General features: G+C 43.8%; 1 protein-coding gene across 2 annotated transcripts; it reads left to right on the top strand.

The window, feature by feature from the left end:
* The first annotated feature begins 57,270 nt into the window (after window positions 1-57,270).
* LOC136580357 (inverted formin-2-like) lies at window positions 57,271-136,495 on the top strand. Of its 2 annotated transcripts, XM_066580855.1 has the most exons (12): window positions 57,271-57,587; window positions 62,725-63,181; window positions 70,501-70,562; window positions 77,603-77,705; window positions 77,795-77,880; window positions 93,400-93,500; window positions 108,365-108,435; window positions 112,479-112,586; window positions 116,154-116,224; window positions 122,742-122,865; window positions 123,810-123,974; window positions 131,732-136,495. In XM_066580855.1, exons 2-12 carry the CDS (start codon window positions 62,783-62,785, stop codon window positions 134,156-134,158), a joined length of 3,717 nt encoding a protein of 1,238 aa, XP_066436952.1. In that variant the 5' UTR covers window positions 57,271-57,587; window positions 62,725-62,782; the 3' UTR covers window positions 134,159-136,495. The 2 variants fall into 2 exon arrangements, with proteins under 2 accessions (XP_066436952.1, XP_066436953.1); XM_066580856.1 differs by lacking the exon at window positions 57,271-57,587 and having other exon boundaries at window positions 62,559-63,181.
* Window positions 136,496-144,179: the final 7,684 nt, after the last annotated feature.

The raw sequence follows: 144,179 nt of genomic DNA, 5'->3' as shown, positions 1-144,179 counted from the left end.
TTTTGTAACTCTTTTGTCAATATCGTATCCTGAATCTACATTGCAATATCACACACCCGCACAGTACGTCCAGTGAATCATTTTGTATGAGAAGTTCCAGAAGGTTCTGACTCACACCAAAGGGTGGAGTTGATGTGTTTTACTGAGCACTAAAGTAACTTTGTTCTGGGTGGGGGTCTGTTAACTATTGCAAGTATTATACAGTATATTCAGCCTCCTATAGAGATATGGTATGAGGAGCGAAAATTTAACTCTGAGATAAGCAGGATTGCACAATGGAAATTTCACTCCAACCTGGAAAGACTCCGTGACACTTATGGCCAGAGGATGCATCGTTTGCACATAGAGATGAGACATTTTGTAACAATTTCAGCTCTGAAATGGAGCTGAGAGATTAAATAATAACTTTGAGGTTTTTTTTTTACCATAAACAGACAATTTTATATCAAGTGTGGCTATAAAAGACCAATTCCATATCAATATTTAGGTTGCCTCTGGGTAACATTACAGGGAAGTCAAAAGAGAGCAACTGCTATGGGTTCATTGTTTAAGAAGCATCCATGCCCCATCCATGGGCGTTACTATAAGGGTTGCAGATGATGCGGTCGCACCCCAGCCCAGTAGCTTTGGGGGGCCCATAAGGCTTCTCTTCTCCATATAGGGAGCCCAGTACTATGGATAAAGCATTATAGTTGGGGGTCCTGTTACAGGTTTTGCATTGGGGCCCAGGAGCTTCAAGTTAGGCCTCTGGCCCCACCATAAGAGTACACACCCAATTGTTTTAAAGTGTTAAGTGGGAGGAAAGAAATGTAGAATTCTGGTGCAATTTATATTTACGAAAAAGCCAAACATACCCAACAAAATTTGTTAGACCTCCTGTCCATGGGCGATATTTTACTGCGTTATCTGTGGCGATAACCCGCACGCGGGTAACGCAGTGAACGCTTTCCATAGGATAACTATGGAAAGTGCAACCTGATGTCCACGAGCGGAAAATCACCGTGATAGAAATCGCGGCATGCTGTGATTTTCTGCAATCATAATGATAGGTTCATTGCGGGAAATCGCACGGCAAATCGCGATGATTTACTGCTCTCTGGTGGCGGCATATGGACAGGCAGCCTTAATGTTTAAGACAAGCTGTTCATATCGTTCACTTGCAGCATGAATGTATACAGGTGACATAAAGCAGTGTTTCTAGAGGAATTTGGTGGAGTTTCCATTAAAAATCTTCTTAAAGAACACTTATACTGGCTAATCACTAACTTGAAATGACTGATAACAGGAACCATGAATTTCACTCAAATGCCCAGCAAAACGCTCAATCTGAAATTAATTAAAGAGTCTAGTCTGGGATCTTAACTTATTTGTGTTGCTCTAGAGGATGAGGGTGGCTGCAGACTGGAGGGACCAAAGATGTCTTGGCAGGAAACTGCAGTTTTCAGAAGTTGTCATAAGAGTCTGGGTGGGATGGAGAGGAAAAGGAAAGAAAATGACTCCAATCAGAGAAGATATGATTTGCAAGTCACTGGATTTCTATAGAAGGTGTCACCTCTCTTGACATGTCTGTTATAGTAAATCCTTATATTAGATTATACCGATTCTGGACCATCTTTACTTAGAACTCTGTATTGAGAGGTTCTTCTGTTATTCTACCTGGAAATGTATGAATAAGGCCTGGCCTGATCTCTCTGACTTTTCTGTGGCAAAACTGAATTCGGCTTCGATGCTACAGTATGAAGCAATACACTGAGTTGCATGGATTCTTGTGGACTGCAGCTAAAATGAATCAGTAGCATTACTAAAGGTCTATGTCTAATTGAAAGCTAAGTGTAATCATTCCCTTTGCCAATAGGATGTGTCTCCACCCAATCTGATTCTGTCAGCAATGATGGGACACTGTCGGACTGTGTAAGAAAACAGCCCTTTATAAGGTGAATAATAATGCCTAGTTGTCAATGCATTTATACATTTCCAGGAGGAATAACAGAGAAATGGCATAATGCAAAGTTCTAAGAAAAGGTGCTCCAGAACTATTATATGGGTAAGATAAGTAATTAATAAAACAGATATATCAGGACAGCTGATTGTTATGTATTCAGCATGTGACTGTGTGCAGTATTCTCTTGCATAGTCTGCAGCGCGATAATACTCCGCAGAGCACTTGTGTAGACCTGCTATCTAACCACTTTGCTGTACGGTAGCTGTATGGTGATACTATTGATTATATTGATGCCCGTATCATGGTAGTGTACACCTGTCCAGAACCGAAAAAACAATTGTATATCTGCTTTTGACCATGTGATCAGGTGTTTCTATGTTTCATGATGGTGTGGTTTACACATTTAAGGGAGATCAAGTATCATGACCAAGTAAAGCAAGATCCGCTGCAGTATGCACTGCACTCCTCTAATTCTCCGCAATATTGGGAAATGGGATATCGTATGTGTCTGGTGCAGTTTGTGTGCCACAGCTGATATTTAGTTCCCTCTCCTCTTAGGCTCTCAAACACTGCCCCCTAATGCAGGAATGGTTCAACATAGGGAATGCTAAAATTTTGTGTGAACTCGATGAAATCAAAATCTTCAGGACTGGACTGTATGGACATCTGCAGGCCAGTCAGAGCAGAAGGGAAATCCAGCAGGACTCTAGAAATCAGTGAAGATTTCATCATCCAGACCTCGAACAATATAAATTTCTGACGTCACTAACAGTTAACTGTACATGTTAGGCTACTCTCAAATCTGCGGCGGGGATTCTGTTATCCTGTGCTGTTCAGGGAGTAGGAAAAGGGGAACCCCTGGGTGAATAGATCCGTCTTATGATGGAACTGAAAAGCGTTAAACGGACTCCATTGTCTATAATGAGATCCATTCGGTTTCCGCTCAGCTGCTCTGTATTTTACCGGAAGAAAAGGCGCAAATGAGAAGGCAGCCTTAATGAACTGCCCACAGACCTGCAAAGTTTCCGTCTGTATGAAATGAAACTTTTATTCACTTTAGAGTCTCAGGAACAAAAATGAGTGACTAAGCTGTAAATACCACATGTGCCTGTTAATTCAGGCAACTTTGTGCTTAGAGCTATAGTTGTACTTAGTCAATCATATGTTGACCCTTCAGTGCCCCACTGCACCTATCCCTAGTCAGTGATTTCACCATATATTTTTACTATTTTTTCTGCTATTTAATCCTACTCAATTTAAAGGGGTACTTCCATGCTGCCTCCGTAACTCCTGAGATATAGAGTTAAAGGGTTTGTCCAATACTACAAAAAAGATTCTGCTCTTATATCATTTAACCCCTTAAGACCCCTTGAGGGCATGATCTGTTGTGTCCTTCAGGGCACAGCGATTTTCCTCGGTTTTTCATTTTAAAGGAGAAGGTAAGGTCAAACTGGAGATGTTGGGTGATGCAACAAGACAATGACACACAACTAAATTAACTAAAGGATGGTTGAAAAAGATCTATCTTTTGAAATGGTCAAGTCAAAGCTTTGATGTTAAAGGGGTTTTGTCATTTAAACAAAATCTATACTCGCCTATTCCTTCACAGGCAGAGTCCTTACCGCATCTTCTCCTCCTGAGCTTCTGCAGTCACCCGGGTCACGTCTCTCCCAGCCGGCAGGCTTGTTATGAAACCGTCATTCCTCACATTTTTCAGTGCTGGTCACATCACAGGGGCGTAGCCTTCACTGGCTAGGAAGGAACACTGATCTATTGCCAAGACAGCACGAATAAGCAGTCTCTGCAATAGCTCGGCACTTCCCCTGCTGGACTGTGAACTGTGATGTAAAGTACGTTGCCGGGCAGGAAGAAGACTGCCTGTGAATGTATGTAACCTCACAGGAAGGAGAGGAATCAGCCAGCTGGTGGTGAGGTGACCCCCCAGGACTGCAGGAGACAGGAGCAGATAGGTGAGGTGAAGATCTGGTATGTAGACTGAAGGGAAAGGAATAGGTAAGTATAGAATATTTTCTTTTTAATGACAGAACCCCTTTAACGCTATCAAGATGCTGTGGCATGACCTGAGTGCACTTTGCAGGCAAGGCATCACAGAAATATTGCTGAATTGAAACAGGAAGGAGTGGTCCAAAAATTCCTTCTCAATGTCGCACAAATCTTATTTGCAGCTACAGGAAACGTTTAGTGGAGGTGATTGTTGCTAAAGGACAGTAGCAGATGGATTGTGGTTGCAGAGGGTACAACTGTGACTGTGCCCGGATCAGAAGGGGGCACGTCTGCTAGGTAACTGCCACTTTGAACTATATTGGTGTCCTTAGGACACTGATCCAGTTGAAGACCACAGAGGAACAGGGAGCCATTTGCTTCATGCATGCAAGGTACACTGGTAGGCCACTTCCTCTACAAATACACAGAGGTCGGAATGGAAGCCTTCGCGCCGACCTCCCTTGCAGGCACAGCTCTCATTGAAATTTTTATCATATTTTTGGGATAACCGTTGGCAGTGGCGGATCCGGTAGTGTCAGATTGGGAGCTGCAGGGGATCAGGTGAGGTGATATGTTTTTTTTTAATAGTTTTATACAGTGCTGAGCAGATTTCAAATTATTTTTTCTCCCCAGACCACTCCTTTAAGGCTGCCTGTCCACGGGCGGATCACGCTCTGTAAAGCTTTCCATAGGATTACTATGGAAAGTACAGCGCCGGCGTCCATGAGCGGAGAATCATAGCGATCTCCGCTCGCGGGATTTAAATCCCGGCATGCTGCGATTGCCGCGATTCTCCGCAGTGAGACTATCTGTTAGAAAAGCTCACCGCGGAGACCTGTCAATGCTCTCCCCTGCTCCGTCATGGCCGTGGACAGGGGTCTTAAGTTTAGACAAAAACTTAGGTTAAGCAAATAATGAAAAAATTGCAAGATTGATAAATATGCTGCGTTACAGTATATGCTTCCACTAGGTGGTGCAGGAGTCACCCATGCTTGAGACAAGAACAAGCCATCCATATAGTATGCCTATGCACAGATGAAGACTCTGCGACCATTCTAAACCCAGATGGAACATATTTATTTATGTCAGCATTAATTTTCAACATTTTTGCATTCTCACAATTCTACACATGACGGCGCGCATTATTCAATGCATTTACACCTTTTTTCCTGCATATGTCTAATGTGCAGTTGGACACATTTATTTACGATTAGTGCCAGAAATTAATAGTTTACACTGCACATTAGTCTTTGAAAGTCAAGTGAAAAATGGGCGTGGCTTGATAGGATTTACAGACCTTTATAAAATGTGTCTTTTTAAAAAGTTGTGAAACTTTTCTGTATTCTCACATCATATGGATGGCATAGATATTGCAGCATCGTCTCTAAATACATTTAAAGATGCAAAAAATGTACCAAAATTGTGAGATATTTTAATATATTTGTGGCAAATACCTCCAGGAAAACTGACTTCAAAGATACGACACATGATAAATATCCCCTCAGGGCTCCTTCAGACACAAGTATTTGTGTGCGCAATACACAGAGAATAGAACAAATTGAATCAATGGATTTGCTTCCATCTTTCTTTTTTGTGTGATTTGCGCACCAAGGCCCCCATAGAAGTCTATGGGAAACGTGCAAATGCGCACTCAATACGATCGCAGATGTGCAATACCCTGCACAATTCTGTGAAAACAGAACACATCTGGACCTAAATAGTTTTTTTAAATTACGTCAGGGGGTGTTGTGCGCACATGTTAACATGCCCTGTGTTCGCAAAAATTACAGTACTATGTGCTGATACGCTTGAAAATCTGCCTTGTTCACAGCACAAATACGTTGCATGAAGCATGTCAGATTTCGCATATGTCCGTCTGAAGGAGCCCTAAAACTTATTTCCAAATGCGATTTTTTTTTTCTTTGTGCGCTTGATTTTTGCACACCACATTTATTTGAGGTGGAAGATGGGTATCCCAAAGGATGGTTTCACACTTGAGGCCCATTTACACATAACGATTAGTGCTCAAAATTCATTCAAACGAGCGAAATTGAGTGATAATCGTTCAGTGTGAAGTGGAAAAAATCGCTCACTTGTCGATTGCGCTTGTTAAGCCGTTTAGGACCAGGCACAGTAAAAATACGGTGCCTAGTCCTGGGCTTCAGGGCTTATTCAGACGACCGTATATCGGCCAGATATTCACGCCGGCCGCTATATGGCGTCCCTCTCTGCAGGGGAAGGAGGCTGGAAGAGCGGGGAGTAGTGCACTGAGCTCCTGCCCTCTCTCTACCTCCTTTCTGCCCCTCAGCACTATTTGCAATGGGAGGGGGCTGGGCGGGATGGAGCTAGGTCCCGTAACTTAGCTCCGCCCATGCTCTGCCTTCTCTCATTGCAAATAGTGCAGAGAGGGACGCCGTATATCGGCCGGCGTGAATACTCGGCCGATATACGGTCGTCTGAATAAGCCCTAAAGCCCAGCCATATGTAAAATTATGGCGGGGATTAAAGCCTCCTGATTCTGCAATCAATCAGGGGTAGGACAGGTTGTCAGCTGTTAGTAACAGCTGATAACCCGGAGGAGAAGGTAGCGGGGGGTTTAACCCTTTCTGCCTTTTCCTTCCTTGAGTACACAGTGCTCAATGAGTGATGTGTACTGAAAAGTGAAAGTGGAAGTGTAACTTTCCCTATGGGAGCCAGGGGGGCATGTGACCGCCAGGATTTCCTGCTATAGCAGAGCTGCAGGGTCACACTAGACCCTGACCAGCTCTGCCAGTGACTAATGTCACAACAGGGAATGTTTTCCCCTGTAACTGGGGCTCCTATGGATGCCCCAGCTACAGTGGGAAAGTGACAAATAAAAAATAACCCCAAAACATGTGAATATCTCCCAGAGGTCTTACATGACGTCATGGGAGACATAGATAGTAAAAAAACATAATTACCTAAATAATTAAAACAAAATTACAGAATAAAATAACCCAAAACCGTTGCTATAGGCGTCCTGTAATCCAAAACCATACATATTATATATCAAAACATCCAAAACAAAATGAGGAACCCGTTCCCATACTTTATTTTGCGTAAATATACTAATTAAAAAAAATAAATAGAAATGTAAAACCAAAAACTTTTTTTTAGCTTTTTGCCCCCAATAAAACTAAAAAATCGGGGAAAAAGTCAGTGAAAAAGATATCAAAAAATAGCCCTATATGTCGTGGGGAAAAAAATGCAGCAAAAATTATTTTGAGAGCTAAAGGAAAAAAATAGAGCAGTTAAACCACCCTATGGGTAAAATCCCTAAAAAGTGTCTGGTCCTTAAGGTACAAAACAGCCTGGTCCTTAAGGGGTTAAAGCTGACTTTTCAGACAGTTTAAAAAACCTAATTAGCAGCCGCTAGATCACTGGCTTCTCATCCTGTGTAAACCCCCCACCCTTCCCACTCAGCGCTTCCCATAGGAGGTGAAGCGCTGAATGAGAAGCCGTGAGCCGCCAGCAGGAGTTTTAGTTTGAATTCTCTGTACGAGCTCTGACGACCTTAGCAGTGACGTCAGTGCTCGTACAGTCTCTGAAAAGACTGTCTGTCCGTGTAAAAGGGCCTTTAGGGAATTGCTGTGGTATGTGAGGCTAAATTCCACGTCAGTGTACAGTACAATGTAAGTGAATTAGGTTTTAATCTGTGTGTGACTGTACACATACAGGAGCAGCTGTCAATCACTGATAGCTCCACCCACTGGACTCCAGCTCATAATGTGCAGAGATATAAATGAATAAAGTACAAGTTCTACTGAATCTTTCCCCATTAAACTATATATCAATCTGCTCAGCTCCTCCGGCTCTATGCCAACATTTGGACACCGTGTTCCAGCTGACAGATTCCCTTTAAGATGTTCTATAATATACATTATGTCAAAACTTAATTGAGGCCTTAAAGAGAAGTAGTTTCACACATCTGATATACTCATACCTGTTGTATAAGTCTGAATGTCCTGCCTAAACAATAGAACAAACTGTCTTAATAGAATTGCTTTTCTTCAAGACTGGAATCTCACAATGACTTCTTGTGAATGAAAAGAATAACTAACACTGTATACTTCTGACTCAATGTCTTAATCATAGCTTAGCAATGAGGATTGTTTACACAAGATTATATCTCCAGGGTCTCTGTCTTTTACATGAATTAATGTGATGTGGGACTGATTCACATTATAAGAACCAGAATTTCCTGAAAGGGAATCTTTACCAACTCTGCATAGGGAGATGGTTTCTTAGTCTTAAGGCTTTTATTAGATCCAGCCGTCAAGTTGTTTTAAAATACTTTAATTACACCTTAAAGTTCTTCACTTTTAGTTACAAAGTCAACTTTATTATAGTGTATATGTTATCCTTAAGTGTAGCTGAAAGAAGAGAGGTCAGCTTGTTTTATGTTAATGCCCCTGGTTTAACAACCCTCTTTAGCATGTTTGTATTGGAATCAGCTAATGGACCATTGGTTGAGAATAACCATGTAGAGTTGATATGGTTCCAGCCCCCTGACAACATACACTGAATCGTTTCAGTATATCTGTTTTATGTGTGTTGGAATTAGTTAAATAATATGCTGTATATACATCTTAGGCTGCTTACACATCTGCACTGGAACCTCCACATGGCATATCAGTTTGGAACAGGTAGAGTAAGGCTGTACTTTATGCTGATGACCTACTACTGTATGTTTCGCAAGCCAGTATCTCTTTGCCTTCTATAGTGTAGATGTTTGAAAGGTTTTGCCATTCAAGTAATTTCATGGTAAGTTATTCGAAATTGGAGGCCTAAATGCGACTAAGGTTACATATCTGCCTTGAAATATCTAAGGGTATTTGCCCTTTGGACAACCCAAAGCCTTATTCTTACAACCATCATCCCCTCTTCTAGAGGACTTTGAAGGACTTGGTATCCTACAACAAGTGGAGGTTGCTGTAGTTCAAATGGATAGATGTCCACAAAATAGAAGTCCTCCCCTGCTTCCTTTATATATTCCTAAGAGTCCACAATAGTATCTACAGCACATTTTTTTGGATCCTTAAATCAGCCATATTGAATCTAGTATAAGGTGAATCCAGGCCACAAACTGGGTTTCACACTCTTTCTAAGCACAAACCACTAAAAGGAGTCTCGCTTCCAAACTTTAAATTATACCACACAGCTATTGGCTTGTCTCCTGGACTAGCACCATCATAAGTCTTCTAAACAGTGGGTGGCTTTGGGAACAAGAATTGATTTCTTTGCGTTATCTTGTATGGATTAGGCCAGATAAAACTGCCATCCAAGCCCTGAAGCATCCTATTTTGAAGGCAGTTCTGAAAATATGGGATGTGATGATACACGGAGATGGTGTTTTAAGATGATATGAGCTATTAATTCCCCTATTCTCCTACCCAGCATTTCAACGAGGCCTTTCTAAGGACTATTTCCTCTATTAGCACCACAGACACAGCCTTGATTCCAGCACATTCTCGCAGGATCCCCTTTTAAAGCATTCACTACCCTCTAAACTTCAGCCCTTACCCACCAACTGTCTTGGACAGAATACATACAATTATGAGTTTACCTCTATTCCCCCATCCTAAACTGTTCACTCACTGTCAATTACGCTAAAAGTCCATTCTGGTAGATAAGAACAATTAACAGCTCACTCATAGATCAGATTACATGCTACCCATAGAAGTCTATGGAAAGTGGAAGGAGGCAGAAGGCAACCTGCATTTCTTGTTTATCTTCAAGAGCTAATAGTTTATCTTCTAAGAGCTTTTGAGGAGCCAGGCTGGATATCCTCTGCAGCTTCTACTATGATTCATCTGCATCAAAAGACACCTACTATCGGACAATATGCCATTCAGTTTTATACCTTGGTGGCTGAACTGAATTAGAATAATAAGGTACCTGTGGACACATTCTGAGAGGTATTAGCAGGGGCGTAACTATAGAGGGTGCAGGGGATGCCGTTGCACCCGGGCCCAGGAGCCTTGGGGGGCCCATAAGGCCTCTCTTCTCAATATAGGAAGCCCAGTACTATGAATAAAGCATTATAGTTGGTGGCCCCGTTCCAGGTTTTGCATTGGGGCCCAGGAGCTTCAAGTTACGCCTCTGGGTATTAGCCATGTAAGATATGATTGGTTGGTCATGATCTGCTTACTTTTCTGGGTCACCAGATCTTTCTGGCCAATCGAATTGACATCAGGTTTTGAGAAAGACACTGATGACGTTCATCAAGTGGTCAGGCTAGTGTCCACTATTCAAAGACCATCACTTTCTGTCTCCTGTATCCGTCTCTCGGGAAGAACTTATGCTAGTGGAGATGCTCAACGTTTTTCTTGAGGAACAGTAAATATTGTAAAAACATATGAAGAGATCTAGAAGGTTGTAGTGGTAGTAATGGCAGCCTCTGTTCCTTCTATGGTGGATGAAATGTCAGTATTTACTATGTGATTCTGAGTGATCACCTTTAACTGGTTGTGAAACTCTTCCATCCGGACAATATTGGGATGCTCCAGGATAGCAAGGACATTTTAGTTTATTTCTTCCTTAACATCCCATTGTATCAAGCATTGATGATCATCATTAGAGGACATCTGATACATGTTTTCCATGAAGGCAACGTCAGAATTGATGGGGTGGTCCATGTTATTTTGCAGCAGATTAATGTTATTTATATCTGGCTAGGTTTTAGAGCAATTCTCTTGTCATATCAGTCTATCTATAAATGTGGTTGTTGGACGTCTCTTCTGAGTATTCTTAAGAGTCTTGGGCTTTTTCATTCGGCCAAAAAAAAGATAAATGCATTTTTGGCTGATGGCTGTTCCTGAAATGTTAAAACTGGTCAGTGAATGATTCTCTCTACAGTATGTCCTTAGTTTATCTGATCTGGAATCACTTGCTCCTGTAAGAGTCTGCAGAGAAGGCGTTTTAGGGAGTGTAGCAGCTTGTTCTAAAGCTGCTTTTCATATGAGTAAGAATGCATAAGCAAACCTATTCACCATCCTTGCATTTATGCATTATGTCACACTGATAATTAATTCATTGTTGCATTTGTAGCTTTATGATATTTTCTGTTGTGCATGAAGTTTAGAATTTTAATAAATGAGCCTCGTGTGGCGCAGCGTGTTAAGCTCTCGCTGACGACCTGAAGGTTGTGAGTTCAATCAGCCTTCCATCCTTCTAAGGCTGCATTCCCACGAACTTATATCGGCTCAGTTTTTATGCCGAGCCGATATACGTTGTCCTCCTGTGCAGGGGGGGGGGGGAGATGGAAGAGCCAGGAGCAGGAACTGAGCTCCTGCCCCCTCTCTGCCTCCTCTCCGCCCCACTGTACTATTTGCAATGGGGAGAGGCGGGGCGGGTGCGGGTCTAATTCTCGGAATTTAGCCCCGCCCACCTCCTTTCTTTGCAAATAGTGCAGAGGGGCGGAGAAGAGGCAGAGAGGGGGCAGGAGCTCAGTTCCTGCTCCTGGCTCTTCCATCCTCCCCCCCTGCACACGAGGACAACGTATATCGGCTCGGCATGAAAACCGAGCCGATATACGTTCGTGGGAATGCAGCCTAAGGTCGGGAGAAAGAGTACCCAGCTTGCTGGGGGTAATGAATAAATTACCTGAAAGCGCCGCAGAATAACATGGCGTTATACAGATAACAAGTCCCCCTAATGTAACTTTTATCTGGCACTTTGAAGACAGAAATATGCAAAAGATTCTCAAAAGACAAAAGATGAGACATAATATCTGAAAAAGTACAAGAGGGGCGCCACTAGACCTACAGTAGTAAGGCCCATTTAGACACAACAATCATCACTCAAAAGCCATCTTTTGAGTGATATTGTTGTGTGTAAATGTGCGCCCATCGTGCACTTTTCATGCACTATTAGTTCATCGCTGACTTTAAGCAAGCTTAAAGTCAGCGATGAACCTCATCTGTGCCGCATGCTGAGTTCTCAGTGGGATAACACTGATAGTATTCTTTCAGCTGGTATCCAGCTCTGAGCACAAAGCAGCTGTTTGCAGATTACAGTGCTCCTGATGTCATCTGCATACAGCAGAAGCCTTCATTTACACTCTAATAAACTCTTAAGTAGCTAATTAGCTAGTTAAGAGTTTATGCAAAGTGATCACTCAAAAACTGCCGTTTGAGTGAATTTTGAGCGATCATCTTTCAGTGTAAATGGGCCTTAAGCCCTATTTCAATGATAAGGTTGATAAGATGCACATCTATTTACCACCAATGTCTAGGTGTGCATATATATATAGTTAACGGCTACTTGAACTAAATGTCCTAACCTCAAGTCTATCTCCTGCTCCCACTAGTTCACACTAGAATGCCCTAGCAAAATAGAAAATTTGCACTCATAAAGATGATTTTCTCTACGGACCCATCACTACTATGGCCTGGGTAATTCCTTGCGAGTCCAGCACTACTATGGCCTGGGTAATTGCTTGCGAGTCCCTCGCTATTATGGTCTGGGTAATTCCTTGCACGTAACTGTCTTTAACATAAAGCTGACCATAGACATAAAACAATTCAAATGATTTTATAATCATTATAGGGGTTATTCGGCTTTTGAAAATTAATGGCCTATCCTCAGCATAACCCAATGATATGTAATGGGTGGTGAGTCCATCGCCTAGGACCCCTGATGATCAGGTGATTGAAGGGGCACTTGTGCAAATGCCATAGTTTTTGTAGCAACTGTTCTGAGTATGGCAGCCTTGTCCCATTCAAGTGGATGAGGCAAAATGTAACTTTTCAATTAGAATACGAAATGCTAATTTGTCTAGATATTACTGTTACAACTTCTTTTAATTGCCTCTCAAAATGTCCACCTAGTATGTCCAGTGTCGGTGGTCACACATGCTCAGTAGTCCAATTAGGCCCTCTTATACTGTGATTCCCAACCAGGGGCTCGGGAGCCACATGTGGCTTGCGACTCCTTGATCTGTAGCCTGCCACAGATATGCACTGATAGCTGAGTTATTTACAGTGCACATTTAATCCCTTATGGACCATTTATTATATTTACGCTCTAATAAAGTACAGGAATGGGCTCCCCATTTTGTTTTGGACATTCTAATATATAATTTGTATAGTCTCAGATTACAGGGTAGATATGGCGACTGTTTAGGTTGGCATTGGCAGTGTTTTTTTTTCTTTTAAATAGATATTGTTTTATTCTGTAATTTTTTTTTAAAGTTATATTTTTGTAACAATTTTTTAAACATCTATGTCCCCCATGACATCATATAAGACCCCTGGGGGACATTCACACTATATTTGTATTTCACACTTTTCCACTATGACTGGGGCATCCATAGGAGCAGCATCCATAGAAGTCCCAGTTACAGAGGAAACATCCCCCTAGTAAGACAGTAGACACTGTGCGACCTGATCTGGGCCTTCTAAGACCCAGCAGTTCTCCCATGCCAGGGGGTTTAAGAACCGCTTCTGTCTTCTCCTCTGGGACCTCGGCTGTCAGTGACAGATTGCAGTAGCTTTAATCCTGTCCATATTTTTACTGTGGCGTGGGATTAAAGCCCAGGACCATTACAATTTGGGCAATGGACTAATTCCTCCTATTCTGCAGGCCAATTAGTAAGAATCAGCGCACTAGAAGCAGCACCAGGGGGTACTATAACAAATATGAAATAGCAATATATAAACACAAGATTATTTTTGCAGTGATGCCATTGGAAAACATGACGAGTTTATATGGCAACTTGTGTAATATTGATTCAGGCCTTTTGGTTGAGAATAACTCCTTAATTCTAGGCACAGGATTTCTTAGACATGGTGAGGTTAGATGAAAAGAAATCTAAAATTGCCTAAAAATTATCCAACTAATGTCTGGGATAGAATGGGACAGAAGCAGGAAACCACTCAGTGATAACACAGAACACTGGTCAGCAGCCAGATATGCAGTATTCTCCTCTCACCCAACTTAGAGGTCAACCTGTTTTCCTATCAGCCATGACATGAACCTGCTATAACACCACATATGATAATATGCAGAGCAGGCTATGCAATTGGATAGCTTTCAGGGTGTCTTATACTACGGTGGACTGTATATTGTTTGCAGAGGACATTGTAACAGTTTGAACTTGAAGCCTGAACATCTCCAGAACTTGAGGATCCAGCTGTGACAAACCTGTCTGAAATACTTCCTGCTCGTCTGCTATTGTGTAAAGTCTAGGTGACATATGTCCCAGTAAGACCTGTCGGATGTCACCGAGGTCACCTCAGTGTGTGACTTCCGTCATTTCACTAAGTATTTTTTACATAAATCAGCCTTGTTGGTGTGAGAAGGTGGACATGGATTGTAATTTTGATGACTGCTTTGAGCTCCGTTAATGGTTGTCTTTGACCAAACCATCTGTCCGACTGCTTTGCTGCATTTGTAAGGCTATAATTTGGTTGCGATGTGCTTTTCCCATACCAGACTTCAAAGCCACTATGGTATGGAACTTGTTTGGCTTCAGAGCACATTGGAATGACCTTTGTAGAATAACTGTAGTCACCTAGTCAGATGGGCAACTAAATGTCCCCATCCGTCTAACACACATATAATAAAGCAATTATACTTTGTCTGAGGACACAAAAGTGACAAGGATCATTCATTTACAGGTAACAGTAAGCTTGCTCCTTTATCAGTGAGCATTATATGGAAAGCTCTCACAGGTATAAAGGAGCCATTGCTGTTCTTTATTAGTTCGCTAAAACTAGTTTGTCAAGCAGCCATCTCTGTTTTAATCCCTTGGAATGAGGTCCTACAAAGGCAGATTGGTTATAGCTTGGTTCACACTATTTGAGCTCTATATTTGCTGCGCTTGAATGTGCCCATTGACTATTATAATTGTATAATAGAAGGTATACTTTTATGGGAGTCAATGTTATGTCTTGGTGACCCTTGGATTCCCCCAAGGCTCTGTCCTAGGACCCTTAGGCCTCATGTCCACAGGTGGGTCGGATTCCGCTCACTGGAGCCCGCAGCTGGATCTGACCCTGCCCGCGGCCGAGGACACTTTTTTACCTGTGCAGGTCTTCTGCGGACCTGTCCGGGTCTTCTTGTCCATGGCTGGCTCTTCTTCCTTCTAAACCGGCTGGGGCGCCGCGCGCACGCGCAGTGCTTTCTTCTTTTGAACTCCTGCATTCCCGCGGTATCCACAGCCCGTCTGCAATTCAATTGCATACGGTCCACGGATCAGATGGCTTCCATTTACTTAAATGGAAGCCGTCCGTGTGGGATCCACAGCAAAATGGAGCATGCTGCAATTTGTTTTCCAGACCTGAATGTCTGCAAAACAAATTCACATGCTTTAATTAAGCTGCGGATGCCCATGCATCCCTATGGGTGGCTTGAATTGCGGATCGTCCACGCAGTTGTCCTGCGCTGATTCCACCATTCAAATCCACCTGTGGACATGAGGCCTGAAGCCCCATTTACACAGGACGAATGTCGGGCAAACAGCGAGTATTATTGGCTCACAGCGGGGCAGCTGGAGGAGATTTTACTCCACGCTCTCCCGCACCCTTCTCCATTCACTTAACACATTGGCCGTTCAGTAATGTAATTTATGCTGCATAAACGATGGACGATGAGCTGAATGATCGTTCGGTGTAAACAGCAGCCGTTCAGTACTGAACGGACGCTGTGCTAAATGAATGAAGAGGGGTGGGGGAGAGTGAGGAGTGAAATCTCCTCTAGCCGCCCCTGCCCCCTGCTGGCCACTCTGTTAGAGAGCCAGCGGTACTCGCTCCTGTGTAACAGCATGGGAGCGAGTATATGCAGGGACGAGTGTTACACCTTCTGTATAGGACTGCTCATGAAATCTCATGGCTTTCAGTACCACCCTTACCTGATGACACTGTACTCTATCTCTCAGACCCAGATGTTTCATCTCATTGATTCTCGTCTTTCCTGGCAAATGAGAATAGGGCAGATCCTTCTGTGCTGCTTGTTTCTGTGGAAGGGGGGCAATACCTAGCAGTGGAAACTAGACTGTACCTTCTTTTTTCAGTATAAATGCAATTCAGTTTCTTATTGTTTTTGATCAATTACATCTTCCATGGGCCCATTTACATGGAACGATTATCAGTCACTGGATGGTACGAAACTAAACAATTACCGTTCAGTGTAAATGCTGCCAGTAAATAAACGGTGAGTGATAATTAATTTATTTATTATTAGAGATGAGCGAGCATGCTCGGTAAGGTGAGTTACTCGAGCGAGCCTCGCTCATCTCGAGTAACTGCCTTCTCCTCCGAGTATGCTCGGGGGGGGGGGGCAGCGGGGGTGAGCGACGGGCGGCGGAAGGTAGCAGGGGGGAGAGAGATCTCTCTCTCCCCCCCCTGTTCTGCCCCGCCGCCCCCCGCTGCTCCCTGAGCACGCTCGGAGGAGAAGGCAATTACTCGAGATGAGCGAGGCTTGCTCGAGTAACTCACCTTACCGAGCATGCTCGCTCATCTCTACTTTTTATTCATCATTCTGTTAAGGCAAGCATAAAAATCAAATGACAATCGGTCTGTAAAAAACAGGCAATCGTTCATCTATGAAGCACTGCCTGTTTACTGTGAATGGAGGCGGGTGCCCGGTAGCGATCTCCACTTCCATTCACTGGACAATTATTGCTCTCGTGTGAAATACAGGAGCGATAATCGTTGGGACAACTGTCAGGCACTTAAGATAACAAGATGAGTCTTCTGGCAAGAAACCGTCTAAATAAGTATTGACCCAGGACAAAGAAAAACAGCTTCTTTAAGATTATTCTAAATTAAGTGAACATGTAGGTGTGGGTAACACAGCATGAAGGCATGAGGCCGGGCCATGTTTACCATGGGGCTGTTCTTTATTCCTAAAATGGACTTCAAAATGTTGAAATGAGGGTGGTCCTCCTTGGGTCTCCATCATTTCTTAACCCCATCTGGCTCATCATTATGTAGGTGTAAATCACATCATACTTACTGTGTACAGCTTAGCACAAAGCTTCTCTTGATTTAATGCCAGCCTGTACAATTAAACACAATGACATCATTTCTTGGCAGTATTATGCCGCATCCCGATTGGGCGCTTATTGAATGAGGTCATCCAAAAGTGAATGGAGCAGCTTGGCCAATAGTGGTGTAGGTCATCCTGTTTTGGATTGACCAAATAAACCCCAATTTGGGAAATCTGCAGGTTTCCTGTGGTAGGGGAGAAGAGTCTAGCCCCCCACTCAGTAGCGGCACAAAGAGGCCATTTATTTGCTGTCTATTTAAAGAAAGGGGGGGGGGGGGGACTGTGTGGGGGGACTAATAAAGGGTCAAGCTATGCGTAGGTACAGCAGACATCTGCTGCCTGTCATCTCCTACAAAAAAAACAAAGACAACAAATGTGTATATAACCAGTAGGGACACCTGCCAAAGATGAGTACAGCGCACATCCTGCCAAGCGCACAAAAAGGAGCCTCCTCTCTCATTTCCACTCTTGCTGTGATAACTAGGTCACTGTGTAAATGTACCGGGGTGTTCATTGTAGCTAATGAGCCCCTGGTTTGTGTTACTTGGCAGTCGAATGCATTTCATGTTTTTTCAAATTTGCTGAATCTTATCCCAAAATTGTGTCATTCTTCTACCATTCCGAGCAAAGATCTTTAGGAAATACTTCCTTGCCGTCTAGCGAATCTTAGCTGTAAGTGTACTATCTGCTTTGTGACATTTGTATGATTTATTCCTCACCTTATTCTAAAAATGCTAAAAAAAAAGTATAGTTTATAACTTTTCAGAAGCATTTCTAAAAATATTAATGTGTACTGACAGCTGCAGTCACACATAATGATCCAACTGGTAATGCCAGTGCCAAAACTTGGCAAGGTCCTCCCTGGAGAATTCACTCAGGAACAGTTTATTGCATCTTAAAGGAAAACTCCACATTGCATTTGTCTGTGCGGAGACAATCCCATCTTGTTCGTCTCGTAAAAAAATACTTTCTGATAGGGTAATCCTTTAATTTCTGAGCCCAGCAGCCACATCATTCTCTAGGAGGAAGTTTCTCCTTTCATTGCTTTGAGCCGTGCGAATGAGGGAGACTGTAGTACGATACCCCACATGGGAGAGACAGGGAGACAGTCAGTATTAGTACTATCGGTGCTTACATATTTTTGTACTGCTTGCCCTCACAAGGTAGTACTGCACCAGCGGACGTAAGTGCAGATTCTTCTAAGGGATATACTGCAAAGAACTGACAGTAAAGTAAGGAACTTGTGAAAGTGATGGATTGCAATGCAGAGAAAAAAAATGCCTAAGGGCTCCTTCACATGGGCGTATGCGCAAATATGCACACTCAAGCGCAATATATTTGGGCTATGAATGAGGTTTTTGTGCGCACGCGCCGGCATATCTTCTGCGCCCCCTGCAGGGCATGTTCATTTGTGCGCGGTAGACGAACACACCCCAATCTAAATGGCTACTGAGTCTACTGAGTTCCAGACTAGTTCTTTATTAAGTGGAATTACGCAGTGTTTTACGCATCTCCTTGCATATTGCACAATCCCCATTGACTTCAATGGTGTGCAAATACGCAGAAAAAATAGCTTGTCCTGTTTTCTTTTGTGCGACCGAAATGCGGAGGAAGAATATGCTTATATGAGTGAACCCATTAAAATAAATGAGGTCTATTCTCCACATATTATGCGTGTAAGTTCTGCGCAGGCAAAAATGTGCGCAAATACGGAATGAATGGCAGCTTTAGATGACTGTATTTGCATGAATATTTGCGCGGGCAAATTTTGTGTGTGCAATATGCAGAGAATAGTACCCGTTGATATCAATGGGTTTGGTCTTATTAGTCTTTTTTGCATTTTTGTAGCACGAAATACCAGAAGAAAAAGCACTTCCTAGTAAAATGGAGGACAGCTGTGCGAAAACCAAACAGACCTGATTATATGTATTATTTGTTTGAGTCTGGCATATCCATTTATCACTTTGCTTTGTGTGTGGAGGGTGAATTGTGGGTCCATTCCTTGTTTCGTAATGGTAGAATTGTAGAATGCCCTTTGGGATTATTTGGGTGCTGTTATATTCTTGTGCTGGTTGTATGTGTTCTAATCAGTTCTGTGTGTTTTATTCCTTTGTTATTCTATCATTGTGTGCCATGTACTGTCACATTATCTTTTGTTGCTTGACCCATGTATCAACTGCAGCCCATAATTCGGCGCAGTGGTCATGTCTCTATATGACACGTCATCGCTGGAGGCAGAATGCAGAGACCGGTGAGGGGACAGGCAGGGCTCTTCAGTGGAAAAAAGAAACAATGCAGAAGGGTAGTATAATAGGGGGGGGGGGGGTTGTTTTTTTTTAAAGTCCCTACCTATGGCTATTGGTATGGATCTAAATTTTTTTGCGGATTTTGATTTCCCCATTTCCCCCAGAAATGCATACTTTCAAATTATTTAAATTGTGTGGTGGAAGGAAACCATGATGGGAGTTTTGTACATGGAGGCCCTGTGCAAGTGCCCAGTGTGCCCCCCAAATGTTAGCCCTGGTTGCATACACTGGAATAAAAGTCCCCTATCTTATTGACTGTCCAGAGATTTACAGATGGTTGGCAATTCCACTTGAAGACCCAGCTTGCAGGCAATTACCTAATATATCTGTATTACAAGAATCGCTCTCTTCACAAGCAGCAGCAATTTGTGTGAGCAAGCAGCCACGGGGTATTCTTATGGATGCATTTGCTTGTAAGTGTTTCTAAACCACCAGGTGCATTATCAGCCTGTATTTCCAGCATGTCATTTATTGCTACCCACCCATGACTTATTGCTCAGGGCGCTTTAATTAATCCCATTTGCTATTTTACCTTTTTAGTCATGTGATTACATTCCCTACACCACCTTATCCTGCAAATCCTGTTTATCTCAATCTATGAGATAGGGTGCTGGCAAGCATATTAATTGTACAAGCCCTTAAAGGTGACCTATCACTAAGTTCATACTGCTCGAACCAAAGGCAGCATGACCTCGGAACAGGTACATACATCCCAGACATCTATGCTTTGATAATCCATTCAGGGACTTAGAGGTTTAGACTGGCCCACTGGGAAATCTGTGAATTCCCCGATAGGCCCTGAGTCAGGGTGGGCCCCCAGTGTAGGGTGGACCACCCCTACACAGGATCTGCACATACTGGGTAAATGGAAGTCTACCAGTTCCTGCCGGCTCCATTCTCCATATACTTCAGTGGACACAGCTAACTTTATATTGGAACATATAGAGAATGCAGCAGCGAGATATTTGTGAATAGGGATGGGGTAATATTTGCGTGTAGCTGTGACTTTTAAGAGTGGCCCTCAGCATTACAGAACGACATTGATTAAATAAAAATAGGGATTTTACTTATAATGGATTGTTTTAGGTAAATCCCCTGGTGCAATCAGCCAGTCATGACTGACATCACATTGTGATGTTTTCTTGGCAGACAGTTTTTGCAGGGTGGTTTGTCATTGCCTTCCCTGATCAGCTTATCATCAAGCTGGGTACTCAATTTACTGACCTTGGAAGGATGAGTCAACCTTGAGCCAGCTACCTGAACAATACAGGGATTGAACCAGCAACCTTCAGGTTGTGAGCAAGAGCTTAGGACTGCATTTCTGCTACATTAACACTCTGCACCACATGAGGTCCTTATGGATTGTCTTATGGTAACAGCAACACATTCCTATGTTAACCTAGGCAAATAAAGGCACAAAGGCTCACAGGTGAGCAAACCTACAATGTGGTTTACCGTCAAGCCTCGCATTCTCAAGGATCACAGGAAAAAAGCCATATGAAAATAAAAATAAAAAAGGTTTGGTACGGTATTAGCCAATAGAGCAAGTGTGATTGTTCCCAGCAAGAGAAACCAAGTAATCTTGTAGCTGTAATAACTTTTAATGACTTACAAAAATACATGATGTTTGGAGATGAGCGAGCATACTCAGCCACGCCCCTTTTTCGCCCGAGCGCTGCGATTTTCGAGTACTTCCGTACTCGGGCGAAAAGATTCGGGGGGCGCCGTGGGTGAGTGGGGGGTTGCAGCGGGGAGTGGGGGGGAGAGGGAAAGAGAGAGGGCTCCCACCTGTTCCCCGCTGCTACCCCCCGCTCCACCACGCCCCGCCCCCCGGTGACCCCCGAATCTTTTCACCCGAGTACGGAAGTACTCGAAAATCGTGGTGCTCGATCGAGTAATTACTCGAAACGAGTATATTTGCTCATCTCTAATGATGTTATAGCGAGCTTCCGAAGCCTGAAGAAGAACCCTGCGTTGGTTCGGAAGCTTGCATTAGCATCATGTATTTTTGTTAGCCATTAAAAGGTATCCTATCTACAAGATTACTTGGCTTCTCTTGCTGGGAACAATCACAAGAAAAATGAACACATGTACAGTGCATGCAGCAGCACATTAATCTCTGGCAGACGCTGTACACCGGGTCCGCGCTGTGCGACCTCTCGTCATTAGGCACTTCATGCTTTACAACTCAGAGGACGTCTGCCTGACATAAAATATTTTATCTTCTAGAATAATAATTTTTTACTCTCTTCTAGACCCCCTACAATTTTTTTCGCCCTCCCCCTTACCTTTACTCCTGGCAGGGATGTTGTGAACTTTTCTTTGAGAAGACAAGAGCTTTTTTAGTTGCAATCTCCAGCAGCCCAATAGAGAAGAATGAAACTCCTTTGTGTGTGAACATGATTGCTGCTCCATTCATATGGGAAGGCTCAGGACTACCGTTCGCATGACCAAGGGTGCTCCAATTGCTGGAAATAGAGGAGTACAAGCACGCGGATATTTACAGCAGTCTCATTGAAATGAATGAAGCAGTGGTACAAACAATTCCATGTAAAAGGGCCAACGATCAGCCAATGAATGAGCAAACGTTCGTCTGTTGGCTGATTGGCTCACTTATAGAAGTATAAAAATGCTCACTGATTGACTACACATCTTCCCGGGAGATGTGCAATCCACTAATGACAATTGTACGGGGCAGAAACCAAGACTGCCGTAACAATCATTCATCCCCATACTGCAGATAATCTGGATGTGAAGAGAAAAGGAACCAGATCTGACTGATATGCCCATCGTCAATCAGCGCTAGTTGGCATGACCCACCAAATCACTACAAGAAAAGCAATGTTTGTAGTGAATTTCATATTTTACTAATGACCTACAGCAAACATCTCAACGCACAAAAGTGCCATTTATCCAAAAAGATCATGGGTGAAATCAAACTAAACCTGACACTAATCTTATGGCACTGTCCTTGGTAATAAAGAATTAATCACCCCTGTAGTTACTGCATGGTAACCTATACGGCGAACATCTGGGAAGGTAGGTCATACTGGTTGTGCCAATATGACCACTCCTGTCCCTATAATACAACTAATCCCACCTGAACAAAAGTTCTACCAACCCTAAAATTGCACTAGAAGTCCAAAAAAAGCCACAAAAAGAACAGACTGTTCGTAGTTTCGTATGTCTACGGTCTTACAGCTAACATCTGACTGGAGCACTTTTCGAAAAAACAAAAATGTTGTTCTCAGTAAGAGAAAGAAAATAATCTTCTAGATATGATACATTAATGCCCAACAAAAAGACATGAGGTTACATCAAGCTTTTGAGGCTACTTAGGTCTCTTCTTCAGGACGGTATTTTTGGGCATGGGCAGCTTTACAAAATATATATTTTATCTCTAAAAATGCCTTTAAGGTGCTTTCAGTTGGGTAAAACAATATAAGATTTAAAGGCATTTTCTGAGAGAAATCTATTGATGACCTATGCTCTGGATGGTCCAGCACTTGTGATCCCTGCCAATCAGCTGATTGAAGACAACAGAGGTGCGCAAAGCAACCTTTTATCACTCCTGTGACATCACATTCATTAGTCACATGGCCTGAGAGCAGCTCAGTCTCATTCAAGTGAATGGAACTGAGCTGCAATACCAGGTACTGCCACTATACAATGTACTGCCTGGTATGGACTGAAGTAACAGCGGTGCTCACCTGAGTGCAACTAACACTTCAATTGCCTGATCAATGGGAATCCCAATCACTGTTGCCTTATTATGTTCAAATCTGACCAAGGTCGACATATACATGTGTAGAGGCCCAGGGTTAAGTGTGAAAACTGTATTTGTCCCTGTGAAGTGTATGTGTTTGTCTCACGTCATTGTCAGGCATTGTAGAGGATGCAATGTTATGTGTATTGGCTCAGGCAGGTTACTAGACAGTTAATGTCCGGTGTCTGGTATTGTATCTGTTTAGTCTGGTTATGTGTATTGTCCTACCTAACCCTCTGTGCATGTGTGATGTGTAAAGAATGGGTCAGGTGATAGGGGGAGGAGTTGGAGAAGGAGGGTGTAGTGGTAGTAGTAGTCGGGAGTGAGACGAGAGAGGAGGAGGTTGCAGAGTGGAGATGCAATAGAGAGCAAGAGCCATGTGAGGAGACAGGAGGTTCGCAGCTTACCCGTGCCATGTCCCGGTCATCCTCCTGCAATGATGGAATGCCTGGCCTTGGAAGTGTTTGGGGAGCAAGTCCTGTCCTCCTGGAGTCGGTGGTGGTGTGTACGTGGTTCCTCCATATACCTGCTCCATTAAGGAAAGTACGTGAGAGAGACTGTGAAAGGGGAGTAACATTTTGAAAGGTGTGCCTAGTTTGCGACAGGAGCACTCTAACAGGAATCCGACAGATAACATAGACTGCGGATGTACCAAAGAAAGGGAGTGAATGCTGGACAGAAACTTGTTGAGGGAAGAATTCTTGGATTAAGTTCGCACGGTAATACTTAAGACTGTTTATTGGAACTGCACAAGTTGGATTTATAAGTAAAGGAAAACCAAGTGCCTCTGGTTTTTGAAAGGTTATTCATTTGTCTGTGGACTCAATTATTTGCACCGATCATTGGAAAGGGGCACTGGCGTCACGAAGGCAAACAGGTATCAAGCGGTTCCTTGCGCATGTATTATTTACAGGGCCAGCGCTCAACTGGGACTAAAGGTGATTACTATGAAACACAGGAAGAACATACAATTTCATGTGCATGTTGTCAGATTTGAACCCAGGCCATTTGCATCGCAAGACTAACTGCTGAGCCACAGGAGAACAGGGACAACTTGGCTGGGATCATTATCATTGCTGACGGTCCAGTTCAAACGAATTCAGACTGAAACAAATTTTTTTCTGAAATTCGGTGAACAGACCGAACTCAACTTTTCAAAGGTTCGCTCAACTATAGTATTTGTCTCTGTATTTGCTCTCATTGGTTTTATTCTCTACTGGGCATGGCGAATGTAAAGGAGTTTGTATAACCAAAATCTAGAGCTTTGCACCAGATTTTAACTACTGTAGTCATAAAATTATTCAGGGTCATCTATTGGGGGTATTCCATAATAGTAGCTCAGCCAGCCTATATGAGGTCTTCGTGTGTGCTCATTCTTGCGGTCGTTGGGTTTTAGGACAAGCCACTAGTCTGTATCTGATAGCTGACTGACCAGGTTAAAGACTCACCTCTTAATCAACACAATATGAGTATTTTCTTTTACGTTCAACGTAGTTATTTTGCTTTACTTACAGGAAACCATATTAGAACATATACAGAATAGTCACAGAGCTTCTAAGGTTGAAAGAAGACATGTCCATCAAATACAATTTAGCATATTGATTCAGAGGAAGACAAAAACTACATGACACAGATACAATTGTCCCATATTAGGGGAAAATTATTTCCCGATTTCAAACCCGGCAATCAGAATAAATCCCTGGATCAACTTCCCATCTCCAGACATCTACAAACCAGAACCTGTAATATTACATTTCACAAGAAAATTATCCAAGCCTTTCTTTAATGCATTCAATGAATCAACCATCACAATAACTTGTGGCAGAGAGTTCCATAGTCTCACTGCTCTTACAGTAAAGAACCCCCTATCTATGATGATAGTGAAACTTTCGCAGATGTGGTTGGGAAAACAATGATACACGAATTTAAGCATGCCTGGCATAAACATATATCTATCCTAAGAAGAAAATAATATAAGAGCAAAGTTCATGTACCATGCAGTCTTTTTTAAGGCAGCAGAAATGCAGTCCCAAGCTCTTGCTCATGACCTGAAGGTTGCAAGTTCAATCCCCAAAGCATTCAGGTAGCTGGCTCAAGGTTGACTCAGGCTTCTATTCTCCCGAGGTCGGTAAAATGAGTATCCAGGTTGGTGGTGGGTAATAAATAAATTACCTGAAAGCGCCGTGGAATAAGTTGGCGCTACACAAATAACAAAATTTATTTATTTATTTTCTGCCATCAATTTTCTATGTTTCTTTCCTTTGGGCTAGTTTTGCTGGTCGTAATCGGCCAGACAATAAAATTGCTCTGTTTTTCCTATCTGTATGAAGTTTTTATGTTTTTTTGTGTTCTTCTTCTCCTCAGTTGTTAGCGCTGCTGCTTTGAAGTACTGGAGTTTTTGGTTTGAATATGACCAAGGGAAGCATCCGAATAGAGTTTTCAAAGTGGATGGAGATGTTGTCCTTAATGAGATTTGAACCTAAGACCCCAGTACTGAAAGGCAACAGTGCAAGGTACTGAGCCACATTTATTGAAGAGGCACCACCATGCGTGGCTATATTCCCTTGGTATTTGGCTGCATTAGGGATCTTCTGGAGATCAAATTAGTGAACCCGATTTTTTATTCCCATTGACTCTAATGGGAATCGGGATTGGGTCATCCCGATTCCCGATTATTTTAGGAAAATCAGGCTGATCACTCCTGGCTCTAGGAATGCCCCTTTGTCAAGGTTACAGCACTAGGTATCGAAAGACCTCTGTACTGCCCATTTATACATTGCAATTAGGTCACCTGTAAACTGGAAGTCTTCTGAACAGAATAACCCCAAGATTGATATTCTGTCTTGGTGCTGTAATCCATCCATTTCCTTCATTACCTTACTTGCCCCCCTCTGCACTAACTCTAGTTCAGCTATGTCTTTTTACCCAAAAATTGTGCACAATACCCCATGTATGGTCTGACTAATGGTTTAAGGCAAAAGCATTTTCCTGACATGAGCAGCTATGCCTATTTTAATGCATCCAATGACTTTTATTTGCCTTGGCAGCAGCTACCTGGCGCTGGTCGCACAAATTGAGTTCACTGCCCATCAGTATCTCTAAATCTTTTTCAGTGACAGTTTTACCCAGTGTTTTACTATTTAGTACATAAATGTGCGTTTTATTTTTTTAGGCCAAAAGCATAACCCTACATTTATTCACATTTAACTTCATTTGTCATTTCTCCACCCAAGCTGCCAGCTTACCGAAACCTTTCTGTAATATATTATCATCCTCAGTGATTTAACAGATCTTCATGCCATCAGCACGCTGCCTATTGAATTTCTACTCTGTAATCCTTCTATAAGGTCATTAATAAACATATTAAACAGACACATATGAATACTGACCCCTGCGGTACCCCACAGTTACTGCGGCCCAATCTGAGGTGTTCCATTAATAACTACCCTCTGTTTTCTATCACTCGACCAGTTGTTCAACCTTTTACATAGATTTTTCCGTAGTCCTAGCATTCTCATTTTATGTGACAACCTTTTATACGGCAAAGTATCAACATCTTTGAAAAGTCCAGATGCGCAACATCTACAACCTTACCCAGGTCCAGTCTGGAATGTAGCTCCTTTTAGATTAGTTTGACAGAACTGATCCCTCATAAACCCAAGCTCATGTTGCATTTATAAGGTTACTTTCATTGAGATATTCCAGCATAGCATCTCTTAGAAACCCATCAAATATTTTACCCACAACAGAGGTTAAACTTACAGGTCCATAGTTACCAGACTCGCTATTTGAATAGGTCACACTCCTGGCAATGAATCGTAAATGCTATTGCCACGTTGGGGGCCCTTTTTTAACGTGAATACATGTATTTTGGGCTGACAATCATTTTTGCAGTAGGGTTTAATTAAAAAATTTTACACCGTTTTACAACCAGCGATGAAGTAGCGATTATATATCATTCATGCATGCATTTACACTGAGCAATACATGGGTAGTTTCAATTAATCATTCGAACATAACCGCGCCTTTAGCCAAGTCTTCTGTCACCACTTTCTATTCAGCAAATCGTTGCGACGTCTGTTTACACGAAAAGATATGCGGCTAACAAACAATGATTTTTAGGTCTTCATGAACGATCCAACCAGTAGTAATTTAATGCACAGGAGCGATAGTCAGGTGCTTATGCTTCCAATAGCTGTCCTGCATAAAGGTACCTTTAGGCCTTGGTCACACAACCGTTTTTGGTCCGATCTGCAGACGCGCTTGCGATCTGCAGATCTATAGACCAAATGCATTCCAATGGGATCGGTCACATGTCCGCTTTTTATGCGGATGTGCGATCAATTATAGGACAGAACGATTCGCAGAACGCACCTATCTGCGTTCTGTGCATCGCTGTGTTCTATATACGCGCTCAATGGGGGCGGCGGCAGCAGCGCCGACCCCATTGAGAACATATACTTAAAGATCATTCTCCTCTGCCACAGCTGTTACAGCTGTGGCAGAGAAGAACGATGTTTGCCCATTGAATTCAATGGAGCCGGTAATACAGCCGGCTCCATTGAAAGCAATGGGCTGCCGGCGAGCGTGGGATGAATTTTCGGGAAGGGTTTAAAAATATAAGCCCTTGCCTGAAAACCATCCTAAAATGTGTAAAAAAAAAAAAAAAAGGATACTCACCTTTTCCCTGCAGCCGGAGGTCAGCTGCGGTCGGCCGGCAGTTCTCCTGAACTGCTCTGTTTAGTATTCAGCAGGCAGGGATTTAAAATCCCTGCCTGCTGAATGGGCTGCCTCTGATTGGTCTCAGCCCTCACCAATCAGAGGCAGCTCTCACTCACCCATTTATGAATTCATGAATGGGTGAATGAGTGCTGCCTCTAATTGGCTGAGTGCAGGGACCAATCAGAGGCAGCTCTCAGCTGTCATTCAATAGCTGAGCTGCCTCTGATTGGTGAGGGCTGAGACCAATCAGAGGCAGCCCATTCAGCAGGTGGGGATTTTAAATCCCCGCCTGCTGAATACTACACAGAGCAGTTCAGGAAAACTGCTGGCCGGACGCGGCTGAACTCCGTCTGCAGGGAAAAGTTGAGTATACTTTTTTTTTTTTTTTTTACACATTTTAGGATGGTTTTCAGGGAAGGGCTTATATTTTTAAGCCCTTCCCGAAAAATTCATCCCGCGCTCGCCGGCAGCCCATTGCTTTCAATGGAGCCGCCTGTATTGCCGGCTCCATTGAATTCAATGGGCGAACATCGTTCTCCCCTGCCACAGCTGTGGCAGAGGATAGCGGGCAGTGCGGGGCGGTTTCACTGAAAACGCTGCTAGGTGCAGCTTTTTCAGCGAATCGTCGGCCCCGGTCACGCGATTTGTGGATGCGCATCCGTTATGCGATCCACAAATCGTGGGAAAAAACGCCTGTGTGACCGAGGCCTAAGTCTCAATAGAAGATCCGTCGGTGTGCTGGACTGAGAGCCATTATATTTTCTCTCCTGCACTTTTTATCAGCAAATTTATAACTACAACAAATATAAACTTTGTTGTGGTCATAAATTAGCTGATAAGAATATGTAGGAGAAGAAACACAGAGCCAGCACACTAAGGGCTCATGTCCATGGGCGGGACGGATTCCGCATGCGGTAACCCACAGCGGAATCCGACCCTGCATGCAACCGAGAACCCTGCTTACCCGTCCGGATCTTCTATTTTCTCTACTACGGATGTATGCAGAAGTGCCGGCCAGCGCACCACTGCACATACACAGTACAGTTTTATTAAACTACTGCTTTCCCAGGGACGGGCCGCGGATCGGACGGCTTCCATTGACTTCAATGGAAGCCATCCGTGCGGTAACCGCACTGAAATGGAGCATGCTGCGATTTGTTTTCCGGACGCCCATGTTTCTCTATGGGCGGCTTGAACTGTGGGTCGTCCGGACAGGTGCCCCGCGTGGATCCCACAATTCAAGTCCGCCGTGGACACTGGGCCTTACGGATCTCCTCTTGAGATTTAGACTACAGTGCCTATATGCAGTGATATGTAGAAGCTGCAAAAGACAAATGGTGTAAAAGTTTTACTCAACTCCTATTAGAAAAGTGGTTGCCAGTCCAAAGTACATACACTTAAGTGAAAAACAATTGCCTCACAAAAGGTGTCCATCGTCTTTAAACGTGGCATTGGGTTTAGCTTCATATCACAAAATAAGATAATTACAAATCTCTGGATTTTTTACCTGTAATATCTGGCGGCTCTTTATTATTATTTTATTGCATACAAGATATCAGGCAGCAATCAAATGCACCTGAGTCCAGAAAAACTCACTCTTCAAAGTCTATAAAGTTCCGAGTGGCTGCATAATGTCAGCGTTATCTGGTTTCAGTTGCTGATAAGATATTTGAAATATTTTTCTAGTTTTTAGAAATTCCTCTACTGTAAGAGGTTAATGGCAGTTTGACCTTTGTTCAGTCTTGTTTATAAAGGAGGCTCTATACTGACTACCGCTATCATGTCGAGTGACCTTTCAATATGAAACCTAGGGAAGGGAGCAGTTTTGTATCAGACTTCTTGAATTCCCTTTGCAGGTTCTTGATTTCTTCTTTTTATTATTCTTGTCTTGCTTTCAAAGTGACTCTTGGCTTTGTGCTCACAGATGAGGATGGCTGGAGGGACCGCTAAAGTGCCAAAATAAAGATGTTTATCACTTACGAAAAAGTTAGAATAAACTGCTATGTTTTATATCGGCCATCTACTACTACCGCCTACATGGCAATATACGCTACTGGATCATGGACAGGACCGATTTGTAGGAAACCATTTCTTTTGTCCCATTAGAGGACTTTTGCTTTCTAACCATTTTAACCCCTTCAGTAGCCAAGGAGTTATCACTATAGATGAGCGAGTAAACTCGCTAAAGGCAATTGCTCGAGCGAGCATTGCCTTTAGCGAGTATCTTCCCCGCTCGAGACGGAAGGTTCGGGTGCCGGCGGCGGGCACGGAGCTGCGGGGGAGAGCGGAGCGGAATGGAGGGGAGATCTCTCTCTCACTCTCCCCCCCCCCCCCCCCGCTCCCTCCTGCTGACAGCCGCTACTCACCGCTCCCCCACACCGACACCCGAACCTTCCGTCTTGAGCGGGCAGGTACTCGCTAAAGGCAATGCTTGCTCGAGCAATTGCCTTTAGCGAGTATACTCTCTCATCTCTAGTTATCACCCTTCATCACCAAGCTATTTCGGTGGAATTTTAACGGTTGCTGGACACAATTTTTTAATGTTTCTGCCAATATAGTTGTAAGAGGGCTTGTTTTTGGTGGGCTGAGTTGTGATTTTCAACGGCACCATTTTGGGTAAATATAACTTATTGATTAACGTTTATTAAAGGGACACTCCGGTGATTTTTTAAAAATTCATTCACTATGCAGCTCTTCTCCCAGTATATATAGGTGAGCTAGTGTTACCTCAGTTAGTTGTTTCTTTCTGTATGAAACTCCTGGCTTTCTTCTATCAAATGGTCATGTGATCTCAATTCTGACCAGCTTGGGGTTATGTATTCATTTTCTAGTCAATTTTACAGCATGTGTGATGCGTTTCCCCAAAAATGAGACAGGGTCTTATATTACTTTTTGCTCCAAAAGATTTTACTTTTTTTACATATATAGCTGCCTGGACATCATTTATTTAAATTGACTTTTTAAAATTAACTATAACTAGGGCTTAATTTTAGGGGAGGACTTATATTTCAAGCATCCCCAAAAAACCTGAAAAATTATTCTGCGTCCTCAAAAAATCTGAAAAATCATACTATGGCTTATTTTCAGGGTAGGTCTTATTTTTAGGTAAGCTGGGTATATGGATCTACCACTGTTACTGTTTTGAGAAAGAGACAGCAACTCCTGCCATAGTCAATGATGATGATCATCACACAGCTCCTGTCACACAGTTATAATAGAGGATATCACAGCTCATCCTCCGGTCTTTATACTTATGGGCCATAGCTTATTTAGGTGCATATAGAAGGAAATGATAATTAAACTATACCCCCTGCAGGTAGAATAGTATATCCCTAGCTAATGCTGTGTTAATTGCTTCATGGGATAAATCTGAAACTAAAAGTAAAAAATCTAACTCTTAAGGCCTCATGTCCACAGGTGGGTCGGATTATGCATACGGGAGCCCGCAGCAGAGTCCAACCCTGCCCGTGGCCGAGGACAGTGCCTATCTGTCCGGGTCTTCACAGCGGATGTGTGCGGAAGCGCCATCCAGTGCGCCGGCGCACATATGCGGTAGGGTCTTTTTTTTAAAAAATCTCCTGCTTTCCCGTGGAATCCGTGGTACGTCCGCAATTCAATTGCAGACGGGTCGTGGAATGGGCAGCTCCCATTAACTTCAATGGAAGCTGTCCGTGCAAGAACCGTAGCAAAATGGAGCATGCTGTGATTTGTTTTCCAGACCAAAGGGTTCGCAAAACAAATCCACGTACTTTAATTCAGCTGCGGATGCCCATGTCTTCCTATGGGCGGCTGGAACTGCGGATCGTCCATGCGGGTACCCCCGTACGGATTCTGCTATTCAAATTTGCCAGTCGACATTGGGCCCAAGATTGATAGGACTCTGTTGCTTCAAAGTGCCTAGAATACATAGAGAAGACCTCCAGAGTGTTACAGGCAATCAGGTGAAGGGGCAGGCATGGAAAAATGTGTTTTTGTTGGAGTGGCCCTTTAACTTTTTGGGGGGAATAAAAGAAAAACAGTAATTTCTTTTGCATTTTAAACTTACGTCTTTCACCATGTGGATTGAATAATGCGCTACCTTTGTTCTCCGGCTCTGTGCGATTAGGACAATATGAAATATGCATAGTTGTTTAATGTTTTGCTACTTTCCGGTAAATCTTTTGGAAAAGAAATCGTTTTTATGCCGTTGCATTCCAAGAACCATAACTTTTTCATTTTCCCAACAATTTAGCCATATGGTGGTTTGTGTTTGTGGGATGAGTCATATTTTCCTTAGCGAACCAACTTTTATTATGTTTAATGGCATGGGAAACGAAGATTTCATCATTTTTTGGCGTTTTGTAACGTTGTTGATCAGGTGGCTTAAATATCATGTCATAGCCTATGAATCATAGGCTTTTTGTTAGGGCATGCCTTTGAAAGACTCCCCCCCACCCCCACCCCAGTTTGCAGCATTTTACCAGCGTGTGGACCTGCGTATCACCACGACTGTGATCACGTATGTGTGCGCATGACACCATATCTGATGCATTCCATCACGCATTGGCTTCCTGTTTTGTTTTTTTTTTAATATATTTGGCGTTTCGCTCCGGATTCCACAGCAATAACCCTCCATAGCATGCTACAGAAAAATGAATTTTTATGCACATGAACAGAAAGAAATCGTTGTTTCAGCTCGCGGAAGAAAGATCGCAGCATGCTCCATTTCACTGTAATTCCTGCACGGATGGCTTCCATTGAAGTCAATGGAAACCATCCAATGCATGGCCCATCCGCAATTGACATTTTGCCACGGATTTCATGGCAAAGCAGGAGTTTAAAAAGAAAAAAAATGTTCTGCACATATTCCGCCACTTCCAAACATATCCACAGTACAGAAGAATAAAGACAAGGACAGGTACGCAGAGTCACTGGTTGCCGGCACAAGCAGATTCCGCACAGGATTCCCTATGCGGGCTCTATCACGGGTAATTCACGGTAAGAGAGGATTCTGAGGAGCGTGGTTTTCTCCCCTTATACATTGGTGATTATCACAGCCATATAACAGGAAAACACGAAACCCTGATCTCTATGGGCGTTCAGTGGTTTTGTTTCCACTTTCACTTTTCTCAGCCGTTAACCCCTTCCAATCCACTGTCTGAGGTCTGAAGACATTCTGATTTAAGGCTGTACAGCGCCGATGTTGGAAGACATCCGTCAGGGTTCTCTTACTGTATATTGCCAGCCTCTCTGATGTCGGAGCCTATCCAACGTGTCACCCTATCACAATTAAAAGTTTTTTCACATCTATGCTGGGGATTCCGCTTTCCTGCTCCCTGGGAGCAGGAAAGGGGAATCCCAGCAGCCAAACGGCTCTGCCTCTGGACGGAATTGAACTGCGTCGGAGGGACCCTATTGACTATAATGGGTCCGCCCGCTTTCTGCCCAGCAGCCCGATTTTGGAATGGAAGAAAAGGCGCTGCATGCAGCGCCTTTTCTTCTGGAATTTCCACCCGGATTGGCAGACGGAACATCCAACACAGGTTCCAACACAGATGTGAAATGACCCTAACCCTTTCATGACCAAAGATTATTGATACGCCTGCGTCCAGGTCACATTCGGCAGTTCTGGTATCCTCACTTTTAACAAATCATAATAATGTGGGATTAATAATGCGATATTTTTTTTAAATGCACCTTTACAGATGCAGCAATACCACTTTTTATTTTTTTTATTTTTTAGATGCGACAATTTCGAAAAGATTTTTACTTTTAATATTTTAAAACTTTTTTTTTACTTCTAAGATTTTTTATTTTTATAATAGTTAAAAAAATCTTTATTGTATCTTTTACTTTTTTTCTTAGTCCTCATAGGGGACTTGAACCTATGGTTGTTTGATCGCTTATAAAGTAAAATTCAATACTTTGCTACTGCATTATACTAGATTTTAACAGACTGTCTATGAAGACATGCAATAGGGACATCTTTAATAGGCAAAGGATCATGGCAGCCCTGGGGACTTTCAGAAGTCTCCAAGTTGCCATGATACCCAGACAGCACCCCTACGATCTTATCGTGGCTGCACTGTTTGGAACATCTAAATCCCAACTGGGACATTTAAATGCGGCTGTCAAAACTGACAGCAACATTTAAAGGGTTAACAGCCACTATTGGCAGCGGATGTCGGATGTCATAAACCAGCTGTGTAGGGAGTGGGTTCAACTCCCGAACTTGCTTCATACACAGCATATGCAGTGGACGGCCATTGGCATGTTAGGATGTATATAGCCATATGTGTGTCACAAAGGGGTTATGATAGCTGATAAAGGGGAGCTGCAGTTGTAATGAAGAGGGAATATTATTGGAATAAGATACGATAGCGATTACCTGATTCTAACGCATTTTTAAGCGTTAGAAGAAGAATTTGACAGCAGAACAATCGGTATTCAGTGTGGCCTATAAGCGGGTCAACTGGGATCTTAGAGTTGTCTCCAATTTCGTATGACTAAACAAGATCTATATCTGGTACTGTAATGGTATTGAGTCTTTGACTTCCATGGTCTATGAGAAAGGCTAACACATTTTCACCGAGGGCCACATCAGCCTTATGGTTGCCTTCAAAGGGCCGATTGTCATTGTATAGTAAGGGCTCGTTCACATGAGCATATTTGCTTAGCGTGTTATGCGTGCAATTTTTGCATCCAAAATGTGCAGTGAATAGAACCCATCGATTTCAATAGGTTTGTTCACATTAGCGCATTTTTCACAGTAGCTCGTGCTGTGTATTTTTTCACGCGATTTGCACATCACGTGAAAAAATACACAGCATGAGCTATTTTGGTGGAAATTCCCAACACACAAATCTTCAGGTGTGCTCTAAAAACGCACCTCTTCAGGGAGGCGTATCATGTCTCGTAAACCAAACCCCTCTGTACTCCGCCTGATAACATGCTCCCTGACCTACCGACTGCAACCCTGCTAGCCGCAATCAACCGCCACCTGCAGTCATATGGATTCCACGACTATACGGACTGACCATTGTCTGTGTGTATAGCATCCCTCACACTCCACCTCACCATTCTGTGCACAGCTCCAGCCCTTTACCTTCTGTATCACCCCATTATCTGTAGTATGTAAGCTTGTTGGAGCAGGACCCTCACCCCCTACTGTTTCCATCAATTGATTACTTCAAGTAACTGTGGTTTTTGTATCTTTTCTCCCCTGTTTTGTAAGTGCTGCAGAATATGTTGGCGCTGTAGAAATAAAGATTACTATTATACCGCACCGCAATAGGCCATTAAAGTGAATGGGCGGGCACAAATATACAATGAATAAGTAGGGTGTAAGCAATTTTTAGTTGCCCAAATACGCAACGTATTTATACGACCGAATTGCGCTTATGCCCATGTGAATGAGCCTTAACAGTGACCCCCAAAGTGACTGTAATACTAACAGTAACCCCCATAGTGGCTCCAGTAGTAATAGTAATCCCCACAGTAGTCCCAGTAGGAATAATGACCTCCATTGTGGCTGCAGTAGTAAGTGACCCCCATAACGTCCCCAGTAATGTGCCCTCCATAGTTGCTCCAGTAGTAACAGTGACCTCCATAATGTTCACAGTAGTAGCAGTAACCCCGTGGACTCAGTAGTAACAGTGACCTCCATTGTGGCCCCAGTAGTAATAGTGACTCCTATATTGGCTACAGTAGTAATAGTGACTCCTATATTGGCCACAGTAGTAATAGTAACTCCCCCCATAGTAGTACCAGTAGTAATAGCAACCCCTCTATTGGCTTCTGGCCAGGCAGCATCCCTACAGGCTTTCCACTCACCCAGCCTCCTGGTCCAGCCCACCAGCTCTTACTAGTTGCTAATTATTCATCTGTTGTTTGGTGAAGTTGGTCTAGTCCAGTGTTTCTCAAACTCCAGTCCTCATGGACCCCAACAGGTCAAGTTTTCAGGATATTCTATAATAAGAACACCTGTTGCAATGTCTGAGGTGCCAACAATAATTACATCACCTGTGCAACACTGAGGAAATCTAGAAAACATGTGCTCAGCACAGACTTAATAAAAAGGAGCTGAGCGAATTGATATATAGTTTTATGATAAAAGATGCAGCGTAACTAGTCTGTCAGGACAGTGTCCGGGATATGGGGGTCCCTGAGATATCCCGCAACCCCTGTCCCTGCCTACTTGCCCCCCTGGGCTAACCCCCAGGGCGACAACTGGGCGACGGTCCCTACCCTCACTAGGGAAGCGGGACACGGGAGACAAACAGACACTGAGACAAGCAACGGTAGAATGGTCAGACAATCCGGGTAGGCAACAAGAGGGTACGCAGTACGGAGGGGTCAGGCAAAAACGTAGTCAAGTCCAAAAGCAGGTGTCAGAAAAGCCGAGGTCACAAGAGCAGTCAGGATAAACGCGGGTGCAGCTGGAGAACCAAACTAACACTGGCGAGGCCTGAGAGGAAAACACACCTATTTAAATGCTGTCAGCGCTCCCGCCCCAGAAGCTGATTGGGGCGGGGAGCCTGACAGCAGCAGGGCTAATCAGGGCGGTGCTGGGGACACGCCCCCAGTCTAGCTGCACAGACAGTTACTAGGGAAGCCAGCCTGGTAGTCAGGACACTAGAAGCACCGGCTGCCTCCCTAGCAACCCGGCGGCGACCAGTCTTACAGCGGCCCGGGGAGATCACAAGAACCGGGGTACCTCTGCGCCGCGCTCCTGCACCCCGGGTGGCCGGACCGGTGGTGCGGGCACGGCGGCCCCGAGAGTTGCCGGTTCTGACAGTACCCCCCCTTCTACGGGGGTACACCGGACCCCCATGGCCAGGTGCGGGCTTAAGCGGGAAAGCCCTGTGGAATGCCTGGACTAGGCGTGGCGCATGAACGTCCCTGGCAGGGACCCACGTCCTATCCTCAGGGCCAAATCCTCTCCAGTGGACCAGGTACTGCAGCCCACCTCTAACCCGTCGGGCATCCACAAGCCTTTCTACTTCATACTCCAGTTCCCCCTGTACCAGAGAGGGAGGAGGCGGGTTCTGGGTGGGGAGAACTGGAGTCACATACTTCTTAAGCAAGTTCTTGTGAAAAACCTTGTGGACCTTCCAGGGGTCAGGAAGTGCCAACTTATATGACACCGGGTTGATAACCTGAGAAACCGTAAATGGGCCAATGAACCGAGGAGCAAGTTTCAGGGAGGGAACCTTAAGTCTCAGATTCTTAGATGATAATAAAACCTGCTCCCCGACCACAAAAGGTGCAGAGATAGTACGTCTTTTATTTGCGTATTTACGCAGTTTCTCTTGGGAACCCTGAAGGTTCTTACGAACCTGGGCCCAAACTGTGCACAGTTCTTCGGCGGATATGTCGGCGGCCGGATTGTTCGAGACCAAAGGAGTAGAAAGCGAGAACCGGGGATGGAACCCATAGTTACAAAAAAAAGGTGACAGTTGGGTCGACGAGTTACCATGGTTGTTAATAGCAAATTCGGCGAGAGGTAAGTAGTTGGCCCACTGATGCTGGTTATCAGAGACAAACAGTCGCAGATACTGGATAAGTTCTTGGTTCATCCGTTCCGTTTGTCCGTTACTCTCGGGATGGAAAGCGGAGGAAAAGGACAAATTAACGTTTAGATTTTTACAGAAGGCTCGCCAGAAGCGAGCGACGAACTGAACCCCTCTATCAGACACAATATCCTCGGGGATCCCATGTAACCGAACAATCTCCTTGATGAACATCTCAGACAAAAGTTTGGCGTTAGGCAACTTGCCAAGTGGAACAAAATGAGACATTTTGGAGAAACGGTCAACTATTACCCAGATGACCGTATTCCCCAGCGAGGATGGCAGATCAGTAATAAAATCCATGGACAAATGGGACCATGGCCTGGACGGAATGGGCAAGGGAAGAAGAGGACCCTCAGGACGTCTCCTGAGATTCTTCCCCCTTGCGCAAACCGGGCACGCGGACACAAATACCCGTACCTCCTTGGCCATGTGCGGCCACCAATAGAGTCTGGACGCTAACTCCAGAGTACCCCTGATACCGGGGTGTCCAGCTAGGACTGAAGCATGTGTCTCCTCTAACACTTTCAATCTCAGTGACAACGGGACAAATAATTTGCCTTCCGGAAGGGCTTCAGGAGCAGATTGTTGAGCGGCGTGAATGAGAGGTGAAAGGTCGGAGGAGACAGCAGCGAGGACCACCCCAGGGGAGAGAATGCTCTCAGGCTCCGGCTCGGAAGGTTCCGGAGAGCCAAAACTCCTAGACAGGGCATCAGCCTTGACATTCTTAGAACCGGGTCTATAGGTAACAACAAAATTGAACCGAGAGAAAAACAAGGCCCAGCGGGCTTGCCGAGCATTTAACCTCTTAGCGGAATCTAGATAAGTGAGGTTTTTATGGTCAGTGAGTACCGTAATCTGGTGATGGGCTCCTTCCAAAAAATGCCTCCACTCTTCAAAAGCCCACTTAATCGCCAGCAATTCCCGGTTGCCTATATCATAGTTCCGTTCGGTGGACGAAAACTTCCTAGAAAAATAGGCACACGGTCTAAGTTTGGTGAGAGTGGAGGGACCTTGGGACAGTACCGCTCCCACACCAAACTCAGAGGCATCTACCTCCACCACAAAAGGACTGGACAGATCCGGTTGTACTAGGACAGGTGCAGACGAGAACGCCGCCTTTAGGGTATTGAAGGCCCTCAGAGCCTCAGAAGACCAGGTCCTCACATCTGCCCCCTTTCTGGTGAGGTCCGTTAGAGGTTTAGCCACCACGGAGAAGTCTTTAATGAATTTGCGATAGTAGTTGGCGAAGCCGAGGAAGCGTTGAAGGGCTTTCAACGACCCTGGCTGGGCCCACTCCGTGATGGCCTTCACCTTTTCAGGATCCATCTGGAAGTCGCATGGCGTGATGATATACCCCAAAAATGATATCTTTTGTACCCCGAAAACACATTTCTCGAGTTTAGCAAACAGCTTGTTATGTCTGAGTCGAGCTAGCACAATCTGAACGTGAGTATGGTGACTCGGCAAGTCGGAGGAAAAAATCAAAATGTCGTCTAGATATACAACCACGAACACCCCCATGATATCCTGAAACACTGAGTTCATGTACCCCTGAAAAATGGCGGGGGCGTTACACAATCCAAAAGGCATAACTAGGTATTCAAAATGCCCGAGGGGCGTATTGAAGGCGGTTTTCCACTCATCCCCCTCCCGAATGCGGATGAGGTTGTATGCTCCCCTGAGATCAAGTTTGGAAAACCATCGGGCACCAGCGACCTGGTTGAGGAGGTCAGGAATGAGTGGAAGAGCATACTGGTTTCGGACTGTGATTTTATTTAGCTCTCTATAGTCAATACAGGGCCGGAGACCCCCATCCTTCTTCTCAACGAAGAAAAACCCGGCACCCACCGGGGATTCTGAGGGCCGGATGTGCCCCTTGGCCAGGCTGTCCTGGATGTAGTCCCTCATGGATTCTCTCTCTGGAACCGTAACGTTATAACTGCGGCCCTTAGGAAGTTTGGCCCCAGGAATCAAGTCTATTTTACAGTCCCATTCCCTATGAGGGGGCAGAGCTTCAGATAATTGTTTGGAGAACACGTCAGAAAACTCGGAGAGGTATTCTGGTAGGGGGCTCCCCTCGCAGGTGGAGATTCCCACCTTCACCGCACAAAGGTGGTTGGCACAGCGGGGACCCCACTTTACCAGTTCCAACGTGTCCCAATTTACTACCGGGTTGTGCTCCCGGAGCCAGGGGAGGCCTAGGACGACGTCCACAGACAAATCTCTCATCACTAGAAAGGTGCAGGTTTCCACGTGTAAGGCTCCTATAGTAAACCTTACTTCAGGGGTCACCAGATTAACCACCCCTGCTTGCAAAGGAGTGGAGTCCACTCCTGAAACCAGAATCGGAGTTTCTAAACGTAACAAAACCCCGGACAGTTGAGCAACGAAATTAAAGTTAACGAAATTAGCCGCAGCCCCCGAATCAACAAAGGCTTGCCCAGTACGGTGGAAAGCATGAAATTCTAGGGTGCAAGGCACTAACATTTTGGACAACACAGGGAGTACCTTGGCTCCTAGACAGTCCCCCCGACAACTGCCTAGGAGCGGGAGTTCTTCCTGCCGTGGCTTCTTAGCGCAGGTAGCAATGCGGTGACCCGGCTCCCCACAGTAGAAGCAGAGGTTCTTCTTCAGGCGGTGTTCCCGTCGTTGCTCGGGGTTCACGGCTCCCAGCTCCATGGCCTCGGTGGTGGGAGGGTAACAGGTCGGGTCAGTCGAAGAAGTAGACGTGGGGAGTGGGGTGGTCCGAGCGGCGTGTCTGGCCCTCAAACGTCGGTCGGCTCGAATAGCCAGCGACATGGCTTGCTCCAGGGTTTTTGGCTCTGGGTGGGCCACAAGTAGGTCCTTGAGACCCTCAGACAGACCGGTCAAAAATAAGTCTTTTAGGGCGGCATCGTTCCACCGGGATTCCGTACAATGTTGACGGAATTGGGAACAGTAGTCCTCCGCCATCTTACAACCCTGGCGCAGGGCCAGAAGTTTGGAGACTGCGTAGCCCGCCCGGTCGGGTTCGTCATAAATTTGACCCAGGGCGGAAAAAAAGGCGTCAAGGGATAGTCGGGCTGGAGAGCCAGCTGGTAGCGAGAAAGCCCAATTTTGGGGCTCTCCCCTCAGGCGGGTAATTACGATTCCCACTTTCTGGTATTCAGTACCAGAGGAGTGGGGGCGGAGATCAAAGTAGAGCTTGCAGCTCTCTCTAAATGCAAAAAACTGATCTCTCTCTCCGGAGAAGCAATCCGGAAGCGTGGCTCGAGGTTCTGACATCGTTCCTGGAGCGGACGAGGGCTGCATGGGACCTGCAGCTGCCACTTGTTCCCGTGGCTGCAAGCGGGCTGTTAGGTCCTGGGCAAGGGTCGTAAGGACCTGGACCTGGTTCGCTACAGCCGCCACGGCCTCCATCGAGGGGCTCAAAGTTGCCGGGCGGATGCAAGGGTCTGACCTTAGTTCGGCCAGTGTTACTGTCAGGACAGTGTCCGGGATATGGGGGTCCCTGAGATATCCCGCAACCCCTGTCCCTGCCTACTTGCCCCCCTGGGCTAACCCCCAGGGCGACAACTGGGCGACGGTCCCTACCCTCACTAGGGAAGCGGGACACGGGAGACAAACAGACACTGAGACAAGCAACGGTAGAATGGTCAGACAATCCGGGTAGGCAACAAGAGGGTACGCAGTACGGAGGGGTCAGGCAAAAACGTAGTCAAGTCCAAAAGCAGGTGTCAGAAAAGCCGAGGTCACAAGAGCAGTCAGGATAAACGCGGGTGCAGCTGGAGAACCAAACTAACACTGGCGAGGCCTGAGAGGAAAACACACCTATTTAAATGCTGTCAGCGCTCCCGCCCCAGAAGCTGATTGGGGCGGGGAGCCTGACAGCAGCAGGGCTAATCAGGGCGGTGCTGGGGACACGCCCCCAGTCTAGCTGCACAGACAGTTACTAGGGAAGCCAGCCTGGTAGTCAGGACACTAGAAGCACCGGCTGCCTCCCTAGCAACCCGGCGGCGACCAGTCTTACAGCGGCCCGGGGAGATCACAAGAACCGGGGTACCTCTGCGCCGCGCTCCTGCACCCCGGGTGGCCGGACCGGTGGTGCGGGCACGGCGGCCCCGAGAGTTGCCGGTTCTGACATAGTCATTAAATTCCTTTGAACTTTTGATCATTCTTAGGAATCCAATGGGCGGTCCTAATCAGCGATTGACAGTTTTCTCTATATGCATACAGGGAAAGACTTCATTTTCAGAATGACAGGTTCCTCCTAAAATGCTTGCCTATGGAAGAAATAATTAGAGCAGAAGCTTCTCGTTTGTTGCCCACATTGATAAATACAAGATAATGGTGAGCCATTTAAGGAGCGAGGGAGAAATAAAAATAAGTCTTTAAAAAAATAGTGAAACACTTCAAGTGACCTAATGAAATGAATGTCAGATTGTAAATTCATTAGTGTCTGTCAGTGATGTGGTACGGTAATTGCTGCCAAGTGAAGACAAATGCTTATGTAAAAGAGCACATGGACATTTAGGGTAAGGTTTTGGGTTCATATTTTTATAGGAACTTTTTCCAAAGGGAAAACAACACCATAAGCTGACTGTGATGGGAAATATAGTCTGAAATGATCTTCGGGCTGTCTGCAGAACAAACAGCACGCTGAACAATTGGTCATTTGTGTCCACAGCCAACTCAGGACTACAGGGCAATAAAACTAGAACAACTGATTTAAATGTGTCTGACACCGTAAAGCAAAAAAGCCAAAGTAAGCAGTAGTAAAGGCTGACAAATTGACATACAGGATGCAAGCTATTCCTTGTACACACTTTGAGTATTCATTCAATGGCAGAAGAGACCTCCAGATTTCCACAAGATCCACTGAGGAACTCCAAATTTCAAGCAGAGGAATGGTACCAAAGATTTATGGCTTCATGCCTCATGCCCAAGATGCGTTGTTCATTCACTGCATAATCCGAACAAGGGTAACTTATGGGCAGTGCTATCTAAATAAACAGGTCTACATTTTGATCCCTGTCATCGTCATTAACCCATGACACACAAATAATATCAAACTTAATTTCACATCCTTTCCCCTAATCTCACTTGACGTTTTTGTAGTCTGATGTTACAAATATTTTTTCCACCTTCGATGACAATGAACCTACATGACTAACTGAACACCACACTCAAGATGTCCCACCAGCCAATTGACTTTACTTCCATGGTCCTCTGGTTCCATTGTCTTACTCTGTAAATAAGGGAGATGGAATAAATCCTCCACAGTGCCACCTATTGAAAGGCAGCATTCCTTCAAGCCAAAGTCAGACTTTTTATACAAGCCTTGTTAAAATGATCGGGAATTACAAGCAAAGACTCCATGTACATACAGCTGTTTCAGGGTTTTTGCCCTTCATCAGTGTACAGTAGGAGTCTGGCTTTGCTAGTGAGAGGCCTGGGATGGGGATCAGAAACACTATCTTTTCTCCTTAGGGAGAGCAACTTTACTATAAACTAAGTGAGGAGACTCAAATGGCCATGCACGCTCCTCAGGGTAATATGCAACTAAGTGAGATGGAATAAAACCTTCACAGTGCCACCTATTGAAAGGCAGCATTCCTTCAAGCCAAAGTCAGACTTTTTATACAAGCCTTGTTACAATGACCAGGAATTGTCTTCCTCTGAGACACAGTCTATACTGAACTTCCAAGATCAAGTCTTCTCTGCAACCTTGAGGGTTAGTCATCAAGTCAGGGCAATTTTCACCATTATGCCAATGAGGTATGTACCTAGGACCAAGTAACCAGGAGAACTCGGGTGTTACGTTTGTGAAGTGTCCCTCACAGACATCACCCTCAAGTCAAACCTAGACCTAATTCATGTCCAACATGGACCAATATGTATATGTATTATATAACCAAAATGAGGAAACACCAAAGGGATAACAAAATAAAGGAATGGGAACGCTATCCCTAATCAACTTTGGCTTGGTGAACCTAAAAGCAGAGTCTTTCCCTAATTGGAGAATAGGAAAGTTGTATTGAATAGTCACAATAAATCAGTTCAGTAAGTAAGGTGTTAAAAAGGTATTCCCATCTCAGCAAGTTATTCCCTGTCTACAGAACTGCTGAAGATAGCTGAGTTCAAGTGCTCGGCTATCTTCGGTGTTCCCATTGAAGAGAATGAAGCTGTGGCACACATGGAGAACAACGCTATCTTGTGGATAGGGATGAACTTGCTGAAAAGGGACAACCTCTTTAAGGTGTATCTGTACTTTCAGATGACTTATCAGAATAAGGTTCAATTAGTGTACATTAGGAACACCACTATTTCTGGTCATTATATGGCTTGCATCCTGCAGGCTGTATCTTTAACCCCTTTCCGCTATAGGACGTACAGTTACGATCCTGCGGGGTCGGGGTATGTATGAAGAGATTGTGGGGCCGTATCTCTTCATACAGCATGGTCACCGGCTGTTTATTACAGCTGACACCTGTGGGCAATAGCTGCAAGAAGCCGTGTGGCTTATTGGCACTATTAACCCTTTAAATGCCCCGAATGATGTTCAGGGGTCCCGTATGCACCCCCCCCCATCCCGCGCGCGATGAGATGGCAGGGAGCTGAGCAGGTGTCAGGGCAGCCAGGGGTCCTTTGAGAGGCCCCAAGGCTGTCTTAGCAGACTGCCTATCGAGCCATCCCCATGATTGCCTATCAGATCGCAGTATGATGTAATGCTATAGCATTACATCATACTGCAGGAGCTATCAGAGCATCGCAAGTTATCGTTCCCTAGAGGGCCTAAGAAGGGCCTAAGAGGGCCTACTAATTGTAAATAAAAAGTAATAAAAGTTTAAATCACCCTCCCCCTTTTGCCATATCTATAATAAAAGAGTCTAAATAGAGATGGGCGAGCACACTTGGTTTTAGGCAGATACTCGAGCGAGCATCGCTCTTCTTGAGTAACTGCATACTCATCCGAGCAAATGTTGGGGGTTGGCCATGGGGGAAGTTTGCGTGCCGTAGAAACAAGACGCACCGAAAGATGTCGGTATGTCGTTTTTTCCCCTTTCTCTCCACTTAGAATTTTTTTAAAGTTTTTCAGTACACTATGTGGTACACAAAATAGCACTATTGAAAAATACAACTCGTTCCACAGAAAACAAGCCTTCATGCAGCGATGTTGATGGATAAATAAAGGAGTTATGATTTTTTAAAAAGAGGTGGAGGAAAAAACGAAAATCGGAAAAAAAAGACCACATCCTTAAGGGGTTAAATTTTCAGTCCTCTCTGAGCTGGTTGGTGGAGCCTGCTGTTATGCTGTCCTCTTTACACTACACTTGCAGAGAACAGGATTTCTTTTTCTCTAACTCTGTATAGCACACACAGAGACATAACATCAGCATTGCGGTCACTTGGGCACACTCACTTAAATGCAGTATTATGTATTGAGGTGGAAATAAACAAAAATGTTTCATTTGATGAAGCAATAACAGAATTTGCCTGTAGGAAAACTTGAATATACTTTCGGAATTATGGATTTCTGATCTGGTTCTGACCTGCTTAGGCTGTTGTTGTTTGGTACATGGATAATAATTTGTAAGTGCCATCCAAAAAAGTATTAAACTAAAAATAATTGTAAGTATGACTTCTCCACCTGTGACCTGATATTTACTTATGGGTAGTCATTGTGTACAGCATATTCAGTTCGGAGTAGCCCAAATTCACCTTGGCACCTAGGGTCAGGCACACTGTTAACCTAGCCCTGCATTGAGTCTTGACTATGCTGACCCACCCATCATATTTCTTCATTCTAAACATTGGCTCTTCTTCTAGCCCACACGTGTCAAACACAAGGCCCGCAGGCGGAATTCGGCCCGCTGCCTCATTGTATGTGGCCCACCGGCCATGTAGCCTCATCTATCCTGTAGGTGTGGTCCAGCAGTGGTGGTGCAATCTGACGACCGACCTCTTCTCTTCCTCCAGTGTCTGAGTGCTCCATCTTGTATACAACGCAGGTGCCAAGAAGAGCTCAGCAGTCACAGATTTTGCACTGCCGCTGCCAGACCAGACCTGAAGGCTGGGTGAGAGGGATGCTGTTTGACTCAAGGCTAATAGATAGGTCGCTATTACTACTGGGAATACTATGGGGGCCACTTATTACTACTAGGGTGAAATAGTAGGAGAAACTCTTACTACTGGAGCATCTATGGGGGACACTATTACTACTCGGAGCACCTATATAAGGGCCACTTAGTACTGTGGCCACTGTGTGGGTCGCTATTACTACTGTGGCCACAATGGGGGACCCTATTACTACTGGGGCCATCTATATAAGGAAGACAGTACTGGGGCCACTGTGGGGGTCATTATTACTACTGGGGCCACTGTGGGGGTCACTATTACTACTTAGGCAACTATGGTATACCTTGTTACTACTGGGGCCCCTATGGGGGTCACTATTATTACTGGGGCCACTATGAGAGTCACTGTTATTACTGGGGCCACAATGAGGGTCACTATTACTACTGGTGACACTATTACTACTGCGACCACTATAGGGGACACCATTAGGGCTTGTTCACACGGAAGTAATCGTATTTTGGTCGCACAAATATGGTGCATATTTGCGCAGTCTAAAATCGCTTACGCCTGCGTATTTGGGCAAAAAAGAACGCAGACGGGTGTATTGAAATGGTGCACAAATACGCAGTGAATACTCAGGTTTCCTGTGTATTCATTGCGTATTTGCATGGCCCATTCACTTCAATGGCCTATTGCGGTGTGCAGTACGCAACAAAATACCGTATATACTTGAGTATAAGCCGCGTTTTTCAGCACATTTTTTTTGTGCTGAAAAAGCCCCCTTGGCTTATACTCGAGTCAGGAAAGGGTTAAAAAAACAAAAAAAACTCCTTACTCACTTCCCAGCTGGCGTCTGTGTCCCCGGCGGCGGTGCGGCAAGCTGCTAGAATCCTCCCCGCTGTCCTCTCTGCTCTGTCATTCCCCACTGTCAGTGCTGTGATAGGCTGTGAATGATCGAGCGCCGGCTGTGATTGGCCGGAGCTCGAACCAATCACAGCGCATCCTTTCACAGTGCTGATGGCGGGGGATTTGAAAGCCGAGCAGGGAGATGATAGCGGGGAGAATTCTAAAGCAGCGGCAAGCCGGCTGGGAGGTGAGTATGGAGGGTTTTTTTTTTACCCAGCATACACTCGAGTATAGCTCGGTTTAAACTCGATTTAATAAGTTTTACCAGTTTTTTGTGGTAAAACTTATTTACTCGGCTTATACTTGGGTCGGTTAATACTTGAGTATATACGCTAGGTCATGCTGGGTGAAAATATACATTCATGTGAATGAACTCATTGAAATCAATGGCTTCTATTCACTGCATATTATGAACGCAAATACGCTGGTGTGAAGGAGCCCTTACTATACTGTCTTATAAGCGGCCCTTTGAAGGCAGCCATAAGGCTGATGTGGCCCCCGGTGAAAATGAGTTTGACACCCCTGTTCTAGCCCATATCTCTTATAAAATCCCATGATTTCGTGTCTTTTATCCCTATTTACTGGAAACATTTAGCAAAAAACTAAATTTTTTAAAAAGGAATTTAAATTTCGGTCCTTGATCCAGATTCCATCAGTTGGACAACAGCCGCTTTGTGCAAAATCATTATCTTGACAGAATATAATTTTTCTTTCTCACTCTTGAATAGAATTAAAAGGAGCCTGTCAGAAGGGCTTTTGTTATAAGGCTAATGCCGTGATGTTCTAATGCTTGTACATACCTTTATAGACATGCCTCTCTGGAAACTACAGTGCAACATCATGGCATTAGTGTAATCACAAAAACTCTGCTGAAAGATTCTTTTAAATATGGTTTGCAAACATCTTATGAAGTAAAAAAAAAACTACCTCCCACGGCTCCACCTGGCTGAACTGGTAGCTGGTAGGGGATATCTAGAATTTCCTAATATGCATTATCATAAGATATCCTTTGGGTCCTATATAAAGTGATTTCTGGTAGAACCCACCCTTTGCTGGATGTTGCAGTAAGAGTGTGACTGTCAATCACAGAGGACCTTCTGAATTACTACAACATACATTGAGTGATCATTGCCTTAGGAACACCTACTCAATAATGGGTTGGTCCACCTTTTTGGGTGATCACAGCTATTAGGCATCGGGGAACAGGTTCTACAAGGTGGCGAACATCCTCCATACTCAACAGTTGTTGCATATTTTGCAGATATGTGGGAGCAGATCCCACAGCCCTTTCCAGCATATCCCAAACATGGTCAATGGGATAACAGTCCGGTGAGTTTATGGGCCAAGGCAGTGTGAAGAATTCATTGTTGTGTTCAACCAAACACTCCCTAGTCATCTGAGTTCAATGACACGTAGAGTTCCCTCTTGAAAGATGGCACTGTGGTGGGGACAGACTTAATGAAGTTATGGGTCCTGATGGTAAAAAATAAAAATAAAATAAATCTTGGTATTTGTATAGCGCCAACTTATTCCGCAGCACTTTCAGGTAATTATTACTTATTACCCCCCACCAAGCTGGGTTCTCATTTTACCGACCTCGGAAGGATGGAAGGCCGAGTCAGCCTTGAGCCGGCTACTTGAATCAAGTAAGTTAACAATTCCCTGTAGTGTTCACCATTCGAGAATTGTAGTATGATGACCAACGGTCCTAAGTCATGCCAGTAATGTACAAGTCACCATTGTCCTACTTTCTACAGGTCAAGGTCTGTATAGAAGAGTTGAAGAAAGGCTGGTGGAGTTATAGCATCTCTGGCTGCCCACTCATTTACTTCTAGATGGGAAATTGCTGTGTATGAACAACTCTTGCTGCATTGCGTGTCCAGGACACAGTGATGTATGTCACGTATTCTCTCACCCCCTCAAGTGAAACGGGATTTTAACAGCTTATTTAGCAGGAACATGACACACTGTTTAATTGGGCATTCAACGTACTGAAAAGGAAGCCCCCTCCTCCATTTACTGAGAAGCTTTACTGGAGATGAATAAGGACAGAACAAACCGATGGAGGGAACGCTGCAGTTATCTGCTATTAGGGCTTGAGTCACTTTGGCCACAACTCTCTCAATCCCTAGATGGATTGTTTTTTTCCCCCAAAGAGTTCTAAAATGAGTGACAAGAAATCTGGGGGACCTTTGGTGCAAAACACGCAGAAAAATAGAACACGCTCTGTCTTATTTTGTGTTGCCGAAAAGCACGCGCAAAATATACTTTTCAAACACTGTGGAAAAAAATATGCACAAACTTTGAAAAACACTGTGGGGGACATTTACTGAAAGCTGTACGCCAGAATACTGGAGTACAAAAGTTGCACATTTTTGCTCAAGCACCTCTTGCATAATAATTTTGCAACTTTACTTCTGTCTGCGGCGGTCCCGACACTTTTTTTTTCTTAAAGTGAGCATGGTTTGTCAGGAGTGAGTGCAACCGCCCCAGACCGACAGATCTATGTATAATGCATGCCAGAAATTGGAGTAAAACAGACGTGTACGCCTGTTCGAGATCGGGCATTTCTGTGGAGGCACACAGGAAGGAAGTTGAGCACGCAATAGTCTGCAGGAGAGCCACTAAGACAAGAAGCTGAGCAGAAAGGCTGCTGTGAAGACTGAGAATCCTGCATTTGGGATCCAAATTTTCCTGGAGGCTCCACAGGTGCTGCAGACTGCAGAGACTATGTTATTCTGGGTGCAATGATCTGCAGGAGCAAGAGAGAGAAAAGCAGCTTTGAGACTCCAACTGTTAGAAGACACCAGGACTATAGATGAGCGAGTATACTCGCTAAAGGCAATGGAAGGTTCGGGTGCCGGCAGCGGGCAGGGAGCTGCGGGGGAGAGCGGGGCAGAACGGAGGGGAAGATCTCTCTCTCCCCCCCCGCTCCCTCCTGCTGACAGCCGCTACTAACCGCTCCCCTGCATCGGCACCTGAACCTTCTGTCTTGAGCGGGGGAGATACTCGCTAAAGGCAATGCTTGCTTGAGCAATTGCCTTTAGCGAGTATACTCGCTCATCTCTAACCAGGACCATTGGCCGGATTGTTAGAGATAGTGGTTTGGAGAACACTTCTGATTCTGTATTAAACAGAACCAGCTAAAGCCAGTACCACCACACAACAACCGTAAGTGAGGCCAGCCTTGATAAATACCAAACAGTGTGCACATCAGTAAGGATTATAGATGAGCGAGCACTAGAGATGAGCGAACCTACTCGGTTTGGGTGTTTTTGAACTCGAGCGCCGCTTTTTCCGAGTAACTCACTACTCGGACGCAAAGATTCGGGGGACAGCGTGGTGGAGCGGGGGGTAGCAGTGGGGAACAGGGGGGAGTTCTCTCTCCCCCCCACTCCCCTTTGCAACCCCCCGCTCCCCCCTGGCGCCCCCCGAATCTTTTTGTCTGAGTAGTGAGTTACTCGGAAAAAGCGGTGCTCGAGTTCAAAAACACCCAAACCGAGTAGATTCGCTCATCTCTAGCGAGCACCCCAATTGGGTCCGCGTTATTCGAGTCGAGCCTTTCGGAAAATTCGAGAGCTCTACTCGAGTAACGAACCCCATTGACTACAATGGGAGACTTGAGCATTTTTGTATGTGGAACGCCGGGTGCCGAGCTTTTGTTTTGTTTTTTCCCTGGTTCTTCTCTCTCTCTCTCTCTCTCTCTCTCTCGCTCTCCCCTTCACGCCAGACCAAAAATTTTCAAATGACGCGCACTGCGTCGCGGCAGGGAGGGGCCAAAAGTTGGGGCGGGGTCGAACGCGATTTGATGCTCATTCGAGTAACGACTACCATCGAGTACGCTAATACTCGAACGAGCATCAAGCTCGCCAGAGTATGTTCGCTCAACTCTAGTAAAGATGTGTTAGGTAGCCTGCAGTGTGTGAGTGGGGACGTGTACACTAAATATATGGGCAGTAGGGATTTACAAGGATCGAGCCTAGACACTTATCTACAAATGCAGTTTAATTGAGTGGTTTCCAGATACCATGAGACACGGAGGACTATCCTGTTATCAACAGACTGTACAAACTAAAGTCTGAATCATTGTTCCAGTTGCTTTATTAATATTGTGTGTTGCCGGCCTTGTAATTCCACTATAGGTTGTGAATAGAGTTCAGCGAACATACTCTGGCGAGCTTGATGCTCGTTCGAGTATTAGAATACTCAATGTTGCTTGTTACTCGAACGAGCATCAAATCGCGTTTGATCCTGCCCCAGCTTTTGGCTCCTCCCCGCTGTGACGTGCCTGTTTTGGCTCCTCCCCGCTGTGACGTGCCTGTTTTGGCCCCTCCCTGCTGCGACGCAGCGCACGTCATTTGAAAATTTTCGGTCTGGCAGGAAGGGGAAGGGGAAGAGAGAGAAAGAGAGAGAGAGAGAGGGAGGAGAGGGAGAGAGAGAGAGAGACATGAACCAAGAAAAAAACTAAACAAAAGCTCGGGACCCGGCGTCCCACATACAAAAATGCTCGAGTCGCCCATTGTAGTCAATGGGGTTCGTTACTCGAGTAGAGCTCTCGAATTTTACGAAAAGCTCGACTCGAATAACGCGGACCCGAGCATTTGGGTGCTCGCTCATCTCTAGTTGTGAACTCTCGTTCTTTTCTAGTGTACCTAGAGTAGTCCTGCTAATCTGTGGCTGGTCGTAGCCAGGATGGAGTGACAGCACCACAAAATATATTTTGTGTTAATAATACCGTATTATTGTTGTTTTACAGATGTTAAAATAAAAGTCTCCTTTTTTGCAACTCCGTTATCTGCTGTTCACAGAATGTCCCATTACACAGCAGGACGGGGGTCTGTCCTTGTCACTGTTCGCATACAGCAGGACGGGGGTCTGTCCTTGTCACTGTTCGCATACAGCAGGACGGGGGTCTGTTCTTGTCACTGTTCACATACAGCAGGACGGGGGTCTGTCCTTGTCACTGTTCACATACAGCAGGACGGGGGTCTGTCCTTGTCACTGTTCACATACAGCTGGACGGGGGTCTGTCCTTGTCACTGTTCACATACAGCTGGACGGGGGTCTGTCCTTGTCACTGTTCGCATACAGCAGGACGGGGGTCTGTCCTTGTCACTGTTCACATACAGCAGGACGGAGGTCTGTCCTTGTCACTGTTCGCATACAGCAGGACGGGGGTCTGTCCTTGTCACTGTTCACATACAGCAGGACGGGGGTCTGTACTTGTCACTGTTCACATACAGCAGGACGGGGGTCTGTCCTTGTCACTGTTCGCATACAGCAGGACGGGGGTCTGTCCTTGTCACTGTTCGCATACAGCAGGACGGGGGTCTGTCCTTGTCACTGTTCGCATACAGCAGGATGGGGGTCTGTCCTTGTCACTGTTCGCATATAGCGGGACGGGATTCTGTCCTTGTCACTCCTCCCATACATTGACTGTGACTATACATGGCCGTGTTACTATGCAGAAGACCTCAGGCTGTAAGTGAGGACGAGCCTGTCTGGAGCACATACGTTGTTACATGTTCCATTCTGCTGTATTCTGCATTTATCTGTATGGTTGCCATCCCTGGTGATTGGAAGATTATAGTGAAATTCCAAGTAAAGCATCCATTTTCTCAGGCCGGCGTCTCACGAGCGTATTTGTGTGTGCAATACACAGAGAATTACGCAAGCAGATGTGTGTGCCATCGCAATTACACTGGAAAAAGAACACATCTGGGACTAGGTAGACTAAATAACCGGTTAAATCATGTATGTCTGCCACACGCAAATGAGCATGCCCTCTGGGCACAAAAAGGGCAGTAAAGTACGCCAATATGCGTGCAAAAAACCCTTGTTCATAGCGCAAATACATTACGCTGAGGTGCATACGCCCGTGTGAAGCCGCCCTCAAGGTGGCTCAGTGGTTAGCATGCTTTAGTCCTAGGTTCAAATCAAAATCACAGAAAAGGAAAATCTAAACAGACAGAAAAAAAGAAGAGCGGCCCTATACTTACTGATATACAAGAGGGCAGATGTATACACCACCTAACCCCCAACATGCAGACTGGAGAAGCCATCACACAGGTGCAAGGTACTGATGAACAATCACCTACCTTGTATAGAAGGGAAAGCTACTTAGTCCTATACTTGCAAAAAGTGGATCCAAGGTGTCAGGCCACATGATACGTATAATGCACCATGCAGGCTTACAACCTATTAATTACGCCATGTTTCAATCCAGTGGGTTGCCCTGCACTTTATAGGTGAACCACACTGGCACTGGCACCCCAGGCACACCCAGTGTTCAAAGCCGCATTGCAGGTTACTGATAAATATGAGGTATTGGTTAATACTTTGCCAAAATACACAAGCTCTTGTATTAGTATATAAGTAAGTATATGTGATTTAGAGCATGCCGCAATTTGTTTTCTGCACGTCATATCGCGCGGACGAATCTCGGCCGTCTGCCTAGGATTGCGTTTTCTAATGCAATCCTATGGCAGCTTTCACGGGTGGAAATTGTGCGGGAAATCCCGCCGCGGAATTTCCACTCGTGTGCAGGGGGGCTTACTCGCATCTCCTAGTGTATTGCGTGCACATTTGAGCACCCCCTATTGACCTCTATGGGGACTTTTGGTGTGCAAATGCGCAGGAACGTAGAGCATGCTGAGTATGCTTTCTGCTCAAACGAAATGTGCAGAAAAAATATGCATACTTGAACAAACCCATTGAAATCAGTGGGTTCTGTTGATCACAAATATGTGCACCAATACGCCCGTGTGAACCCAGTCTCAGACTTACACACTAGTGCCAATTTCATGGGAAGTCGATTAACCTATCGGTCACCTTTGCTTCTGGTGACAACTTTTTGTTTGACCCAATGGTCAAGCGATAGGAACAATTGGTGTGACATGATATATGAAGTAGATGTACGTCTTCAGCTCGCTGCGGTTCTGTACGTACTACTTTTTTGAATTATTTTCTGCTCAAAAGGCAGTTTTATTTTCGTGTGTGTGAGATATATCTGTGTATAGAGATGATATACGGCCGGTATGAGCAGAAGATGTGGAGATGACACACTAATGCAGAAGAGGCCGATCAGCTACTGTAGACCTCCCACAATCTGATTACATTCTGTAGCATAATCCGGCCGTGTGTTTCTTTAGCCTGGTTTTGTTATGTCTATTGTGAGCAGGAGCAATGGGTGGTGATCCAACATAAGGAGGCGTCAAACACTGACTACATACTGACTTCAGTTTATTTAAGCTTTACAGTAGCGCATATACTGATTTCTTCACAGATACTAAACCAAAGAGAAACAAAGACTTGGGGAGAAGAAGTCCTGACCTGTCTGGGTTCTTACTAAACAAATAGTCAGCTATTTTGTTAGTTTATCACACGCAGAGCGCCAAACTTTACAGCATTATCTGCACATTACATTTTATAAAGTAAACTTATTGTCAAAAACAATCCCTCCCCTAGAAGGAGTTGTTGGATTCGAATGAAACTTTCTCTGTGTGATTGTAACATTGATAGAAGTAAATGATTACAATATCAGAGTAGAAGGAGAATTTATAGTGGAGAACTGAAGACTTGAATGGAGGCTCCAGTACCCTGTTGTACCGCCTCTAGCTTTAATACAAGATGTGATACTGGTGGGCATGGAGGCTCTAGTACCCTGTTGTACTGCCTCTAGCTTGGATACAAGATGTGATACGGCCAGGCATGGAGGCTCTAGTACCCTGTTGTACCGCCTGTAGCTTGGATACAAGATGTGATACAGGCAGGCATGGAGGTTATAGTACCCTGTTGTACCGCCTCTAGCTTGGATACAAGATGTGATACGGCCAGGCATGGAGGCTCTAGTACCCTGTTGTACCGCCTGTAGCTTGGATACAAGATGTGATACAGGCAGGCATGGAGGTTATAGTACCCTGTTGTACCGCCTCTAGCTTGGATACAAGATGTGATACGGGTGGGCATGGAGGCTCTAGTACCCTGTTGTACTACCTCTAGCTTGGATACAAGATGTGATACAGGTGGGCATGGAGGGTCTAGTACCCTGTTGTACTGCCTCTAGCGTGGATACAAAATGTGATACGGGCGAGCATGGAGGTTCTAGTACCCTGTTGTGTCACCTCTAGCTTGCATGCAAGATATGATATGGACAGGCATGGAGGCTCTATTACCCTGTTGGCTCACCTCTAGTTTGGATACAAGATGTCATATGTATGGGCATGGAGGATCTAGTAACCTGTTTGGCTGTCTCAACCTTTGATACAAGATGTGATATGGGCGGGCATGGAGGCATACACATTTGTTAAGGTCTTCTGCAGCATGTAGTACCACATTTGCTGTAATTGAGCCTCTAGATCGTGCAAAGTCATAGGCTGTCGAATTTGGCATCCCAGATGGTCTCATACATGTTCTATTGACGATAAATCTGGCGACCAGGTAGACCATGGATGTGTGGCAATGTTGTAGGGACATTCCTGTGACCCCCTTGTGTGTGTGGCTGAGCATTATCCTGCTAGAAGCCTCTTAAAAGCCGCCATGAGAGGAACACATGTCGCTGTAGGATGTCCTGAACATATCTCTGAGCTATCATTGTCTCTTCTACCACTACTATGTCTGACCGACTGTAATATACGATGGCCCCCAGACCATCACACAAGCAGTGGGGGCAATGTGCCGCTCCACAGAAAAGGCAGGATTAAGGCGCTCACCCTGAGGTCTCCAGACATGAACACAGGCATTGTCAGTGCCCAAACGAAATCTGGATTCTTTACTGCAGACAACCAAGTTCCACTCCGTAGCAGTCCAGTTTTGTCGTTCATGACACCACTGCAAAAGAGGCAACGGAGGGTGTCAAAGGCAGTACATGTAATGGGCACTGTAAGACCAAATGTCCTTCCACCAAGTGCCTGGAAATGGTTCAGACAGACACACAGGTCTAATGACGGTGCCCCCTGTCTCTGGATGGCGGATAGTGAAACAATTGAAGCTGCTTGTGCTTGTTAGACGATCAGACAATCCTCTCTACTGGTGGTCTGTGAGGACGTCCTGAGCCCGGTCGCCTTGTGTGTGTGCCCTCATGCATCCACTGGTCCAGCACCTCCCAATTGCCTGGTCAGAACGGCCCGGTGGTGGACAATTCGTCAATATGACCATCCAGCTTCTCGCATTCCAATAATGCACCCCTCTCTAACTCCGTTAACTGGGCGAAATTTCTGTGATTGCGTCGTAGAGGCGTCTACTGGTCAACAAGCTCTACACAAGCTGAAGAAGAGGCCACTACACACAAGGAGCCTTCGAGAGCCTCTTATAGGCCAAGGGGGGAACCACTTATAGGGTCTCCGATGACAAGACTGTTCATCTAATCACGCCACAGCTCTAAACATTAGCATACTTTCCTGAGATGGAACTGCATGCCAAGTGAAACAACTGGATGGTAGGCGACACAGGTATCAGAACACAAAGCAGACAACAAAGTTACAGAAACAGGACATTTTATCAGAACTACTAAACTACGGAGTAAAATGCTGATAAAATTTTAGAAAACAGTAGAGAAAATATGTTACCCATAAACCTGACTTACACTAACTAGAAAATATTATCACTATTATTCATGTAATATAGTAAAATAGTAATGCAGGAATACCAGTAATGCACTCTAGAGCTGTAGTAAACAATACTTTCACAGTATGAACCAAATATTGCAGCTTGCCACACACAGTCCGTAAGCAAGCGCCGCACCATCCACAACCAGTGAGATCCTCCGTATTTAAAGAGAAACCCTTGAATGTCCCAAGCTTCTGTACAATGAGGTCTCAGTCCAGAAGAAGCTTGGTGATGTGATTTGCATATTACAGGGCCTTGAAATACATGGACAGCACACGGCCAAACGACAGCCATCTGAATGGGCCCTTAATGTGTTGCTAAATACACCCTGAGGCCTCTTTCACACGAGTGTCATTTTGATGCAGAGTAAATGCATAGAAAAATCATATCTAGAAGACCCTACGGTTTGTTATAGGTTCTTTCAGATGAACTTCTTTTTGACGCCAAGATTTCTCTCCATCAAAAGATAGGACTTGTCCTATCTTTTGATGGCACAATACCAGCGGCTCCATAGACTTCTATGGGAGACTATGTAAGCCGAAAGGGAGAGGGAGGGAGTTTAACATCCCCGCTAGGATGAAGTTAATCCCCGTGGGGCTGCGGCCAGCCATGTTAAAATCGTGAAGAATAGCTGTGACTTGCGATTTAATGCTCCAATAACGTGGCTATCAGAGAGTTAAACTGACGTTTGTGTTAGTACATAAACAGAAAGGTTATGTGAAATAACTTTAGCTCTGATTACACTAAAAGGGTTGTACAAAAGTTATCCCCCATCAAAAGGGGGTATTTGTGGGACTTCCACCAATCCTGAGAACAGGGCTTCCAGTGGTCCCCGCATGAATGGAGCTGCCACTGCACTAGTTTCAATGATTGCCAAGCTCTCGTACTTGGCAATTCCCATTGCTGTCACTGAAATAAATGGAGCTGTGGGTCTCATGCACAACTTTTGCTCCATTATTCTGGGGACCATTAGGACCCTCGTTGTTATGGCCGGATCTCCCGATTATAATATTATCCCCTAGTTGGTCCAACTTTATATCTATCTATCTATCTATCTATCTCATATCTATCCATCCCTCTACCTATCTATCTATCTATCTATCTATCTATCTATCTATCTATCTATCTATCTATCTATCTATCTCATATCTATCCATCCCTCCCTCTATCTAATCTAATCTATCTATCTAATCTATTTTATCTAATCTATCTATCTATCTATCTATCTATCTATCTATCTATCTATCTATCTATCTATCTATCTATCTATCTATCTATCTATCTATCTATCTATCTAATCTATCTATCTAATCTATCTATCTCTTATCCTAGATTCCCACTTGCATATTCAGTAATTACTGAGATCTCAGTATTGGGAAGCATCTCCTCAAGTAAACTAGAAGTTGGCGAAAGTTTTTCCTGCCTGTGCGCAGGCGCGATCTACTTCTACAGGGGACAGCTGCAGGTCGGGCACAGTCTGCACTGCTGTCACCTTGGGGCACAGTAGTCGGAACGGGAATTGTCGGGCAATCATCCGCTGCTGCATTGTGAGGCAGTGCCGGCAGGGAGCAGTGATCGGCGATGCTGGGGGTGATGACAGCGGGGGACTGCGAAGCTACAGAGACTTATAAGGCAGAGAGGGAGCGAGAAGACATGGCAGTGGCAGAAGCGGGGATGTGATCCGTGCACACAGGGACCGCACAGCACAGGTACTCATGTCCAAGGGGACCTCTGGGGGGACTACAACAGGCAGCATGCCTTCTCTGTCTTGTCGCTGCAACAAATACACATTTTGGTTGCATTTCTCTAGACTGTGGTCATTTTCAGATGGAGTGTAAAGAGTTTATTGAAAAGTTCTTCAACTTTCTAATGTACTTTTTATTTCAGTTTAGCAGTATTTTCAACAACTCCGAGTCAATGGGAACTTTTTTATACCCCCAGAGGCTGAAAACCCCTATAGAAATAGTCCTTCTCCCAGCTGTCCCTATTCTGAGAAGATAGTACTGTGTGCAACAATGTATCCAGCTGAAAGCTCACACAGTTGCATACAATGTATATAATTGTGTCCAGTGTATTTATATAGGCGAGTGTGATGACGGTCCAAGAAACTCAGACCGATATCGCACTTGTAAAGCCACAATTATTTATACAAGTGCGATGTGTTTTTGGACCAAATTGCGTCACATCTCAGCACTTGTGATTTCACGCGCAATTTCCGTGCATTACAAGATACTGAGAAATTGCATCTGATAGAACCTGCTGTTTTAAATGGGTTAATTTACATTAGTGATTTCTCACTCACACCTTTAGTGCAAGAACGAAAAATCACACTATGTCCTATTTTTTCTATGGGAGCAAAGAAAAAAATCACAACTCATATAAATGCGATTTTCTATTTCTACTATGGAACATCATGCAGTTTTCACATGCATGAATATCGCATGTACAGCAATGCAATGCAATTTTTTTCATAAAACGCCTCTCAATCGTGTAAAATCACAGGTTTATGAGTGCAATATCAGTTGGATCGATATCCCGTTCGCCCTTGTAAATATACCTTGAGCTGTATTAGGCTTCCTTGACATCTGCATTGCAGGCTCTGTTCAGAGTCTGTATTTGCAGATTTCAGCAAAACTCCAGGATGAAATAGCGCTGCATGTGCTAGGATGAAGCCAAACAACGGAAGAAGCCAGCCCAAGTATGAAATAGCCCTTAAATCCATCTATAAAGGCTTCCAGTCTTTGGGATATAAACAAAAAAATATTTCAATTCTATTACAGCAAGTAGAGATCTTGAAAATAGTGAGGCATTGATGAGCAAAATGTGTTAGAAAGTTGCAGAACTTCTCACTATACAGTATTTATAGTTAGACTCATTTCATAGTTTGCTGTTCTCTTAATACTATTTTGAGGTCACATGGTACTAAAATGTTTAATGGGACTTCTTATTAGAATTTCTACAGATATCAGTAGCCACTACCCCAATATTTGACCTCAGTAGCAAATTTATAGGCACTCTGTCTCCTGGGATTATTGGTCACCTCTGCTATAAGCAGGGAATAGTCTAATAGTCTGGCAGGTTGATACAATTTATTGGGAATCTTACTTTTATTTTACTTCCACATCTACAATACCCTTCAAGTACAAATAACCACAATCTGGACTGCATTTGCCCCCTGTTTTATCAAGGGATACTGAGGTGTGAGGGGAGTTCACATAATTCAGTCGGGTGTAATAAGAGATTATATTTATCATGCTGCACATTACATGCTGTTTGAGCGCTACCAGTGTCAGACTGGTTCTAATATACAGTAGTACTGAGATTGGAGGCTTATATTCCATACTAGTAGAATAGTAGAAAGCCCGTCCCAGGACAGCGACTGCAATCTATATACACTCATTGCCAAAAGAATCAAGCCTCTAGAAGGAGTTGTCAGATGGAATAAAAACTTTCTCTGTGTGATTGTAATGCTGATCTAAGTAAGTGATTACAATATCAAAGGAAAAGGATTATGTATTGCGGAAAACTGACCCTTTAAAGGGAGGCTCTAGTACCCTGTTGTACCGCCTCTAGCTTGGATACAAGATGTGATACAGGAAGGCATGGAGGCTCTAGTACCCTGTTGTACCGCCTCTGGCTTGGATATAAGATGTGATACGGGCAGGCATGGAGGCTCTAGTACCCTGTTGTACCACCTCTAGCTTGGATACAAGATGTGATACGGGCGGGCATGGAGGCTTTAGTACCCTTTTGTACCACCTCTAGCTTGGATACAAGCTGTGATATGGGCAGGTATGGAGGCTCTAGTACCCTGTTGTACCACCTCTAGCTTGGATACAAGATGTGATACAGTGGTCCAGGTGATGGGCAATTCATTGATACGACCATCCAGCTTCTCACATCTCAATAATGCGCCCCTCTCAGACTCTGGTAACGGGGTGACATCTCTTCTCTGCATCGTAGAGGCATCTAGTTGGCAACAAGCTCTACACAAGCGGAAGAAGAGGTCACTACACACAAGGAGCCTCCGAGAGCCTCTTTTAGGCAAAGGGGGAAGCCACTTGTAGGGCCTCCGGTGACAAGACCGTTCATCTAATCACAGCACAACTCTAATCCTTTTTGCATATCTGTCTGAGATGGAACTGCATGCCAGGTTTTGCAGGAAAATGGCAACTTCTTCTGGGTGATTGATTTTTTTTACAGTGTGTATGTATATATATCCATACTCAGGAAAATTATTCAATGGATTTGAATTTGATACCAGAAACAGGGTTATAGTTATAGTACAAAGGTGCCAGCTATTTAGATTACACGAAACCCAGGGCAAACCAACATGGACGCCCCTTCATTGTCTTCTTTTCCCTTCGCTATTATATATTCTTACACTGCCATGATTTCACAGCACTTAAGTTTGGAACTTGTTGAATCAAGATTTATCCACTTTGCTAAACTGTCATCTTGGACCCTCAGCAGCTGATTGATGCAAAAGTGTACATTTTACAATGTAAGCTTGTGTGTGATTGAGAGAGCTGGCTTCACTCCACTTGTGTGGATGTAGATGATGGAAGGCATGAGGTTTATTGTAGATGCTATGGTGATGATGAGTGTGAGCAGAGGCATAACTTGAAGCTCCCGGGCCCCGATGCAAAACCTGTAACAGGGCCCCCAACTATAATGCTTTATTCATAGTACTGGGCTCCCTATATGGAGAAGAGAGGCCTTATGGGCCCCCTAAGGCTCCTGGGCCTAGCTGCAACCGTATCCCCTGCATCCTCTATAGTTACGCCCCTGAGTGTGAGGTATAGCGTGTAATTACATAATGCATACACATGAGGGCAGATATAGTTACGCCCCTGGTTGTTCTCATAACAAACTGCACCACATCAGGCTAAGATGTATATACATTAGATATCTCCTGTTTGTTTAACATATATACAGTAGGTAGTTAATTTCTATAATTATCATTGACTTTAGTTTGCATTTTTTAAAATATATTTGTTTTTCAGTTCATTTTTACAGTGTAAAATGGAAACCATCAGCAAGCAAATTAACTGCAGCTGATGGATATAATTATACTTTTCTATTTAGTTATGACTTGTATGAATCCACAGGATAGTTCTCCCATAAATACCTGCATATTAGTATGTAATCAGTTTGATTACTATAGGAATCTAATATATATCTTCATTACAGTCAATGTGAATGATGGCGTTATCTCAAGCAGAACATATTGAGATCGTCCTCCGTCAGGTGTTACATTTTGTAAGAATGCCATTTATGTATAGACAAACTTCATTAATCACAGCTAAACCAACATTCTTGAGACAGACGATGAGTGCTACGTTGTGGGCTCTTGCTGAATGAGGCCAGAACAGTGGTGGCTGATGCTTCTTACATGGTGGAATCATTGCAGGCAATCCGCAACAGAATACCCACCGCAACGCCACAAGAATTCCGCGGTGGCCAAATCTGCACCCAAATGCTGCAGATTTGGTAGCATTTTTAATTGTGGAAAAGCTGCAGAATTCAACTATTGCATTTAAATGTAAATATACATGCTGAGGATTCATCGCGGAAAATATTCGCACCATGTGACCGTGATTTTTCAAAATCCCCCTCATATGGCTTGCATTGTAAATGTTGTGTAATTTTCACAGTGATTCCACAAGCTGAAATTCTGCAGCATTTCTGCCATGTGAGAAGGTGCCCTAAAGGTTTGGGGTCAATTCAGATTTTGGTTTATCAGCAACAGAATCTGTTTCTTGGAATTTGGAAAAATCGTTTGACAACTGCACTATGGGTAATGGGAGGTCTGATTGGGTGGCATTGACTGAAATCTGCTGTGATGACGTGTGCTTCGTTCACCTGACAAAAGGATGCTCTCAACACGTTCTGCTTGAGAGAATGCCATCATTCATAATGCCTGTAATTAAGAAAATCACAGTGTTAATATAAGAATGAGTAAAATTATGTTAAAATAAAGCACGGCATTGTTTTCCTGGTGAAATTCTCTGCCACTTTGATATATCACACACCTACCTTCCGATTGGAAAAATCTGAGGTCAATCCAAGATAACGGTATTCAAAATGGCCGTCATTTTGGTGACATGGTCTAATAGGTTTCCAGCTTCCCCCACAGATTATATGCAAAATTGGATGACTGTGTGCCAAACTTCTTTAATTCCATATGAGTGTTTCCACACTTTTGGGACACCCTGTATATTAGGAAACAAAGTACCAACAATTTCCTACTCTTAATATACCAGCAAGCCATCAGAAGTGGTGATAAATAACAGGATTTTAGGCACATTCTGGAAATTCCTGCAACATCTACTGAAGCACTGTAGTAGTTTGGAGAATAATTCCATATAGCAGATCTGTGGTGAGAGACGTGAACAGGGAAGAGTTGATGTAATGCGGGTAACTACTATTAAACTCTTTAAAAGACCCATCAGCATTTCTTAAGCTAACATTAATAAGAAATGTAAGGAGTAGAGACTCAGGGAGGTAGACAGCTGTTATCAGTCAGAGTTAAGATCAAGCATCTAGTGAGGAGCTTCATATGGAACGTGAGGTATCTACTATCTAGGTATTGACATATAAGGAGTGTGCGTTGGTGGAACCGCAGTTACTATACAAGTCAACACCTAGTTATCCTCTCAGGTGTAGAGATTTTGTAAATCATTTATATCTGAGGTAAGTGCATTGTCATTTCTCAGTGCTGGAATTCCTGTGGTTTATCTCTTGTTCTGACAGCTGTTCACAGGGATCCCACGTGTGCCTATGCTCAATCAGCCATGTAAAGCCTCTGTTGAGAATCTGCCGGTTATTATTCCCATCCTGCAGGTTCCAGCCCTGATCCAAGCCTTGAAGACTGAAGGGCAGTGCCAGGACTTTCCATGCAATGATTATCAACATGAATATGGGATCCATAGACAAAGACATAGACAAAGACAGGACCGCTGTCCTGTACAAGGACTTGGAAAAATATGCCGCTCCTCAAATTCCTGCACCACCGCCCCCACCTCCTCCAATCATTACATTTTCGGATTCTTCAAGAAGTCTTTTTCAAAAATGTGACCCAAAGCCTCGACCACGATTAAGGAACTTTAATTGGGAGGCTATTCCAGCAGAGAAAGTTAAGGGTCGGACGAGTTTGTGGAGCTCAGAAACATTCCAGGGAGATCTGCAGATTGACACCGGAAAAATTGAGGAGTTATTTGGAAAGCAGGAAGAAGAGGTGCTGCCAAAACCTTGTTATCGACGTAGATCCATTTCAATTGGTGATGCTTGCTTGAACAAGGTAACAGAAATTAATTTTCTTCCTTCTTTTCCTCCCTCCCTTCCTTTCATCCTTCTTTCCCTCTCTATTCTTCCTTCCCTCTCTTTCTCTCTTCCTTTCTCACTCCTTCCTTCTCTTTCTTTCTTTCTCACTCCTTCCTTCTCTTTCTTTCTTTCTTTCTCTCTTCCTTTCTCACTCCTTTCTTTCTTTCTTTCTTTCTTTCTTTCTCACTCTTTTCTTCCTTAACTCTCTTTCGTTCTTTCTTTCTTCCTTCCTTCCTTTCCATCCTCTTCTTCCTTTCCCTCCTCCTCTTCCTTTCCTTCCTCCTCTTCCTTTCCTTCCTCCTCTTTCTTTCCTTCTCTTCCTTCCCTTCTTCCTCTTCCTTCCCTTCCTCCTCTTTCTTCCCTTTCTCCCCTTCCTTCTCTTCCTTTTCTTCCTTCTTTTCATTTCCTTCTTATCTTCCTTTCCTTTCCTCCTCTTCCTTTCCTTATTCCTTTTCCTTTCCTTACTCCTCTTCCTTCCCTTCCCCCTCTCCCTTTCCTTCCTCCTCTTCCTTTCCTTCCCTTCCTCCTACCTTCCCTTCTTCCTCTTTTTTCCCTTTCTCCCCTTCCTTCTCTTCCTTTTCTTCCTTTCTTTCCTTATCTTTCTTTCCTCCTCTTCCTTCCCTTCTTCCTCTTCCTTCCCTTCCTCCTCTTCCTTCCCTTTCTCTGCTTCCTTCCTTCCCTTCCTTCCTCCTCTTCCTTTCCTTTCCATCCCTTCCTCCTTCCTTCTTCCTTACCTTCTTCCTCTTCCTTCCCTTTCTCTCCTTCCTTCCTTCCTTCCTTCCTTCCTTCCTCCCCTTCCTTCCCTTTCTCTCCTTCCTTCCTTCCCTTTCTGTCCTTCCTTCCTCCTTTTCCTTCCTCTCCTGGCAGTCCATAGTAAAGCAAATGAATGTGAACTGCACATAAAAGCTATATTGACTTTTCATTTCATTAGGTGCAACTCCTACTCTTAGTGATGGTTCTGTATAGAGTTTTTATGACCACAGGATGTGAACTTTGTTAGCTGTCATGATGTACTTAGCCCCGCCTGCCCTACTTTTCTGACTGTAGGAGTAAAAGAAACAAAGAAGCCTATAATAATAGTTTCTTTATATAACTTTCACACACACGACAACAACATATACAAGTTTGTGACTTCATAAATAGGGATCTCCCATTCATCAACTGCGACAGTATTTACTTTATGCAGCAATATACTGATTAGTCAGCAGCAAAAATCAGCATACTTTATATGGGAAGCATGAAACAAAAGCACGCTCAATAGGAGATCCAGACCAAAGGATCGAAAGATAGACACTATACTAAAAGAGCCCTTGAGCAGCATATAGGTGCAAAAATGTGATGCATCTTTATTAAATCCACAACAGACAACGTTTCAGCCACAATCAGTAGCCTTTGTCAAGTGAATCACACATATCAATACAATACAATATACAAGGACACTATATGTTGTGAGATGAGGTCCTTTCTCTAGTCTCCAGTGGTCAGTCACTTCGCCCTATGCTTCTGCCTGCATAGACTCCTTACAGTTCTTCCTTAACCTCTAGGAACCTCCTTTCTGTCTTTTTTGTGAAGTTTCCTGCATTTTAATCAATCTCTGATAGCAGCGGACAGATGCGTTTTATGACAAACCAAAACACACTGTAACCACTTCTGGCAGAATAGATGTCCGGGGTCCTGGGAATATTCTGCTGAAATCATAACTGCTAGAAGGCATCATGTTTGGGAGTGTGAGGGAGTTATGGAAATCTCTCAGAGGTTTCCCTTCCCCATCATTTATTTCTTGGGATAGTGTTCATGCAAGCGAGGTCATCTATCCTCTGGGGAAAGGAAATGTCTCCCACCTAGCTTTCTTAATTTATTGGGCTTTCGTATGCTGGGCCCCCACAGATGTGACTACTATGGCTTCTGGCCGTGGTTGTCGGCGCTCCTTTCACTTTTGCCTATCTCCTTAGGGTGTACACATGCTCTTGGCCCATCACACACCCAACTTTCCTGTCTCTAGCTTATCCCAGTCCAGTGGATTAAAGGGAAAAAACCAGGGTTGCCCCTTAGGGAAGACGCCGGGAGAAATCCAAATCAGCCAGTGACACAGTAGGTCCTTACCTATGTTACAGTGACTTTAGTGACACGTTTAATTGAAGTCTTTTATTAGGAAGCCTGTACTGATGCATTAAAACGGTTGTACCAAGATTGCAAGTTATTCCATATCCATAAGGTAGGAGATTGCTGATCAGTGAGGGTCTCACTGCTGGAACCCCCGCCGATCTTGAGAGTAGGGGGTCCTGTGTTCCACCCGTCTTCCTCACTGTAAATTTACTGCAGTCCCCATAGGGAGGAGAAGACTAAATGAAGCACTGGCTGCATAAGCGCACGAGCGCTCCATTCACTTTCAATGGGGCACCCGATTGGATATTTCCATGAGGCCCAATAAAATGAATGGAATGCTGACCGCGCTTGCTTGCCAAGTGGTCCCTACATGCAGGTGGAGAAGAGACCCCTGCAATTATAGGCAGAATGGGACACATTCTGGAGATCGGTGTGGGTCTTAGCAGTGAGATCCCCACCTATCAGCAAGTTATCCCCCTATCCTATAGATAGGGGATAACTTACAATCTTGGTACAACCCCTTTAATTCTGAGACAATGGCTTCCTCTATACCCATATAGCATTACATTAGGTACCCATATAGCATTATATCAGATACTATAAAACCTTTAGTATTTCCTTTTCCAACTTGGGCTTGACTTATGGCGCAGAATATGACTGAGCAGAGGCATAACTTAAAGCTCCTGGGCCCCAATGCAAAATGTTTAGCAGGGCCCCTAATTATAATGCTTTATTCATAGTACTTTGATCCCTATATGGAGAAGAGAGGCCTTATGGGCCCCGAAGGCTCCTGGGTCCGGGTGCAACCGCATCCCCTGCACCCAATATAGTTATGCCCCTGTGACTGAGCACAGGGAAAACTACAAGTATGGCAGACCATACAGTTGTGCCGAGGTGCAATTGAGCCCCCCCCCCTAAAAAAGTCCTTTAATTCTTAGATGTTCCTAAACTAGAATACTTTATTGATTACATAAGCAAATATTTTATGCCTACGAAACTACAATACCTCCATATCTTCTATCTATAGAAAGTAAAAGCCTCTTTGTGCTGGCTCCCGCACATCATTCAGTAGAGGCAGCTGCTGGAAGCCACAAGTCGTCTAAGCATGCTCCTCCTGGATTATCAAGACTAAAATAATTGCAGTACATTTGTTTAAGGGTCTTCAGTTATAATTATATTATGTTGCAAGAGGTCTTAGTAAATAAACCCCCGTAATCCTATAAATGCATTTGGCTGCACACTAAATGATATATTTCATGACAGGCTTCATTATGGCACACGTGGCACATCCACGGCCCAGTTTTGGAACATATTTTCCTGCTGAAGTAAGATCATTCTTGCTTTTAACCACATTATTATTTAAAGGCACCCAGTCGTGACCTGTCTATAAACAATTTTGCTATTGTTTGGAGCTTTATATAAATCTGCATGGGGTATAGGCCCCCACACACAGTTGGTATGGTGCAATGCAGACATACTTAGTATAGAATTCAACCATTCCATACAGTTTACCTCCTATTTATATGATCCGTTTTCTAACATTTTTGCACTCTCCTTTTTTTACACCTATTATAATGACTAGCGTAAAGACATGTGACATCACTTCAATGACTGCTGGTTGGTCACATTTTCATGAACATAGTTGTAATCCATTAACTACATTCTGATCCTATGTACATAGCCCAATATAGTGTTGTGACCAGATGTTATTGTGCTCAGTGTATAAGTACTCCTTACATTTATAGTATGGCCTGTATGTAGATACATATACCGAGTTCCCTGAAAATAAGCCCTATCCAGATTTTTGGCTATTTTCTACTTCAAAAATAAGCCCTAGCTAGACTACATTAAAAAAATTACTACATTACCTAGCAGGCGCCGTTCAGGTGCCGATCACAGTCGTCATGTTGGTTGAGCGAGTGCTGCATTGATTGGCTGAGAGCAACACTCGCTGAGCCAATCAGAGCCATCGCTTCCTGGAGGCGGGACTTATGAACCCCGTGACCAGGAAGTGATGTTCTGTCGGTGACCGAGGAGTGCAGGACACACAACGGAGCTATGGAACTTCATCGAGTAGTGAGAGGGACCCGGACCGCAGCTGCTAGGTATGTAAAATAAGGCATAACCAAAAATAAGACCTAGTGCCTCTTTTGGGGCAAAAATGAATTTAAGACAGGGTCCGATTTCCAGGGAAACACGGTAGATGCAACAAGTTACTATGGTGAAAAGAAAACTTCTCAGAATGATTAGATTGGTGATAATCTACAATTTTATAATGTACATAAACTGTTAAAATGGTTCTTCAGGACTTTTACTGTTGATCGGTGGGGTTCAGAGCTTGGGATTCCCACTGACCAGCTGATTCCTGGCTATCAGTGTGGACAGCGCTGGGAGCAGGTAGAACTTTCTGTATTGCAGCTCCCCGTTTGGTACTGCAGGCACAGTTCCATCTAAGTCAATAAGAACTGTGCCTGTAGTACCAAACTGGGCCACTGCATTGTTGATAGCGCTATCTGCTCCCAGCACTATTCACACTGACAGGGGACTTGCTTCTTTCTTATATTTGCTTTGGACTTGCGTGTCTTCCGTATTGGACTTGCATATATGGCCATTTTATAGCTATATTTAATCTCCATATGACTTCTAAATTGTGCAGTAAAATTCCAATTGAGTTTTATAGGACTCTGCTCCACCTCTCTATGCTTCCAGTTTTATAAGATGACATTGGGAGTAGGGGTGTACGTAGAAACCATGGAGCCCCATAGCAAAAATTAGAACGGCCACCCTACATCCCCCCCAAGAAATAACCTGCACGATAGCTGCCATACCACACTGCCCAGCTCTTTTGCTATTCTCTCTGTCCAAGGCACAAGTTGAGGAGGAATGAGGACTCCCACTATGGTGGGATTAAGTTCTGCCTCCCCTAAGGACTCTGGCTACTACTGCAAAAGGTGGCAAAGCCGCAACAGCCACGCGTTCCTGGATGGAGTTGAAATCAGGGGAGAGGGCCTGCACACGCATAGGCTGCCCAGCTGCAATCACATGACTGACTGACCCATGAAAGATGGAGCCGCCAGCATTCAGAAGACAGAGTGCTTGCCTGATTGACTGGTGGAGCCATTCATCGCGGCCGCCCCCCTTCACACACACTCTGGGCCCAGTGGTGACCATGTGATCTGCCTACATTGTAGGCACGCTACTGGGAGATTCTGTATGAAACATTGCCTCGGTGGGTAGATAACCCCTTGAAGGAGTCTTCCGATAGCAAACACAATGGTGACAGTGGTGGTCGGGAATGAAATCTTAAAAATATACCTACCTCTTCCCTGACCCACTGCTCCTCCTCATTCATCCACATCACCATTGTATGCAATAGAAGGCCCCAAAAAGGGATGTCACCAGTGGCCTCTATATAGAAAGCCCATGTGACATGTTTACGGGGCATCATTGGAGCCAGAAGGTCCAGTGACATCACGGGTCACACGATATGCCACCAGAGTACTAAAACAGTGCACTGGTGCTACAGTGAGTAGTTTGCATGGTGCCATGGTGAGTAGTTTTCATTGTGCCACGGTGAGTGGTTTGCATGGTGCCACGGTGAGTAGCTTGCATGGTGCCACGGTGAGTAGTTTGCATGTTGCCACGGTGAGTAGTTTGCATGGTGCCACGGTGAATAGCGTGCATGGTGCCATGGTGAGTAGCTTGCATGGTGCTATGGTGAGTAGTTTGCATGGTGCCACGGTGAGTAGTTTGTATGGCGCCACAGTGAGTAGCTTGCCTGGTGCCACAGTGAGTATCTTGCATGGTGCCACGGTGAGTAGCTTGCATGGTGCCACGGTGAATAGCGTGCATGGTGCCACAGTGAGTAGCTTGCATGGTGCTATGGTGAGTAGTTTGCATGGTGCCACGGTGAGTAGTTTGTATGGCGCCACAGTGAGTAGCTTGCCTGGTGCCACAGTGAGTATCTTGCATGGTGCCACGGTGAGTAGCTTGCATGTTGCCAGTGGTGAGTAGCTTGCACTGTGCTACGGTGAGTAGCTTGCAGAATGATTGTTTGAAAGGGGAGTGTAAAAAAAAAAACTCAGAAAACCCCTTTAATATGGCACGACATTGAGCAATGTCTGTAATACGTAGCTGCAGGGACTGAGCGTGTCTCCACACAACATCCTGCAAACAGCATAAGGCCTTCCTATAAGCCCGGTGGGAGCTCTCATAGCAGCCTTATAAGGTGTTTCCCAAAAGCAGGAATCACTGCAACAGCTAAATACAGTATAAAGAGAATCTACACAAGAGGAAAACTATGGAATTTAAAGGCGCCGTGTGACTGTAGAACAACATGGCTGCTTTATTCCAAAAACAGCACCATCCTTGTCCACAGGCTCCATGTGGTATTGCAGCTCAACCCCATTCCTGTGGCACTGGTTTCTGATGAAAGCAGCAGAGTTTTTAAAATGTCATCCAACCGCTTTAAGACGTTGCCCAGCCAGTTAACTTACCGTCTTCAGCCCTGCGATTCACCCAGTCTCAGTTGACAGCAGTAGTCAGGTGACAGCCACTTGCCAATCAGAGACTGCAGCGTTACTGTTCCAAACTCCTGGCATCATGGCACCCAGGATGTGAGTACTCATGCCAGAAGAACAAGCGGTAACGCTGCAGCCTGCGATTGTCAGGCAGGGACTTCCTGACTTCGCTGTCAACCCTGTTCTAGGGTCAGTTTCCCCTCCTTTCCTAGTAAGTACCCTTTTTATTATATACGCATTTTATGAGCGCAGGTATATGTTTTATTTAGATATATTCTAGGGAGAAATGCTTCATGTAAAAGTTTATCCATTGAAGTCGGGTGGCATGTGACTTTCCATGACTGCGCTAAAGATCCCGTGTGAACTGTGCGGGCGGCATGTTATCCCAGGAAGAACTTAAGAGAGTTCGCTATTATTTCTATTGTTCAGAAGAGTTCTGTAACTTCTCTTCCAATAAGGAAGTGTTGGATGCTCCTATCGGAAGCCTGGGTTGGCGGCACAATACTACACAATGTTGTTCTTGGCACGAACAGACATTCTGAAATGGGACTTGTTAGAGAACAAGCTGGTACATGCAGATATCGGAGGCAGGCTGCGGGGATGGGTGGCAGACAGGTTGTGCAGGTGTCACATTCAATATCTCTTTCATGTTCCATCGTTTTCATTGCAGGTCTTTTTGCTTGATTCGAGGAGAAGTATGAATATCGGCATCTTCCTGAAGCAGTTCAAAAGGTAGCAATGAACAGTTCCTAAATCTGGAGAAACCAGTTCATTATGTTACGTAATTTATATGTGGAAAACACTAGTCTACTAAATCATGGGGAGAATTGGGATGTTTTAGGCATCATGTCCACGGGCAAATGGGGGTTTTTCAAGATACCTTAAAATTTGGTAGTAGGCTGATAAGTGGAGAAAATAAACAAACACTCTACTTACCGTTTAGATATCCCGGTCCCCCCCAATCTGGTCCCTGATATAGGGATGTAGATGGAACTACTGGGTTGTTGCGCAACCTTCCAAAAATACTTATTAAAGAACCAGTTAGGTAGAAGAGATTTTTTTTATTGGACGGAATTAAAAGCCAGCAAAAAAAAACGTTTTGAGGACAAAGCCCCAGTTTTGCGGGGTAACCCTTTCCAATCCACTGTCTGACGTCTTCCTACATTCTAATTGAAGCTTGTACAGCTCCAATGTCAGAAGACGTCCGAGAGGGTATTCTTACCATCTATTGCCAGCCACTCCACTGTCAGAGCCTCTTTGGCGCGCACACACTGGCTTTAGCCAGCAGATGGCACCGTTGTATAACAGCAAAAAGAGAAAGCCGTTTAGGAAACCCTGAATCCAAAATTGGATTGGAAAGGGTTAAAGCTCAACCATAGCTGTAAGAAGATGCTTGGTGATGCATAGGAACTCAACAGGGAAGAGAGGACTGGGGGGGGTAAAAGTCAAGCTGGTCCCTAAAGCCCCTGAAACAATCACATGCTGTTAGTTGCTCACACAATCATTGCAGGCCATTATTGGCTCCAACAGTCATGTGCCGTATATGCACACATGGCCGCTGAAAGCAGTGACTGGCTGCAGTGGTCACATGAATGATGAACCTCACTTGACTTCTTCCAGAATCAGTAGGGTCCAGATCAGAGACATATAAAACGTGAAGACAGTTTTTTTTTAATTTCATACACTTATCAGCCCCCTTCCAAATGTTTAAATGTCTCAAAAAACTTATTTAAGGCCAGTGTCACACAAACATATTTGTGCAGCGTGCGCACTGCGCAATGAATGGAACCCATTGATTTCAATGGTTTAGCTGCCATAAGTGTATTTTGTACATGATTTTCGTGCGAAAAAAAAATAACAGTAAAACCCGTACTTAAATGTGCCTACGCCTGTGTGCCTACAGTGTAACCCTTTCAAGACCAGAGATTTTTCAGTTTTTCATTTTCACTTCTTGGTTTCTGCCTCCCAAGAGCCATAATTTTTTTTATTTTTCCATCCTCTTTTTTTTTTTTTAAATGTTATTAAACGTTTTATTTCTTTTTGTCCCACTAGTCTATTTGAACTTAATCACTTGATGGTTTGTACCATATACTACAATATTATGGTATTGCACAATATGGAAATTCTACTAGGCAGCCCTGCAAGCATTCACTGGGCCTGGGCTGCCATGGCAATGGATAGGCTCCCCACAATCATATAATAAGGGTGGGGAAATGGGGTGACAGAGGGGTCTTCCCTGCTAACTACCTGCCACGTTTCCCCCAAAAATAAGACCTACCCTGGAAATAATCCCTAGCCTGATTTTCCGGGAGACTTAAAATATAAGCCCTACCCCGAAAATAAGCACTAGCTGCATTACATATAAAAAAAGGAATGCATTACCTAGCAGGTTTGATCCAAATATCGCTCGCTGCTCTCCAACGCGCTTCTTCCTCAGCCGCTAATAGAAGATCACTTCCTGGTTATGGGATTCATAAATCCCGCCCCTAGGAAGCGATGGCTCTGATTGGTTCTCGAGCGCTGCTCAACCAAGCAATGCAGCACTCGATGAACAAATGTGATGGCTGTGATTGCTTTATCGAGTGCTGCATTGCTTGGCTCAGCAGTACTCGAGAACCAATCAGAGTCATTGCTTTCTGGAGGCGGGATTTATGAATCTCGTAAACAAGAAGGTGATCTTCTGTGGGTGGCTGAGGACTGCAAGAAGCACGTCGGAGCTCCAGGCAGCAGTGGGAGGACCTTGACCGAGCCTGCTAGGTAAGTATAAGAGATCCCCTGAAAATAATATCCAGCGCCTCTTTTGGAATAAAAATTAACATAAGACAGGGTCTTATTTTTGGGAAAACACAGTAGATACTATGGTTAGCATTAAGCACAGCATATAAATAGTTAACAAGTGAAAGCAGTAGACACCCAGTGGGGTTCGGCTCTCTAACCTGTTTCATACACCCCTATGACCACATGATGTATATTTATATTATAGAGAAAGCAAAGTATGCACAGTAATACAAGGAGGCCTGTCAATCAGTGGCAGGGGGCGGCGGAGAATGGGGGAGAAGCAGTGAGCATTAATGAGCAGCATCAGACTCATCTCTGCCCGCTCTACAGATTTTGAAATGCAAGTTTCCCAAAACCATTTTTACCAATCAGTATAAGGGGTCTTACACACTTGCGTTTTTTCTTGCACGTTTTTTTTCACGCATTATCGCTGCATTTTTTTCACGCAAATGTCAATGGGACTTTCAAATGTTAAAAACGCATCGGACAAAAACCGAAAGTTTGTGCTTTTTTTTACATTAGAAAGTCCCATTGACATTTGCTTTAAAAAAAACCCGCTGCGATATCGCGTGAAAAAAACCCAAAAATGCTCGTCCGACCGCGGCCTTACTACGATTTTTGAGCACCACTTCAAATGAATGTCAGTGGAAGTCGAAGAAAATGTGTAGATTCTGATGTATTAGCATCACTCAGACCGCAGATATCTTCATCTTGCTGACACTTCACACCCCCCCCCCCCCCAAGTCCCCTTCCTTGGAGTTTGGGCGCTGTGTGCATACGATGAGCCGTTATACTGGGTCTGCTGTCTCTGTCCTGTGATGTCATGCCGCAGCTATGTTGGCACTGTTACACCGCTTCCCCGCATTGCTAGGAATATTAACAGTTATTTTAGGCAGTGCAAATACCCATTCAAAATTTGGGACACAAGCAACTGCTGTGCAGCTTAATGCGCTCTTTTGTTTACTGTTATCAGCCGTTTGAGGATGTTGAGAAGTTGGCAGAAACATTCTGCAGTCTGGTTACTTATAATAAAAAAAAAGATCCCTACTTTTTCCCTGAACGCTCCTGCAGACAAGGGCAAGTGCAAATGCGATCGCTTCTGAACAACGTATTTGCGTAGCGAGCGAGACTTTTTTGCATTTGTAACGGCGTATATGTCTGTCATCTTTTACGCAGCCCGCTGTAATCACCCATAAATAGTTAACATGTGCGGCGTGATGCTATAATATGAGCGAACCCATTGAAATCAATGGAGTCTACTGTCTGCGGTTTGTGCAAGCATATTTCCGTGCGTAGAAATATGCTAAAATACGCCGTGTAACGGAGCCCTGAGGGTGCGGTTTCACATGGCATCCACATGTAATCTATGCCATCTCAGTGGCAAATCCACATCCCATTACTTTTAGGGCTTAACCCTTTCCAATCCACTGTCTGACGTCTAAAGACATTCTGATTGAAGGCTGTACAGCTCCGATGTTGGAAGACGTCCGGCAGGGTATTCTTACTGTATATTTATATTACTCGCCGCTCTGTAGTCGGGGGCCTCTCCAGCATGTCCCATACCGCAGTACTGGCTCTAGCCAGCAGATGGCGCCATTGTATAATGGCAGAAAGAGAAAGCCCCCTAGGAAACCCTGAATCCAAAATTGGATTGCAAAGGGTTAAACAGACGATCGCTTGTGCAAATATGCTTGTCACTACAGAGCGTATTCGCGCATGAACAAGTCAAAATTCTTTCATTTTTAACCATTTAAATTTTGCGCTATTCAGTTAAAAAAAAAACAAAAAAAACAGGAAGACAGGTCCTGCCCTATGTTTTTCCTGCGAGAATCCCGCTAGTCAAAACAAAATAATTGAAATCAGTGGTTTTGTTTCGTCATGTGACAAAACTACGGTCATGGGTTTAAATCCTTAATGGTGTCTGCCGCGTTATCGATATGGCATGAATTTTCCCCAAAAGTAGATTTGAAATACGTCCAGCGCTATTTTGCCCATAAGAATGCCAGACTACTAATGGAACCCTTTAGGCCGGTGTCACAGTGTTCAGTGAACCCATTGAAATCTGTTTTCCTGCACATTTGCGCACGAAAATGGCACGTAATGCAGTAATTCACTTAATTGAATGAATGGGAGCACAATTGCGTGTTTTTTTGTGTGCACTAAAATTACAGTAAAACACGCAAATGCCGCAGACATATGCAACGCACATTGCGCAAATGCGCACATAGATGTGCCCGTGTGATACCGGCCTATAGTCATTGGGTTCCATTCAGTGACATTTGGGCCCGGCGTGTGCCTGACACAGCACTTCTGAATTGGCCTTTGTTCAGCTCTTAGGACTACTTCAGACAAATGTATGTGCGCCATGCATTGCACGTGCGGAATTAGAGCGCAGTACGCAGAGAATATAACCCGTTCATGTCAATGAGTTTCTTTTCATTAATGACCTTATTGCACGCATTTCGTATGCGCACAAAAAATAGGACCTGCTCTATGTTTCTATGTGTTTGCACGGTCCCCATAGAATTCTATGCTACTGCACAAATGCAAAATATGCTGCGCAATTCTGTGATAAACGGAACACAGCTGGACCTCATTAGGCAAAATAAACTTTTAAAACAGAGCGGGGAATTTTTGCATGCGTGTGAATAGGCCCTGCATCCGCAAAACGTAGAGTACTATACACCTATATACGGTATGCATCAAATCATCCGCGTTCACGGCTCAAAGGGCTTGTTCAGGCAAGCATATGCGCAAATATGCTTGCCTAATTTACCCACTTATCTGCGAGTTGTACTGTAGTTTTTTGCACATGCAGGGCCTGTTCATGAAAATCCGTAATATTAACTGTGGTATGCTATGGTCAATTCACGCTGCGCATTTCTTAAAATCTCATGCCAGTGCTGACTCCTCATGTGAACATGCCATAAGATGGTACCAACAAGGTAAATGAGATTTTAACACACAGCGGATATTTCTACATGTAAATTTACCTACAGTGTGGCTTTTGAAATCCGCAGCATGTTAATGCTTTCTGCTACTTTGGATTTCACCCGCTTCAACGCATGGGATGAAATCCACTCCAAAATGCAAATGTAAGGATGGATTCACTACATATACAGGTACTCTAAAAAGATACATCAGTGTTCATATTTGCTACAAGGTGTCCAAATGTAGGACACACATTGTTGAATGGTGAACCAATTTACGGCTGCTGTGAAGCATCTGATCTCCGCGGTGCTGCTATCACTAGCAGACTACAGATAGAATTCTTGTACTGCTCCAGGGTACATAAAGCTTCCACACTGACAACCCATCTGTATATGTGTATGTAAGGTTTCACATCTCCGCTTGGGGTTCCGATCTCTTTATATGTATGTTTCACATCTGTGTCCGGGGTTATGCTCTCCTGCTCCATTCAAAAAGCAGTAAAGGGGAATCCCTGCGGCTGAACGGCTCCGTCTCTGGGTAGCCGAATAGCGCAGAAAGGGCCCCATTGACTATAATGGGGGCCATGCAGTTTCCGCTCAGCTGTCCAGCTCTGGGACAGACGCAAAAGCTCTGCCTGCAGCATTTTTTCTTCGGGTATTTTGAGCTGGATCTGCGATGGAACCTCCGACTAGAGGATCCAAAGCAGATGTGAAACCGGTTTAGAATAGGAAATGTCTGGCAGAGCTGAGACTCTGGTGTGATCTGTTGGTAGATGGTGACTTTAATGAAGTAAATCCTTTTATTCAAGACCTGCAAATGTAACGCATTTCGGGGTGCGCAGACCTCTTCCTCAGACAGCTGGTTTACACACTAAAATAGTAGGTGCTTGAGAAACTCCTCAGGGTCCAGGTGGCACAAAAGTATAGACCGTGGGTGTCGAAAAGTGTTACTGTCTTCTCTGGCCATCCAAGAAAAAGCACTGGTCACACATTTGTGCAACCCAGACCCTGAGAAGTTTTTCATGCAGCTATTTTAGTGTGTAAACCCACTGTCTGATGAAGACGTCTGCACACCTCGAAATGAGTTTGTTTGCTGGTCCTGAATGAAAGGATTTTAATAAGAAATATCCACAACATCAACATTTATTTCATCAAGGTTACCATTTACCAACAGACTTTGCTCTTACAGACTTCTCCCACTCTAATGTACAGGGCTAATGAGACTTTTGGTTGACCAGCGCAGTAGGCTGGCAGCATCTATTCTCTGTTGACTTTCTCAGTACATTACAAACTGAATCTGTGTATCACTGCTTCTAGGTTGCTTTGTCCCTTTCGTTTCTTTCACTTCATGACTGTATGTGTGCAAGAACACAAACCACTGTCAAAGTATTGAATTATATTTTATGCATTAGTTTTGTCTGCATAGTAAGAAGTATGTGTACAAAAGACATGTATTGTAGTTTCCTAACACGATCTCAGATGCTGAGCATGCAGCATAATTTACCTTTGTCATGTTTTACTAAGATTGAAGTATCACACATGCTGTAGACTTTGAATTGTTGGCTGATTGACTTTGTGGGGGTTGTTACACTATATGACCTCTTGCATTGCAACAATAAAACAGAAGAGGTTGGAAACATCATTTGAGTGTTTCTCATTGTACTCTTCTCCGATACATCGTCTATGATTAGGCATACCTGACTGATAAAGCTACGATACCTCTTGAATATCACCTAAATTAAGTGATTACTTTAACATCACCAATCATTGGCGCTGCATAGTTCTGACCCACTGAGATGACACCAGTGGCACTATTGTTATATGGAGCAATGCAACATTATCAATACATACTTTTGCCAAAATGGCCTACGATAGTCGATGGTGGAAGAGGGAGTTGGGTATTGTGTACTTTAGCTCTTTTTCACCATTTCCCTTGTCCCATAAAAGTGAAGATGCAGCCATTCTGAATTCCAAAAGTTCTTAATCTCCAACATCAGAGCTGCTATTAGTAAATGTCTGCAGAATAAGGAGATGTATGAGTGACTCAATATATTTTCCTTGTAGATCAGCTGCAGAAATAGTTGAAGATATAAAGCTGGGAAGAGGGGACTTATACACCTCAGAAAGATTAAATGAGCTTCTCAAGCATCTTCCAGACAGAGAAGAGGTAAGACAATATTCTGCATGTACTACAGTCTGAAGTGTGAAGAGGAATTCTGATTTCATGGTTTTATTAAACTCTTGTGTCCAAACAAGGTACAACGTCTGAAATCCTTCCAGGGGGACAAAGAACGTTTGAATGAAGCAGATCTGTTCATGTTACTCCTCTTGGATCTTCCATGGTAGGTTATGCCACTTTTATGCTATCCTCTTATTGGTGTAGTTACAACCAGAAGAGTTGGTGGTTTGGTTATTTAGGCAAGCATACTGTACCAAACACCGTTCCTGCCAAGGAGCTTTCACCATCATACAGTTTACTCTCAACACATGGTCTTCTAGTCGTACATCACTTCTGACTGGAGACATAGTCATGATCATCAATGAAGGTACCCTTCAAAATACCCATGGACATAATTTGACACAGTGATTGTCAAATGACCTTTGCATAAATGTGCAAGCTAGGGTCCCATCATCATACATGACCGCCCTGTATGAACTCCATGAAATTCTATATCAATGTAGCTATGCGTACAAGCCCTCAAAGAAGTGTCCAAGATCCATAAAATGCTTTTACATTTGCTGAATGTTGTACTAACTATTGGAGGTGTGCCTTTACAATCCTTTGTTTCTACTACACTGAAAGGCCATTGGTACATCATCTATCTTTGTTTACTGACTTCGCCGATAATATGTCAGTTTGACATGCTGCCAGTTATTAGCCCCAGTCAAACAGGTTGACTTTTCATTAAAGGAGCTGGAAAAACAATTGCAGTACTGTTGACAAAATATAACTTGCCTTGTTAAAAACAAACCCTCATAAAGCTACTGTAAGTTGATGTAAAAGTTATGGTTCTTGGGATGTGGCGAATATGAAAAAGGCTTACATTGTGCAAAAATAGCAAAATAAAATAAAAAAAACTATGAGTCTGGTATTTTTACATACACCCCAGTGGAAAATATGCTTTTTTTTCTGCCAGGTCCCAAGAAAAAATCAACAAAGGGTAATCAGTGAGTTACAGGGGCCTAAAGAGGGCATCACTGAAAAATGTAACTCTTCCTACAAAAAAACCATTCCTCATATGGCTACATTGATGGGAAATAAAATAAGATGTGGCTCTTGGAATGTAGAGATGAAAAAACAAGAAAAAAATAGTTGCATCTTGAAGGCCAAAATAAGCCCCATCTTTAACCCCCTCAGGACTAGATTTTTCATTTTTTTTATCTTCGTTTTTTCGTCCTGACCTTCCAAGAGCCATAACTTTTTAAAATTTCCATTGACATAGCCATATAAGGGCTTGTTTTTTGCAGGATGGGTTGCATTTTTAATAGTACCATATAATATACGGAAAATTTTTTACAGATTTTTAAGCGGGGAGAAATGAAAAAAAAAATTTCAATTGCACCAAAATTCAATTGCACAGTGCAGTAAAATTACATATGAACTTTGTTCTATGGGTCAGTACAATTATGGTGGTACCACACCCATATATAGTTTTTTATTTTTTTCTGCTTTTAAAAAGTAAACAAAATTTTCCCGTAACCCCTTAGTGACCACCCCATAGACTTTTTATGTCCTGCTTTGCTGGGCTTTAATCCCCAGGGCCATAAAAACATGCTTCCTCTGGGGATCAAAGCCCTGCAGGCTGTGGATATCACAGCACCATGCCATCAGCTGCCAGAGGTAGCCGAAAATGTGGTGCTGTCATGGGGGGCCGCGGGAAGCCCCGCCCCCCAGTAATGCGATCACCGCTATCCAATGGATAGTTTCAGCTACCCTCATGGATTGGATCAATGAGGGCAGCTGAGCGTACTCACCTCCGTCCTCCGCGATGTGACGCGGCAATCTGGTCCAGAAAGGACCTGACGCCGTCTTCTGCGCATGTGCGCCAGACGTATGACGTCACGTGCAGAGGGCCGGGAGGCCTGAGACATTTGAAATCTCCTGGCTCACAGCTACAGAAGGTAGCCAGGAGGCAGAAGATGTCACCAGGGACCGCGGGGAGCGGTCCCTGGTGACATCTTGAATCCATGAGGCAGCTGAAAATACTCACCTCCTTCCTCCGTGATGTCCCACAGCAATCTGGGCCTGCTGAGGGCTTCTGAACGTGTGCCGTTGTGGCGCGCATGCGCAGAAGGCCGGAGAGACCGGAAAATTTAACGTCCCCCTGTACCCGGCTGTCAAAGGCCGAGTGCAGGGAGATGTGATCGGGCACCGCTCTATGCGGTTCTTGGTCACATGATCACTGTTATCCATCGGACAACAGTGATCATATAAAGTTAAAAAAAAGTTTTAAAAAAAGTTTAAAAAGTTAGTTTCATCTCCCCTTATGGATCGTATCCATGAGGGAAGATGAAATTACATACCTAAGGTCCCCGTATGGGATTCTTATCCATGGATCTTACCCCGGCTTCTGTGCATGCGCCGTCAGCAAAATGGTGAACACGTGCAAAAGTCGAGGATTGCCCAGGAAATTTTAAATCTCCCTGCTCCTGGCTACCAAACGTAGCCCAGAGCCTGGAGATTTCACTGTGGGGCCGCGGTGAGCGGTCCCTGATCACATGATTTCCGTTATCCAATGGATAATGGCGATCACATAAAAGTAAAAAAAAGTTGAAGTGTCATTCCCCCTCACCGATGTGATCGGTGAGAGGAGAGGAAACATCTTACTGGAGGCCTCCGTATTTGAACCTTGATGCAATCCTCCTCCGCGGACCTTCCCCGGGCTCTGCGAATGGGCCCGCCGGCAAAATGCCGGATACATGCGCAGGAGCCGGGGAGGGCTCGGGAAATTTAAAATCTCCTTACTCCCAGCAATCAAAGGTCGCCAAGAGCCTGAGGCAGTGACTGGTGGCCTCGTTCAGCGGTCCCTGGTCATGTGATAATAAGGTATCTACCTTAGGCCGGCCTCGGAGGAGTGGATAGGAATTGGGATTCCACATGCGTTTGATCCGGTAATACACGGATCAGTCAGATGCATTGGATTACACAATTCCGCTCACATTAGCAGATCAGAATTACGTAATCCACTCAGAGTAAACAGAACGCAGCAGGCTCTATTTTATCGCTGATATCCACAACATAGAGCCCATTGCACTCTATGATCACAGATATACCCGCAGCTCATACGCAACTACATTGTGTACGGGCTGTGGGTATGCCTGTCATTGCTAAGCGACGGCGCGGGAAATACAAACAAAAAATGTCTACCGCCTGTGTGAGTACACTGTTATGCACAGTACATTATGCAGGCTGTGCGCAGGGACATGGCCAGGCTCACAGCTGGGATCTGCTGAGGGACTCCGCAAGCGAATTCCACATTTGGCCATGTGAGCCTGGCATTATTCAGACCGCTACCTGTATTACGTAATTTACAAGAAGCCCCGGGAACGCTCGCCTTCATGCAATTCAAGGAGCAGCTTGGTAAATGCCTTCTGTTTGAGTCCGCCGCACCTCCGCAAGCTTACGAAGCCTCACAAAGCGCCACTCTTTACACCCCATCTCCGACGCTGAGGTCAAGAAATACCCCCCCAAAAAGTGTCAGGTTTGCAGCAAGCATGGGAATAGGAGGGATACCCGGCTTTATTGCCCCATGTGCCCAAGTGAGAAATGGGGCCTGGAATTTATTCAGTTGTGCCCTGAAAACCAATGAGTGTTCCCTCCATTATAGGCCTAGCCATGTGTCCTGTAAGTAGATTGGGGCTACAATGGGTATGTTCCTTCTTCTTTGCTTAGATTCATTTAAAAACTGTGACATTAAAATAGGCAGTACACCCCTAGAGGAATTCATTAAGGGGTCTAGTTTTCAAAATGGGGTCATTTGAGGGGATTCTTCATCGTTTTGTCCGCTCAAGGGTTCTACAAGTGGGCAATGAGGCCTAAAACACCTTCAAGCAAAATCTCTGTTCTGAAAGCCGCCGGCTGCTCCTTTCAGTTTGGGCCCCCTTGTGCATACAGATATAATATTATGGCCACAATGGGTATGTTTCTTAACACAGGACAAACAGGGGTTTCCATTTTTTGGTGAAAGGCTTCATTCACACGTGTGTGCAGTGCAAAAAAAAACTGTTTTTAAAATGACACAATTGGCAAAAAAATTAAATGAAAAGTGTAATTTTTTTCCCTTCTGCTTTGGTTAAATTTATTCAAAAACTGTGGGGTCAAATTAGGCTACACCACTAGCTGAATTTGTTAGGGGGTCTAGTTTTCAAAATAAGGTCATTTGTGGGGGTTCTCCATTGTTTTGGCCGTTCAAGGGCTCTACAAGTGTGCAATGGGGCCTAAAGCGCCTTCAAGCAAAATGTCTGTTCTAAAAGGCAACAGCTGCTCCTTTCGGTTTGGGCCCCGTTGTGCATATGGACATAACACTAGGGCCACAATGGGTATGTTTATGAACACAGAAACTATAGTAAGAAAAACTGCCTTTAAAATGACATATTTGCAAAAATATGAAATTGTATTTTTTCTCCTCTAAATTGCATGAACTCCTGAAAAAAAAACTGTGGGGTCCAAATACTCCTGACCCCCCTCAGTGAATACATTAATGGGTGTAGTTTTTAAAGTGGGGTCATTTGTGGGGGTATCTATCATTTTGACACCTATGAGCCTTTGAAATCTTGACTTGGTGCAGGAAAACTAAGTATTCCTCAAAATGTTGATAATCAATATTATATTTGTACGTCTCCTAAATGGTTTAAAAAAATGAAAGTTTTTCAAATGTGCATCCAGAAAAATGTAAACAGATTTATCAAAAATGTGTACAGTATGTTTGCACATATTTGAGATATTGCAATTGAAAATGTGAAAAAATGACAATTTTTTCAAAATGTTCCCAATTTTGCTGCTTTAAAAAAAAATATACACAAATTCTATCGGTCTATTTTTACCACCTAAATGAAGTCTAATATGTGGTGAAAAAACAATGTCGGAATCACTTAGATATGCAAAACCTTTATGGAGTTATTCTATGTTAGTGACACATGGCAGATTACCAAAATTTAGCCTGGTCACTAAGGCGCAAACAGGCTTGGTCACTAAGTGGTTGAACAAAATTTGTTTTCAATGATCATATACTGAGACCCATAAAGTTTTTTTTTGAGTCGATTGGGCTGTGTGATGGCCCCTTCTTTTGCAGGGTGCACTGTAATTTGAATTAGTACCATTTTGCGAAATAAACGACTTTTTGATCACTTTTTTTTTTTACATTTTTTTTGGGAGGCGGGATAGCAAAACCCCCCGCAATTTTGGCATACTGTACCTTTTTTTTAAGGCCTTCACCATGTGGAATAAATATTATGGTATATTAACAGTTTGTACATTTACATACACGGCAATACCATATGTGTGTTTTCTTTTAATTGTTTAGATTTTTAATGGGGAAGAGGGGGATCTTTGGAACTCTTAATATAAACATTTTTTAACTTGTTAAATAAACTTTATTACATTTTTTACAATTTGATTGTGAACATTTTATCAATTGCACTACACACTGCAATACCTCAGTATAGCAGTATATAATGTTTTTAATGTTGCCTATATAGCCCTGCCACGGGCAGGGCTTGACAGGCATCTACGCATGGCAGCTCTTGGAGCCTTCAGTAGGCTCTGGGCTTCCATGCTAGAACATTGGCACCCCCTTATCGTATTATGAGGGGTGCTGATTGGGCATGGAAAGGGGTCTCCCCTCCCATTGACTGTTTAGACAGACATTGACCACAACATCCAAACAGTTTAGTGTTGCGATCAGACTTAACTAATTGCGACAGTTGCCACGGCTGTCAGGTGTCAAGCTTCCAAGCCTGCTCCATACACCCTTCATGATTGCATGGCATATATTGATGTTATACCGTTGGGAAAGGGTTAAAGGAGTGTTCCATAAATAAAGTGTTGATGACTTATCCACAGGTTAGGTCATCAATAGTTGATTACGCATCTCACCTGTTCTTCGGGCCACTGACAACGAGCACGGAGCAGGAAGCAGACCACTTCGTCCACATTACGTTGGCGAGGGATACCAATGCAGGCACAGCTCCCATTCAGTGGGAGCTTATCTATGTATCAGCGCATCGAATCTACATGCCATAATTAGGCTGATATAATATAAAGCTTATGCTGCTTTTTTTAAACCTTCAAGTAATTTTTATATCTGGGGTGGTAGTATGTAAGAGTATCAGGAAAAGATGGAAACTTAGGCACTTAAAATGCAGCTTTTCACATCTATTGTTCTGTAAGATAAAGCCGAACAAGAGTTGAAAAGTGTAGTTATGATCCATGAATTAAACACAGGAAAGGAGCAGAAAAGGGAAATTAATGTTGATATGTAGGGAGGAGACGTTATGTGAGACAATGAGTTTACAATCCGCAGATTGATGGACCCAACCTTGGCACTGGGCCTTGAGAGCATTGGGAGGTTCCGAATGAACGTGAAGATGAGTGCTTGGATATTTGTTGGTGTAAGGGTCTGTTCACATCTTGTATTTTTCTACCTCCAGAGGTTTCATCAGGCTTTATGTCTAAAATTTCTGAAAACAGAACCCTTGGACGGAAATTGGACAGAACCTATCTCTTCTGTTGATGGAATCTGCTGAAACGAGACAAATAGGTTTTTGTTTCAGCAGGTTTCGATTTGTTTACGGGATATTGTGCCAAAAAGAATAATGTGGTGAACAACGTGATTCTTTCAAGCACAAAATGCTAGAAACCTGCTGAAACAGAGACCAGTTGGTCTCAGGTTCGGCAGATTTCATCAATAGATAAATAGAAGAGGTAGATTTCATCCACTTTCCATCCAAAGGTTTCTTTTTTGGGATATTAGTCATAAAACCCTACGAAATTCCTGGACATAGAAAAAAAGAGACGTGAACAGCCTGTTAGATTGCTAAAGACATGCAAAAACATTGGGTCGTCTTCTTAAAATGGATTAAAATCACACTGACCCTTCGACCTGCAGTTGTCAGTCTGGTTGGCACGTATAATTGCAAATTACCTGTTCAGCTCTGCAAGATGTGATTGTTCTCAGTAAGAGAAACCAAGTAATCTTGTAGATATGATACCTTTTAATGGCTAACAAAAAACATGATGCTATAGTGAGCTTTCAAAACTACTTAGGGTCCTTCCTCAGGCGTAATGCCTGGTACAACTGGTCCAGTACCCTGCCTCCAGCATCAAGAGACTGCTCAAGCTTAAGTTGCCGCTGAACCTTAGTCAATCAAAACCAAATGTGAATCTTCCTGATAGGTTCTCTGAGAATCGTAAAGATTTCATTACTTTTTAAGAAAGTTGCAAGCTATACTTTAGGTTGTGTCCATTAAACTCTGGCTCTAAAATTTTGAAAATGGGACTCATTATATCACTTTTTTAGGGTGATGTGCACGCCCGAACCTTCTCCTTACCTCCCAACTCAGCTGACATCAGTTGATTAATTTTTCATTCCTCAGGGACCTCTGTATGATGACTCTCACTTAGTGGCTGTTGTAGAAAGCAATCCCATATCCTTATGTCAGGGTGAACCTGTGCCTGAGGACTATTGCACTGCATTTTCATGGTGGACAACTAGCTGTGGATGGAGTTACCTTGCCCTCCGCTGCTGATTTCAGTTAAGCCTATCTGATTCTGTAAAGGATATGAAAGTTCATCATTCCTCTCGGGACTCACTCATAACTCTATTCATTCTTCTTCTGAATAACCCATGCAACTTGGGGTTACCTGGTCTCAATACTCTCAAAGGGTGAAGCATATATATAACACCTCAAGCTGCAAACAACACCTATAATGCCTCAAGCTGCAGACATGGGGTATATAGGGGATAGACTGTCATAGAGGCTATATGAGTTGTTTTAAATGTTGGGTCTTTAATCTGAACAGCGTTCTCACTTTTCTGTTCCATAAGCTCGATATCTGCCGCTTGGGGAGTTATAGGTGTTGTGGATCTTACATGCCTGATCCAGTATACACCCGTAAGAGAACACACGTATCTCTTTTTACAGGGAATCTTTCAGCTGGAACAGGCTGTCCAAATTGCTGCGCAGATTGCTATAGTTTTATGGGGAAAGATTCATTATAACTTGCAGTTGATTCATTTATATCTCTGCACATTTTGGGCTGAACAGTCCTATCAGTGATTGACAGCTGTCTGTGTATGACTGTACATACAAGCAAGGCTGTCAATCACTGATAGGACCGCCCATTGGACTGTTCAGCTCAAAATGTGCAGAGATATAAATGAATAAAATACCAGTTATATAATTTTATGGGGAAAGATTCAACATATCAGTCTGCTCAACTCCTCCTGCTCTATAACACGGTAACAGAAAAAAATTAAGGGAACTTCCAGCACTCAACATGCAAGTAAAAAATATTTACTTTATTCCATGATAGTTAAAAACATCATATCAAATAGTAGGAGGTAAAAACCTGAATGCGATTGTTCTCAGCAAGAGAAACCATGTAATCTTGTAGATATGATACCTTTTAATGGCTAACAAAAATACATGATGTAATAGCGAGCTTGCGAACCTCTCGGGTTCTTCTTCAGGCTAAAAATGGAAAAGCATGAATATTTATACACACTTATAACATACATACTTATGACAAGGCACAGACATGGATGTGATTGGTTTGCACTTAAAAGAAATTCTGCAACAGAAAACAAACTTTTTTTGTCTAGGCACTGATAGCGGAGTGAAAGTTTTATGGTCCCTAAATTACTGTTGGGGGGGGGGAGGTCGGGCAGGTTAAAAATGCTACAAGAGGTGCACAAACATTTTTAGCTAAACACTGATGAGGGAGTGAAAGTTTATGGTCCCTGAATTACTGTTGGGGGGCGGACATTTTTAACTAGACACTGATAAGGGATAATAAGTTTATGGTCCCTCAATTACTGTTGATGGGGGTTTTCACCTGGCCAGCAGTCTTATCTGTATAATAAATGTCTCACACCTCCCATTCACACATAAATCCTGGGGAATTATTTACCCACTCTTCAGTGTGTCAAAAATTGTTATCAACTTAGATTCCCAAATTCTTTTATAGTTTTGTGACTTGAAACCACCCTTCAATATCAAAACTCTCATATCTCCTATGTCATGTCCATGGTTAGAAAAGTGCTCAGCCACAGGCAATTCTCTCTTTCTGTGTTTAATCGTGTGGCAATGAGATCTCGCCCTCGCTTTCAGTCTTTGCCCTGTTTCTCCGACATAAAGACCCCCAACAGGACATTTACTGCACATGATCAGGTACACAACATTGGACATGGAACATGTGACTGTCCCTGGGATCTTATAGTCCTGCTGTGTGTTGGGGATCCGTATTCAGTACGTGGTCAGTATATGTGAGCAGGTCTTACAGCCCCTTACCTTACAGGCATAAGTTCCTTTTTGTGTGTCAGAGGGTAATGCACTGCTGATTATAAAGTTCCTCAAGTTAGGAGGTTGCCTGTAACACAAAAGGGGAGGGTCAGGGAATATGGTTTTCAGACTGTCATCCTTGTGTAGGGTGTGGTGGAGTTTCTTCGTGGTTTTCCTTAGTACCTCTAGTTGCGGATTGTAGGTCACTACTAGTGGTACACGATTGTTTCTTTCCTTGTATTGGAGTAGGTGATTCCTGGGTATCCTGGTGGCTTTGGTGATTTGGTCATCAATTGAGGTGGGATGGTAGCCCTGATTTAAAAATGTCCTTTTAAGATTGTACCTCTCTGTCTGTTGGGTTGGAGCAGATTCGGTTGTATCTGATGGCCTGGCTGTAGACGATGGACTTTTTGATGTGTTTAGGATGGAAACTGTCCCATCTGAGGTATTTAGGCCGATCAATCGGTTTCCAGTATAGGGATGTCTGTATTGAGTTGTTTGAAATCTTTATGGTGGTGTCCAAAAAGTTGATTTCGGTATACGAGTAGCTTAATGTCAGGTTTATGGTGGGGTGGAATGCATTGAATCTCTCATGGAATTTTATGATGATCATGATGTCATCAATGTAGCGGAAGTAGACCAATGGTTTGCTGGGGTAGGAGGCCAGAAAGTCACTCTCCAGTTTTGCCATAAAAAGGTTGGCACATTGCGGTGCCATTTTACTGCCCATGGCAGTTCCGGTGAGTTGCAGGAATATCTTTGCCAAAGGAGAAATAATTGTGTGTGAGGATGAATCTTGTGAGTTGTAGCACTGTGTCAGAGGCGACCCCATTGGCCTCAAGGTGTGCCTGGCAGGCGGTCAGTCCATCTTTATGTGGGATGTTGGAATACAAGGATTCCACATCCATAGTGGCCAGGATGGCGCCATTGGGGAGTGGACCTACGGTTGACAGTTTGTTCAGTAGGTCCGTGGTGTCTTGCAAGTAGCTGGTTGTGTTTCTCACCAGTGGTTTGAGGATGCCTTCCACCTATCCTGAGATTCCTTCAGTGAGGGTTCCCACATCTGAGATAATCGTCCTCCCTGGGTTGTCAGCTTTGTGTAGTTTTGGAAGCATGTAAAAACCTGAAGTATTGGATGCTTCTCAAGCCTACACTGCTTGGCTCTAATTCATAGTTCTGCTTCACAATGAAAAACACAGGCATTTAAAACAAAAACCTCCCCATGATTATGTGTAGACAATTGTTGACTCCTATGACCAACATGACCAGTACCATTAATCACATGTAACCCTCTATTAACCATCAGGGAATTGTCAAACATAATAAAATAGATTGGAATGGATGCAACAGGATATACCATATACACACCCATACATAACTAAACATTATCATCCCTACATATTAGTAAATATACATTAGGTCTGTCCTCAAGTTGAGGTCATGAGGTTGACGATAACCTAAGGACAGAACCCAAAAGGCCTCCCTATTATGCAATTTTCACTCTTAGCCACCCCATTGCTGGGGGTCTCAAAACTTTCTCTATACCTATTACCTTAAATGTATTTAAGTTTCCTTGATGACATATAGAAAAGTGTTAAAATACCAGTGATGAGTTGCAGTTATTGGTCCCGCACATGTTCACTAATGCATTTTAAGGGATCTAATAGTAGATCCAACATATTGCAAATTGCAGCTTGCCCAGTAGTAAGGAATACAAGATGTGTTGCAGAACAAGTAATAAATTCAGGAATATCATAAATTTTTCCCATAGGTAAAACAAAAAACAAAGGGGGGGTTGATACCGTGTTAGCCTGTAGAGCAATGTGTGATTGCTCTCGGTAAGAGAAACCAAGTAATCTTGTAGACATGATACCTTTTTAATGGCTAACAAAAATACATGATGTTAATGCGAGCTTTCGGACCTGACAGGGTCTTTCATGAAGGCTTAATAAAATGGATCTGAAGAGGCATGCATATATATATATATATATATATATATATGTATATATATATATATATGTATATATATATACATACTTATGACAAGGCACAGACATGGTGGGTTAAATTTGCACTTAAAAGAATACTACAACAGAAATACAAACATAGATGTGAAGGTTTTATGGTCCCTGAATTAGTGTTAGAGGGTCACCAGGCCAGCAGTGTTATCTGTGCTATAGATTTCTCATACTTCGCAGTCATGCATGAATCCTTTTGAAGAATTTAGCCCTCTGTTGAAAGTGTCAAAAGTTGTTATAAATTTGTACTCCCAAATTCTTCTATGGCTTTGTGATTGGAAATTGCCTTTAAATATAATAACTTTCATGTCTTCCAAGTTGTATCTATGACTAGAAAAGAGCTCCGCCACAATGAATTCTGTCTTGCTGTTTAATTCTGTGGTGATGAGATCTCATTCTTGCTTTAAGTTTTTGTTATTTTTCCCGCCTCCCCCAACAGAACATTTACTGCACAGGATCAGGTAAGCAAGATCGGATGTGGAATATGTGAATGTCGCCGGGATCTTATATGTTGGGGATTTGTATCCTGTCCGCGGTCCGTATATGTGCGCAGGTCTGGCAGCTCTTTACATTGCAGGGATAAGCTCCTTTTTGTGTGTCAGAGGGCAATGCACTCCTGATTATAAAGTTCCTCAAATTTGGGGGTTGCCTGTAACACAGAAGTGAAGGGTCTTGGAATATAGTTTTCAGACGATCATCCTTGTGTAGAGTATGATGGAGTTTCATTGCAGTCTTCCCTAGTACCTCTAGCTCTATCAATTGAGGTGGGATGGTAGCCCTGATTTAAAAATGTCTGTTTGAGATTGTGTAAATGTTCCTCTGTCTGTTGGGTTGGATATCAATTGAGGTGTATGATGGAGTTTCTTTGCAGTCTTCCTTAGTATCTCTAGCTGTGAATTGTAGGTCACTACTAAAGGCACAAGTCCGTTTTTTTCTTTCTCCGTGTATTGGAGTAGGACCGCCGATTGGACTGTTCAGCTCAGAATGTGCAGAGATATAAGTGAATGAAATACAAGTTATATTGAATCTTTCCCCATAAAACAAAATATCAATCTGCTCAGCTCCTCCTACTCTGTAACATGATGCTGGCCATTTGGACGTTACGTTCATGGTGACAGATTCTCTTTAAATGGATATTTGAGGAGTGGTGTCATTATCTTCAGGGGGCTAGGCATTACATTACTGTAATAACTGATCGACAAATGTGACTTAAAGTCCGCTAAAAGAATGAATCCTAGAGAAGTGAGGTGGGCTTTGTTTTTCTCCAGGTTTAATTTCATTGTCACTTTTAGGCCCATTACTAAAAACACCAAAGCCAACACCTTGCATTGTAGTTTCTACTCATCTTAACCTGACTTTTCTGTACCCATCCCAATCATTTTTAAAGGTATCGTCATCTCTGCTGTTGCTCTAGATCTTACTGATGAGAAATGTGAAAAACAGACTCTGGTTCCTAGTTACAACCCCTGGAAAGCTTTTTGTTCTATCACTAACTTTAGCAGCAGTTTCCCATCTCAGCTATGAGAAGCTGAGATGGGAATACCCCTTCAACTTCAGTAGGACTCAGCCTGCAATACCAACCTGGGCCACTGCTTAATGTATGGAGCTGTCTAAAAAAAGGAAGAAACAATGCTCATCTTTTCTTCCCTTGGTAAGCAACACAATTGCTCCCACAGCTCCTCCACACTGTGTTTGTAGCGGAAGTCATGTGGCCGCTACAGCCAATTAACCCTTTCCAATCCAATTTGTATCCTGGTTTTCCTAGGGGGCTTACTCTTTTTCTGCTGTTATACAATGGCGCTATATGCTGGCTAAAGCCAGTACTGCATGAGGTATCACGTTGGATAGTCTCCGACAGCAGAGAGGCTGGCAATATACAGTAAGAGAACCCCGACGGATGTCTTCCGACATCGGAGCTGTACAGCCTTAAATCATAATGTCTTCAGAGGTCAGACAGTGGATTGGAAAGGGTTAAAGGCCACAATGTTACGGTGCCGAACTCCTGCTATCATGGCGCCCAGGACGTGAACTCTGATACCAGGAGAATGAACTGATGCTGCGGCCTATGATTGCCTGCAGTGATCACCTGACTTCCGCTGTAAATGCAGACCAGGAGAGCCGAGGGAGCTGTTGCATTGCTTACCTTGGGGAGAAGAGAGGTGAGTATTGCTTCTTAGGTTGTTTTGGGTCATGGCCATCTGTTTAATGAATATTTATAAAGTGGGCCAACACCTTTAAGATTGAAAAAGCAAGTAATAATAGGGGAAGAAATGTCAATCAAAATGCACTCTCCTTTTCAGTTGTGCTGAAATCCCTTGAGAATAATTGTAGGAAGGAAGGAGAATAGGTGGGGAAGGTCACGGAGGTTGTGAGACGGGCTGTAACATGGCAGTGCTTGGATTCATTTAACAGCAGTAAATGACTGTTATGGAATAACTTTCCTTGCAAGAGATTATTTCAAGCTGATACTCTGCCCAGTCAGGAAGACCTCTCCTGCCACTTCTAGCAAATGTACATTGCAGCACATCACTCTCCCTTCCTGATCAGATTTAAAGGTGAAAGTCAGAGACATAAGAAAACTTTTATCTTCACTAGATGTTCCCTCCTTGGAGGGGCTCCAGCAGCAGTGAGCTTGATGTGTCAGCTCTGAATAATAAGGATGGGTTCTGGCTTTGTTAACCCTTTACCAGTATAATACTCTCTTGCAATTCCTTTTTTACATGTGCATTCCATAAGTTTTTGTTTTATATATATATATATATATATATATATATATATATATATATATATCACTTTTTTCTATTTTATTACTATTTTTTTACACTTTTTAATTTTTAAATTAAAATTTTTAAATTTAACTTTGGTTCCACCAGGGGACTTTAAATTCATAACTTTAGGTCAGTTGTGTAATACACTACAAGAAATCACTAGCATATCTTCATGGAGCCGGCCAGTGGTGTCTCTTTTCACCTCCCACTGATCACGGCCATTGGCATCCTTCTACTCTTCGATGCAGCAGACACTGCACTGTGCTCCTGGCTGTCTCTGCTTCCTATAAGGCATATGTGCTTGCTTGGTTCTTTTCTTGAAGAACCAGCACATGCATCCAACTTTCCCAGTCCCAGCCTATCTGGTTGCCTCCCAGGTAATACAAGGCATCCTACCCCACTGTAGGTTGTCTGAGCAATACTATTCCTAGTGAAGGTGTTGTGTATTTGCTTGACTCTTGGTTTGACCCTCTGACTATGTGCCCAGCTTTCCCGAATTCTGCTTGTCCTGACCCTGGCCTGATTCTTGACTACTATTTGCCTCATTGCTGCTTGCTTTGACCTTCAGCCTGTTTACCTTACTACACGAACTCTGTCTGTCCTGACTTCGGCCTGTTACACTGACTATATCCTTACCTGTCCTTCGGTACAATGTTTTGGTGCGTTCTGATCTGTTTGGGTCAGCTGCCACTGCAACCTGGGAGTTGCCTGCAGCAAGGGTCATATCTTTCTTAAAAAGGAGTTAAAGGGTGCAGACCAGGGACCTCTTAGAGTAGCCCAAAGTCATATCAATCAGTTGCCCAGTGGGTCCATACTTGCTACATAACACAGGGTATCTATGTTGCATTTGTCAGATGCAATATTTTACATAAAAAATAGTCAAGACAAACGTGATAGCGCATCCATTTCTCAGTTGCACTCATGGGAAAAAACCTTAATGCTGGTACACTATAGAAATGGTGCACCAGTCTCTCCCATATTCTTTAACATGGTGCATGCCCCATTGAAGAATGCCATTGGATAAATATGCTTAGTGTTTTCTACTGAGTGTATCATGTATATGTGTCAGAGAAGTGGTGCAGAGATCAGAGATCGAGAACTAGGAATCTATGAATATACAATATACATTTAAATTCTAACCTTACTCCGATGGACGGCTCTTGACATAAACTAAGTATGTTGATGAGTTTGCTAATACACCAAATCAGTATTATATTTCGCAAAGTTTACAAGGAGCCATTATATCATGGCTTTTGTCTATCTTTGGCCCGTTTCACATCTGCGTTGGCACCTCTGACCAGAAGTTCAGTCATCCGGCTCAGAATACCGGAAGGAAAAGCGATGCATGCAGGCGGGCAGTTGAGCGGAAACCGAACGGACCCCATTTGTATTTAATGGGGTCTGTGCAGTGCTGCTCGGTTCTGTCCTGAGACAGAGCCGTTCATCTGCAGGGATTCCAAGGGCAGGAGTGAAACCCACCTAATGGTAGCATGAGTGACTATTGTGTATGATATATACTGTATGTTAGTACATGAACAATAATTGCCATATTGTTAATCTACTCCCCCTGCAGCTACTGCTTGCGCCTGGAGGCACTTATTCTCAAGAAGGATTTCTACCCGGCTGTCCTGTCTCAGTTGACTGCAGCAAGAGATCTGACAGCAGCTGCAGAAGGTGAGATATTAGCATATTCGTAGCGCTAGTTCTGCCTCACTATGTTTTTATCAAAATGCTGGAACAAAAGTAAAAAGGTTTTTAAAAAGTGTAAAAGAGTACAAAATACAAAATAAAGATAAAAAAAGTCAAACCCCCACATTTTCCCCCTTAGTATGAAACAACGTACAACCCCTCCCCCACACAAATTTGGTATTGCCAAGTTCATAATGACCCATTGTTAGTGAAATGAATATGACTCCATGTTCTATCTCATGCTCAGCCATTGTGTAAGCCTGTAGCCATCTTCTGTGCCTCTTTGCACTGTATTCACGTATGGATTTATGGATATTAAATGGTTTTTTAATAAGCCTTGAGGCTTTTGTTCCAGAAGATGGCTACTGTGGCATTTAGACTGGCAGGCGGGTCAAACTGAACTGTTGCTAACTTGTTACATATGTTCCTAAACATTCTCTCTAAGGGTTCTTGTCCACAGCCGTGATTCCAATGGTGGTAAATCGCCGGCGAATCCCGCCGTCTGAAGCTTTTCATAGCGTTGCTATGGAAAGCGCCGGCCCCTTGTCCATAAACTGCGAATTATTGTCATTCTCCACTCGCGGCCCGGCAATTCGCAGCATGCTGTGAATTGCAGCGATTCTCCGCAGTCAGCCTATCTGTCAGATAGGCTGACAGCAGAGATACGTCTACCGGCTCCTGCTCCCGGGCGGCAGCTCCACAACGCCCGTGGACAGGCAGCCTAAACAACTTATTATTTAGATTTACTGTTCCAAGAAGTTAATCATGTATGTTCAACTCTTCTGCTGCATACGTTTATTTGGCATTTTAGATGTTAAATTCCTTATCTTATGTATTTATGTTTCTTTGACCAATGGTAATAAATGAATTATAATAGATTTGAATTATTGTAATTAGATCATGCGTTTCTATAAGGCCTCATGTCCACAGGGAAAATCAGGCCCTCCTGCCCCGCGGACATGAGCGCTGAAAATAACAATAAATAAGAATAAACTTACCTCCCGCCCGCTCCGGATACTTCCTTCGCTGCGGCGCCATCTTCTCTGCGTCGCGGCCGGATCTTCTTTCTTCGGCCCGGCGGATGCGCATGATGACGTCGGTGACGTGCCCCGCGCATGCGCCTGACCGAAGAAAAAAGATCCGGCCGCGACGGAGAGAAGATGGCGCCGCGGCGAAGAGAAGAACCGGAGCGTGTGAGTAAAATCTGATTTTTGTCTCCCGCGGATCCGGACGGCTTCCATAGGCTTCAATAGAAGCCCGCGTTAGCTGTTCCCGCGGGAGGCCCGCACGAAAATGGAGCATGGTCCAGATTTTTTCATGCTCCATTTTTTTTAAAATCACTTTTATTGACGATCCACGGGTATTTATCTACCCGCGGGTGGTCAATGCATCCCTATGGGGTGCGGATCCGTGGGCAGGAGAAGAGTTAAAATCTGCTGCGGATTTTAATTCTTCTTTTGCCCGTGGACATGAGCCCTAAAGGCTGCGTTCTGTCAATCAATAAACAAATTACTTTGGATCACATCCCATGCTGTGTGATTTAACTCTTTCCAATCCAATTTTGGATTCAGGGTTTCCTAAAAGGCTTTCTCTTTTTGCTGTTATACAACAGTGCCATCTGCTGACTAAAGCCAGTGTGTGTGCGCCAGAGAGGCTCCGACAGCAGAGTGACTGGCAATAGACGGTAAGAATACCCTGTCGGACGTCTTCTGACATTGGAGCTGTAAAAGCTTCAATCAGAATGTAGGAAGATGTCAGACAGTGGATTGGAAAGGGTTAATGTTGGTCATCTGAGCTAAACTTACCTCTAACAAACTAAGAATTTAGACCCCAAAAGCATATTGTATAGCAAATATTGGTTTGCAATAACATTTTTGGCGCCCAACAGCAGCATTGGATAAGCTCCGGACCCCATGAACCTGTTCGCAAGTCCATTTGTTTGCAAGTTCGAACAAATGCTTGTATGGAGCAGGATTGCAGGTGGATCACGCTCCATACAACGTCGGGTGCAGGCTGTTCTTACAGCCGACACCCGGCAGCAGCAGTTCCGCGACGCTCGTTGGAACTGTTAACACTTTAAATACCGCTGTCAGAGCTTGTCGGAACTGCTGCCGCCGGGTGCTGGCTCTAAGAAACAGCCGGCACCTGACGTTCACGTGGCCCCTACAGTGTCCCGCGATAAGATCGCGGGACGCTGTGCAGTTGCTAGGCAGCCTGGGGCCTTTCAGAAGGCCCCAGGCTGCCTAGCAACCGCACAGTGTCCCGCGATCTGACTGAACAGGCTTCTATCAAGCTTAATAGAAGCCTGTCGGTCCCTGCACAGTATGATGTAATGCCATAGCATTACATCATACTGTGCAGGACAGATTGTTCGCATCTTGCGAAGTTCGTAAATTGATCGTTCGCAAGTCGGGGACTATCTGTACTACTGTGGCAAATTGTGTTTTCTGTGTGAACACTGAAGCGGTATTAGTGTATCTTGACACCACCAGAAGAGTAGGTGGCGACAAGATACAGTGTTTTTGACATGCCGGCCACTCCCACCTGTCAGGTTCTGGCACTCACTAACAGCGCCTTAGGCGGCGTTGGAGTTCCCTGCGTATCCGGATAGTGAAGGAGCAGCAGCGCAGTGGATTTCCCGGGCGGCTGTCAGCATTCTGCAGTGATGGGGGACACAGAGTAAGCGGCGGGGGTGGCAGAGCCAGTTCTCCGTTGGCCTCCCTGCACTCACCATCAGCGCCGGATTTCGGTGGACCACCGGTGGCAGCAGCACTCCTGCAATGCCTCACACTGAGTAACGGAGGGAGGGGGAGGCAGAGGGTGGAGGCCAGCAGCGGACATAGAGGGAGCGGCGGGGATGGCTGAGCCGCTTCCCCCTTGGCCTCCCTTTACTCTGCAGCGGGCGGCGAGACACAGGGAGGGGGGACCTGCGCCCCTGACTCTCACTGAGGGAGGGAGCCAGGGGGACGTGGAGACTGCAGGCCAGCAGCGGACACTGAGGGAGCGGTGCAGGGACGCCAGAGCACTGTGCAGCAGTGGCCAGGGAAGCACACAGGGAGTGGGGGACCTGCGGGGCTGAAAGGAGGCTGCCGGATGAAACAGAAAATAAAGCCTTGAGCCAATCAGGAGCTAGGGGTGTGATAGCGGCGTTCCTCCTGTCAAGCCCATAACTTCCGGTGGCGTCAAGAAACACTAATACCCACTGAAGCTATATGTTATACACTTCTGTCTTTGGAATGCTTGGATATTGGTGACGTTTCCCTTCCCCCTCTCCTTCTTCAACCTCTGACTGACATTCTTGATAAGACAATGAACTTCTAATGTCTAATATATAGTAACTATGTTGTAAATTTACGGACAATTGTGACGATTTAACACTGTAGGGGATAGCAATTGAATTTGCCAAATATAAATGTATTTGAAATATTGTATCTGACCAAAGAAAGGGTTTCTTCAGACTTTCTTGTTGTTGAGATAGACAGAGAATATCTTAATTTGGCATAATCTTTAAAGTGAAGTGTTTAGTTATTTGTGTTTTTCTCTGCTCTGAAGTGCGTGTCCTTTTTGTATTGACTAAAGAATCTGGGATTTAAGCAGGACAACAGAAGTCCTTAGCGGTATTAGTGTATCTTGACGCCACCAGAGGTACTGGTGGAGCCAAGATACATGCAGTTTGACAGGGGGTTGCATCCCCCTGTTCCTGATTGGCTGTCCGGCTGTCTCCCTGACAGCGGTCTCACAGGTCCTGTAGGCTGCGGCTGCGAACGTGGAGGAAGGTCAGAGGCGTCGAATTGAGCGGTAAGTGCTGTGGACAGAGCCGGCGTGCAGGACTTGACAGCCTTGCTGTGGGACGCGGTGGTGAGCACTGCGCAGAGAGAGCCTGCGGTATGCACTTGTGAGCGGTGCTTCGGGACGCAGCGGTGAGCGCTGCTGAGAGAGGCGATGGTCAGGACTTCTGAGGGCAGTAGTGGGACGCAACGGTGAGCGGTGCACAGTGAGCCGGCAGTCGGAACTTCACAGCGGTGCAGTGCCAGGGAGCGGTGAGCGCTGCAGGAAGCCGCCATTGGAAACTAGTAAGTGGAGTGGTCGGACGGATAGGAGAGGGGTGGGGGAACCCTGTTTAATGAGTGGACTTGTTTGTCTGCAGCAGAGGGGCAGGGGTGCATGTGCTGGAGCGGTGAGCGGTAATGAGCGGTGGGGGTGCAGCTTCAGGAGGGAGGGCAGTGAGCCGGGCAAGGGGAATGCCAGGGTGCCTGCAGTCACATCAGTGGCGCAGAGCGCCAGCTGCTTCAGGACTCAATTCACGGTAGCGGGACCTTCAGATCTTGAGCCAATCAGGAGCTAGGGGTGTGATAGGGGGTGTTCTTTATGGAAGTCCTGTCAAACACCTACCTTCTGGTGGCGTCAAGATACACTAATGCTGTACTTAGCAACATTATTTGAGTATATCACCCAGGATAAGGTACCTTGTTGTTATACTACTAATAGAGCATTGAGCCGGTTTTAACAATTACGGGGAGCTCTACAGACTGTTAGGAGAGGGGTCCTTTCTATAATACAGATCTGTACTGTATGGGGTGGAAATAAACCCGCTCCAGGGGTTTCTCTAAAATTGCGACCAGGAGATGAAGCTGTAAGTGCTTGTGTAGGTGTGTAGAGTGGTTTTTCAAGCCAGGAGCTGTGTATTGTATGATAGAGTAATCTTAGGTAAGCTATAAGAGGTTTACTAAGTAATAGCATTGAAGATGGCCAAGGGATCGCCAAACAGGTTGTAGGGGAGAGAGAGGGAAACAAAGCAAAGTCCCCCTCCCCCCAATTTTCTTACAGTCAGGGAATCAGAGGCTCTGGAAAAATGTATCTGTGAACATAGAAGATGTGTTGTAAAAGACAACTGTGCCAGAGAGAATCCTGGCTATATGCTCTCAATAGCCTTTGTTTGAACACTTCCATTGAAGGAGAACTCACCACCTCCTGCGGAATTCTTTGCAGGACTACCGATGGGGTATGGCCAACATAGTATTTCAGATCAGCGTCTGCTTGTTTCAGCTTACGGGTCTGGGAAGCCATTGAGGGAGGAGCTTATCACGGGACATCCAACATGTCGTATGGCAGTTCCCTCTAGATTGGGATATATGGCTAAGAGAGGAAAGCAAAAACACAGAGGCAAGAGAAGTAGTAATTTGATTTGTTACAATTGCGGAGTAGAGGGGCCTATTAGAAGAACTTGTCGTGCCCCACTCACGAGATGCTCTTCTCCTAGTCTTCTCCTTTTTATGTGTTGAACCATTCCCTGCAATTATGTTGTTAAACTACTAATATCTACTAAAAGAGTTATTACATTATTTAACCCATATGATGCAAGGCATGAGAAAAATATTTTTAAAAATGGTAAAAATAGATCATTTTGTAATTTTGAATATCTCATCTCCAAAAAAAAACGGAATGGAAAGAGACAAAAAAAGGTATATGGGTCACCAAATTGGGTCAATAGAAAAAATACTTTTTTACAAACCCTGGTAGAGCTCCATTGATGGAAAAATAAATATGCCATGGCTCTTGGAAAGCGGCGTCACATAAGCAAATGTTTAAAAAAAAAGTGTTTAGTGTACAAAAAGAGCAAAACATTAAAAAACTGTATTAACTTGTTATCACCGCAATTGTGCCTCCCTTTTTTTCCCCAATACTGCCTCCCACCAAGGGAAATTACAGTAATTAGATGTACCCTAAAAGGATGCCTGAAAAAAAGCTAAAAAAAAAAAACATTTTTAACATTTCTAGTTATTTTTTTGTATTAGTATACTTACACTAAAATACAGCATGGGAACGGATTCCTCATTCTGTTTTGGACGTTTTGATATATAGTATGTATGGTTTTGGATTACAGACCACTTATAGCGATGTTTTAGGTTGGCGCCTGTTTTATGTTATTTTCTTTCTTATGAATGTATTGTTGTTTTATTCTGGCATTTTGTCTTACTGATGTATGTAATTATGTTTTTTACTATCTATGCCCCCCATGATATCATGTAAGACCTCTGGGGAACATTCACATGTTTTTTAAAAATTCTTTATTTCACACTTTCCCACTGTAGCTGGGGCATCCATAGGAGCCCAAGCTACAGGGGAAAACAACCCCTGCAGTAACATTAGTCACTGGCAGAGCTGGTCAGGGTCTAGTATGACCCTCCAGCTCTGTTGTAGTAGGAAACCCAGGTGGTCACATGACCTCCGAGTTCCGGTAGTGAAAGTTACACTTTACTTTCACTTTCTAGTACACAGCATTCATTGAGCGCTGTGTACTCGGGGAAGCAAAAGGCAGAAAGGGTTAAATACCCCTCCTGCCTTCTCCTCTGGGTTATCAGCTGTCGCTAACAGCTGATAACCTGTTTCTGTATCTGATTGATTGCAGAGGCAGGAGGCTTAACGCGCCGCCGTAATTTTACGTAAATTTACAGTGTCTGGTCCTAAACGGGTTAAATAAAAATATAGATCATACTCACTTCTTGTTGGATCCCCAAAGTTGAGCTGAGTGTCTCACACTGCCCCATCTTCTAGGTGGACGGCCAGCTGGACCATGTGATCGCTGTGGCCTATCAGAGGCATCACCATTGGAGCCTCTGGCATCAGCATTCATATCTTGGGCGCCATGATGCCAGGAGTTTAAGGATGTGACGCTGCAGCCTCGGATTGGCCACAGTAGTCATATGCTTTCGCCCAGATGTCTACTTAAAAGCTGGCGCCTGGGCAAAGTGAACCGCTTCGGGGGTCCGTGGAGAGGTGACTATGATCTATTTTTTTATTTTTATATCGGTCTCAGCTGCTGGAGATGTTTTCATAGTCATGATGACACCCCTTTATTGAGCCAAATCCTATGCTGAGACATAATCCAGATGATGTGCTGTAGGAGAACCACACTGGCACGTTTCTCTTTGCAGACAACATCTGTCACATGGAAACCAGTAAAATTATTTGCTGTTGACAAGATAAACAATACCAAGTAAAGTAAGCAGAGTACAAGTGTTTGGCCATTGATCAGTAGACATATATGGGCTACGCAGCTTCATAGCTGTCCTGTATTCAGCTCTCAGATATTATACAGCCAAGGAAGTTCTTAAACAAAGTAAGGGTACATGCACACGGGCGATTTAAAAGCTGCGCCCAAGATCATTGGACCCAACTGGCATTGGACAGCACTAGGACATCCTGTCCATATGCTAAACACTGCACATTGTCATGTACTATTCTCGTCCAAAAATGGGACAAAAATAGAACATACTGCAATTTTTCTACTCAAACTATCAGTCTGAGTAAAAAATGCCTGTGTGCATACACCCATTTAAATAAATTGGTGCCATACCCTTCCGATTTTTGGACCAATTCTTATGTCTGGCAAAAAAGCCCGGGCGCATATACCCTATTCTTAAGCTAAAGCCAGCACAGCTCTGTCATACATATTAGTGCAGGCTGCATCAAAACTGCTTATCTCTACAGAGTTTATGTCATTGCACTGTTTATTCTGATACGCTATGACAGCAAAATGCAACTAAAGTTTCCTGCAATGCACATTATCCACAATCATATGGTCATTTCTATTAGGCTTTCGAAATATGAGGAAAGGGAGGAAATGATCAGTCAAAAACAGGGGTGTGCATAGAAATAATGGGGCCCTTAGCAAAAGGTCAATATTTAGCTTCCCCCAGGAGCTCTTCCACCACCAAAAATATGTCCCCACTCAGTTCTCACTTGGCTTATTCTCTCCGTGCGCTTCTGTGCTTATCTCCAGGGCCAGCTCCAGCAGACAGTGCTGAGCAGAAAGAGGCTGGACTCCACGTTAGCCATTGCGCCACGTCAGCCTTCTTAAGGCCCATTTACAAACAACGATTATAGCTCAAAATTTGCTCAAACAATGTCTTTTGAGCGATAATCATTGTATGTAAATGCTACCATCATTAGCTTTTTGCTAAAACAATGATTTTTAGTTGAGTTTAAAATCCATCGTTCGGCCGGAGAGCTGATAGCAGGGACCGCATGCTGTGATTCTTCACATGAGAGCTGATAAGATTGTATTTAGCTGCAGTCCCTAGGCAAAACAAAGGGGCTGTATACAGATAACAGACCAACTACTGTTCTCTGCATACAGCGAAGGGAGCCTCATTTACATGCAACTGAAGCTAGTAATGAGCATTAGTGCCTAAACTGTCAATCATCCTATCTTTTGAATGAATTTTGAGTGATCATCTTTGCGTCTAAATGGGGCTTTAGTCTTGGGATTAAGTTGCAGGTGGGTAGCAGCAGGTGGCACTGGCAGTGCCAACACTTAAAGTCCTTTTACATGGGCACACAATCTGCCCATGCTAACAACCACTAACCGATAATGAGCATGTCGATCAGGGCTCAATGCCTCCATCTATACGAGCAGATTATGTGCTCTGTGGGGATGACCAATCATTAGAGTACCCGGACTTTCTCTTCAGAGAGCTCCTGCTCTGTCAGCTATTTCCGGCTGCTAGCAGCTAAAGGCAGCCCCATAGAGCGCTATATGGGGTCGTGTTCAGCTGCTGGAATGATCCAAAAATGGCCAATGGAGCAGGAGCTCTCCAAAGGGAGGTACTCTTTAACACAATCTTTTGTCCCCACACTGCTGTCATTGATCGGCTGCAGGCCTCCTCATTTACATGGGGAAACGTGCAGCCAAGCAGCAAGCATTCTTATGCTTGCATAAGCGTGCCAATCACCCAACGAATGAGCGTTGTTCCTCCTACACGGTCCAATTGTAAGGGGAACGAACATTTAGAGGAATGCTTGGGCCTAATCGACTCTTCTAAGAAGGACCATTAAAGTCAAGAGGCATCAAGAAGGCAGAGCCGTGCACCGGGGAGATTGTCCAGAAACCTCGACTGGCCTGTAATCACATAATCTAGTTATTGGCCAGCCGAAGCTTGTGACAGCAGAGAAGTCATGCATAGTCATACAAGGGACAGCAGGACTGGACAAACTGTGGGCGGTCACTGAATGCTGAACCAGATTCAGAAAATTCATAGTATCTTGCTTTGCTCGAAAACAGGTGTGATGAGGGTGGGTCCATTTCACCTTGGGCCATTTTTCCCCCGCACAGGCTCCATAGAAGCTGCATAGTCTGCCTCCTTTTGAGGTATGCCACTCTTAAAGTACGTTCACACATGTCAGATTTCGGTGCGGATTTTACAAATCTGTACCTAAATGAGCACTATTAGGTGCAAATTTTGATGCGGATGTGCAGCAGATTTCATCCTTTCTTTTGGAGAGGCGAAGTCTGCTGCAGATACACGTTAACTCACTCCAATCCACTGTCTGACGTCTAAAGACATTATGATTTAAGGCTGTACAGCTCCGATGTTGGTAGACGTCCGTCGGGGTTCTCTTACTATATATTGCCAGGCTCTCTGCTGTCGGAGCCTATCCAACGTGTCACCTCATGCAGTACTGGCTTTAGCCAGCAGATAGTGTATTGTATAACAGCAGGAAAAGAGTAAGCCCCCTAGGAAAACCAGAATATCAATTGGATTGGAAAGGGTTAAGACCTCATTCACACGACCATATACGTTTTTACGTTCGCCCATATGCAACATATATTTGCACAAATGATTTTCTGACACAACTGAGTTCTGATCTTAATTTGCGTATTTAAAGCCATTCACACGGGGCGCTGCTGCATGTATGTAAAAAACCACGCAGAAGCGATGGCAAGCGACGATCGGAAAAAAGTGCTCGGATTGACAATTAATGCCTAATTAAGGCCAGCTGTCTTCTTTTCCCAGCCTTGTCTGCAGGGTAACTCCCTCCCCTTTCCTTTTTTTCCAGCTGCCGTAGAAGCCTATGGGTACGCTCGCTGCGTATCATGGCAAAAGATAGTGCAAGAGCTATCTTTTCACGCTTCGTATAAAATATGCGGCTGAGAATGGTCACGTATGTCCTATTTTTTACACGCGTATATTTGACACGGAAAAAAAACGTTCCTCAGAATGAAGTCACTGAAATGCTTTGCATAGCCGCATTTTAGGTACGATTATTTTACGCGCCAAAATACCTACGTAAATATGGAATTTGATGCAGATTTAATGTTATGGAAAATCCACACCAAATCTACTATGTGTAAACGCACCCTTCACACGGACACATGCGCAATCGCACGCCTCAGCTCCACGTATTTGTGCTATTTATGAGGCTTTTTTGCACACGTATTGGCTTATTTTACTGTACTTTTTGCACACGCAGGGCATAACTTTTGGCGCATGGAACACTACCATATGTGAATGTGTGATTTTAACATGTCGGCCACAATCTGTTCGCAGTTGTTTGATCTCGTTTCTTCATGTATCTGTCTCATTCTTGAATGCCATCCTGAATCTACTGTCACGTCACATTTCAGTTCTATGATCTGTGGACCCACAAAACACCCTCTTTTATCTTTGCTTCTGGAAGATGGGTAAATTCGGTCTTGAGATAGGCAAATCCCTGCCATTTTTGTCCATCGCCCTGATAAATGGTTTCACAAGTAGCTGCATTATGTGCAGATAAAAGAATGTATGAGATGAACGTCTACTGGAGATGTTGAGTTGAACCTACGGTGCATTGAGTCCGCAGTGACACGGGTCTCCACAATTGGTGATGTCATCTGGCAATATGGTGCTTAAGGCTGCGATGTTGCCATGCCGTGCACCTTCAAGAATACAGTACATAGTAAGACAACTATAAAGTGCAACTATAAAGATGTGCAGTAACGAGAGGGTTCAAAGTGCCTTGCCTCACCGAGGATTTCCCCGATATGGGTATGTATAGTAAAATGTTGCAGCACGCCATCTAACATAAGGTGAATGTTCGAGAGAAGGTGGTGGAGCAATTCAGTCCTGGATGAAAGAGATGTCTACAACATCAAGCATTCCTGGTGAAAGGACGCAACCTCTATAAAGCAGATTAAGGTCAGGACTGTTGCTTTAAGAAGGACAAAATAATATGCATGGTTATCTTATGGTATGAAACATTTGAGTAGTCAAAACTTCTATGGCACACACGTCAAACACAAGGCTCATTGGCTGAATCTGGGATGCCACCTTGTTTTATGTGTCCTGCTGGCATGCAACAACCTAACGTTCCGGGGGCAGCAGTTCAGAGTCTGTGACCGCTGAACTCTGTGTACCGTCCTGTACGCAGCTCAGATGCTAAGGAGAGGGGTCAGAGGTCACAGACTCAGCAACAGCTGCAGCTGCCACCGTCAGACCAGAGCTGGAGGGTGGGTGAGTGGAATGCTTGTAGAGATGCTGCTTAGCCAGAGGCCAATTGGACAGTCACTATTAATACTGGGACTACTATGAGGGTGACTTATTACTACTGAGGCCAATATAGGGGACACTTACTACTGGGGCCCCTATGGGGGTCACTGTTATTACTGGGGGTCACTATTATTTCTACTGGACTCACTATGGGAGTCACAATTATTACTACTGGGGCCACCCTATTACTACCAGGGCCACTGTGGGGGACCCTATTACTACTGGGGTCACTGTGGGGGTCACTATTACTACTTAGGTCACTAGGAGGATCACTATTATTACTACTGAAGCCACTGTGAGGGACCCTAATACTATTGCAGCCACTTTGGGGATCACTTTTATTCTACAGTCTTACAATTACAATCGGCCCTTTGAAGGTAACCATTAGGCTGATGTGGTCCTTGGTGAAAACGAGTTTGTCACCCCTGTACTATGGAGTGAGTGAATGTTCCGGTCCAAGTGAAGTGGTTTACAGTAATTATGTGTTCAACAGTGGAAGTCTTTGTATATCCGAGATTCAGTGCATAAAATACCTTTTTGATAAATAAACCGCTATGAATCACGTTTTTGATTACATTTTTTTCTCTTTATTCAGAGCACATTTTATGGCCGTTGAATTCCTTCGGACTTAGTTGCTTCTTGAATATTTTTTGTTCTTTTGCTTTGATATGTAGTAAAAATTAATGAGCTACAAAGAGGCTTTATTCTTCTAGTCTGCGTAGCCACCACCAACAGAGTATCTCACGCTTACCACATGCCCTCCGGTAACATCCTTCCTTCTATTTCCTGCCTGTGCTATCCTGTATAATTGGCATTGGATGTTATGTGGCATCTTATCCTCTTAGGTGTTTACCTTCATTATTGGGAGGACACGAGTTTCAAGTACACTTTAAATTTAGTATACTGTATATAGGTTGTAACTAATTTCCATTATCTTCAAAGACAATAAACAGAATCTGGGTATCCATTATAGCATTATAAGGTATCGGATGTCGGTAATATCAACACATTTTAGAGGCTATTATTATGTTCATGCGGTGCCTATTTATGCACGCCTACATGATGGTAAATAGGATATCCTAAAAGGACCAACTATTACAGCCTGCATGGACGTCAATATTATGTCCAAACAGGATGGTAAATTACTAGGAATGGAAACCGGACAAACACAGGTATGCCAACACATATATACATTTCATTAATACAAATGGGGATAACGGAACATGGCATAATGTGAACAATAACAAGAAATCTGACCCTGATCTTCACATGAATGGAGGGATCTGCCTACAAATGGAGTAGTCGCCCCAATAGGAGCGACCCCACCTAAGGAACCTAGGGCAACCCTGTCTCCCCCTAGGTAACAACAGGGAGCAGTAGCAAAGATGTTATACATTAAAAAACCACAGGGAACAAGATGTTACAATACTCAGGCTAATAGTAACTCACAGACTAACTTATATAGGCAGATAAATAAGATAGCAACAGGTATAGCTAGCAAGACCTCAAACAACACAAGACAAGCGTCTACAGACGGCAATACACCAGAAGTCCGATTGCAATCAGACAAGGCACAGGTGTCTGACAATCCATAGGACAGAGTTCAGACAAGACAGGGTTCAGGTATCAGACAAGCCATTGGATGGGGTTCAGACAGGACAGGGTTCAAGCATCTGACAACCCATCAGACAGAGTTCAGACAGGGCAGGATTAAGGCATCCGACAACCCATTGGGCGAAGTTCAAACAAGACAGGGTGTGAGTGACCAATAACCCAAAGGACGGAGTTGAGACAAGACAGGATTCAGGCGTTCGACAGCCCATCGAACAGAGTTCGGACAAAACAGGATTCAGGCGTCTGACAACCCATCGGATAGAATTCAGACAGGACAGGGTTTAGATGTCTGAGATGATATAAACAGACAGATATAAATTGAACTGGATCCAGACAAGAGACAGAGCGAAATGTGACCAGCATGCATGCTCAAAGATAAATGTGTGAACAATAACCAGCGCCCTCTGAGAGGAGGGGCCAGAATATATATGCACAGACCCATTGTGATTGGCTGGCTGCGCCAATTCACCCCACAGACAACCAAATCAATTAACCCCTGCAGAGTTGTGTTCCTGTCACTGTGTAGTACCACAATTACTAGCTGTACAAGCTGACACACTGTGACAGCTGTATTATGGCTGCAGCACCCAGACTTCTTGTGGTTCTACTCGATCGAACTACAGTGATTATAGTGTTTTCTAGTGATCAAAGTTCGGTTTGGCTGGATCGTGGAAGGTTTCATGATATTATGGACCACAGAAAAATGCAGATAGCATGACATGACTGTGCTGTGGACTATAATGTCAAGAAGCTATCAAGTAGCCTCTTGATCTCATAGGCATGTCACAGTCCGCAGGCCACTAGAAATCCTCTGCCGGGCTGCATGTGGCCCATGAGCCATATGTTGTGCAGGCCTGCTTTAGAACCTTAGTACTTCTTCAAAAGAGGATCTTGGCAATGTTTTCCTATACTAAGGCCAGCTTCACACAAACGTATTTGCGCGCGCCAAACTTGTACGCACAATACACAGAGAATAGAATCTATAGATGTCAATAGGTTAGCTCATATTTCTGTATTTTGGCGCGCGCATTTTGGTCACGCAAAAGAGAAAGGTCTCCATAGAAGTCAATAGGAGGTGCGCAAATGTGTGAACAATAAGCAAAGAAGTGCTGAAAACACGGCATAATTCTGCTGGAAAAAGAATGCATCTGAAACTCATTAGATAAATTAGCTATTTGAGTTGGTGTCCGTTTGTGTCCTGCATGTAGAAAAAAAACATGCCCTGCGGCCACAAAACGTGCAGTGCGGTACGCCGACACGTGCGCAAAAAAGCCTTGTTGATAGCGCAAAAAAGCTAATACTTGTGCTTGCTTAAGGCCGGCCTAACACACAGTCCATCCCTATTGGCAGAGGCTTTATGCATATTATGGTCCTCCAAAGGGGTTATTACCGTGTTTCCCCCAAAATAAGACAGTGTCTTATATTAATTTTTGTTCAAAAAGGTTTAACTTTTTTACATGTATAGCTGCCTGGACAGTATTTAAATTGACTTTTTAAATTAACTGTTAGCAGGGCTTAATTTTGGAGTAGGGCTTATATTTCAAGCATCCTCAAAAAGCCTGAAAAATCATTTTGCATCCTCAAAAATTCTGGAAAATCATTCTATGTCTTATTTTTAGGGAAACAGGATAGTTATACGCATTCTCCTGCAGAAGCTCTTTGGACTTTGTGTTTCTGCCTTATGTAACATTATCTTGTTGGATTTACTGCAAATTGAATTTTACTAGAGGACGATGAACTATTACAGTGTAATTACTGACTCAGAGCAAACTGAATTCAGCTTTTCTACAGATGCTGAAATGAATATAATGTATATTATATATCTAATCGAGCTGATGGTTTTACATGTGAAACATACAGAATGCTCAGAATTTAGAGAAAGTGATCACTTTATGACAAACTCTCTATTGTTTGCATTTCTTCTAGAGTTGCTGCAATGCACAGAACTTCATTTCATCCTGAAGCTGGTACTGAAGGCTGGCAACTTTATGAACGCTGTAAGTCGCATACTCCTTATATAGGGTAAACATCCATATAAGAGGATCACCCGCTGCTTTACTGCCAACAGTCATATGATTGTTTGGATTCTGAAAGCAGTGATGTAGTTGCAGCTACACCTGCTGTATGTCTGACAGATTGCCCCCTTTTGTCTTCACTGATTACATCACTTACTTACTATTACTATTTACCGTATGATGTGAACTGTTACACTGCGCTGACTATAGAATGTGAATAATTATATAATGTATCACATTATATGTATTTCATATACATTCTATTTTTACAGGGGGTGCCTTGCAGTGTTGGGGGGTCCTAGGCTCAGATCTTTGAAAAACTCCATCTAGATGTTGTCCTTGATCAGATTTGAACTTACAACTCCAGCAATGCATGGCAACAGTGCTCACCACTGAGCCACCAAGTGTATGTTCCTTCTTCCTCCTGATTCTTCCTTCTATGGTGCAGGAGGCAAGGTTGACGAAGGAGAAGAATAAGATCTTTTTATATCACTCTTTTTATTTGCTTTTTAGCATAAGGAAAATGAGACCTACCATATTTTTCTGACTATAAGAGGAAGTTTTCAGCATGATAAAATCTCGTTGAAAAGCATCTGTGCCTCATCATCCTGAGGCAGGAGGGTCTGACAGATCCAGAAACCCCTGACCACTATCTTAATGATCCAGAAGTGCGCCGATCGATCATCGGGAGAACTCAGCAGACATACAATAATGCAGCTGTACAGTCCCCCTCTCCCTGCCCGCTCAGTCCCATCTAGTAGAGAATGCTGAAGATCACTTATATATTTCCCCTGAGGTGCAGGTGCTCCTCTGTACACACAGGGACAGACAATAGCAAAGATTAAAGGTCTTGCAATAGTAGAGGACCTCTTATGATGGCATAACCAGCTAGAGGGGGTGATATATTACTACACTTGTTTCTGGGGATTTAGTGTTTTGTGTGCCTACTGCAGATGTGTTTGTTATATATAGCAGAGCTATATGGGTTGTGAGTGTGCATGCAGCAGTATGTATGTAGGAGCTGACTGTTCAGTTGATAGTCCCCTTTTCTATACTAGAACACCAAGGTTAATGATGGTAGCCCCTCCACTTTGATGGACCCCAGAGACGTTTAAATTAGTTTGAAATGTTTTTTCCTATTTTCTGTTGTCTAAACCTGGGGTGTATCTTATAGTCCGAAAAATACAGTGTATTAAAAGGCATAAACTGAAGCAGTGAGCGAGGTGTTACAAGGTAGCATGAATCACTCCATCTGATATTTTCTCCCTACAAAAGATGATCCATCAAATACAATAACCATGAAATCCCTTTTCCCAAACTCCCTTCTCTGTTCTCATGGACATTCTAAACCATAATTCCATTATCGGCTATAAAAGTTATATTGCACATTCACTTTTCAAGCGGGGATATGATGGCGTGTTTGAATGAGGAGGGGAAAATGCCAGAGTTCAGTGAAAGGTTAAATATAGTGGTGAGGTGGGAGATGACAACCGGGGAGAGGGACCAGAGAAGGTGTGAGGGAAGAGGGTCACTAGCGCTGGTGGTGGGGCGAGCAGAGGAGAGCAGTCTGGAGACTTCTTCCTCTGTCTATGAAAGGATATGAAAAGAACTCATGAGATCTTTTGTTTCTTCCTCAGATAAGAACTCCTCTATAAATATCTTTTATGCCCCCCCAAAAAACTTGAAAAAAACCTCTGCTTCCCTCCAGCTCTCTAATTCAAACTTTTCCATCTCCATAAAATATTTGGTGTGCAAAATTATCTCTTGTAATGATGGAATGCTAGGTCAAAGCCAATGAGATGGCGTACATTGCTTAGCCACCATTATTATTATACGTATTATATCTGCCCCTTTTGGAATATAATAAAATATATAGACCAAGGACAGTTTGTATGCCAACTTTTATGCCAATTATTACTTTATTAATTCCCATAATCATCGGGATTTAGGGCACAACCATCGACTATGAAAAAGATTAGTTTTGGGTTGGTGTCATTTAGGGCAAGCCAGCAGTCTGTCTGGAGATTTTGGGTTAGCCGAAATATTAAAGCCATATACCGCTCTATGGATTAGGTTTAAAAAAGTCTCTTTCCACATTTAATTTATTTCTGTTTTCCTGATCTGGACCTAGCTGTCAAGTATATGCTGGCCAAGGTGTGCACCATTTTGTTTTTGTTTCTATCACTGGAAGAAGGTCTGCCCACCTTTCTTTACAGAACTATCCCTTACTTGTAGGTGTAACATGGAGAGGGAATTCTTAGGAGACGAACCCATGAGAAAATCAAACAAGTTACATAAATGTTCCTGTGACAAATTTTGTAACCTAGATTTCAAAAAGTTAGAAGATCTTCTCCTCCTTCTTAGCCTTCTCCTCTGGAGAAAAAGGAAGAAGGAGCAAGACGAAAAAGCAGAGAAGGAAGAAGGTAAAAGGAAGGAGAATCTTGGTGGCTCAGTCGTTGACACTGGCGCCTTGCAGTGCTGGTGTCTAAGGAACCTTTTACACTGAACAACTTGTCACGGACGGATACCCAATAAGTCATCCCAGAGATAATCGTCCCTGTACTTGTTCCTTCATAAGTGAACAACTGCTTGTTTAGACAGGCTGACCATGCCCCATCCACGTGACTAACACCAGCCAATCAACAAGAAACAACATTGCAAAGGGATAAAAGAACATTTCTTCTCGTAAACACTGGGGTTCGACTACAATGCTATCAGTACAAAAGAACAGGAGGGGAGGGACCGACCCCCCCCCCCCCCCCCCCGCTACACATGCTGGAAAATATCCAAAAGGACACCAAATAAAACTATCTTCTATATTGAAAAGTAGATTAAAAACTCAAAGGAGCGCCACAAATAAAATCACCTCCAATCAACATGTTTCAGACCTGCACAAGTCCTTATTCATGGCGACGGTGCACAATACACATGAAGGAACCGTACCCTCCCTGCGTCACATGGTATAGCTTATCTGCTAAATAAATGTACACATAATAGATGCAAATATATAATTAGTAAGTACAGAAGTGCTGACAACCTTATATAACTAATTAATGCATAGTAAGACTGATTTATAATTGAGTCCCTTAAGGAACTTGGTATCCAGCAAGCATTACGAGATAAAAATGCCTTAGGGTCCTTTTACACGGGCCGATAGATCGTTCATATTCTCACATTCAGCGGAATGAACAGTTATCATTCAACTGCATGCCCCAACTGAACGGCGAAAGAGAATTAATTCGCTTCTTGTTCTTCGTTCAGTTTCTGCATGCAGAAAACTGAACAACCAATTGGCCCTTGTAAACAGGCAGTCCGTCATTTAGGAACTACTGCCTGTTTACTGTGAATGGAGGCGGATGGGCCAGAACGATCCCCGATCCGATCTGTCTCCAATCACTAGTGATGATCGCTCCTGTCTGAATGCACAGGAACAATCATCACTGTTGGTCTTCTGAAGTATCACGATTGATGAATGACTTGACCTTAAAGGTAAGTGGTGTACGGGCATTTAGTCTATACAATCCATTTACATTTATTTTTTCCATATTTCTAACAATCTTTGAGTTGAAGCCAATTGTGATGTTTATTCATATTAGTATATACAGTAGGTGACAAGTAATGACCCAAAGTTGGGTTCTTCTTTGCTGTAAAACAAACCCCATTTTGAAGTATTTTGTCCAGTCTCTCATCTATAGGAAATGCTTCTTTACAATTTCTCCCCCCGTCACCCATAGGCTATAATGGCATGCGTTTAATGGATATGTCATGAAAACCTGTTGAAAAGCTCATAATGTATGAGTGGAACGGATTCCATTATAGTCAACGAGTGATGGACGCCAACGATGGACCTCACAGCCTCTGTTTAAGCTTTTCCCGGCATATATATCAAAATGAGACAAAACCGTGATGAGAACAGGGCCAAAGAAATCTGTCGGGAGACGTTGGTGTATTGTGTTTCCTTATCTACATGTGGACAGATGTAAGGTGCTTTCTCACAGTCCATCGCACCTTGTGTGTTTTTGCAGGGCGGCTATGCGGGGAATGCGGCTGGTTTTCGTGTGTCATCTCTGCTCAAACTTGCCGACACAAAAGCCAACAAACCTGGGATGAATCTCCTGCATTTCGTAGTGATGGTACGTTGATGAATTGCGCAGAACAAAACAAAGGAAGGCGAAAAGTAAACTCAGCTTGGCCTGTAAACTAGATCAAATACTTACTCCCACAAATACGCGCTGCAGTGTTCTTAGGGTATTTACACGGACGATTTTCGTGCGTGATTCCCGTGTGTTGCACAGAAATCGCGCGTGAAAAGAACCCATTATTTTAAATGGATGTATTTACGCTGGCGATTTCTGTCTCGCAGCAATACTGCGAGATTGAAAAATCACAGCATGTCTTATTTTTGGGCGATTCTGTTTACGCATCGCTTCACAGGAAAGATCGCAGGTTTGGAAGAGCCATACCATCCGTATTTGCATTAGTGATCTTCCTGTGCGAGTTCAAAATGCACTTAAGAAGACTTAGTTCTGTGGCAAATATATTCATAGGAGACATAAATTCACATAAATAAATTTAATAAATCTACAATTAAAAAAGTGACATTTTTTAAATTTATTGTGACTGTTAGGGGTTAAAATAACGCATGGCAGCTTCTGCAGGTACAGCTTGGCATTGCATGTACTGAACTCAGGCTTATGTGCAACTCGTCTATGACAGAAACACAGTTCAGGAACATCTCAAGTAACGGAGATGGAACAATACCTCTACGGCGCCACCTATTAGAAGGCAGCATTCCTGCAAGTCAATGTTGGACTCGTTATGCAAGCCTTGTGACAATGACTGGGAATTGAAAGCCAAGCCAGAATCCATACACAGGCAGTTTTTTCGGGGGGCTTGCCCCTCATCAGTGTGCAACAGGTTTCTGGCCTGGCTAGCGACAGGCCTATGACGAGGGTCAGGGACACTATCTAATTCCCAGTCATTGTTACAAGGCTTGTTTAAGGAGTCTAACATTGACTTGCAGAAATGCTGCCTTCCAGTAGGTGGTGCTGCAGAGGTTTTGTTCCATCTCTCTTATTTGCATATTACCCAGAGGAGCACGGACAGCCTTGTAAGTGTCCTCACTCACCTTCTAGGTGCTCTCCCTAAGGAAAAAAGATAGCGTTACTGAGAAACATCTCAATGAACAGTTGTTGTGCTGAGATTGTTTCCAAAAGGGGTTTGGAACTCTGTACTGAGTGTTGCAACAAAAGAGTTGATTTTTATGAACTACGTATTTCAACACTCAGCTGTCCACTTCTGTGAAGTTGTGTGGTCTGCAGCTTTATGGCGCAGCTGTTGCTGCTGAGCCAGCTTTCTGTCTCCATGTTTCCATTGCACAAAGAAGGCTGTTTAACGGTAGACTGTGTTCCATGCAGCTTCATACTATGAATCCCCAGGGTCTCCATGTGCTGCAGTACAATGCTGTGTTAGGTGCCGAATGTATAGAGTTCTTCTCCCGTAGAAGAAATGCTCCTTACATGTGGAATCCAGAAGAGTAGATCACATATCTTGGAGGTACAGTAAATGTCCCACATACCTCTATGGGTGCCCTACTACTGGTGGCCATGTGCATGAGCCCAATAAATGATACTTATCTGGGAAGATTGAATAACTATATTCACACTGGAAGGATATACTGTGGAGTTATCATTTAGATTTGTGGACAGAAGATCTGCAACTTTTTACAGGAGCAGCAAAGTGGATCCACAAACTGTAGAAAAAAAGATCCACTGTGATTTTGGGATTTTAAATCTGCAGCATCTCAAATTATGGTGTGAGTTTTCACTGTTAATTAAAATAATATAACGGGCAACTGGCACTGTCGACCAGGATCAGCGATAACTCTAACCCCTGCTGCTTCATCCCTACATGCCGCAGTCAATGCTGACCGCATTATGTAATGGTGGGTGCTCCCTCTGTCAGCCCAGTGGCTCTGTACGATGCAATTGCAGGGCTTATTCACACATCCGTATACTGGCCGGGTTTTCACGCCCGGCTGATATACCGTGTCCCTTTCTGCAGGAGGAGGACGCGCTGAGTGCACTGAGCTCCCACCCCTCTCCGCCCCATGCCACTATTTGCAATGGGAGGGGGCGGGACGGGGTGGAACTTAGCTTCCCTGTCCCACCCCTCCTATTGCAAACAGTGGGGAGCGGCGAAGAGGGGGTGGGAGCGGGAGTTCAGTGCATTGATCCCGGCCCACCTCCTCCCCCTGCAAAAAGGGAGACCATGTATACGGGCTGGGCGTGAAAACCCGGCTGATATACGGACGTGTGAATAAGGCTGCAGGGAGACTATGCGTTTGCTTGGCAATCAGAGAACTTGCACTGACCCCCAGGCCACCATGCCTGTGAAATGTAAAATAATACACTGCAGTACAGGAATATCACAGTGTATTATATAAGCGATCAGAAAGTTGAATGTTCAAGTTTCCTACATAAAAAATTTTTAAGTTGCACCAAAAACCGAGTGAAAAACGCTGCTTAAAGAAAATCCTAATTAGTATTGCTGCATCAGTAATGACCTGTACTGTGAAATGAACACTTTATTTATCTCATGTAGTGAACACTATAAAAAAGAAAAGAAAAACACAATAAGCCAAATGCTGTCTTTTGTTTGTTTCACCTCCCAAAAATGCAGTGAAAGTAATCAAAAAAGTTGCATGTGTCCAAAAATAACAGCAATAAAAACTACAGCTGATCTGGTGAAGAACATTCTTCATCGAAAGTCCGTCAATGGAGAAATAAACAACTGGCCTTTGAATGCAGCGATGACAAAAATACAATTTTTTTTCCAAAAAGCTGTTTTTTTGTGTAAAGTTAGAAAAACCTAAAAAATATCATTTTTTATATCATACCACTGACAAATAAAAGATAAAAACAATGACAGAATTGCTTTTCCACTCCTCAAAAAATTAATACAATACAATATGTTTTATGTATCCCACACTGGAATTAATAAAGGCTACGGCTCACCCTGCAAGGAACAAGCCCTTATATGGCTGTGGTGCCGATGGAAAAATAAAGTTATGGCTTTGATGAAAAAATTTCAAAAATGTCACTTTCTTTAATTGGAGATTTTGAATTTATGTCTCATGTAAATATATCTGACGCTGAACTCAGTCGCCTTAAGTGCATTTTTAACCCCTTAGTGACATAAATAATTTTAGTCTTAAGAGCCAGTAAATGGTTTCCTCTTTTGTGTTCCAGCAGTCATAACTTTTTCCCCACTGTATGTAGTCGTATGACAACTTGTGTTATGCAGGACAAATTCTACTGTTTATAGGAACCAATTTCATATAAAGTACTGAATAACTTTTAGTAGTTTTTTATTTATTTTTTTTTGCTGGGGACAACTTAAAAAAGCTGGAGGGTTTTATTATGTTTTACAACTTTTGCGCAATATAAACACTTTTTTTTACTCTTTGTGTGGCACCACATTCCAGGACCAGAACATTTGGATTTCAGGCTTGGTTTTTGTGGGACAGCTTTATTCGTACCCTTTAATATCTTGTGATCAATCAAATACACATTAGAAAAACATAGTAATTAGTATGTAGATGGCAGACCAGTAATAGGACGCTGGGGACCTTTAGCATTGTTTGGGCTGCGGTTTTCTCCAGATTGTTTTTCTTTCTAACTTTTTCTTTGTGTTTAAAGGAAGTCCAAAAGCAGGATCCAAGATTTCTTTCATTTGCAGATAAACTACAGCATGTTCACAACGCCAGCAAGTAAGTCAAGTCATTCAATGAGAAGTCTGTGATGTATCAATACTTTGTATTGTTTTTGTCCTATTGGGGCATATTCACATAGGTCAGAAATGCTACGGATAACTGGGTGTTCACCGCGCGGAATCCCTACTGTTCAGCTTTCTCCTGGGTCAGTATGCTTGTGCACCAAGCAGATTTCTGCAGGAAGCAAGCAGCTCCATTCCCACTGCAGTGGCTTGGTTTTGTATTGCATGCCAAGTTGCCATTGAAGTGAATAGGAACTTTGCCTGTAATACTAAGTCTGTCCACTGCAGTGGGAACGGACCTGTCTGCTTTCTGCAGAAATCAGCTCAGTGCATAAGCACACTGGCCCAGAAAACAGCTGATCGGCAGAGGTCCCGGGGAGTGGAGCCCCACCAATCTACTATTTATGACCTACCCTATGAGTAGGCCCATCAATAGTTTGCCACTGGACAGCCGCTTTAACTGGTGTAGATTTGCTGCTACGGATGAGTTGTGGATTTGGGATGAATTTTCTCCTGCAAGAATTCTGCAGCAAATCTACAGCATGTGAACATATCCTTAGATGCTATTGGCTATCAGATTTGTTTGTGCTAAATTGCTCTTTCTACCCATGTGTACCATATTGTGTAAAGTGTGATTGTTCTCAGTGAGAGAAACCAGGTAATCTTGTAGATATGATACCTTTTAATAACTAACAAAAATACATGATGTTACAGCAAGCTTTCAGATCTTCTCTTGATCCTTCCTCCGGCTAAAATGGAACTGGTTTAGATGGTGCACATATATAATATACGAATGCAGAGAGGACACACCTCTTGATTGAAATACAAATGTTCACACACAGAAATTTGAGAATGTTTTGCACTCAAAATTTAAAACAACAGACAAACTGAGTTGAGAGATAAATACTTAATCAGTCCACTGAGCTCAGGAATCTGACAGTTTTATGTCTTATTTCTCCTTCAACATGCATTTGTATATTATATTTGTGCCCCATACAAACCAGTTCCATTTTAGCTTGAGGAAGGATCGATAGAAGATCTGAAAGCTTGCAGTAACATCATGTATTTTTGTTAGCCATTAAAAGGTATCATATCTACAAGATTACTTGGTTTCTCTTACTGAGAACAATCACACTTTGCTTTACTGGTTAACACCGTACCAAACCTTTTCTTCGTTTTATCATATTGTGTAGTCACATTTTTGATGTTCTGTGTTGGATTTTAAAGGATGTGTCTGGAGTTTAACAAGAATATTGTATTAACTGTTTAACGATTAAATTCATTTTCACGGGTGCAAAAGTAGTTGGACAAGCTAAAAGAATTTTAAATATATTGGTTGTTTTTAATACCGGGATGCAAATACTTCTGGACACAAGTATATATTAATATTCACAGTCTCAGATATCAGCCACAACTATATACATTAGCTCTTATATTACCAGTGACTTGTTATCAGTCCAAACAAGGCAAGTTTTGAAAATCTAATGGTGGCCCTTGGATGAACCTCTTTGTACAAATTTATTACTGCAGTTCCTAAATCTCTTTGCTTGTGATCTACAATCACTCTAAGCCTTTACAATCTCTTTCTACACATTAAAATACAGCATTTTTTTGTTTTTGTCAATTTTTTAGATATTGTACTTTTTTTTAAATTGGATCTGTTCTATATTGCATTGCTTTAACAGAAACAAAGCAAACAGCCCTCTCCTAAATCTTACTCTCACCCAAACAGAAAAGGTACATCAACGACCCTTATGTAGTCCATACAACATATAATTTTAATGATTTCTCCCAACATACATATCATGTCCCTGCATCATCCTTAAAATGTACCGGGCTTTTTTCATTCTGTGGACTGTATTTCTAATTTTCAGCAGTCTCTAAGCTGGTGGGAGGAGACTAAATGCTATGATGTACATGGAGAAAACAGCAGATACTGCTCTCTGTACAAACACACACATAAACAACTGCATCATGGAGGACACTAGAGAAATACGGAGCAGTGTAGATGAGATTCCAGTAGCTCTAACACAGTAAATAACTTACCTATAGCTCCAGCTCCTACATCTGTATGAGTCTCTGCTTCTCTCTCTCCTCTTCCCCCTTCTTCTCTCCATAGATATCTCTGGGCAGCATGAGATTTCACGCCCCTCCACCTTCTCTTCACTGTTTTGTTATCTCTGTTACTAGAGACTGGAATTATTTGACAACAGGTATCGGACAGCAAATTAGAAGCAAGGGAGCCACCTAGTGGCCAGCAATTTAGAGGGATTTTTTTAGCACAAAAACATCATAAGTGATTTACACTTTTGCTATTTTTCACATGGGCTATTATTATCTAAGCAAAAGTTTTTGGAAAACGTAGTGAGTATTTATGGAAAAGATACTGTCCTCGGTCATGACGGTTGTAGACAATCCTGACTCATCTAGCCAAATTAACTAGAGGTCTCAACTCTCTCTCCTGATTTCAGCAGTACGCACTTTCCACGTATGTTGCTATCTGTCCACGGTTCACGTTCTGTATCTCTTTCACATCCAAGAGATGTGTCTGCAAGGGTTGGGAAATCACAGAGTCCTCCATCTGTAAGCTGGAGCTAAAGGCTTTATTGTTATGCATAGAAAGCTATCATTTCAAGTGGCCGATAATAACATGGATATCCATGTATGGACTCAACATAAGTGAATGGCTTAGTTTTTGGAACTTGCACTTTCTTCACCACGTCAGCATGTGGCTCAGAATGAGGTTTCATACTGAACCTGGAGCAATACACGTATGCAGGGAAGATGAGAAAACTTACTGCAAAATATATGTATTTGGGCTTAAAAACATGGGCGTGTTTTTTCCCATTATGCGGCCATCATAATTACTGGCGGTATTCTCACCAGTTAATAGTATGGACGAGTAAAGATAGGACTTGCCCTTTCTTTCTTGTACATAGTTAATACTAGGGCAGGCCCTATCTTCCCGCTATTTTTTCTTCAAATTCCCATGCTATGTCGCAGAGTTTAAACGGACCGAGAAGGGAGTTGCACATACGGCCGGGTGAAGCCGCCCTTTGAGTTGTCTTCCACTGTCAAATTGTTAAAAATTTTATGGAGCTGTTATATGGATGGTTTCAAATCTGCATCTGAACCTCCAGCTGGAGGTTTTTGTCATAGATTCGGCTGTAAAAACAAAAACAAAAAATTGGGCTACTGGGTGAAAAGCAGGCGGACCCCATTATAGTCAGTGGGATCCATCCGGCACTGTTCGGTTCCGTCCACAGACAGAACCATTTGGCTGCAGGGATTCCCCTTTCCTGCTCCCTTAACCGAGCAGGAAAGCAGAATCCCCAGCGCAGGTGTGAAAGCAGCCTAACTCCTTTTAGGAGATCTGGGTCGTGACCAATATAGGCATCATTACAACTCCAACAACCGTACTCATCCAGACTTTCCGTACTCTTAGGGAAGGAATATTGCAGCTGGATTTATGTTTTATAAGTCTAAGGCCGGCTTCACACGGCCGTGACGGGCTCCGCCGTGGAATTCCACGGTGGAGCCTGTAACGGCGCTCCCCCAGAGATCCAAATATTTACCTGCGGATCTGGCATCCCAGGTCCCGCATGATGCTTCGGCGCGCATGTGCAATAGAGCTCGTGAGGCGCCGTAGCGTCATGTGACGCGCCCGCCGTGTCATATGACACGCCCATGCTATCTTCCGCTGTGCTACAGAGAAAGATACCATGACGGGCAGCTTCCATTGACTGCAACGGGTGAGAACGGGTTATTTTACGGTGCGGAATTCCGCACCGTAAGCACTGTGCTATTATGTTCAATAGAACCTAATAGCTGCGGGCAACGCAGCGGATTTAACGCGGCGGAAATCCGTCCGTGGGAAGGAGCCCTAAGAAAGTTGGTAACAGTTTCTATGTGACCTATAAGAGTAGTAATATTTATTTGTTACCCAGCTTTCTCAAAAAGAAAAACATTTGGCACCATCTTAGCCGATAGAAAAAAAAGTTGTTGCCCTCAGTTCGGCCTCCAGGACACTGGCATATTTGGATCTGTGTGCTGTCCGCATTAACCCCTTGAGTGGCAGGTTTCCTACCACCCTGTCGTGCCCACCAGGGCAGGTTTTTTAAAATGGTCTAATCATTGAATTTCAACTAGTTTTGCAGTTGCGTCTCAAGAGCCATAACTTTTTCATTTTTCCATTGACATGGCCATATAAGGGCTTGTTTTTTGCGGGACAAGTTGTGATTTTTTAAACAGGGGGGAGGAAAAAAAGAAATGGGGGAAAAAAGAAAAAAGGGGCCATGTCATTAAGGGGTTAAATAATGTATTAACTTCCTTCTCTGGGTCATTAGGACGCACATGGATACCACATGTGTGATTGTATTTTTTATTTTTTACAAAGTAAAGGGAGACAAGTGTTTTTTTAATTTTTTAAATAATTTTTTTCCTTTTTTTTTGTTTTTTTTTTTAATTTTTTTTTTTTTTTTTTGTCCCTTTAGGGGACTTCCACAGGGACCCATCAGGACCCCTGATCACATTCCAGGGGTCCGATGGTGACAGCCCTTTACATGCTGCAGTGACAGCCCTTTACATGCTGCAGTCACATAGACTGCAGCATGTAAAGGGTTAACACAGCAGAGATCGGAGGTTTTCTCTGATCTCTGCTGTAAGAGCTAGTACCTAGCTGTCCTCTGACAGCTAACAACCAGCTCTCCCTGCCACAGAGACCATCGGCTTGCTTCTGACAAGCCGATGGTCTCTATGGCAACCTGTAAACAAAGCAGGACATTGCCGACATGTCGGCAATATCTTCTGCTGGTTTTTCAAAGCCCTTGCACTGCTCTGTGTGGGTTTGTGCAGGCAGAGCACACGGTCACAGCTTGTGGCATTGTGCTCTGCAGCTCCCATAGTGATACATAGCCCGGAAATCTTCCGGGCTGTATCGCTATGAGTAGTGGAGCTCGTCACGGAACTTTTCCGGGCGTGCCACTCAAGGGGTTAATTCAGCGACAGCACACGTCGTTTTTTCACAAGTACTGATGGTCTGGGTCCGCATGAAAAACTCATCGCATGTCCTATTCCTGTCCGTGTCAAGTACGAATCAGGATGTGCAAATGCATGTCAATGTGCAGGCCGTCCGTATATAGGATAGTACACGGACGGATGCTCATGCATGTATGCAAGTATATCGGAGGCCTAAGAATGGTTTCACATCTGCGCCCGGGGTACTGCTTTCATCATTCAGGGAGCAGGAAAGGGGAATCCCTGCAGCCGAATGGCTCTGTCTCTGGATGGAACTGAACAACTCCAGACGGACCCCTTTGACTATAATGGAGTCTGTCTGCTTTCCATACAGCTGCCAGGCTTTTGGACGAAAAAAAAAAGGGCGTCATGCACTATTTTGAGCCGCACCTGTGACTGAACCTCCGACCGGACAGTGTCTCTTACTGAACCTCCGACCGGACAGTGTCTCTTAGGGCCCTTTCACAATGGGTGACTATTTCCACGTTCCGCAGCTAAGAATGCAGAAAATTCTGCACCAAAATTCACATGCATACATATGGGTAATGGGAGGGGACATCCGCAGCGGGAGATTTAGCTGTGTTTTGGGGTATAAACAGAGGGGCGTGATTTTGTCCCGATATGATCACAGCCACATAACGGGACGAAACAAAACCATTGATTTCAGTGGTTTTGTTTCCGCTATCCGGATTCTATCTCTCTCGAACGTAGTTAATACTGAGAAAGATCGTGCGGAACCTAATTTCCTGCTTTTTTTTCTCTCAAACTCATGCAGAATAGTGTGGAGTTTGAAAGGTAGAAAAAAAAGATTTTTCCCTTGTTCAGGCACAGCTAGCATTGTTCAGGTACCAGCATTGCAGTTGGGCCGTGTGTACCCATGTCATCGCCTAGCAACCGCGTGCGAAATACAAATATTTTTTTAAAAATCAGTACTGTGCATGACCGCCTGTGAGCCTCCACGGTCATCTCCATTACAGATAATGCAGGTATGTGGGGTGGCCGTCCGAAATCATAGCCGGATTCCGCTGCAGGATCCTGCATGCGGAATCCGACCTGGTCATTTGAAGACGGACAAATAAGGGATTTACAGAGGACGGTCTCAGCCATTCTAATGACCATGACAACTTTTCTTTACATGTCTCATCTTGGGTGATCTGCAAGAATAGTATGTCTTAAAAGAGAGCAAATAAGGGAGATGGAATAAAACCTCCACAGTGCCACCTATTGGAAAGCAGCATTCCTTCAAGCTAAAGTCAGACTCTTTATACAAGCCTTGTAACAATGACTGGGAATTAAAAGCAAAGCCAAACTCCATGTACAGACAGCTGTTACAGGGTATTTGCCCTTCATCAGTGTTAGAGGAGACCAGTAACATGCTTTACGGTTCTGATTTTTAGATTATGTTCTCTTAGAGGGTGAAAGTTATTGTTGCACTGTAATTCTACAAACACATTGGTTTATTGATGCGTCTGACCAGATCTCGCTTTTGCTTCTAGGTGGGCTGAAGATGGTTTGCTGGAAGAGTTCTACAGGCTGCGGTCTCGGATAACATCAATTCATCAGAAATTGGCTGCGCCGGAGCTCCAAGAGCTTAGAATACAGATGGCTGAGTTTCTAGAGGTGACTCCTTATGACTCTGAGATTTATATGAGAAACTGAAATGTGTGTGTGAGGGTTTATATACAACCTCACGTACACTGGGATAGGCTCTGCTCACAGCATAATGACCTTTATGACTTAGGCCCACGCACGGATTCCATCTGCTGAATCCCGCAGCGGAATCTAGCCGTGCCCGCAGACATGGACAGGAAAATACATTTTTTTAACCTGTCCAGATCCAGCGCGGGTCTCCTCCGTGCCATCCAGATCCCCTTTCTTCAGCACGGTGGATGTGTCCAGATGCACTGGCAATGTGCCGGATGCATGCGCAGTGCAATTTTAATATTTTTTTTTAATCTCCTGCTTTCCCGCGGATCCGCGGCACACCACCAGTGACAGCTGTGGCTGTGCCGTGGATCGGATGGCTTCAATTGACTTCAATGAAAGCCAACACGCGGGATCCGCAGAAAAATGGAGCCTGCTGCGATTTATTCCCACGCATGCGTTGCGCACGCTGGGAAAAAACAAATCACATCCGCATGCTCCAAATTCTTTTGCGGATGCTAATGCGTCCCTATGGGCGGCTAGAGGTGCGAATCTCCCACACATGAGACTCTCGTGGATTTTTTTATTAAAATCCACCTGTGGACATTGGGCCTTAGGCCAGATTCATACGGACATATTTGCAAAATTTGCGTGCGCAATACACAGTTAATCGAACACATTGATTTCAGTGGGTTTGTTCACATTTGTATATTTTCCAATGCATTTGGGTTGACTTCTATGGGTGCCGCATTATGGTGGTGTACAATTCAGAGGTTGCACAGAGCTATAAATACAGCCATGTACATTAGGCCTTAGTCTCATAGCCAGCTGATGTTCATTTCTTCATCATTTGTGGAATACATTGACGCTATGTAGAGATCGTTTGTATAGAGTGATGACAACCATATGTTCTTCACTAGTATGCCGTTCACCACTTGCGGGAGGTTCAGAAAGAAATAGATGCTCTGCAAGCCTCCAGACAGAATCTCTCGGAGTTTCTCTGCGAGTATGAAGACACGTTCCGCTTGGAGGAATGCTGCAAAGTATTCAGCTGCTTTTGTCAAAAATTCCAGCTGGCCATCAAGGTAAGTTAATGGAAAAACAACATCTGCTTATACTCCGCTGTGTGACCGGGAGGGATGGCGAATGTCATTCACGAAAATAAAATATCTGCTGTAGGGGAGCCATGCCAGTTTTATATCAGGCTCTAAACATCCCATATCTAGTTATAATCCCTCCAAATCCCAGTAAGTATTCCTTGTACAATCTACACTCATTGGCAAAAATAATAGTACCCCCTGATAACAGTGTCGGATTGCTGCAAAACTTGCCCTGCAGCTACGTCTCAGGCAGATATGTAAATGATTACAGTTGTGGTCGGATTAGACATTGGGTCTTGTCATCAGAGGCACTAAAGTGCTTCCCGCATTGCCCTATAAAAAGGCGGTCAGGTGTACTTTTGTACAGTGGACCTCTTGTTGAGAGACCGTTGACCACTAGACTCCTCTACAACGCACTTACACTTTTTTCCCAGTTAACAGACTTTGAGAGGGGCGCAACATTGGAGTGAGAGAAGCAGGATGGTCGTTTCGACCATGGTGCAGATTTTGACCCTATCTTATATCTCTAAGGGACCTTTCACACCGGATGGAATATTCCTCAACAGCATTGTGGCTTATGTCCCCCTGCGGAGCATTTGTGGATTTTGATGCTGAATTCAGGGGCGGCAAATTCTGCAACACTGTTGCAGAATATTCTGTCCTGTGTGAAAAGTCCCTAAAGTTCTTCCAGTGCTGGTTCAGTCTCAGGATCCAGTCTTCTATGCAGAAAACTGCATGGGAATGGAAACCAGGATGGACCCATAGGGTTCCATATGTGATATGCAGATAGGAGGTAGTATTTCCTAAGCTGATGACCAGCCCCCTGTGCTTGGTAGTTATGTTTCAGAGGTGGAAGAAAGGTAACAGCCCAAATACATACTTTTCTGCCTCCTTGTCTGTTTCTTTCTAGATAAGATAGCCAAAAATCATGGCAGCCAAAATAATTATGAACGTCCTTCAGTAGTCACAGTACTGCCCCTTTTCCGAATAGTCACACCAAGGCCTACCCACTTTTTCTGATAATCATGGCATGGTCTTCCTTTCTATTGGCAGAAATTCCATTTTGTTTTCCCCAAATAGTCATAGCAGGATCTTCCCCTATCCTCCCAATACTCCCAATATTGCACCTCCTGCACTTTGTACTCATTACCACCTTGCTCCGGTAACGCACACCCTAGTAAACCTTATGCAGGGTATCACTGGCAACTGCATGAGGCTTCCTGTTGCTGCATAATGGGTTTATTAAGACTACTTCAATTATCATAATGATACCTCTGAAATTCACTGACAATTTAGCAGATTCCATAGTGTAGCTGAATTTAGTAAGTCAAGGTGGTGCAAGGGTTAACCGTGAAGTAACTCACTTCCCCTTACTATCTAGTACTGATCATGGGAGACTGCTTCAACATAATCTGTTCTATCAGTAGTATCATTATATGCAATTAACACCTACAGGAAAAAAGATTCTCATAGATACAGGAAGCATGGGGTTTCTTTTAGTCATCCGTTGTTAATGTCATCTGGTTTATAAATAGGGATGGAGCCACAGAAAGATAAATTGCCATTTTCATGTGTTGTGTTAAAGTGAACCTCTGGTCCCGGGACAAAATTTGCAGTTGCAGTTCCACTTGCAAGTAACCTGTTCCTGGGGCTTCATACCACCAATACGGCCATGGTGTACCCATCACTACGTGCATCGGTAGTCTTAACAGTTCAAGCTGCCTCCTAACTGGCCAGTGCTGCTCATGTGAGCTGCATCGGCCAATCAGAGCAGTTTGTAATATCTACAACTCATAGAAACATGACTGTCTATTAGGCCATTAAAACATAACCTTTATTTCATGTATTAAACAAGAAATGTTAATGCACCCTAATAGACACTGTGTACCAGGGGTGCACAACCACTTCCAAGGGCTGCAAGGATATTCCCATCTGAAACATTTATGGTATATCGGAAGTATATGCCATAATGAATCCAAGTAAGTTCCACTTCCAGGACTCCTACCTGCTGGGAGAATTGGGGTCACCTCTCCTCCCAATCAGCACTCTAAAGAAGAGGAGACAATGCATGTGTCTCTCTTCGTTAAAGATGATGGATGTTGAGGTAACCGCTTGGCATTTCATAAGCCCTTTAACCCCTTAACGACCAGCCCATAGTCTTTTTACATCCTGCTCAAGTGGGCTTTATTCTCTGAGGACGTTAAAACACGTCTCCTGCAGAGAATAAAGCCCCGTGGGCTCTGGACGTGACAGCTCCATGCTGTCGGTGCCCGCAGGTAGCCGACAGCATGGAGCTGTCATCCTGGGCTGCGGGGACACCCCCCCCCCTTCCCGACATTGCGATGTATCATATCCAATGGATAGCGCCGATCGCAATAAAGTAAATAAAAGTTGTGAAAAAGTTAAAGATTCAGCTGCCCTGATGGATTGGATCCATCAGGGCAGCTGAAAGTACTTACCCAGCTTCCCCGATGTCTGCCGCGAAGAAAGGGTCCTCCGAGACCCGCGCGCCAGGCGAATGACGTCACGTGCATGCGCAGAAGAATGGGAGCCCCGGGGAGTTTAAAATCTCCTGGTTCCCGGCTCCTGAAGGTAGCCGGGAACCAGGGGATGTCCCCGTGGATAGCGGCGATCGCGAAAAGGTTTTAAAAAAAGGTAAAAATAAGGCTAATTTCACCTCCCCTCATGGATCGGATCCATGAGGGGAGGTGAAAATACTCACCCCTGGTCCTCAGCGGCGTCCCGGTCTTCCGGGACCTGAGTCCCCTTCTGCGCATGCGCGCCCGATGATTGACATCGGGCGCTAGCACAGAGAGGCTCAGGACCCGGGAAATTTAAAATCCCTCTGCTCCTGGCTGCCATGTGTAGCCCGGAGCAGAGGGATGTCACTGCAAAGATGATCACTGTTATCCAATGGATAGCAGTGATCATTTAAAGTAAAAAAGTAATTAAAAATAGAGTAAAAAAAGTTTTAAAAAAAGGTTAAAAAGTTAAAAAAAAAGTTTAAAATGCTTACATTTCATCTCCCCTCACGGATCATATCCGTGAGGGAGGATGAAATTACGTACCTAAGGCCCCCGGATTAATCCGCGGACCTCACCCCAGCTTCTGCGCGCCAAAGCGGGCCGCGGTGAGCGGTTCCTGATCACGTGTTCGCCGTCATCCAATGGATAATGGCGGTCACGTAAAAGTGAGAGGAGATGAAACTTTTTACCGGAGGCCTCCGTATTTGCACACCGACGCAATCCTCATCCGTGAACTTACCCGGATTCTACACATGTGACCAACGGCAAAATACCGGACACATGCGCAGGAGTCGGGGAGCCAAGGAAACGAAAAATCTCCTTTCTCTCGGCGACCGTTGGAGCCTGGAGCAGTGACGGGTGGCCTTGTTGAGCGGTCCCCGGTCATGTGATAAAAAGGTAGCGATCTAACATAGGTCGCTCTCACATGACCGGATAGAATTTACGGATTCCGCATGCATCTGATCCGCGGTAATACGCAGATCAATCGCATTGGATTACACAATTCCGCTCACATTAGCGGGTTGGAATTGTGTAATCCACTTGCAGAAAAGAGAACGCAGCAGGTTCTATTTTACCGCGGATATCCGCAGCATAGAGCCCATTGTGCTCCATAGTCGTGGATATACCCGCTGCCCATACGCAACTACGTTGTATACGGGCTTCGGGTACCCGCATCATCGCTAAGCGACGGCGCGGGAAATACAAACAAAAAAAGGTGTACTGCGCATGACCGCCCGTGTGAGTAGGCAGTTATGCGCAGTACATTACGCGTCCGTACGCAGGGTCACAGCCGGGCTCACAGCTGGGATCCGCTGCGGGCCTCCGCAAGCGGATTCCACCTACGTCCGTGTGAGCCCGGCGTTATTCAGACCGCTACCTGTGATAAGTATTTTACAAGAAGCCCCGGGAACGCTTGCCTTCCTGCAGTTCCAGGAGCAGCTTGTTGAGCGCCTTCTGTGTGAGACCGCTGCACCTCCGCAAGCTTACGAAGACTCACGGAACGCTACTTTTTACACCCCAGGGGGATACCGGTTTTATTGCCCCATGTGCCTAACCCAACCAGCCTCCGTAATTTCCCCTGTCTTCGGACATAAAACGCAGTTTAATATTTTACCTTTATCTAATATTTAGGGAATGCCAAAAAATGGGGATGGCGGGGGATTATTTTTAGGAAGTCAATTTTTTTTCCGTATAAGTGGGCAATGGGGCCTTGAATTTATTCAGTTGTGCCCTGAAATCCAACGGGCATTCCCTCCATTACAGGCCTTGCCATGTGTCCTGTAAGTAGATTAGGGCCACAATGGGTATGTTTCTGAACACGGGACAAACGGGGGTATCCATTTTGGGGTGAATGCCTTCATTCCTATGTACACTGTACAAAAAAAACCAGTTTTTAAATTGACAAAATTGCCGAAAAAATGAAAATCGTAATTTTTTCCTTCTGCTTTGCTTAGATTCATTCAAATACTGTGCGGTCACAATATGCAGTACACCCCTAGATGAATTCGTTAAGGGGTCTAGTTTTCAAAATGGGGTCATTTGTGGGGGTTCTCTATCGTTTTGGCCGCTCAATGGCTCTACAAGTGGGCAATGGGGCCTAGAATTTATTCCGTTGTACCCTGAAATCCAACGGGTGCTCCTTCCATTATAGGCCTAGCCATGTTTCCTTTAAGTAGATTAGGGCCACAATTGGTATATTTATGAACACAGGACAAACGGGGGTACCCATTTTGGGGTGAACCTCTTCATTCCTATGTACACTGTACAAAAAAACTTTTTGAATTGACACAATTGCCCAAAAAATTAAAATCATAATTTTTTCCATCTGCTTGGCTTAGATTCATTCAAAAACTGTGAAGTCAAAAAAGTCATCGTACCCCTAGATACATTCGTTAAGGGGTCTACTTTTCAAAATGGGGTCACTTGTGGGGGTTCTCCATCGTTTTGGTCACTCAATGGCACTACAAGTGGGCAATAGGGCCTAAATCTCCTTCAAGCAAAATTTCTGTTCCGAAAGCCACCGGTTGCTCCTTTCATTTTGGGCCCCATTGTGCTTCCAGACATAATACTAGGGCCACAATGGGTATGTTTCTGAGCACGGGACAAACAGGGGTATCCATTTTGGGGTGCAAATCCTCATTTTCATGTGTACTATAGAAAAAAGTCCTGTCTTTAAAATGACATATTTGCAAAAATATGAAATTTTAGTTTTTCTCCTCTAAATTGCATTGACTTCTAAAAAAAACTGTGGGGTTAAAATACTCATGACACCCCTCAGTGAATACGTTAAGGGTTGTAGTTTTTAAAATGGGGTCATTTGTGGGGGTATCTATCATTTTGACTCCTATGAGCCTTTCCAATCTTGGCTTGGTGTAGGAAAACAAAGTGTTCCTCAAAATGCTGAAAAGTAATGTTAAATTTGTACGTCTCCTAAATGGTTAAAAAAAAAATGAAAGTTTTTCCAATGTGCACCCAAAATAAACGGATGGAAATATAAATCTTAGCAAAAATTTCTATATTATGTTTGCAAATATTTGAGATATTGCAGTTGGAAATGTGAAAAAATGACGATTTTTTTCAAAATTTTACCGATTTTGCCGCTTTTAATAAATAAACACAAATTCTATCGGTCTTTTTTTTATGCCAAAATGAAGTACCACATGTGGCGAAAAAACAATGTCAGAATCGCTTGGATATACAAAACCTTTCTGGTGTTTTTCCATGTTAAAGTGACACGTGTCAGATTTGCAAAATTTGGCCTGGTCATTAAGGCGCAAACAGGCTTGGTCAGTAAGGGGTTAAACTACAATGGAGAGAGCTGCATTTACATACAATGCTTCTAACTCATATACTCATTTCTGGAGAGCCAAACGGGTCAAGAGACTTTATTCTCCTAATATATAGGGTACCTAGACATGGCTGCACAATGCACACTTAGTACTTGTACTAATATATAGCTACACAGTGCACCCTTTGTATTAGTCTGCTCCTGTTGCCCTGCTATATGCCTCTTCTCTTCACCCTGGAAACTACATGTGAGCAGCCACACATAGATATTTCTGTGTCGGATGATTGGGACCTCACAGAATGGCATTTTGGGCCACATGTTGTGCACCCCTGCTATACTCTAATCTCAGAGAGTTTATAGAGCACCTGCCCCGATAAGGGTGACGTCCACCTCTAGACATGCTGCTCTGCTCCTGATCTGTGGGTTTATCACAAACAAAGGCCTGTGTATACAAGTCTTTGCTGCAAATCTATCCAGAGGATGGATGAAAACTTGTAATTTCGTTTACTAACCCGAATAACCCTTTAAGCCTATTTACTTCAGACCAAATCCCTTTCAGAACATGGTGCCCAGTGAACAGTTCATTGCCCCAGGGACCCCTTCTTGAACACCTAGCAAACAGCTGATTTTGCCAGGGGAAGACATGGACCGCCAGTCATAAATCGCCATATTGTAATAAAAGGACACCTGAAAGTCCACCCAAATGGCAGCCAATCTATCAGAGTGGCTCTCCATTCTGGTTTTTGGGAGGTCACAAGCAGGGGGACCCCGATCTATTATGTTCATATGCCCTGATAGGGCATATGAACAGGGGTTGTGTTCTTCGCATAACCCTTTGTTAAAGAGGAATTTCTAGAATAAACTGTCATGTATATAAGTGAGTAATAACCTCATTTTAACTATGAAAGGTGTAATAAGTAACTATGGGCGCCCAATGCAAAAATTATAATAGGGCCGCACTCAACCATGACAACAGTGATGCCATGATAGAATAATGGACACAGTTATGTCACAGTAGTGAGCGTGCACATAGTGAAGTTACAGGACAGAGATAATATACACAGCGATGTCTTAGTACAGGAATAATGTACACAGTTATATTACAGTATAGGGATAATGCACACAGTGATGTTACAATAATAGGATAATGTGCACAGTTATGTGGCAATACGGGGATAATACACAGCATGATATCATAGCACAGGAATAACAGACATAAAAAAGTTCACTGTGTACATTATGACATCACAACATACGAATATAAACATATAATGACATTGCATACTGATATAACAACATAGAAATAAAGCATAGTGGTGTAAGGAAGGGATAATGCACACAGTGGAGTGAAGCATGGGACAATATAGTAATTAGAGATGAGCGAGCATACTCGCTAAGGGCAATTACTCGAGCGAGCATTGTCCTTAGCGATACCTGCCGCTCAGAAGAAAAGATTCGGGTGCCGGCGGGGGGCGGGGTAGAGCAGGGGGGAACGGAGGGGAGAGATCTCTCTCTCCCCCCGCTCCCCCCTGCTTCCCTCTACTCACTCCCGCAACTTACCGCTCACCAGCGCCGGCACCCGAATCTTTTCTTCCGAGCGGGCAGGTACTCGCTAAGAACAATACTCGCTCGAGTAATTGCCCTTAGCGAGTATGCTCGCTCATCTCTAATAGTAATACTTAAAACGGGGCCACAACATTTTTTATTGCTCATAGTCATCACTCATTGGACCTTATGTCAGGGTAAAGATGGCTCACCTCAGTTCTTGAGCCCCATAGCAGTTGCTGTGGCTATTACCCTGGTAGTTACACCCATGGTGAACATTATGTGACTTCTATCCTGCATTTTTCGCCAATTTTCAGCACAATGGGTTTAGTTTGATTTAGCTTGTGCAAGATCTTTAAAATGATATCCTGATTTCCATCTAGGAAAATAACCACCGGGAAGAAGAAGATCAAAGACAGAAAGAATGGGAGAAAAAAAGGTTACAGAAAAGACATTCAATGGCTACTTGTGGTGCACTAGAAGTTAGCCAGTCAAAAGATGAACTCGAATTTACACTGGAGAGGAACTTACGTAACACATGTAGGCCTTTGGGACGACGCGTGTGTAGAGTGCGTTCTTTAGGAAGGAACAGTACAAAGTCCTTTAGAACCTGTAATGACCAAGATGAAGACTTCCAAGAACAGTGTGACCAGAAGATTGCTAACCAAATGAGGAAGGTGTCTGAGCATGTTCTAAGGCAACAGATGGAGTATAAAAGTCAAAAGAGTGGCAATACTGATAAGAACAATACACTTTATCGAACATCTGTTGCAAAAAATGGTACTTCTTGCCAATCAGAAGCCAAAGATGACTTGAAGAAAGTCAGTTTGTTAATATCAAAGCAGAAAACTGAGATTCTCCAGTTGTCCCCTGAGACATATGGGTATCCTACTTCTGATCCTACTTCTGATCAACCACTTGGTCACGATAGGCCTAGACATTCAGACTCTGAGCAGCACATACTGGGTAATAGGACCCAGCTACAAGATATATCAGAGTTATTTGATAATTCACTACAGCAGTCTAATATAAAGTGCCAGGATAAGTTTTTTCCACCAACCGAGGAGTCTGATATGTTGAGTAAATCATTAGACTTTATAGAAGAGAGTTCAGCACAACCACTTGACAATCATTCAGTGGGCTATTTAATACTTGAATCAACACAACAATCAAAACCAGTAGATGGACAGGACATGCAAATATCATCACATCACTGTACAAGCTTTCCCCCCCAGGAATCAACATCCCATTGGGAACCCAAATGTACCAGCCAAATACTACTGAAGCCGATCATCGTACATTCTGATGTTGACAATGCCAGCCAGTCACAAACTCAGTTTAATCACGTCTGTCTTACAACTGAAACTCAACCAGACAACTTGAAAGCTCAGGTTTCCAATCCGTTAAAAGAAATGGACACACATGACAATGACCCCCAAATACTAGATCAGTCATGTTTCCCTAGACAAATGCTGTGTCTTTCTGCACATAAGACTTTTCCATTTTCCGAAGGTCTTGACAAACTTGACAATCAAGTACATGAAATGTATACAAAATCAGTTATGCAGTGTACATCTAAGTCTTCAATGCAGGCAGTAAGTAACTCTAAAGAAGTTTCAGAAAACAATCTAAGAAATGATAATTCCTTACAGATATTGGACCATAATGAATCCGAGAACCCTGGCCAATCATCTGACTTTCAGGGACTTATATTTTCCAAACAGACAAATGGACTTAACATTATGACAGAATCATCAAGTGCTCCTAAGACTTCCAAACCATTAAACCAAGTTACTTCTAAGACAACTAAACAAACTGTAAAATCTTTAGTCCGGAACACTAAACGCTCAGTAGCTGTTCCTGGCTCCCCGGTAACCAGTCCATCAATTCCAACAAGATTTGATGCATCCAATCAAAATCAAATAGTTAATAAATCTGAGACCCCCAAGCCTCGAAGATCCCAGTCTGGATATCTTATGTCAAAGATAAAGCCTGTAGAGCCATTATCGTTTAAACAATCCAACACAACTAAAGAAACAAATGATCATTTTCCGTCACCAAAAGAGAAGAATGTGGAACCATCAAATGAAACTTCAAGAGGGCCTCAATATATGGACTATAATGTGTATTCAAAGAGCGTTAAAGATGGTCATACTATGGTACAGAAAGAAAGTCATAGTCCTTGTTCTAAATGGAAAAGGGAATTAAGAAATACCTCAGAGAAGGCAAACGGTGTTAGGGCAGAACCCCTGCTAGAGAACAATGTAGGAAGTAACAAGAATAATTTGGATCACAGGAACGGAGATACCATCAAAAATTCTGTAGTAGGGAGAAATGGAAAAAGCATCCCAAAGAAATCAAAAACTAATGACTTGGGGATTAGAAGAGTCCCATTAACCAAAGACTTATTCATGGGGTCAGTGAGTACATCTGTCGTAAAACAACCTATTGTCACTCCTAAACACGTACAAAAAGAGAGCAAGACACCACTAAAAATAAGTCTAGTTACTGTTGGAGCAAGTAAGTCAACCCCAGGCAAAACTACGGGCACCGTCAAAGACAAGGAGGATTCACTTGTTAATAACAATGACTATGGCAAATCTGAGAACAGCGGGAGCCCCTCTATAACCTCTAAACATTGTGTTCCCTCTTCACTCAAGGGAGAGGCCATGACACCACAACCTTCACCTAAGAAATCTACTTCTGTAGCTCGAGTCACCATTAATGTCACGAAACATAGTGAGGTCAACACAACCCCTACACGGGGGACTAGAAATACATACTCGGATACCCACCCAATATGGAGGTGAAAAAATAGACTGAGAAATAAAATGCTGAAATGTCCATTACGGGATACTGCAGTACTGTGATGGGTGTGAACACACCAAGTTCAACTGAGGGGTGGGTGCAGGACACATGATATGCCGAAAGCTTAAAAGGAAAGTGTTAGAGCTTAAGGATGTACTGTCTTATATATAGTGGCGCAGAGATGCACTACATGACAGCATTCAGTAATTGTGACATCTTTACACTACTAGTGTGCTTTGTACTACATACAGCAGCATTATGAGAAACTAACGAAGAGGAAGAGATACTGATTTTGCATTGCTCGTTAGCAGCCTAACACTGCAACACAACACTAAGTCCTGTACGAAGACTGTAGTAGAAGGTACTCTCTAAAATGACTGTTTCTGAATGTGTGATTACTTAATGTATTATAAATTACATTGTTTCTTTGGAATATTATTTATTCACAATGATGTGTCCACATGAATGATATTTATTTTTTTATATTAGCAAAAAATGACTTTTTTTTGTCCATCTCTCATAATTGGGGTATGTTCTATCATACATCCCAGAGCGTGGAGTAGTACAGTTTTCAAAAACACATTTTCTAACAAACTCCTAGGTTTTTTTTTTAGACTGCACCATTCAGGCCAACTCTGGATCTGTCCCTGCTTTCGGCTAGGAAGCTGCATGGGGACAGAAACCAGGATGGAACCTGGATGGCACTGCAGGGGAGAATATGCAAAATGGTCTGTGTCTTACATAGTTTCCGCCCCATCAGTCTTTTATTCTAGACAGAAAAGTGTTGTCCTCTACGCTTGTCTATTCAGTTTAAAAGACTGACAGGAACAGGAAGTTTGTGGGATAGAAATTGAGAACGGCTCTGTCAAACATATTCTGCCCTACGGTGCTATCCAGGTTTCATCCCGGTTTTCATCCACATGCAGTTTTCTGCATGAAGGATGGAAATCAGTGTTGGATTCACAAAAAGGTAATGTGAAACCAGATAAAATTAAGATTCATTGTAGTGTTGAGTGAGAAGATGGAACTTCATAAAGTGAGAAGGTGGAACTTCATCTGAACATCAAAAAGATATTGAGAAGATGGGAATTCATAAAGTGAGAAGAAGGGACCTCCTCTGAGCATCAAGAAGACAAAGTTCATGACCACTGCCAACAGGGAAGTCCACGTAAAGGTCAACAACAAGGAAATCGAAGTGTTTAACAGGTGAGATAAAATGTTGATTAGCACTGAGGCATACAGCCATGCTGAGCATGGCCCCAATATGGAAATGCAAGGATGTCTCCATGACCATCAAACGAAGATTAATCACAGCTATCATCTTCCCAATTGCAATATATGGCTGTGAGATGTGGACATTGAGGATAGCAGACAGAAAAATGGACGCTTTCGAGCTGTGGTGTTGGAGAAAAATCCCCTGGACAGCTGGAGCCGCCAACAAAGCTGTCCTGGACCGTAACAATCCAGAGGTCTCGAGACAGAGCAAGATCTTGAGACAGAGACTGACTTACATTGGACACATGATGAGGGCGAATTCGATGGAAAAAGAGATGTTACTTGGAATGGTCAGTTGTAAAAGGAAAAAAGGAAGACAAAAGGCATGTTGGCTGGACACCATCAAGAGGGACACAGAAATGGACAGCAGACAATTGAAAGCAGCCGTAGAGAATAGAGAAGCATGGAGAGGACTGGCCTACAGAGTATCCAAGAGTCGAACACCACTTGCAGTGTGGCACCAATGTTTACCTTTCACCAATACGTTTGCCTATGTTTACTATGCACACCATTTGACTACAACCTTTTCTTACATAGCAATGGACATTCCAAGAGAATTAAGATGATTCTGTTTATGTTGATATTGCCACAAAGGATTGCTTTGTTGTATATAATATTTTGAAATCCTATTATCCTGTATCATGCTGCTTCATTGTGGATTATTTATGAAGGGGAATACTTTGGATTAGTTTATCTATTAGGCTACTTGCACATGATTGAGGTTTCTGTTCGACTTTTGGACAAAGTAATTGGTACGAAAATGGTCAAAGATTGCACCCATTCCTTTGAATGGATGCATGCACATGGGCTTTTTTACTCAGAAAGTCCAAGTAAAAAATTGTAGCATGTCCTCTTTTTTGTCCGTTTCCCAGACGAAAATAGCATGTGCACATGTGCAGGGTCCCATACATTGGACAACAAGCGGACGGGATATCCCTGTGCTGTTTGATCTGAGTTGAGGCTGAGAATCTCAGGCGTGACGCTTTTACAGTTTATGTGCAAGAAGCCTTACACTTATGATATTTGTAAAAATTTCTTTCAATAAAGTTTCCATCTTAAATAAAATATAGACATTGAAGTGTATGATGAGAAAATTCATATTCATTATCTTATGCATTACCTACTGTGCCAACCAATCAGTTTGACTTTGGGCTAAACCTAAGGGCATTGTCCTTACGGTTGCTTGGTATTCACCCTTTCACCTCTGTATAGGGATCTGGACTTTGCCACAGGGAGCCGAGCAGGCTGCTACCTCCTGGAGTAGTCCCGGTGTGGATGGCAGTTGACCCGCGGGGATCAGAGACACTGGTGAACAGTCTGAGCTATGAACAGGTCTGTACAGGCAGAGTGCAAATAGAAACCAGGAAATAGACCAGGAATCAGGGCAGACACTAAAGTCAGGAGCAGAAGGTCTTATCTGGGTGACAGACAAGCACACACCAATACTCGGGCAAGGAGGAGGATCCCTGGCGCAACTAATTAGGAGGGTAATAGCCAATTACCCTGAAACTGGGGTGAGAGCACTTTGGAGGATTAACTCATGCAGTGCTGGTGGAAAGTACACAGCACTGGGGAGGAGTAACTCCTGCAGTGCTGATGGAAAGTAAATAGCTAAGGGCTATTCATACAGGAAGAGCAGAGTGACACCCGCGTCTGCCCAGAATAGCAAGGGGGCGGGTCGCCGGCCTAACACACATCTTCCTGTACATTAACATTATTAACATAGTATGTAAGGCCAAAAAAAGTCATGTCTATCTAGTTCAGTCTATTTTTCCGCAATGTTGATCCAGAGGAAGGCAAAAAACCCCAAATGAGGTAAAAGCCAGTTTTCCCCATTTAGGGGAAGAAAATTCCTTCTTGACTCCAATGTGTCAATCGGAATAATCAGGGATCAACAACCGTTTTGTAGCTATTAATGATTATAACATATAATATTGTATCGCTCAAGAAATACATCCAGACCCCTTTGAATTCTTATCGAATTTACCATTACCACGTCCTCAGACACATAGGTCCTTAGTCTCACTGCCATTACAGTAAAGAACTCCCTTCTATGTTTGCGTAGAAACCTTTCCTCTAAACATAAAGGATGCCCCCTTGTTACTGTCACAGTCCTGGGTATAAATAGATGATGGGATGAGATCTCTGTATTGCACCCTGATATATTTATACATAATTATTAGGGCGCCCCACAGCTGTCTTTTTTCTAAACTCTATAATCCCAATTTTGATAACCTTTCTGGGTATTGTAGTCCGCCCACTCCATTTATTACCTTAGTTGCCCGCCTTTGTACCCGCGTAAGCTCTGATCTATCCTCCTTGAGTACCGGTGCTCAAAACTGTACACAATACTCCATGTGTGGTCTAATCAGAAATTTGTAATGAGAAAGAACAATGTTCTTGTCATGCACCCCATGATCCTATTTGCCTTGGCAGCAGCTGCCTGACACTGGTTGCTCCAGTTAAGCTTACAGTTAACTAAAATCCCCAAGTCCTTTTCCATGTCAGTGTTTCCCAGTGGTTTCCCATTAAGTGTGTAATGATAACATGTATTTCCTCTGCCCATGTGCATTATTGACTGAACTCAAAACTTTAACAATGCATTTAAGCTTGTAAAATTACTGTTATTTAGTGTTGAATTCCCAGTATAGTATCTACTACATAGCCAAAACTGGGCGCCTACTCCGAAATGTATACTCCCCTGCATCCCTGTAGAGTGTAACCTGTAGGAAGAAAAGAGTGGGGAAAAAAACAAACTAACTCACCTAATCCCATTGTTATTCTTCCCTCCGTTGTTTAGGTGCTGCGCGAGGGGTCAGCGCGCATATGCGTGATCGCGCCATCCTTGCCGCTTCTAACCTCTGCCGTCCATGGTGAGTTGACGGCGAGTGCGCATGTGCGCCAGGAAGGGGGATACATGCGCACTCGCCGTCGACTCTCCGAGGATGGCAGAGTTTAGATGTGGCCAGGCCAAACAGTGGGCAACGCGTTACTTGTGATGCGCCGACCACTGACCCGGGTGGCAGTATCTGCCGCCTAGCATGGTCGTAGCAGGGGCGGAAGCTGGAAGTTTCACAGCTTCTGCCCTGCGATCGGACAGCTGCCGGAGGGAAAGAAGAGGAGCAGCAGCCTCCCGGTGACCGGCTGCATATGCACAGGTGAGTATGTTGTTTTTTTCTGACAGAATCCCTTTAAGCATCCGACAGCCGTCTCAACGATTATTGGTCCTGTGCTTTCACGTAAAAGCGATCAATTGATCAGACAACTTTCTGCCAATGTAAAAGTACCCGTCGACTATATGAGGGACATCCTTTACCAATAGTTTACATTATGGGGCTCAGAGGTGAGCGAACGCGGGTCTGGGAAAATGTTTCTTACTCACCGGGTCACCTATTCCAGCGCTGTAACCCCAGAAATCAGACTGTGCACAAAAAGCCTACGTGCGTGTGCTCTGCGATAGAGATCAATGATAAAGTGCGCGCACAGAGCCTTCTGAAAAGAGTCACGGTTGTCTTATTTAAAAAGATTTCAGAACAAAGCCAAATTCACCAATATAACACGGTGCAACACACTTTTTGTAACCAATAAGCAGATAGGCAGCTTACAGTAACTTTAGTGCGCTGAATTCAAATATGGTATCCATTTTTTTCTGCCACGTAAGGTTTTCCAATTATGGGGAATAATGTAATCTAATTGCCGTTGTATTGTATTTTTTTGGAAATATACCTATACAATTAATCTAGTCGGCTCGCCATTAACCTTGCTTAACCCCTTCACGACCAAGGACGTACCGGTACGTCCTGTGGCCGCGGGGTATGTATGAAAAGAGGTTGTGATGTAACCTCTCTTCATACAGTGCGGGTGTCAGCTGTTTATAACAGCTGACACCCGCGGGCAATAGCCGCGAGCGGCCGCGCGGCCGATCGTGGCTATTAACCATTTAAAAGCCGCTGTCAATTCTGACAGCGGCATTTAAATCCCCCGAACAATCATGGCAGCCGGGGGCCTAATGAAAGGCCCCAGGGCTGCCTTAACAGACTGCCTATCAAGCCATCCACACAGGGTGGCTTGATAGACTGCCTGTCAAAAAGCAGTATGACGTAATGCTATAGCATTACGTCATACTGCAGGAGTGATCAAAGCATCGCATCTTAAAGTCCCCCAGGGGGACTTCAAAGTAATGTAAAAAAAAAATCAATACATTTTTTTTTAATTTGAAAAAAAAAAAAAAAAGTTGTAAAAGTTTAAATCAACCCCCTTTTGCCATATCTATTATTAAAAAATCTAAATAATAAATTAAAAATATGTGTTTGGTATCGCCGCGTCCGTAAAAGTCCAAACTATCAAAGTAGTGCATTATTTTTCCCGCACGGTGAACGTCGTCCGAAAAAAAAAATCAAGAACGCCAGAAATGCACTTTTTTCGTTACTCTATCTCCCAGAAAAAAACGCAATAAAAAGCGATCAAAAAGTCGTGTGTATTCCAAAATGGTACTATCATAAACAACAGGACATCCCACAAAAAATGAGACCTTGCTCAACTACGTCCACGGAAAAATAAAAAAGTTATCGCGCACACAAAATGACGGCAGAAAATAATTGAAAAAAATTTAATGTCTTTGAAAAACAAAAAGAGGAGTATAGTAAAAAAAAAACTATACAAGTTTGGTATCGTAGTAATCGTACCGACCCATAGAATAAAGTTATCATGTCATTTTTGTTGCCGTTTGTGCGCCGTAGAAGCAAGACGCACTAAAAGTTGGCGAAATGTCGGGTTTTTTTTTCATTTTACTCCACTTAGAATTTTTTAAAAGTTTTTCAGTACATTATATGGTACTTTAAATAGCACCACTGAAAAATACAACTCGTTCCACAAAAAACAAGCCATCATACAGCGACGTCGATAGATAAATAAAGGAGTTACGATTTTTTTAAAAGGGGGAGGAAAAAACGAAAATGGAAAAAGAAAAATGGCCGCGTCATTAAGGGGTTAATAAAAATAATTACAAAAGTGATTACGCAACTATTTCGCAATCGCAGTTACACACTGTGTGCTGACTGAACACTATAAGGGTAGGTTTATGTAACATATAGGGTATGTTTCCACATGGCAGGAATACTGCAGATCATCCACCATTAACTCATAATTAATGAACTGGGTTTTTACAGGTCATTGGTTAGACTAGGACTATTTTTCAAAATGTAATAACAATATGGCTGAGTGGCGCGGATGTCTGAACAACCCAGACAATTTCTGCTATGTCTGCAGACAGTTCACGATAAAGACACAGCGGAGGAAAATAACATCCTTGGTAAAGTGGGCCTATCACAGGGATTTCGGAATAAAGCTTGGTGACCAAGATAAGAAGTGGGCACCGCATATCATCTGTAACACTCAGCTCGCACAGCGGCTGGAAAGCAAGAGTAGAATGCCAGTCGCCATTCCGATGGTATGGCGAGAACCAAGAGACCCCCATACTGACTGGTATTTCTGAATGACAAATACCAAGGTTTCTCCAGTAAACAGAAAGATAAAATTCTGTATCCAGATTTACCTTCTGCAATAAAACCTGTGCCTCATGACGCCAGATTACCTATTCCTGATCCAATGGGAGGGTTGCTATTGACCTCTAGCTGGGCAGCATTCCTAGGACTACTATGATGTCACTATTACTCCTCAGGCCAATATAGGGGCACTTACTACAGGGGCCACTATGGGGGACACTGTTACTACTAAGGCCACTATGGGGGTCGCTATTACTACTGAAGCCACTGTGGGGGTCATTGTTACTACTGTGGCCACTATTGGGGTCACTATTACTACTGAGGCTACTATAGGGGACACTGTTACTACTGGGGCCACCAAAGGGGCACTGTCACTACTGGGGCCACTATAGGGGACATTGTTACTACTGGGGCTACTGTGGGGGTCACTTACTACTGTGGCCACTATAGGGGTCACTATTACTACTGAGGCCACTGTGGAGGACACTATTACTACTGGGGCTACTATAGGGGTCCCCATTGGGGTTCATTCCCATGGACATAAGCGTATTTCAGTAATGCAAATGCAATATGTATTTTGCACAACCAAAATCACGTTTTTTGCCAGTTCTGGCGTGTTTTCAAGTGCATATCTCGGGGCACGTCTCCCTGGCTTGTTGTCCGGCTGCCGGGGGCGCGGGTGGCTGATTGGCATGGTGTGCGCGCTCTTGGGTCCAGGCGGTGCCACGCGTACGTCTGTGATTGTGGATCTGTGCACGAGCTCCAGTATATAAGATCCTGCTGGAAGGTAGCACCTCCCTCTCTCCGCCCCTGGGTGGAGGCTTCTGTTTATGAGGCTGGCTGTGAGGTCCATTCACTGCCAGTTATTGGTTTCTGTCAGCGTGTTTGCATCCTGCCTCTGTCAGTCTACTGTTTGTCAGCTTGTTTGCTAGTTCTGCCAGGTCATCCCATCTGCCTCGGTCTGTAGTTATTTTCTGTTGGGTTAGTTCATCTGCCCTTCCTGTCTGTATTCTACCCTGTTCCATCTTGGTACGCCAGTCCTCCCTCTTGGTCCGTAGTGAGTGTAGGGACCGCCGCCCAGTTGCCCGCCTGAGGTTAGCCAGGAGTAGGAGGCAAGTAGGCAGGGACAGGGGTTGCGGGTAGTTCTAGGGCAACCCGGGCTGGTGTATCATCGGGTAGGATACCGTAACACAGGCTCATTGAAATGGTGTGCAAAAAAGCAGGTTTCCTGCGTACTCACTCCGTATTTGTACCCACCCATTCACTTCTCATGGCTTATTGCAGAGTGTAATACACCCCCAAAAGGTCATGATGCATATTTTTTCATGCGATTGTACATTGTGCAAAAAAAATACGCTCATATGAACGAATGCATTGAAATCAATGGGTTCTATTTACTGCCTACTACGCACACAAGACATCTGAGTCATTGAAGACCGTTAAAAATGGAAGTACAATCTGAATATGATGGTTGACTTTGGCTGGTTCTTACAGAGGGAAAGTAATGTTTCTTACCGGAGGAAGTCAAGATTAGAGATGAGCGAGCATACTCGCTAAGGACAATTACTCGAGCGAGCATTGTCCTTAGCGAGTACCTGCCCGCTCGGAAGAAAAGATTCGAGTGCCGGTGGGGGGCGGGGAGTGAGGGGGAGAGCAGGGGGGAATTGAGGGGAGATCTCTCTCTCCCTCTCCCCCCCCCCCCCCCCCGCTTCTCCCTGCACACTCCCGCAACTCACCACTCACCCGCGCCAGCACCTGAATCTTTTCTTCAGAGCGGGCAGGCACTCGCTAAAGACAATACTCGCTCATCTCTAGTCAAGATCCAAGCTTCGTTTTTCACCAAAAACAGGTGAATAGTAATATTACGGCACGTCCAAATGGTTATCATCTTAAATAAAAGAAATGGTTCATAGCTTGAAAATGAGACGCGCTGCTAGTATTCAATGTTACCAGTGGAATCAGCAGGTTTTAATATTACAAAAACATATCAATTACTTTCTGTTATGAATTTTTTTTTAATTTGTTGCACAGTGTTGTGTTCTATAAAATGATAAATAAGATGAAATGTCAAACTCTTTCAGCCTTTTATTGGAGCTTGATCTAGTTGTACTTTCACTTAAGGCCCTTTTACACACAATGATTATTGTTCAAAATTCGTCCAAATGGCCGAAAATGAGTGATAATCCTTACATGTAAACGCAGACATAGTGCACTTTTCGTTTGAACGATGGATTTTGGTTCACTTAAAATCCATCGTTCACACCTCTGAAAGACTGAGCATATACATTCCATTTGAATGTACAGTATTTCGCTCATCTTTCGAAAGACAGCAGGATGTTCTTCCCGTGGCATGTTTACACTAGCCGTGAGGAGAGCAATGCAATCTGCCGGCAGCTGTGAGGAGTACAATGGAATGTGTTGGCAGCTGTTTACACAACTGGAAGTGTATTTAAACACACACTGTGCTCTGCAAACAACTCCTAAAGGTCCTTTGTCATCTTCATTTGCATGTACAAAGTGTTAATGGCCATTAAAGCCATTAACACTTTATAAAAATAGATAGCTACATCTTTCAATCTTTGATTCCTTTGAAATCTTTGAGTGTAAAAGGGCCTTTAGGTTACAGGAACTTCTAGTACCTAATTATTCATCTTACTGACTCCTACCCCACACTATATTTTGTGTGATGAAATGCAACACAAAATAAGGCTCCATAGGGAAATATGGGCTACAAAACATTGCAAATCCCGCCTGTATAGAGCATGCCGCGATTTAGTATTCTCGCAATGTAGCAGGCTACAGAATATCGCTAATGTGAAAGAACGCATTGGAAAGCAACATGCGATTTGTAGCATTGTCAAATTGAGAGAAAATAGCATGATTTTGTTGCCCGTGTGGAAGAGGCCTTAGGCAAAGTTATAGAACTGTGACTGAGTCTGGGCAGTGGAACTGTGTTTAGCATTATTCTAGGTAAACTCTGCAGTCGATAAGTAATTCACCCAATCATCCTGGAGATGGCAGATGAAGCAGTGAAGACATTGCTCCAGAGTCTGATTTGTTCTCTCAGTCTGGCCGTTGGACTGTGGATGAAAGGCAGAGGAAAGATTCACGGAGGTTCCCAGGGCTGTGCAGAAGTGTTTCCAGAATTTTGAGGTGAACTGAACCCCTCTATCAGAGACCTCATCCTCAGGAATTCCATGTAGTCGGAACACTTCCCAGATCATCAACTCAGCGGTGTGCTCAC

Source organism: Eleutherodactylus coqui, chromosome 10 (assembly GCF_035609145.1).
Source record: "Eleutherodactylus coqui strain aEleCoq1 chromosome 10, aEleCoq1.hap1, whole genome shotgun sequence".
Taxonomy (NCBI): domain Eukaryota; kingdom Metazoa; phylum Chordata; class Amphibia; order Anura; family Eleutherodactylidae; genus Eleutherodactylus; species Eleutherodactylus coqui.
Note: the sequence above shows the minus strand (reverse complement) of the source record. Positions and strands in the feature narration are given on the sequence as shown.

Bases quoted from the DNA above. Each gene is read 5' to 3' on its own strand.
- LOC136580357 (XM_066580855.1), top strand. From the start codon at position 62,783: ATGATTATCAACATGAATATGGGATCCATAGACAAAGACATAGACAAA. The intron at 70,563-77,602 runs GTAGCAATGAAC...TTTTCCTTGTAG, and splicing joins TTCCTGAAGCAGTTCAAAAG to ATCAGCTGCAGAAATAGTTG. The intron at 116,225-122,741 runs GTAAGTCAAGTC...TTTTGCTTCTAG, and splicing joins CATGTTCACAACGCCAGCAA to GTGGGCTGAAGATGGTTTGC.